This window comes from Oncorhynchus tshawytscha, linkage group LG21 (genome assembly GCF_018296145.1).
Source record: "Oncorhynchus tshawytscha isolate Ot180627B linkage group LG21, Otsh_v2.0, whole genome shotgun sequence".
Lineage (NCBI taxonomy): Eukaryota > Metazoa > Chordata > Actinopteri > Salmoniformes > Salmonidae > Oncorhynchus > Oncorhynchus tshawytscha.
In genome coordinates this window covers 13,025,834-13,169,241 of record NC_056449.1, presented here as the reverse complement: position 1 = coordinate 13,169,241, position 143,408 = coordinate 13,025,834, and the positions used below count along the sequence as shown (strand labels likewise).

The following is a 143,408-nucleotide window of genomic DNA, read 5'->3' as shown; positions in this document are numbered from 1 at the left end:
CATTTACAAAATAGCCTCCAACACCTTACTCAACAAATAGGATGCAGTCTATCACAGTGCCATCCGTTTTGTCACCAAAGCCCCATATACTACCCACCACTGTGACCTGTACGCTCTCGTTGGCTGGCCCTCGCTTCATACTCATCGCCAAACCCACTGGCTCCAGGTCATCTACAAGACCCTGCTAGTTAAAGTCCCGCCTTATCTCTGCTCGCTGGTCACCATAGCTGCACCTACCCATAGCACGCGTTACAGCATATCTCACTGGTCACCCCCAAAGCCAATTCCTACTTTGGCCCCCTCTCCCTCCAGTTCTCTGCTGCCAATGACTAGAACAAACTACAAAAATCTCTGAAACTGGAAACACTTATCTCCCTCACTAGCTTAAAGCACCAGCTGTCAGTGCAGCTGACAGATCACTGCACCTGTACATAGCCCATCAATAAATAGCCCAAACAACTACCTCTTCCCCTACTGTATTTATTTATTTTGCTCCTTTGCACCCCAGTATTTCTACTTTGTACACTCATCTACTGTGAAATCTACCATTCCAGTGTTTTAATTGCTATATTGTATTTACTTGGCCACCATGACCTATTTATTGCCTTTACCTCCCCTCATTTGCTCACATTGTATATAGACTTATTTTTCTACTGTATTATTGACTGTATGTTTGTTTTACTCCATGTGTAACTCTGTGTTGTTATATGTGTCAAACTACTTCGCTTTATCTTGGCCAGGTCGCAGTTGTAAATGAGAACTTGTTCTCAACTTTGCTACCTGGTTAAATAAAGGTGAATTAAATAAATACATTTGGTAGCATTGCCTTTAAATTGTTTAACTTGGGTCAAACATTTCGGGTAGCATTCCACAATAAGTTGGGTGAATTTTGGCCCATCCTCCTGACAGAGCTGGTGTAACTGAGTCAGGGTTGTAGGCCTCCTTGCTCGCACACGCTTTTTCAGTTCTGCCCACACATTTTCTATAGGATTGAGGTCATGGCTTTGTGATGGCCACTCTAATACCTTGACTTTGTTGTCCTTAAGTCATTTTGCTTTGGAAGTATGCTTGCGGTCATTGTTCATTTGGAAGACACATTTGCGAACCAAGCTTTAACTTCTTGACTGATGTCTTGAGATGTTGCTTCAATATATCCACATAATTTCCCCTCCTCATGACGCCATCTATTTTGTGAAGTACATCAGTCCCTCCTGCAGCAAAGCACCCCCACAACATGATGCTGCCACCCCCGTGCTTCACGGTTGGGTTGGTGTTCTTCGGCTTGCAAGCATCCCCCTTTTTCCTCCAAACATAACAATGGTCATTATGGCCAAACAGTTATATTTCTGTTTCATCAGACCAGAGGATATTTCTCCAAAAAGTACGATCTTTGTCCCCATGTGCAGTTGAAAAACGTAGTCTGGCTTTTTTTATGGCGGTATTGGAGCAGTGGCTTCTTCCTTGCTAAGCAGCCTTTCAGGTTATGTTGACATAGGACTTGTTTTACTGTGGATATAGATTGTTTTGTACCTGTTTCCTGCAGCATCTTTACAAGGTCCTTTGCTGTTGTTCTGGGATTGATTTGCACTTTTCGCACCAAAGTATGTTCATCTCTAGGAGACAGAACGAGTCTCCTTCCTGAGCGGTATGATGGCTGCGTGGTCCCATGGTGTTTATACTTGCGTACTATTGTTTGTACAGATGAATATGGTACCTTCAGGTGTTTGGAAATTGCTCCCAAGGATGAAGCAGACTTGTGGAGGTCTACAATTTTTTTCTGAGGTCTTGGCTGATTTCTTTTGATTTCGTACATAGTCATGAAAAGCATATCTGGACAGAGCGACACGGACACTGAAACTGACACGGACATGATGTGGACGTAGAGGGGGGGTGTCTGGATTGGATTGGGATGGGGCATCTCTGTTCTGGCTGGGAAAACATTCCAGTCACATAGCACACACACACACGCACACACAGAAAGAAAGAACCAGATCGGGCATGCTCCTAAAGGACCTTGTCTCATACACGGTTGATTTGTTGTTAGAATGTTGCAGTTTTTGTATTATTATTTAAAATGTATAACGTCAGGAAGAACCAGTTGAGTGGTTAGTGTTTACTCAGTTTATCTTACACCTGCAGAGCTACTCAGTTGAGTGAGTGTGCCAGTGCTGCGAGAAGTCACTCCTCAGTAAAAGGCACATGAAAAGGCACAACTAATGCCAAGCTTCACGTGATTGGGGATGTTTTTCAGCGGCAGGGACTTGGGCAAAAGGCCGAAACTTGAGGAAGAGACTCAATGAACAGTTGAACCTAACATCATGCCTGCAGTGCTGCCTTGACAATGGCATTTTTTTCCAGTCACAACCGGATTCACAACAGATATATATATATGGGAGGATCCCCCTTTCTCAAGCTCATGTCAAAATTCATGTGATCAGCATTTATCAGTGACCTTGACACACAAATGCTGCACAACACGTGAGCAAGGTTTAATTTGTATTTGGAGACAATTCCGTTCACAGTTTTGGGTTTGGGAAGTTCAAATGATAGAAATCTGTTAGCAGTGTTTGGAATATGCCATTGTTATCAAAAATGTATGTATATTGTATCTAATTAAAAAGTACCTTAAATATACCATTCTTATCCTTACAAATGGACAGTGTGAACAGTAAATGTTGTGTGTGTAAACTTAAGGGTAGGTTGTCACAATCCATTGTGACAGATAATAAACTTTCTGGCTGTTCTTTAAAGCTTGACTTTAGTGTATTGAGACTGTTGTTCTATTTAAGTCCACTGCAGGGCGCTCAAACACAATACCCACCCTACACGTGTGTGTGCCTGTGTGTGCGTGTGCATGCCTGTGTGTGTGTGTGTGTGTGTGTGTGTGTGTGTGTGTGTGTGTGTGTGTGTGTGTGTGTGTGTGTGTGTGTGTGTGTGTGTGTGTTTGTGTGTCTGTGTGTGTGTCTGTGTGTGTGTGTGCATGCCTGTGTGTCTGTGTGTGTGTCTGTGTGTGTGTGTGCATGCCTGTGTGTGTGTGTGTGTCTGTGTGTGTGTGTGTGTGTGTCTGTCTGTGTCTGCTATGACTGGTCTGCAAATAAGTTCAAAGATCTTAAATCACCAAATATATTATGTTTCACTGTAGATTTTATTTTTCACTGAACAGGGACAGCCAATACAACAACCCATTACCTAACTACCACACCTGCCCACAGACAATGTGTGTGTGTGTGTGTGTGTGTGTGTGTGTGTGTGTGTGTGTGTGTGTGTGTGTGTGTGTGTCTGTTATGACTGGTCTGCAAACTAGTTCAAAGATCTTAAATCACCAAATATATTATGTTCCACTGTAGATTTTATTTTTCACTGAACAGGGACAGCCCATACAACAGCCCATTACTTAACTACCACACCTGCCTACAGACATTGATTGTTAAACAGGCTGATGTGGACGCCCAGTCTCTGCTGTAGAATAGTCTCCACGGTGTCCAGGGGCATCCGCCTCACATCATACCCCCGAACCGAGGCCTTCGCCTGGGGGTCCACTGGCACAATCTCTCCACCACTATGGGGGTCATTCCGGCCCACAGCAGCATATGATGGGAAGTAGGGTCTCTGTGAGGTGGGGAGACTAGAGTTGTAGGAGGGGCAGCAGTAGGCAGACCACATGTACTCTGGCACCGCTACCCGGTTGGCCATCCAGCGCTCAGAGAGGTATGACAGCGCCCCTGTTACCACATACGCCGGCCCAATGCAGTAGTTACCAATCCGGGCCCTCACCTCAGCCTCCAGCTGAGCCCAGGGGCCAGAGTTTGAGGCTGCCCGCTGAGGGACCACGTTGGTGAGGGTAAAAGTGGCCCGGCGGTCCTCTGGGGCCTGGTGGTGCAGGCTGGGGTTGAGGTGACCCTTGGTGTATGAAGAGTTGATGTAGTCCTGGAGCACCGCCTGGCTCTCCACCACATTCTGGTCCACGGGGCCACTCCGCGGGAAACTATGCATCTCTGGACTGGCACCAGAGAACGCCAACTTAGATCACAGAGAGAGAGAGTGAACACTGAGACTATAACCGACACAGAGAGAAAGTTAGTTCAACTTACACTACCGTTCAAAAGTTTGGAGTCACTTAGAAATGTTCTTGTTTTTTAAAGAAAAGCATATTTTTTGTCCATTAAAATAACATCAAATTTATCAGAAAAACAGTGTGGACATTGTTAATGTTGTAAATGACTATTGTAGCTGAAAAAGGCAGATTTTTAATGGAATATCTACATAGGCGTACAGAGGCCCATTATCAGCAACCATCACTCCTGTGTTCCAATGGTACGTTGTGTAAGCAAATCCAAGTTGATAAGTTGTGTAAGCGAATCCAACCCACAAAACACCAGTCTCGATGTCAACAGTGGAAGAGGCGACTCCAGGATTCTTACCTGCTAGGCAGAGCTCCTCTGTCCAGTGTCTGTGTTATTTTGCCCATCTTAATCTTCTATTTTTATTGGCCAGTCTGAGATATGGATTTTTCTTTGCAACTCTGCCTAGAAGACCAGCATCCTGGAGTCGCCTCTTCACTGTTGACATTGAGACTGGTGTTTTGTGGGTACTATTTAATGAAGCTGCCAGTTGAGGACTTGTGAGGCATCTGTTTCTCAAACTAGACACTCTAATGTACTTGTCCTCTTGCTCAGTTGTGCACCGGGGCCTCCCACTCCTCTTTCTATTCTGGTTAGAGACCGTTTGCGCTGTTCTGTGAAGGGAGTAGTACACAGCGTTGTAACAAATCTTCAGTTTCTTGGCAATTTCTCGCATGGAATGGTCTTCATTTCTCCGAACAAGAATAAACTGACAAGTTTCAGAAGAAAGGTCTTTGTTTCTGGCCATTTTGAGCCTGTAATCGAACCCACAAATGCTGATGCTCCAGATACTCAACAAGTCTAAAGAAGGCCAGTTTTATTGCTTCTTTAATCAGAACAACAGTTTTTAGCTGTGCTAACATAATTGCAAAAGGGATTTCTAATGATCAATTAGCCTTTTAAAATGACCAACTTGGATTAGCTAACACAACATGCCATTGGAACACAGGAGTTATGGTTGCTGATAATGGGCCTCGGAAGTGTGCACTGTAGTGTATATGTTTACACATGTTTCCCCCCATCTTTTTACAGTGCTTATTACAGTGCGTATTACAGTGCTTATTACATTGTAATAACAAATTCTACCACTGGTATTTACTCTGAGCTGTTGGGTACAAGAAAATAAAAACATAAACAGAGCTTCCAAGCTTCAATTATGATCCAGTCTTTTTGTTCCTGGAAATCACAATTTAAAAAGGGAAACAGAAACAGAATATTTCCCAGATGACATAACTATTTCTTTGTTTTAATTGCTTTGTTTGAGAGAAGTCACGCTGCTTAACCACTTTTCTAAGGACTCCTGGCTTCACACAAACCCACATCCACACCTATACACACACACACACGCACACCATAAATAGTACTTTTTCTTGAATTGAGTGGAATAACATGGAATAGACCCTGAATTTAATGCACAGTTACACACAGAGACATACTCCTCACCTGTGGTTCATACATCCACTTGTTCCTGGGCCGTTTGCCTCCTCCAGGGGTAAGTATGTAGGCAGAGTAGAGGGTGGCACGGCGCTGGCGCTGGTACAGGCTGGCAAAGTGGTACTGGTTCCTGTAGCACTGGCAGATGGGCTGGTACCCCTCTCCCCCCATGCCTTTTGGGGGAGTCTCCATGTAGAAGAAACGGAGGCAAGGGGTGAAGTCACCCACCTCCCCCCAGACCAGACCTCCAAGACTGGCGAGAAGCATGAGCAGAGCCCCCCTACACGAGACAGGCATCCTCCTGCTGAGCACTGGACTGTGTGTGTTATAGAGAAAAGCCTGTGTATCTATCAGCCGAAACTAGTCACTGTCGTCCAATATAGTTTAGCTCAGTCCACTCCTGCCCAACTCAGTTCAGTTCAATTCTCTAAAGAGAGCCCTAATTCTTCTGTTCACTGTCTGTTGAGGCACCTGTGTAATCGATGGAGAATGGTCTTCTATCAACCTAGCTTCCAAGGTCTTTTATACCCAGTGAGTAGAAACTTAGAGGGTGACACTTCCATCTGACACCTCTCCTCCCCTTCTGTTTCCTTGAGATGCGACTGAACTTCCCCGTGCTGACCATAGTGTCTTCTGGGAAATACACAGCCCTTCTGGGACACACATGGTCACTACATGATAGAGGTTATCATAGGAACAGAAATTGAAAGAGCCTCTGCATTAAATCTACACACAGGTCACTGAAACTGAGCTGAGTGAAACTAGAGTTACTGGCACCCAAAATGTGACAGAGAGCAGGTTTCATTTGAAGATCCATAGGTATTTCCCCGTTCCCCCTTGGTGGAATGGAAAGCTGCTGACATCCTACTGATGGATATAGGTTAAGGTTCAAGTGTGTTTATGCTTTATCAGTTTCCCTTCTCCTTCCTCAAAAAGCCTTTGATCAGAGTGCTGACTCATTTACCAGCCTCAGCTTTTCAAGGCAGTGTTCTGGAACGTTTGGAACCCTCAGGACAACACCTGGGTCACAGCCTAGTCACAGACTCCTCTGACACACTCCGGGGTGAAAGTAAGCTACTACAGCCTACTGCCAAAATAAATATTAGGGGGAACGCCGTAATGGTAAAACGTGAGCCTATTACAATTACCACAAAATCCCGAAAAAAATACATACAAGCTATTAATCATGATTTATTTATTTTCAACAGTGGACGCGATTCAGCCTACGTGTAGGCCTAACAATCACACATTTTATTACAATACACGTAGGTATTTTGTAACACATTTTTCTTTCCATTCATGAAATTGCAGTTGCACAGTGCATTGTTGGGGGATGGTGGAATTCTTATGTAAGTGGACGAATGTGCGCGGGTAGTCTACAGGCGATTGCTTAACAATCAGATATTAACATGACTGGTTGTGTTTTTGCCACATTGGCATAGGCAGAGCGTCCATAAGGCTAGGTAGGACAAGATTTCCTATAGTCAATTGAATTAAAACTGCCAAAATTATATAGCCTAATTAGCTTACTCCTGTCTATACACAAAACCAGTGGAGAACATCGGCCATATCCCCAGTGAGTGTGCATATTCACTCTCTTCATCATTGGGTCAGTGACACTTTAATTTGTTTTTGGATGTCATTTTGTATTTCGCAGTGTCAGCAGAGTAGGCTACCGTATAATGTTTGTAGTAGGTTATTAAAACATATTCTGCTAATGTCTCCATTCATGTAAAATGTTGCAGATTAGCATGGAATGTGTAGATAAAAGGCCAACAAGAAATATAATATAATATAGCCTAGGTCTACTCTTCGCCCCTACGCACCGCAATGAATAGTATTTTTTGAGTGTTTGAGTTATATTAGCCTAAAAATATGACTATCCAATCTAATCATCACATTAGGCATAGTAAACTATCTTACATAAGTCTGCAAATGCGAGGATGCATGGAATGCTTTATTATAAGGGTGTCCTTTTTATGGTGAAAATTAGCTTCCCCAAACTTGAAACCCACGAGCCGCTTGTGTTAAAAGGATTTGCATGTTAACGGTGATATGACTAATCTTTATTTTGCCTAGGCTACTAGGCCCAGAGATCATTTATTAAATTAATAGGGATTCTATATAAGTAATTCTATATGATTACACTCCTAGGCTATAAAACAAATGTGTGCGCGCACTTGGGTGTCCCATACCCGTAATAAATAATATCTACTTTCACCCCTGGGAACACCTACATTACAGTTACACTACATTTAGGCAACTCCTATAGCCCAGATGCTCCATTTCAACTATCCAGTCCCTTTTAGATTTATGAACGCTTGAGGAATTTATAGAAGTAGGAGCAAGGAGCCTACATGAAACTGGGCCAGAGAGAAACCTGGTTCAGTACGCGGCTAACCGCGGGATCTATGGACTTGTAGATGCACGTCTTCACCCTCTTCGGTGAAACAGAGGAGCTCAGACACTGTCAGGTCAGACAGACCACGCCCTCTCAAATACGGAAGAGAACTTTTCCACTGCATCAACCAGCTACTTTCTGAGCTCAACCCCCTGTCCCTTCAGTGAGCAGACGGCTCGGAATGGCTACTGATGCCAGCGCGCTTAAGGAGCTACATAGCGAGCTCAGCTGTCCTGTATGCCTCGACCTCTTCCGTGAGCCGGTGATCCTCGAGTGCGGACACCACTTCTGCCATGTATGCATTACGCAGTGCTGGGAGGCCAAGTCCGACGAGCACCCGACTTGCCCGCAGTGCCGGAAGACATGCCCTCAGAAGCTGCGTCCTAACTCGCTTCTGTGTAATGTCGTGGACAGCGTGAGGAGAGCCCGATCCATGGATTTGAAACCCGGGGACACGGAGCGCGCGCAGGAGGATACAGAAGAACGACAACGGGGGGCCAGTATGCCCAGCTCCGGTTTCAGTTTCACCGGTTCTTCTCAGCGCCACGAGCCAGACCTTTGCGAGGAGCACGAGGAGAAGCTGAAGCTATACTGTGAAGATGATCAGCTCGCGATCTGCCTGGTGTGTGGGATGTCCCGAGGCCACAAGACGCACAACGTCATCCCCATCAACGAGGCGTTCGAGAACTACAAGGTAACACTTTGGAACAATATTTAGTATTTATATATCTACCTATATAGGTGTTTTGCTATAGGGTTAATAATACATCACTGTCACAGGGACCTGGCGCATTGGAATGCATCAGGTATGCTAAAACCTGCCCATAAATCTGAAACTGCAAAGTTGACAAAGTTACTATATTAAATCAGAGTTTGGACCCAAGCAAGGAGTGTTATTTAAACATTTTTTTGAAGACAATTGGGTCTTTCACATGGTTAAGTGAAATTACAGTTATTTTAATGGTCAATATCATGTTTTTCATGAAATTGGATGATATTTGAGGAAACCAGATCAAAGTATGATGACCAACGTATTAAAAGTTGCTGTTGCTTCTACATTGATCAAGTTTGATCATGAAGTTACTGGTCCCCTCCCCATGTCAAACACTTGGATTCATTATGAAGGGGACAAGGTGACATCACCTTAACTCTCAATTTAATACACCAATGGTAACATGATATTCTCTTACCTAATTTAAATAAATACTGCTTTGTAACCAACATTGGAGAAGGCATGTTTGCAGAGGGGCGTGGTTTATATAGCTAGATAGCTACTCCACTGGTGCCAAAATGTGACTGTAGGGTGTCAGCAAATATAATTGAAAGTCTACCCTATTCATCTATGGCAAAGATACTTATATGTTTCCCCTTTCATCTGTCTGGTGTTAGCTAGTTACTGGCTAGCAAGGTCTTCATCTGTCTGGTGTTAGCAAGTTACTGGCTAGCAAGGTCTTCATCTGTCTGGTGTTAGCTAGTTACTGGCTAGCCAGGTCTTCATCTGTCTGGTGTTAGCTAGTTACTGGCTAGCCAGGTCTTCATCTGTCTGGTGTTAGCTAGTTACTGGCTAGCAAGGTCTTCATCTGTCTGGTGTTAGGTAGTTACTGGCTAGCCAGGTCTTCATCTGTCTGGTGTTAGGTAGTTACTGGCTAGCAAGGTCTTCATCTGTCTGGTGTTAGCTAGTTACTGGCTAGCAAGGTCTTCATCTGTCTGGTGTTAGCTAGTTACTGGCTAGCAAGGTCTTCATCTGTCTGGTGTTAGCTAGTTACTGGCTAGCAAGGTCTTCATCTGTCTGGTGTTAGCTAGTTACTGGCTAGCCAGGTCTTCATCTGTCTGGTGTTAGCTAGTTACTGGTTAGCCAGGTCTTCATCTGTCTGGTGTTAGCTAGTTACTGGCTAGCAAGGTCTTCATCTGTCTGGTGTTAGGTAGTTACTGGCTAGCCAGGTCTTCATCTGTCTGGTGTTAGGTAGTTACTGGCTAGCCAGGTCTTCATCTGTCTGGTGTTAGGTAGTTACTGGCTAGCCAGGTCTTCATCTGTCTGGTGTTAGCTAGTTACTGGCTAGCCAGGTCTTCATCTGTCTGGTGTTAGGTAGTTACTGGCTAGCCAGGTCTTCATCTGTCTGGTGTTAGGTAGTTACTGGCTAGCCAGGTCTTCATCTGTCTGGTGTTAGGTAGTTACTGGCTAGCAAGGTCTTGAGCCAGCATGGAGCATAAGGGGGGTGGCTCATTCAAAACTTTTACGCAGTTGTCATGTCAACACATCCGTCAGTGCTGCTGTGAACCGCATCACAAGAGATGCCAAATGGGAGATGTATAAAATATATATATATATATATACACCGTACCAGTCAAAAGTTTGGACACACCTACTCATTCAAGGGATTTTCTTTCTTTTTACTATTTTCTACATTGTAGAATAATAATGAAGACGTCAACACTATCAAATAACACATATGGAATCATGTATTAACCAAAAAAGTGTTAAACAAATCTAAATATATTTGAGATTTGAGATTTTTCAAAGTAGCCATCCTTTGCCTTGATGACAGCTTTCACACTTTTTGACTGGTACTGGTTTTAATTGATGCAATGTTAATGTTGTTTGAGTTGCGTTGTGTTTCACCAAATTTGCTTGAGATGATTTTACTGCAACACTGCTCACTGCATCCAAGTTGCTTGACATAGGCGTGTCAAAGAGCTGTCAGTCAAGGCCACCTTATGAATTTAAGATCCCCGCCCACTCATCTTGTCTTTTCAAATTTCCTGGTAGTTGGCCATGAGAGAAAAAGTACTTTTCAGGATGACTGTTCAGGACCTTTAAATCAGCCACTCAGGTCAGTGTGAGTTTATACTTGGAGAGGAATTCAGCATGCCGGTGTCAGGGCTTCGTTCCCAGACATATTAAACCTGTTTTATTTGCCGTGGATGTTTGGTGACATACCTGTCACTGTTTCTACAAAATCTTTCCCGTCTAAATTCTAACTTTCTTTGGGTTCATTTGGGTAACTTGTTGAAATAGGTCCAGTTAGTTGTAAATGGATCATATGAGTTACATTAAGCTTGTTGTCAGAGAGACTACAGAGGATCCAAAACAGTACATCTTATTATTGACAAGAGAGTTAGGCCTAATTCAATCTCTGTATAACGGAAACACACCCTGTTTTATGAGTCCTATTCTCTTAATTTCACTATGTCTCTCTCTGTGTGTGTGTGTGTCTTCTGCAGGACAAGCTGTCCATAGCCCTGGAGAGAGTACAGCTCCAGACAGGACAGGCTTCTCTCCATCAGGTCCAGACCAACAATAAGATCATGCTCATCAAGGTATACTGACTGTGTGTGCGCCAGCGAGGGTATTCTGGTTTGCAGTGCCCCTAGTCCGAACCAGAATTTCTGTTGAACATGCAACATTCTCCTGCGTTGTCTCACCCAAGCACATGCAAATTAGTTTAACTATAAAGGCTCTATCAATATGATTATTTTGACAGGTGTCACATCAAATATTGGACTGTTGGGAATGTCTCATGCACAATGGTACTCAGATTATGATAGAGATTATGGGATTAGTGTTCACCCATTCTTCCTCTCAGAAACATTGCAGACACACACACATATTCTCACACACCTAATGTAAGCACACACCATGAGAGTGGCATAAAATACTGGCCTTAGTTAGCAGTGATAAGGTCAATGCTAGAATTTAGAATGGGCCCGGGACTCCCCCTCTGTATTCTAACACAGACTTCACCTCACAAGGTAAAGTCTATAAGAGTGTTGTACGTGTGTCTGAGGCAGATATGGAATGTGCAGGATGTCAGGGGGGCGGTAGAGTCCTGCCTTTAAGATGAACAGAGCACAGTCATGTGGTCCCCATTAAGGAGGAATGCCCTGTGTGTCTATGTGTCTGTTTGTCTGTCACACGCTGACAAACTTACTCTCCGGAATTCATTCGATCTTTCACTTCCCTCTGTCTCTCTGTCTCTCTGTAGGGCTCAGGAAGTAAGTAAGGACGTATGTCAACAATCTAGCTATAAAATGTGTGTGTGTGTGTGTGTGTGTGGCGGAGGTGGTTAGCTGTTCTTGTGATGTATGACCTTTGGATTATTTTCAGTAAACTGACTGAGACTTTAACGGAACACTGCGTTTCTCTCTTCCTTACATGATCAGTTATTGAAATGTTGCCACGTGTGTCTGTTTTGTGCTTCATGTTGTCTTTGTTGTGTATTGTTCTACATCATTCCTGTCTCCTCCTCTGGAAAGCCCGACATTGTAAATAGGAATTGGTTCTTAAAACCTCTCCAGGGTACGTGGGACGGTAGCGTCCCACCTGGCCAACATCCAGTGAAATTGCAGAGCGTGAAATTCAAACTACAGAATTGTACAAATTTAACATTCTTGAAAATACACATGCAATATGTCAAATTAAAACTTGACTTCTTGTTAATCCAGCCACGGTGTCAGATTTCAAAAAGGCTTTACGGCGAAAGCAAACCATGCGATTATCTGAGGACAGCACCCCATGAAACAAAAACAGACAATCATATTTCATCCCGCCAGGCTCGACACAAAACTCAGAAATAACGATGTAATTCATGCCTTACCTTTGAAGAGCTTCTTCTGGTGGCACTCCAATATGTCCCATAAACATCACAAATGGTCCTTTTGTTCGATCAATTCCGTCGTTATATCTCCAAAATGTCCATTTATTTGGCGCATTTGATCCAGAAAAACACTGGTTCCAACTCGCGCAACATGACTACAAAATACCTAATACGTTACCTGTAATCTTTGTCCAAAAATTTCAAACAACTTTCCTAATACAACTTTAGGTATTTTTTAATGTAAATAATCAATCAAATTTAAGACGGGATAAACTGCGTTCAATACAGGACGAAAACAAAGTGGAGCGAGCTTTCAGGTCATGCGCCCCAACCACAACAGTACACTAGACTCGACCCTCGTTCTGAACAGGGCTACTTCTTAATTTCTCAAAGGAAAAACATCAACCAATTTCTAAAGAATGTTGACATCCAATGGAAGCGATAGGAATTGCAAGCAAGTGCCTTAGAGATCTAGATCCCCATAGAAAACCCATTGAAAAGGGTTAACCTAGGCCCTGTAGAGGTTAACCCAGGCCCTGTAGCCCCCAGTTCCACCCCTATTCCCCAGGCGCTAACATTTGTTGACTTCTGTAACCGTAAAAGCCTTGGTTTCATGCATGTTAACATCAAAAGCCTCCTCCCTAAATTTGTTTTATTCACTGCTTTAGCACACTCCGCCAACCTTTGTGTCCTAGCTGTATCTGAATCCTGGCTTAGTAAGGCCACCAAACATTCTGAAATTTCCATCCCCAACTACAGGATTTTCCGCCAAGATAGAACTGCCAAAGTTGGGTGGAAGTTGCAATCTACTGCAGAGATCTGTCATGCTATCCAGGTCTGTGCCCAAACAGCTAGAGCCTCTACTTTTAAAAATCCACCTTTCCAGAAATGAGTCTCTCACTGTTTCCGCTTGTTATAGACCCCCCTCAGCCCCCAGCTGTGCCCTGGACACCATATGTGAATTAATTGCCCCCCATTTATCTTCAGAGATTGTACTGTTAGGTGACCTAAACTGGGACATGCTTAACACCCCGGCCATCCTACAAACTAAGCTAGATGCCCTCAATCTCCCACAAATTATCATGGAACCTACCAGGTACAACCCTAAATCCGTAAACATGGGCACCCTCATAGATATCATCCTGACCAACCTGCCCTCTAAATACAACTCTGCAGTTTTCAATAAGGATCTCAGCGATCACTGCCTCAGTGCCTGCGTCTGTAATTGGTCCGCGACCACCCCTCATCACTGTCAAACGCTACCGAAAACACTTCAGCAAGCAGGCCTTTCTAATCGACCAGGCCCGGGTATCCTGGAAGGATATTGACCTCATTCCGTCAGTAGAGGATGCCTGGTTATTCTTTAAAAGTGCCTTCCTCACCATCTTAAATAAGCATGCCCCATTCAAAGAATTTAGAACTAAGAATAGATATAGCCCTTGGTTCACTCCAGACCTGACTGCCCATGACCAGCACAAAAACATCCTGTGGCCTACTGCATTAGCATCGAATAGCCCCCGCGATGTGCAACTTTTCAGGGAAGTTAGGAACCAATATACACAGGCAGTTAGGAAAGCAAAGGCTAGCTTTTTCAAACAGAAATGTTCATCCTGTAGAACAAACTCCAAAATGTTCTGGGACACTGTACATTCCATGGAAAATAAGAGCACCTCCTCCCAGCTGCCCACTGCACTGAGGCCAGGAAACACTGTCACCACCGATAAATCCACTATAATTGAGAATTTCAATAAGCATTTTTCTATGGCTGGCCATGCTTTCCACCTGGCTACCCCTACCCCTGTCAACAGCTCTGCACCCCTCACAACAACTTTCCCAAGCCTCCACCATTTCTCCTTCACCCAAATCCAGATAGCTGATGTTCTGAAAGAGCTGCAATCTGGACCCCTACAAATCAGCTGGGCTAGACAATCTGGAGCCTCTCTTTCTAAAATGATCCGCCGCAATTGTTGCAACCCCTATTACTAGCCTGTTCAACCTCTTTCTTATTGTCTGAGATCCCTAAAGGTTGGAAAGCTGCCGCAGTCATCCCCCTCTTCAAAGGGGGAAACACGCTAGACCCAAACTGTTACAGACCTATATCAATCCTACCCTGTCTTTCTAAAATCTTTGAAAGCCAAGTTAACAAAAAGATCACAGACGATTTCGAATCTCACCGTACCTTCTCCACTATGCAATCTGGTTTCCAAGCTGGTCATGGGTGCACCTCAGCCACACTCCAGGTCCTGAACGATATCATAACCTCCATCGATAAAAGACAATACTATGTAGCAGTCTTCATCGACCTGGCCAAGGCTTTTGACTCTGTCAAAATGAGAATGATTTATTTCAGCTTTTATTTCTTTCATCACATTCCCAGTGGGTCAGAAGTTCACAAACACTCAATTGACTCAACAGCCTTGGTTTCTCAAATGACTGCCTCGCCTGGTTCACTAACTACTTCTCAGATAGAGTTCAGTGTGTCAAATCGGAGGGCCCAGACCTCTGGCAGTCTCTATGGGGGTGCCTGAGGGTTCAATTCTTGGGCAGACTCTTTTCTCTGTATATATCAATGATGTCACTCTTGCTGCTGGTGATTCTCTGATCCACCTCTACGCAGACGACACCATTGTGTATACTTCTGGCCCTTCTTTGGACACTGTGTTAACAAACCTCCAGACGAGCTTCAATGCCTTACAACTCTCCTTCCATGGCCTCCAACTGCTCTTAAATGCAAGTAAAACTAAATGCATGCTTCAACCAATCGCTGCCCACATCTGCCCGCCCGTCTAGCATCACTACTCTGGACGGTTTTGACGTAGAATATGTGGACAACTACAAATACCTAGGTGTCTGGTTAGACTGTAAACCCTTGACTTCGGCGATGTCATTTACAAAATAGCCTCCAACACTCTACTCAGCAAATTGGATGCAGTCTATCACAGTGCCATCCGTTTTGTCACCAAAGACCCGTATACTACCCACCACTGTGACCTGTATGTTCTTGTTGGCTGGCCCTCGCTTCATATTTGGCGCCAAATCCACTGGCTCCAGGTCATCTATAAGTCTTTGCTAGGTAAAGCCCCGCCTTATCTCAGCTCACTGGTCACCATAGCAGCACCCACTCGTAGCACGCGCTCCAGCAGGTATGACCAGGTTCACTGGTCATCCCCAAAGCCAACTCCTCTTTGGCCGCCTTTCCTTCCAGTTCTCTGCTGCCAATGACTGGAACGAATTGCAAAAATCACTGAAGCTGGAGTCTTATCTCCCTCACAAGCATCAGCTGTCAGAGCAGATCATTGAACCAGTACATAGTCCATCTGTAAATAGCCCACCCAACTACCTCATTTCCATACTGTTATTTATTTTTTGCTCCTTTGCACCCCAGTATCTCTGCTTGCACATTCATCTTCTGCACATCTATCACTCCAGTGTTTAATTGCTAAATTGTCATTATTTCGCCACTATGGCCTATTTATTGCCTTACCTCCCTAATCCTATTACATTTGCACACACTGTACATAGACCTTTCTGTTGTGTTATTGACTGTACGTTTGTTTATCCCATGTGTAATTCTGTGTTGTTTGTGTCACACTGCTTTGCTCTGTCTTGGCCAGGCCGCAGTTGTAAATGAGAACTTGTTCTCAACTGACCTACCTGGTTAAATAAAGGTGAAATTAAAAATGTAAAAAATAACGGTCTCTTAGATGTATTCCATACCCAGTCTGTAATATTTTTCTCTGTTTCTCCCCACATCAGGAGCGAGCTGGGGACATGGAGGTGCAGGTGAGTGCAGAGTTTGGACGTCTGAGGGAGTTCCTTCTCCAGGAGGAGGAGAGAGTGAAGGAGAGACTGCAGAGGGAGAAGGAAAAGAGGCTCAACCAATTGGATGAGGCCCTCAAACGCACCACAGAGCAAATCAGCCAATTAGAGCAAACCGCCAACCAGCTTCACATCAAACTCCGAGAGGAGGAGAACCCGGCACAACTCAGGGTGAGAGGAGAGAAAGGAAGAGGAAAGGAGAGGGGGGAAGGAGATGGGAGGAAATAGGGATTTTAGAGGAGGGAGGGAAAGGGGTTAAGGGTGGTGGTGGAAAAAGAACTAGAGGGACTGTGGGAAAGGGAAAAAGGAGGGTAGAAGGTTTCTGAATAGGAGAAGAAGAGCGTGTGCGTGTCTCGGCATGGCCTCAAATCTCTGTTTTTGTTTCTTACAGGGAATCAAAGATTTTATTGGAGGGTAAGTCATTAAATCCATGGTTGTTATTTGATGCTACAGTTCATAGAGCTCTGCAACATCCACATGACTCCACATGATTGAATTAACTTTAAAAAAGGTAACCCAATGTTCCACAGAGTTTCATTCATCTTTATTTGTTCTGTAAGGGTACTTTGTAAATTTGATAAAGACTCAGAAACAGGCCTTTCTAGGTAAATTAAACTCTGTCTCTCTCTCTCTCTCTCTCTCCGTCTCTCAGGACAGAGAGTGTGTTTGAGCGCCCCCCGGAGGTGAGTGTGGATCTGCAGGAGGGAGAGTTCCTGGGACCACTGCAATACCGCACCTGGAGGAGGATGAACTCTGGGCTTCAGCCAGGTATAACCACAGCCATATAGAGTTAGACAACACACACCGTACCCAAACCTGAACACATTGTAGACCACACCTGAACACATTGTAGACCACACCTGAACACATTGTAGACCACACCTGAACACATTGTAGACCACACCTGAATCCATTAGTCCACAGCTCTCACATGTGTGACCACATTTCACCACCGGGTCCACCTGATTGCATTCTATCAAACCTGACTGCACTTAACAGTATCCAACCACACCTATGAGCTGGCCGCATACACCAGGATTAACACTCGACCTCACACCCGATAACTCTTGTTAATATTTGAATGCCTCTGTCTCCCTAGGTGTGACAGCAGTGACTCTGGATCCAGACACAGCTTACCCCAGGCTGTGGGTGTCCCCGTGCTGCACCCAGGTCAGTGTGGGGGACATCCAGCCCAACCTGCCCAACAACCCTGAGCGCTTCACCCGCTACAACATCGTCCTGGGCAGTCAGGCCTTCACCTCAGGGCAACACTACTGGGTGGTTGAGGTGGGCACCAAGACGGCCTGGGGGCTGGGGGTGGCGACCGCTTCGGTCAACAGGAAGGACGAGATCAGCCTGTGTCCGGACGATGGCTTCTGGACCCTGGTGATGAGAGACGGGCGGGACGGGAGTGAGTACGAGGCCTGCACAAACCACGAGGAGAGCCTTCTGCACCCCCCTCGCCCCCCCAGGAGGGTAGGGGTGTACCTGGATTACAGGAGGGGTGTTGTGGCGTTTTACGACGCAGGGGATATGAGTCACCTGTTCACATTCTCCGACGCCACATTCACAGAGCCGGTGTTCCCCTACTTCAACCCCTGGCCAATCATCAACGGGAGAAACCGGGAACCTCTTATTATTGTTAGCCCAGACCCGGAGGTGTGATAGAACTGTTAAGAATTGTTATGAACTGTCTGAGAAATAGCAGAGAACTGTTAACAAATGTCAGAGAACACTGAAAACCAAATACAAGAAAGTCGAACAAGGTTAGAAAAGCTGTGAGAAACAGCATCATACTCACTAATGTACTACTGTTTTGTCATTTATGTTACCATGGATAATGTTTTGTGTTTGAAGAGAGCACATGCCAGTGGACTTTAAAGTAAGCCACATGGAAAAAATAATTGAAAAGTACCTTAAATATAACATTCTTATCCTTACAAATGGACAGTGTGAACATTAAATGACAATTTCATAGTATTATTCTATAAAGTATACATAGTAAGATGACAGTGTATTTGACATTTTAATAAAAGAGTATATACTGTACAAGGGAAAAGGTATTCTACTCATGTACTAACTGACTCCAATAGCAACATAATGAAAGCTGTGTGTGTGTGTGTGTGTGTGTGTGTGGATAACCTTCGGGGTAGGTTGTCATAATCCATTGTGACAGATAATGAACTGTCTGGCTGTTCTTTAGAGCTTGACTTTAGTGTATTGAGACTGTTGTTCTATTTCAGTCCACTGGAGGGCGCTCAAACACAATACCCAGCCTATACGTGTGTGTGTGTGTGTGTTTGGGGGTAGGGTGGAGATAGGAATGATGCGTAAAGGACCTGGGGGAAACATTGGCTGACTGTAGAATAAAAAGGTGCTGTGCTACATCCACAATGTGGTCGTTCTACAGATAGATCACACTGTTAGGTTCTAATTTTCAGAGTACAAACTCAACGGACACCATGAAAGCTTAAACCAAGTGTATTCTTCCCAGAGGGTCAACACAGCTGCATTAGACAAAAACATGGTTTCACCTGTGGTAGTAAACATACCCCACTTTGGGTGGAGTCTCCTCCTTATCACTAAACATTGCATCGTTATTGCTAGGCAGGGAGCTGAGTGATATGGGCCTTAAACGATTCCTCCCCTTATCAGTACTGCTACATGTGATAGGTTTTCCCTGCACTCAGCCCCTCCCAAGCGTACTTATGGCACCCCTCATGTCTCTATTATACCTAATGATTAATAATATACCTCATGATTAATAATATAGAAAGCTCAGAAACCAAACATCAACACACATGTCATATGTCTGGTCTGTTGTTTGGGAACATGCAGATAATGAACTGTGGCTGTTCTTTAGAGCTTGACTACGGTGTTTTCAGACTGTTGTTCCATTTCAGTCCAACACAACGGCCACCCTACACGTCATTCACACACTGGTGGCAACAAAAGAGAACGAGCTTTCGATGATCAAGAGCTGCACTTAAGAAATCACTGATTAAAATCCATGTGTCACGTGGGGGATTTAACACCTAAAATATGGTTCATGTAGCCACACTACGCCATCTTCTTTATACACGAGGTGAGGTCCTCGGACTAATCTAAAATACACAGGTTCTTTGCATCAGGGAGTGGAGTATGCCAGGGATATACAAACATGTACGTTTCATTCACAATCCCAAATTATTCAAGCAACTCAACGAAGGCTTCTCACGGACACCACCTTCAGCGTCTAGCGCTCCGTACAATCACTGCTGACAAGCACGACCGGGTTAAATCATCCCCCGAGTTCCATCAGTACATAGGTTTTCAAACGTCTATCAATGTATTACATTTCAATCAACATTCGTGTTATTTCTGGCCAACACACAAAATACATACCCAGGAAGGCATGCCAGGGAAGAAGGGGAGCAGGTACCAGTGGTTACGGGCAACCTTGCCATGAACATACGGACAATCTATTGTCGCCACACCCATCCTCCCAAGGCACGCCAACCTGCACATAGTAATAGGATCCCCGGAACAACTGAAACAGACAAACATGTATACCTTGAGCCATGCCCTTAATTGGGAATTAGACACCTGGCGCTGACAGAGGCTGCGTTCAACATTTCAACATGTTACACCTTGGCGCTAAATGATTTTTGGTAGAACCTACCGGTCAGAAAGGGGTTCAGATTAGAGCAGAGGTTCAAGGTGGTGCTATAGTACTGAGAACACCACAGGGCCATGTGTCTTAAGTTTGTGGGTGTCTGTGTGTGAGAGTGTGCTGTGTGTGAGCGGGAACAGGTGCGGTATGCGCAGGAAGTGTGTGGTGTGTGTGGTGTTGTGTGTTGTGTGTAGGATTATCACCGAGACATTGTTTCAGCCTTCTACATCTGACACTTTAAACTGGATAAGCGAGAAGCTACCAGACTATTACCACAATACAATATGAAAATAATAAGAAAGCTGTGAAATACTAATCCCTTCTATATTTGGCGCTGGACATGTATATGCTTGTGTTTTACATCATGTATATATGTGGTATTACGAGTCTATTGCAACATAAGACCACAGGCTATTGTATCCTCAGATGGGCACACAACTATTCTTAAGTTGACTTAACATGGACAGTCAATTGTTTTTACTTGTTAAGTATGTTAAGTCTACTTACAGTGCATTCGGAAAGTATTCAGACCCCTTGACATTTTCCACATTTTGTTACGTTGCAGCCTTATTCTAAAATGGATGACCTTATTTTGTTCCCTAATCAATCTACACACAATTCCTCAAAATGACAAAGCGAAAACAGGTTTTTAGACATTTTTGCAAATGTATTAAAAAATCAAAACTGAAATACCTTATTTACATAAGTATTCAGACCCTTTGAATATGAGACGTAGCTCAGGTGCATCCTGTTTCCATTGATTAACCTTGAGATGTTTCTACAACTTGATTGGAGTCCACCTGTGGTAAATTCAATTGATTGGACATGATTTGGAAAGGCACACACCTGTCTATATAAGGTCCCACAGTTGACAGTGCATGTCAGAGCGAAAACCAAGCCATGAGTTCGAAGGAATTGTCCGTAGAACTCCGAGACAGGATTGTGTTGAGGCACCAATTTGGGGAAGTTTTCCAAAATATTTCTGCAGCACTGAAGGTCCCCAAGAACACAGTGGCCTCCATCATTCTTAAATGGAAGAAGTTTGGAACCAACAAGATTTCTGCTAAAGCTGGCCGCCCTGCCAAACCAAGCAATCGGGGGAGAAGGGCCTTGGTCAGGGAGGTGACCAAGAACCCGATGATCACTCTGACAGATCTCCAGAGCTCCTCTGTGAAAATGGGAAAAACTTCCAGAAGGACAACCATCTCTGCAGCACTCCACCAATCAGGCCTTTATGGTAGAGTGGCCAGACAGAAGCCACTCTTCAGTAAAAGGCACATGACAGCCCACTTGGAGTTTGCCAAAAGGCACTTAAACACTCTCAGACCATGAGAAACAAGAATCTCTTGTATGATGAAACCAAGATTGAACTTTTTGGCCTGAATGTCAAGCGCCACGTTTGGAGGAAATCTGGCACCATCCCTACAGTGAAGCAATGTTTTTCAGCGACAGGGACTGGGAGACTAGTCAGGATCGAGGGAAAGATGAACGAAGCAAAGTACCGAGAAATACTTGATGAAAATCTGCTCCAGAGCACTCAGGACCTCAGACTGGGGAGAAGGTTCACCTTCCAGCAGGACAACGACCCTAAGAACACAGCCAAGACAATGCAGGAGCGTAATGTCTCTGAATGTCCGTGAGTGGCCCAGCCAGAGCCCCGATCGAACATCTCTGGAGAGACCTGAAAATAGCTGTGCATTGAAGTTTCCCATCCAACCTGACAGAGCTTGAGAGGATCTGCAGAGAAGAATGGGAGAAATTCCCCAAATACAGGTGTGCCAAGCTTGTAGCACCATACCTAAGAAGACTCAAGCTTGTAATTGCTGCCAGAAGTGCTTCAACAAACTACTGAGTAAAGGGTCTGAAAACTTGTGTAAATGTTATATTTCTTTTTTTTATATGCATTTGCAAAAAAAATCTAAAAACCTGTTTTTGCTTTGTCATTATGGGGTATTTTGTGTAGATTGATTGGGATTTAAAAAATATATATATATTTCAGTAAGGATGTAACGTAACTAAATGTGGGAAAAATCAAGGCGTCTGAATACTTTCCAAATGCACTGTATCGCAAAACTGAATCGGGCCCATAGTAAGTTCATTAACAAACAAATTAATGATGAAGGTTCTTCTAGTTCATCTGTCTATCTTATCTGTAATTAGATAGCATTACTCCAAGGCTAATCTACATCCAGTAACACAAGCCTTCCGTTTTACATTACTGTTTATCCATCCATCACCTCCCTCCCTCCTTCTCTCTCTCTCTCTCTCTGTTCAAGGAGAGATAACTCATCATAGGCATACAGGTAGATCTCTAGGAACAAGGAGAGGACTTTGATTTATGATTGGACTAGTAAACAACCCTGGGTTTCATTTCAGATACATTTCCCAGTGTTTCATAAACATAATTTAGCGCCTCACACCACTCCACCTGGGTCCCCTCAAACAGAGCGGCTCAAATCACCTCGTCTCTGTCTCTGGATAATCCTCCTGCCTCGGTCCTACAACCCTCCAGAATTAAGATCATGGTGGTTTTCATTAGAAACCAAGTGCCACAGTCCAATCGAAATTAGATCACTCATAAATATATATATATATATATATATATATATATATATATATATATATATATATATATATATATATATATATATATATATATATATATATATATCTATATATCTCTCTATATATCTCTATATAGATATATATATATATATCTCTCTATATATCTCTCTATATATCTCTCTCTATATATATATATATATGGACAAAGGGTTCCTCGTTCGCAGGTTCAATGCCAGCAAAAACATTTTTATATTTTAAAGCACAGAACAGAAAGGCCTGTAATAGCATGTGTTGAAACAGGAGAACCCAGTGCCCATTTTATTCAGAGCGGTATTGGGTGAACATCCCCAGTTCATTCTGGACAGTGCTATGGCAATATTGAGGGAAAGCTGCTGAGCGCTTTATCAACTGTTTGGTCATGTGAATAGTCTAATTCAGTTGCTATATCAGATAGGGAAAGAATACAGCGCTATAATACAGTGGCTTGCCTATGGAAATGTTATAAAAGTCCCCTCTGGCTAGATGTAAAGGTACAGATGGAAACGGCCATTATGCCTACACATTATACCTTGCCATACGCTTGTCATGCACTGTGCTCTTCTGCTGTGACTCCATCATAGACCGTACCATGTATCCCCATGTGTGGTTAAGTTTACATTCTGTAATGCTAGTATATCAGTCGATCATCTCTCGATGAGTGAAGGAGACTCCGCTACTGAATGATCAATGATAACCTACACCCAGTTTTAAATCATTGCATAATAAATACAGGCTGTGCTGATCAGTGTAAAACTATTGACTCTAAAAGTGTGCTGTTTTCAGACAATTGATACAGCTTGTGTCATAAGGGAGCACCAATGCAGGTTGGATTAATTTGCACACAGGGAGGGACCAGGGAACTGGTCACAATATGGAAGCAGTGGGCAGATAAGAGGCATGTTTAATTACCCTGTGTAGACACAACAAATCTTGATCAGATAGTGATCAGATCATCTTGATCGGATGACGACAACCACATGTTAAGGTGTAAACATGGCTTCTGCCTCTCCCTTATCCACCTCTCTAACTATCATTCTCTTCCCGCCAGGCCATCCTGAGTTATCCCTTTGTAAAATACACCATTCTATTTTTGACCAGTGCAACTCTGGATGTTTTTGTCGTAATGGATCTCTTTTCTCCCGGTCTGAGTTTGTGCTCCCCAATCAATAACTAATGACCAGACAGATAGGGGAGGGAGAGAGATAGGCTTAATGTGATTAATGGAAACCTCATTAGGAACTGGAGAAATGTTTGTTACCATACGCTTATCCTTCAGCTTGAATACTATCAACTTCTTTTTCAGCCGGAAAGAGGTTAAGAGCTGGCTAAGAAGGGAGGGGTGAATAGAGGAGGAAAGAGGTTAAGAGCTGGCTAAGAAGAGGAGGGGTGAATAGAGGAGGAAAGAGGTTAAGAGCTGGCTAAGAAGGGAGGGGTGAATAGAGGAGGAAAGAGGTTAAGAGCTGGCTAAGAAGAGGAGGGGTGAATAGAGGAGGAAAGAGGTTAAGAGCTGGCTAAGAAGAGGAGGGGTGAATAGAGGAGGAAAGAAAGGTTAAGAGCTGGCTAAGAAGGAGGAGGGGTGAATAGAGGAGGAAAGAGGTTAAGAGCTGGCTAAGAAGAGGAGGGGTGAATAGAGGAGGAAAGAGGTTAAGAGCTGGCTAAGAAGAGGAGGGGTGAATAGAGGAGGAAAGAGGTTAAGAGCTGGCTAAGAAGAGGAGGGGTGAATAGAGGAGGAAAGAGGTTAAGAGCTGGCTAAGAAGGGAGGGGTGAATAGAGGAGGAAAGAGGTTAAGAGCTGGCTAAGAAGGGAGGGGTGAATAGAGGAGGAAAGAGGTTAAGAGCTGGCTAAGAAGAGGAGGGGTGAATAGAGGAGGAAAGAGGTTAAGAGCTGGCTAAGAAGAGGAGGGGTGAATAGAGGAGGAAAGAGGTTAAGAGCTGGCTAAGAAGAGGAGGGGTGAATAGAGGAGGAAAGAGGTTAAGAGCTGGCTAAGAAGAGGAGGGGTGAATAGAGGAGGAAAGAGGTTAAGAGCTGGCTAAGAAGAGGAGGGGTGAATAGAGGAGGAAAGAGGTTAAGAGCTGGCTAAGAAGAGGAGGGGTGAATAGAGGAGGAAAGAGGTTAAGAGCTGGCTAAGAAGAGGAGGGGTGAATAGAGGAGGAAAGAGGTTAAGAGCTGGCTAAGAAGAGGAGGGGTGAATAGAGGAGGAACGAGGTTAAGAGCTGGCTAAGAAGGGAGGGGTGAATAGAGGAGGAAAGAGGTTAAGAGCTGGCTAAGAAGAGGAGGGGTGAATAGAGGAGGAAAGAGGTTAAGAGCTGGCTAAGAAGGGAGGGGTGAATAGAGGAGGAAAGAGGTTAAGAGCTGGCTAAGAAGAGGAGGGGTGAATAGAGGAGGAAAGAGGTTAAGAGCTGGCTAAGAAGAGGAGGGGTGAATAGAGGAGGAAAGAGGTTAAGAGCTGGCTAAGAAGGGAGGGGTGAATAGAGGAGGAAAGAGGTTAAGAGCTGGCTAAGAAGGGAGGGGTGAATAGAGGAGGAAAGAGGTTAAGAGCTGGCTAAGAAGAGGATGGGTGAATAGAGGAGGAAAGAGGTTAAGAGCTGGCTAAGAAGGGAGGGGTGAATAGAGGAGGAAAGAGGTTAAGAGCTGGCTAAGAAGAGGAGGGGTGAATAGAGGAGGAAAGAGGTTAAGAGCTGGCTAAGAAGAGGAGGGGTGAATAGAGGAGGAAAGAGGTTAAGAGCTGGCTAAGAAGGGAGGGGTGAATAGAGGAGGAAAGAGGTTAAGAGCTGGCTAAGAAGGGAGGGGTGAATAGAGGAGGAAAGAGGTTAAGAGCTGGCTAAGAAGAGGAGGGGTGAATAGAGGAGGAAAGAGGTTAAGAGCTGGCTAAGAAGAGGAGGGGTGAATAGAGGAGGAAAGAGGTTAAGAGCTGGCTAAGAAGAGGAGGGGTGAATAGAGGAGGAAAGAGGTTAAGAGCTGGCTAAGAAGGGAGGGGTGAATAGAGGAGGAAAGAGGTTAAGAGCTGGCTAAGAAGAGGAGGGGAATGAATAGAGGAGGAACGAGGTTAAGAGCTGGCTAAGAAGAGGAGGGGTGAATAGAGGAGGAAAGAGGTTAAGAGCTGGCTAAGAAGAGGAGGGGTGAATAGAGGAGGAAAGAGGTTAAGAGCTGGCTAAGAAGAGGAGGGGTGAATAGAGGAGGAAAGAGGTTAAGAGCTGGCTAAGAAGAGGAGGGGTGAATAGAGGAGGAAAGAGGTTAAGAGCTGGCTAAGAAGAGGAGGGGTGAATAGAGGAGGAAAGAGGTTAAGAGCGAGGTTAAGAGCTGGCTAAGAAGAGGAGGGGTGAATAGAGGAGGAAAGAGGTTAAGAGCTGGCTAAGAAGAGGAGGGGTGAATAGAGGAGGAAAGAGGTTAAGAGCTGGCTAAGAAGAGGAGGGGTGAATAGAGGAGGAACGAGGTTAAGAGCTGGCTAAGAAGAGGAGGGGTGAATAGAGGAGGAAAGAGGTTAAGAGCTGGCTAAGAAGAGGAGGGGTGAATAGAGGAGGAAAGAGGTTAAGAGCTGGCTAAGAAGAGGAGGGGTGAATAGAGGAGGAAAGAGGTTAAGAGCTGGCTAAGAAGAGGAGGGGTGAATAGAGGAGGAAAGAGGAGGTAGCCAGAGGTCAAGAAAACAGTATGGCAAATAGGATAGAATACTTTATAATCTGTTTGGAAATGTTCCATGTGTCATTAACATTACAAGCATACAGACATGGCAGACATAAAGACATACTGTAACATAAGATACAGACAGAGTTCAACCCAATTTACACATAATAGATGTAGGTGGTAATACAAAACACAGGTTGGCTGCTAAGGGGAGGACGGCTCATAATAATGGCTGGAATGGACTAATGGAATGGTATCAAACACATGGAAATCGATTAACATTCCATTTATTCCGTTCCAGCCGTTACCATGAGTCCGTCCTCCCCAATTAAGGTGCCACCAACCTCCTGTGGTACAAACAGTATGTGCCTAGGTTACATTGATAGTCCTTGTTTATTGAACTGAAACTGATTGGAGATCAGCCGAAGGGATGGAGAGTGATGCTCATCATTTATCCCGGAACTATTTGTGGTCCTTCACTATCCTATAGACTAAGGGCTATGTACTGTTCTTGAATGAGAAGGAAGAGCAGAGGTGGTTATTACTTCTTTCTAGATAGCAGATGCTTTCAGTGGACTTAAATATCTGTGGTGATGTCATACATGTCCGTGTAAGGAAGAGCTTAGAGTTATGCTCTAAGCCAAGCTGTGATTGAGCATAGAGTCTGTGTGCTGGGTTAGTTCACGGCACACAGGTATAGTACCAGTCAAAAGTTTGGACACAGTCACTCATTAAAGGGTTTTTCTTTGTTTTTACTATTTTCTACATTGTAGAATAATAGTGAAGACATCAAAACTATGAAATAACAAATATGGAATCATGTAGTAACCAAAAAAAGTGTTAAACAAATCAAAATATATTTTAAATGCGAGATTCTTCAAATTAGCTACCCTTTGCCTTGATGACAACTTTGCACACTCTTGGCATTCTCACAACCAGCTTCATGAGATAGTCACCTGGAATGCATTTCAATTAACAGGTGTGCCTTGTTAAAAGTTCATTTGTGGAATTTCTTTCCTTCTTAATACGTTTGAGCCAATCACTTGGGTTGTGACAAGGTAGGGGTGGTATACAGAAGATACCCCTATTTGGTAAAAGACCATATTATGGCAAGAACAGCTCAAATAAGCAAAGAGAAATGGCAGTCCGTCATAACTTTGAGACATGAAGGTCAGTCAATTCGGAAAATGTCAATAACTTTGAAAATATCTTAAAGTGCAGTCGCAAAAACCATCAAGCGCTATGATGAAACTGGCTCTTATGAGGACCGCCACAGGAAAGGAACCCAGAGTTACCTCTGCTGCGGGGGATAAGTTCATTAGAGTTAACTGCACCTCAGATTGCAGCCCAAATAAATGCTTCACAGAGTTCAAGTAACAGACTTCAACTGTTTAGAGTAGACTGCGTGAATCAAGCCTTCATGGTCGATTTGCTTCAAAGAAACCACTACTAAAGAACACCAATAATAAGAAGAGACTTTCTTGGGCCAAGAAACACAAACAATGGACATTAGACCAGTGGAAATCTGTCATTTGGTCTGATGAGTCCAAATGCGAGACTTTTGTTTCCAACCACCGTTGTCTTTATGAGAAGCAGAGTAGGAACGTATGATCTCCGCATCGTTCCCACCGTGAAGCATGGAGGAGGAGGTGTGATGGTGATTTATTTAGAATTGAAGGCATACTTAACCAGCATGGCTACCACAGCCTTAAGCAGTGATATGCCATCCCATCTGGTTTGGGCTTAGTGAGACTATCATTTGTTTTTCAACGGGGCAATGACCCAACACACCTCCAGCTATTTGACCAAGGAGAGTGATGGAGTGCTGCATCAATTACCTGACCTCAACCCAATTGAGATGGTTTGGGATGAGTTGGACCGCAAAGTGAAGGAAAAGCAGTCAACAAGTGCTCAGCATATGTGGGAACTCCTTCAAGACTGTTGGAAAAGCATTCGTCATGAAGCTGGTTGAGAGAATGCCAAGAGTCTGCAACACTGTCATCAAGGCAAAGGGTGGCTACTTTGTAGAATCTCTAATATAAATTATGTTTTGATATGTGTAACACTTTTTTGGTTACTACATGATTCTATATGTGTTATTTCATAGTTTTGATGTCTTCACTATAATTTTACAATATAGAAAATAGTAAAAATATAGAAAAAAAAGTTGAATGAGTAGGTGTGTATATACTTTTGACTGGTACTGTTTGTGTGTGTGTGTTTGCACCCGCAACTGTGTTTGTGTGTGTGTTTAGTCATGCCTGGATGATGAAATGTATCCATGCATGCATGTTCGTGTTTGATGGTGATGACATGTCATGTTTGAATCTGTACTCATCGCCCCTTCCCTCCTCCTGAAAGGCTGACCTGAACACCTCAATGAAAATCCAATTAGCGTTCCAACAAAGGCCAGGGCCTGGGCAGACACAACTTATCACCACGCAAAACAGATCACAGACAGACAACATGAGAGAGAGACAGGGAAAAGGGGGATGGACAGAGATAGACAAAGTGTTTGTGTGTGTGTGTGGGGGGTGGTGGAGAGATAGGATGAGAGAGAGAGCGAGAGAGAGAGAGAGAGAGAGAGGAAGTGGAGAGAGAGGGGGGGCAGGAACTCAATCCCTGAGTTACAGGACACATGATGATAAAACCCCCTCACCTGGACGAACAGGACGAGAGATAGAGAGAGGCACGCACTAACAACCGCTGAACAGGGATAGATAGAGACAGGGGAAAGGGAGAAAAGAGAAGGGGAAGGAAATCAAGGGAGAACAATTTTATTTAGGAAAAGTTAGCTATTTTCTGATTTTAATCTTGGGAGAGAGAAAGCAAGTCAAAGCAGAATTTAGAAGAGTCCAGACAAAATTACTTTAATAGATACAGAACTAGTCAGTTTGAAGTGTCTGTAAAAACAAATCCACTCGGAAAACTAGAGAGGAGAGGGAGGAAGTGAGAGAGAGAGTGAGAGCGAAAAAGAGAGGGAGCGAGAAAGGGAGGGGGAGAAAGAGATAGGGCGTGTAAGAAAACAACACCGAGATGTTCATGATCATTCCGAAGGATTCTTCCGCCGGAGGAGGTGGTTCAGCAGGGATGAGCTCGCCGCACGGGAAAAGCGCAAAACAGGTGTGTGTTTGTGTCGGTTTGTTTTCATGTTAATTATTTGCACATTGTACCTCTCTACCTCGAGTGAACAAACATAGATGTTATGAGAGGTTTTAGCATCTCTTGGAGTTTAAGATGATATTGGGTGTATATAGAAGAGTGTGTGTGTGTGTGTGTGTGTGTGTGTGTGTGTGTGTGTGTGTGTGTGTGTGTGTGTGTGTGTGAGAGTGTGTGTGTGTGTGTGAGTGTGTGTGTGTGTGTGTGAGAGTGAGTGAGTGAGTGAGTGAGTGAGTGAGTGAGTGAGATCTTGTTCTTCTATCCTCGTGAAAACCTGTGTTAGGGGGAGTTGAGGGTGAAAAGATGAATGGATTGATATAGAATGGGGTGGGGATAGGGATAACCTTGCAGGTACGGTATATGAAAAAAGAGAAAATGAAGAGAAAATGATTCATTGATGGAGAATACTTGTGAATTTACCAGTGAATTTTACCTCAAACACCAATTTGTTTGTTACTCAATTATTGTTCATTTTTCAATTTGAAATAATAATATCTGATTCATTTCTTAGTTTGTTTGAAAGACTTGTATGGATCTGACTCAGTTCTTGACTATCAGTAACAACGTTGTTATAATTGATCTCTCACCTGTACTTTCCCCATGCAGGTAAAAGCAGCGATCAGTAAGAAGGTTCAGAAACAGCAGAGCAGGCGGTCCAGTGAGCAGAGTGGAGACTCAGAAGTGTCAGCGGCTGGAGTCAACCCCCCCCATGGTAGGAGGTACAGCCAGACCCCCACCCCCTTCCCCAGAGATAGAGAGAGAGGTACAGGGGATGAAGAGGAGGCAGAGGAGGACCTGGATGTGGAGGACCTGGATGTGGCAGATATGATGAAGACGAGTGGTCAGAAGCAGGAAGAGAAGGAGTCCATAGACTTGCTCCCTATAATGGACCCAGCATTTGGACCGGTAAGAGCCAGGATGACCCGGGTCTGCCCTGAGATAGGGCTTCTTTAGCCATGTGTGTGTGTGTGTGTGTGTGTGTGTGTGTGTGTGTGTGTGTGTGTGTGTGTGTGTGTGTGTGTGTGTGTGTGTGTGTGTGTGTGTGTGTGTGTGTGTGTGTGTGTGTGTGTCCATGTCCATCCATCCAAGGCACGATTGCAATCTACCAAGGTCCTGATTGAAATTCGAAGGCCCCCTGCTCCAAATTAAAACGCTGACTCTGTCCCCATACTTTACGGTAGCTGCTTATCCTATACCCTATATCCCATGTTTAAGTGTTAGCCTTGATGCTTACAGAGTTGTGTTGTTTATCTATGTGTTCAGGGTTCATGTGGTAGCGTGTGTGAGGGTTTAAGCTCCTTCATTGGTATCTGCTACATTAGGAAACTGTAATTCGTAACAGATATCATTTTAAGCCCCAGGAGTAATAAACACCAAACAGTACTCGTCCCGATCCACATTACACCGACACAACAGCACAACATCACATGGCTTCAGAGTCTTGGGGCGAGGGCAGTAGGTTTGCCCTCAGGAGTCTGGTTCCTCCCCTCTCCCCTGGTCTGGCCTGTCCTGGCCTGGCCTGCTCTCCCCTGGCCTAGCCTGTCCTGCCTGGCCTAACCTGTCCTGCCTGGCCTGGCCTGCTCTCCCCTGTGCCCGTATTCGGCTCTGGTATTGACTCACTGCAGAGTTCCTGTAGTTGACAAGTTGAGTCACTGGATACTAGTATCAGTATCTGACACCTGATCAGAACACAATACATTTACAGAATTACCGGCTCCTACACGCATATCACCATAGCCTTACTTCCAGTCAGGGGTAAGAGTCAGGTTACACGATGCGAGTCTACCTGAGTCTGTCTCAATACACACACACTTACCACACACTCCGTCCTCTAGGCATGCAGAGCAAACAAAGTGTGTGTGTGCATGTGCTTGCGTGTGTGTGTGTGGTTGTGGATGTGAGCTGACACCTGGTCGTGTCATACTGGTCGTGTGACAGAGAGGTCTAATACTGATACCTGATGCAGATCAGAACACACAGAACCAGAAGCCCAACAGAGTGACATGATTAATTGACATTATCAATAATAAAATATCAATTAGATAGGTAATCAGTCTTAATGGCAGTGGTTGCAACAATGTTTATCCTATCAACAGCATGAGTGTTGTTTACCAGACTTGTCCTGGGACTAGTCCTGATTTACCATGTGTGTGTGTGTGTGTGTGTGTGTGTGTGAGTGAGTGAGTGAGAGAGATCTTGTTCTTCTATCCTCGTGAAAATCTGAAATTCACTAAAGGATAGTTAAAACCTCTTAAGTAATTTTCAATTTTCATTTTTTTTTAACCCAAATCTAAATGCTTGTAGCTCAGGCCCTGAAGCAAGGATATGCAGCATTTGAAAGGAAACACTTTGTAATGTGAAATTAATGTAGGAGAAAATAACACATTAGCTCTGGTAAAACATAATACACATTTAATAAAACATTTTTTTTGTATAATCTTTGAAATGCAAGAGAATGGCCATAATGAATTATTCTAGCCCAGGCGCAATTTAGACGTTGGCCACTAGATGGCATCAGTGTTTGCGCAACATTTTAGACTGATCCAATGAACTATTGCATATCTATTCAAAATGTTGTATCAAGACTGCCCAATTATGCCTAATTGGTTTATTCATATATTTTACACATTCATAATTGTGCACCCTCCTCAAACAATAGCATGGTATTCTTTCACTGTACTAGCTACTGTAAATTGGAAAGTGCAGTTAGATTAACAAGAATTTAGACACATCAGATATATCTCTGTGCTGAGAAATGTTCTTGTTACTTACAACGTCATGCTAATCACATTAGCTCAACCGTCCTGAGGGTGGGACACCGATCTGTAGAGATCCTATTTATTAAACAAGGAGAATTCTCCCTTGTGGCCATATAGATCAAATACAATGTGGTTTTAAAGGGGCAATCTGCAGTTGCTACATACATTTTGTGACTTATAAATTAATTATATATACCCATTGATTCTTGAATAATACAACTTCTAAATGCCTCATGAGCTTCAGAACCCAAAATATAAGCTTGTTTTACTCCCATGTTTGTTTAGCTCGGTCTATGAATTTGAGAGTGGTTACATTTCTCCAGCCCCATCCCTCAGCTTTTTACCCAAACAGGACGGGGAGTACACTTTTTTGTTGTTTCAGCTGCTGATTGCTGCTTTAAATTCTGCCAAATACTTATGGAACACTATATTTTGTATTATATTTTGTTCTATATTCTGGACAGAAGCTGTCCTCTAGTGGTATTAAATTGACACTGCAGTGTTGAACTGCCCTAGTACTGACCTAGTACTTGTTAAAGATTTTGTCATGACATGAGCCAAAATGTTCATTTGATCTAAATCAGAGTCTGTCTCCAAAAGTATTAGAGGAAAAGCGGTCGGTTGATCTTGTAACAAACATCTGTCACTCAGTTAATCTTGGCACTCATACTTCTTATCTGCTACTATCACCATACGCCTGGGTTTGAATGGGTGTGAAGAGAGAGAGAGAGAGAAAGAGAGAGAGACAAAGAGAGAGCCGGAAGGGGTAGAGAGGGACATGACCAAACCACAGTATCAAATATTAAATAAATATTTGGCAGAATTTGAGGTAAGGTAATATCAGGTAAGCCTCATCTTTGAGTGGTCATGGAATGTCACAAAATGTATATCCTACTACAAATGTTATTTATACAACACACACATGCACACGTACACACACACACACAGACACACACACACGTACACACTGATGTGTTTGACTACCCAATAGCCTGGAAGTTGCCAAAGTACTTTGTTCACAGATGTGCATCATAACAAGTCCCAGCTGGAGGACCAGGCCTATCACAGAGTTCATCCCTCTGACCTACGAGGGTATGGAACTCTCTGGATAGTAGTTGGGGCCCGCTGGGCACCAATGGGCATAGATCTGGCATCACTTTACCTTCTCCCAATCCTAACCTTAACCATATGGGGGGGAAACACAAATCTGACCTTAGACCAGCGTCTATGGAACCTAACCCTTAGCCTTATGCCCCAAGGTCCATCACAAGGACAATGGCTTAGAATGGTATGCATTAGTAATAAGCTCTACAAAGTCAGGCTACCGTATATTAACATCTGCCCCTGTTGACAATAAATAAATTCTAAAGGTCTCTCTCTCTCTCTCTCTCTCTCTCTCTATATATATATATATATATATATATATATATATATATATACAGCATGTAATTCCCATCAGTAGTCATAGTATTTATTTTGTCATTTGAGTCAGTGTTGAGTCACAGTTTAGTCACAGTCATGTCATGTGAGTCACAGTTTAAATGTTATCCTGGAGTGTCTGATATTATGTCCTGTGTCTCTGGATTAGACAGCATTACAGCTCAGATTAGAACCTCTGTAATGCTTTTATCATTCACCAATCAGAGAGAATATTACATTTGACATCCAAGGAAAGCATGAAGATGTGTTGATTGATTTTAAAAACAGACCAATTAGAGCAGTCGACTGTGATGCGCGTATTTGGTTTGGATATTATTAACACAAGCATACAGTTAATGGTGTGTGTGATTCTAACATACGCACATACACACATCTAATGGTAGTCCAAAACAGCAGCTTGCTTCCCGGCTGTTTGAGCTTCAGTCTCACTCTTGGCTCTTTTCTTCCTCGCTCATTTGTTGTTTCTTTCCCTGTTTTGCTTCTTGTCTTGTTCTCTTCCTGCTTTCCCGTAGATTTTTATCTCATGACCTGTTTGATTTTCTTTCTCCCTGAATTGTCCATCCTTTTCTCTCCATCACTCCTCCTTCTCACCCTCTCTTTTCATCTTGTATCACCTCTCTCTCCAACCTGCCCTCAATTTCTCCTTTCGTTGTTTCTCTCAATCTCCTTACTCTATCCGTTTCTCTTCTTACCCCTCCATCGCTCCCTTTAATCTGAAATGGAGGGATAGGGATTTTTAAATCCCTTGTGTTTGTCCCCTATAATTCTCTCTCTCTCCTCCCTCTCTCTGCCCCTCTTTCTCTATCTGTCTCTCCCCCTCTCTCTCTGTCTGTCTGCATCTCACCCCCCTACGTAGATGTAGTCATTTGAATGCTGTAACAAGCCTTGCTCTAGGGACAGAGAGGAGGAGAGAAGGAGAGGGGTAGAGAGATAGGGGATTTAAGAAGGGGTCAAATTGAGAGTTGATGAGTGAGTAGGAGCGAGAGGGAGAAAGACAGAGTAATGCACGCATGAACACTTTTCTGTTCAGACACAGAAGTAGACTAGGTTAATGTTTGTTTTAGGCAACCTTAAACGCAGATCAGGATGTTGTTTATGGGATTTCGGATCTTCTGAGTGTGGCTTAGAGGTTCTACTGTATGTTTCATCTCTGATATGAACATCACTTCAGACCATGATGTGACTGGGTGATGGGACCTCCTGGACCCCTCCTCAGAACTCTAATCTCGGGTGGGACCTTTGGATCTCCAAAGAAAGGGGGAAGAGAGAGAGAGAGAGAGAGAGAGAGAGAGAGAGAGAGAAAGACAGACAGAAAAAATAGGAACAAGAGAAATAGAATAGAGAGGGAGGGAAAAGAGAAGGAGGGTCAAGAGTGTTACTTCACACTCCGAGGATAGGGGATGGGAAATTGTACTAAGCCATCCGTGAAAAACAAAATGAAGGTAAGAGCAGTTATTTGCTTTTTTTTAAAGATATGGGACGAGAGAAGCCTTTGCTTGCTTGCTATTTCCTTGTCTGTGTGTTTATGTGTGTATTACCCTGGAAATATTGGCAAAATTTATTTTTTTCTGCAAAGTACTCAATTTAGAATAGGTCCTGTGCATTTTTAAACAACATTGATCTGCAGGATTGTCACAACATTGATCTGAAACCATTCAACGTGATTATTCTGAACAACTCCAGCAGAGACAATCTATGACGTTTCCTTTTCACTTATATGCACAACGTCTCTGCATCTCTGTACAATGGAGATCTTTCTTTGATGATCTCCGAGCCTGACAAGCAGTATTACTCCCCAGAGATCTTTATCCTTGTGTTCCCTAAAGGGCAGGCCCAACAACCAGATCAATCTGGTACCAGACGTGGATTTTGATACTACAGTTATTCTCAAGCGCATACAAGCATTTTTTTTTTATATAGATCAATGTTGTTGATTTAAAAAAAAAAGAAGTGTTCTCAAGACACAGAATTCTGTGGCCCATTGAAAAAAAAACAGTAAATGCATTTTTTTCTAAATGTAGTTGCCTTCTCAAAACTTAAGTATATTCATCAATTCTATATGCTACCGTCACAATCGCTAATACATTACTCAAAAGAACACGACTGTCTGCAAAAAAAGATCAACACAAACATTTATTTCTCTTGAGTCTAAGCTGACAAAACAGAAAGTTAGCGTGTGTTGTTTTTGATTCTAGTGATCAAAATATTTGCTTTGCAGTCACTAAATCATGATGATCAAAACTGGAAATACAACTATCAAAAGGTGCATAATTATGGAAAATTACAATATTATTCCTGACCAAAAGGAAAATAGAAAATAAGCACACTGTGCAGGAATCCTTCATCAATATCTTCACAGTCCAATTCCATGTATTCAGTTCTGTGCATAGGCTTAGACCTTCCATCGGCTGCAGAAACACAATCCCAAATAGAAATAAAGAAGGTGAATACAATGGCAACTGATATGAATGTCTAGGCCTCAATCCACACCACTGTAAAGCTCTATAATGGAAGGTCACAACCCACTGGGCATAGACCCCAGTTCAACATCTAGTTTTGATTCACATTTGGTTGAGCTGTCAACTAATGTGAATTCAAAGTGAAATCAACAACAAAACATTACCCATGTCATTGGATTTAGGTTCAAAGTTGGGTGGAAAAAAACTATCGGCAAATTGATTTACCACGTTGATTCCACATCGTCACATAGATTTTTGGGGGGGTTGAAATGATGTGGAATCAATGTTGATTCAACCACTTTTTACACAGGGGGGGGATGTTTAGGAGTAACCCAAAGTCACTTAGAAATAACTCCACTTCATTTTCTGCATCTCTGCAATGCTGTAAAAAAAATGGTACAAATTTGACAGTCCCTGTTGCCTAGATCTTTCCCTATATTGTACCTTCAATTTCCAATATTGTGTATTATGTGTAGTGTTTACTGATTGCCAGAAACAGTTTGCAACCTTTTCTCTTCTGATGAAAACAACATGTTAATATTCTGTAAACAAAACACTTCGCATTGAATTTTGCATTCATTGATGACAATTGTATTTACAGTTTTGTAAAGCTGGGCCTAATACAGTATATGCAATCCAGGCATAAAGACAAGAAACTTATCAGACATTATGCAAACGTACTTAAGCATTTGATCATCATTGGTTTGCTGTAGGTTAGTTTAACCACACTTCCAAAAAATGTTTGTACACAGGTTGAGAAAAACTGTAACTAAACACAACTCTGGTATTATCATATTGACCAGATGTAATCTGTATGTGTGTAATGTAACACTGTGTTGAGTCTCTGAGTTGAGCAGAGTGTCTGAACACTTACCAGAATTGAACGCCCCAATCCAACTCTGAGCCAAGACTGAGCCTCGGAAAACAGAACAGAGAAAGAGAGATGAGAGAGAAAGAGTGAGAGATGGAGGGAAAGCATAGCTTCTTGTAACCAATACACAGACCAGCACATAAACAGACAGAGAGCTAGACTTACTAGGCTGATGGTCTGCTGGCTGATAGGGCTTGTCATGTAGATAGAGTTAAACTTTTAAAAGTCTGACAGAGATTGCCAATCCTGTCCTGTCCTGTTTGCTGATGTAACATCGGATCTCCCTGAGGACTAGTGCTGTGGACAGCTGGCTGTCAGACCTCAGCAGACAGAGAGGGAAACAGAGTGTGAAACCAACGACTGTTGGGTTCACTAGTTCTGGATGATTCTGGTTCTAAGGGGGCCGTCGGGCCCCTGGGGGGCAAAGGGGGGGCAGGGGGCCAGGAGGGGCCCCGGTCGGAGGACGAGGAGGAATCGGGTGAGGACGAGGAGTTTAAGGCGCCACTGTCTGCACTGGTCCAGAACTGCACTGTGTTACACAGCATCGTGGGACCCGCCTGCATCTTCCTCAAACAGGGCTTTGCAAGCAGCCAGATCGTACGTACACACGCTAGTGAACACATACACACGCTAGTGAACACATACACACACATAATGAGACACATGCATGCAAGCGCATACCGGTACTCAATCACACACACACGTACACTTACAATTACATACTAAACTATTCACACACACACACACATCATGATCATCTTCATGTCCTTCTCACCACATAACATTCTCTCCACAATCATTTCATTTTCATCATGGGACAACCAATCAAAAGTGCTATTTAAAGTACATTCTGCAGGCAGAGAGGAGTCCAACCAAACCTTGATGTGGTGTTGCACTGTGTTTATCACATACAGGGAGATTCCAAGAAGAACATCCATAGTAAAGAGAAAGACATCTACAGGGATTGTCTCTCCCTATATTTCTCTGCCATCAAACAAACTCAACCTAATGACCTACTACACCAAAACAGGCACGACCTACAGTGTGTGGACGTGTGTGTGTGTGTGTGTGTGTGTGTCTGTAAACAATTCACATTATATGTCCAAGGGTCTTATTTACAATAAACCACCTACATTTCCTAAACCCCCCCCACACTACCCGATAATCTGGTTACTACAGTGATTTATGTTTTGTGAAAGTATTTTACCGGGTCCATAATACAAACATGGCTCATACAATGCAATCTGTGTAGATTTAGGTTCAGATATACAGTACCAGTCAAAAGCTTGGACACCCACCTCAAGGATTTTTCTCCATTTGTATTACTATTTTCAACATTGTCGAACTATGAAATAACACACATGGAATCATGTAGTAACCAAAAAAGTGTTAAACAAATCAAAATATATTTTACATTAAGTAGCCACCCTTTGCCTTGATGACAGCTTTGCACACTCTTGGTATTCTCTCAACCAGCTTCACCTGGAATGCTTTTTCAACCATCTTGAAGGAGTTCCCATATATGCTAAGCACTTGTTGGCTGATTTTCCTTCACTCTGCGGTCCAACTCATCCAAAACCATATCAATTGGGTTGAGGTCGGGTGATTGTGGAGGCCAGGTCATCTGGTGCAGCACTCCATCAATCTCCTTCTTGGTCAAATAGCCCTTACACAGCCTGAAGGTGTGTTGGGTCATTGTCCAGTTGAAAAACAAATCATAGTCCCACTAAGCCCAAACCAGATGGGATGGTGTATCGCTGCAACATGCTGTGGTAGCCATGCTGGTTAAGTGTGCCTTCAATTCTAAATAAATCACAGACAGAGTCACCAGCAAAGAACCCCCACACCATCACACCTCTTCCTCCATGCCACACATGCGGAGATCATCCGTACACCTACACTGCGTCGCACAAAGACACAGCGGTTGGAACCAAAAATCACAAATTTGGAGTCATCAGACCAAAGGACAGATTTCCACCAGTCTAATGTCCATTGATCAAGTTTCTTGACCCAAGCAGGTCTCATCTTATTATTGGTGTCCTTTAGTAGTTGTTTCTTTGCGGCAATTCGGCCATGAAGGTTTGATTCACGCAGTGTCCTCTGAACTGTTGATGTTGAGATGTGTCTGTTACTTGAACTCTGTGAAGCATTTATTTGGGCTGCAATCTGAGGTGCAGTTAACTCTAATGAACTTATCCTCTGCAGCACAGCTAACTCTGGGTCTTCCTTTCCTGTGGTGGTCCTCATGAGCGCTGTCGTCAAGGCAAGGGGTGTTTTAAAAAAAAAACTCAAATAGAAAATATATTTTGATTCGTTTAACACTTCTTTGGTTACAACATCATTCCATATTTGTTATTTCATAGTGATGAGGTCTTCACTATTATTCTACAATGTAGAAAATAGTAAAGATAAAGAAAAACTCTGTAATGAGTAGGTGTGTCCAAACCTTTGACTGATACTGTGTTATATCTTTAGAAGCAATGTACTAGATATAGATACTATTTAGTCTAACTTTGCAAAGCATCCTGGTTTACTCTTTCTAATAATGTGTGTCTACTGGCACGCTACATATCACATGTACCACCTCTGCTATTAATCATACCATAACAAAAAGATGTAGATTTTATCAAGCAAAAACAAATGGCAGAATTTCTCTCTTCTTTTCTCTCCTCCTTTTTCTACCTTTGGCTGATTGGTTCCCATTGTCTTTGTGATTGAGGCCCGTTGTGTATTTTCTAATATCAGCGGTTGAACATTTTGTGTTTGTTGATCTTTAGATTTACATCTGTGTGTTTGACGGCGGTTTTTGTATCCACATGAAAACATGCACGTACGTTGTTTGTCTTGTCGTGGGTACATGAGCAAACAGATTTTGTCGTCGTCGTACGTCTCGTGGGGTTGTGATGTAGCGCGTGTGTGTGCGTGTGTGTGTTTGTGATGCGATGTGTGTGTGTTCATGTGCCACCACCAGTCTGCTTATGTGAGTCCCTCTGCTACCTCCAACAGGACAGGGACCTACGACCAGAGGAGATTGAAGGTAGATTTTCCCTTTCTATCTCACACAGTCAGAATCGTACCATGACATGTTTTACAATCTACATTCTCTAATTCTTACCCTGTGTGTGTACTTGTATGTTTGTGTGTGTGCGTGCGTGCGTGCATTCGCGTGTGCCTGTGTGTTTGCAGAGCTTCGCGAGGCGTTTGTGGAGTTTGATAGGAAGAAGAATGGTTATGTCAGCTACAAGGACCTGGGAGAGTGCATGAGGACCATGGGCTACATGCCCACAGAGATGGAGCTCATCGAGCTGGGCCAGTCCATCTGTGAGTTGGATGTCATCATCACGAGACAGAGGAAACCACCGAGTCATGGAATATGTGAAATATCTTGAGTGCTATGGCGGAATTTAGGTTGATTATTGCAATTAATTATGAACCAAGGAAACACAAAATCAAGGATTATTTAGGCAATGAAAGGCATATTGTCCATATTGTAACCATGAGTAATAGTAGTAATGTTTTTATCTGGTCTGTAGGTGGCGGCAAACTAGACTTTGATGACTTTGTGGAGCTGATGGGCCCAAAGATGCTGGCAGAGACAGCAGACATGATCGGAGTGAAAGAACTGAGAGATGCATTCAAGGAGGTCTCTCTCTCTCTCTCTCTCTCTCTCTCTCTCTCAGATTGTGTAGTTTGAAAGCTGACAGAGATGGTTGCTGTCTTTCTCAATGTGAGTAACTGTCACTATAGCCTCCTTTCTCTCTCTGTCTCTCTCTTTCTCTCTCACACACAGTTTGATGCTAACAGTGATGGTCAGATCAGTATAATGGAACTGAGGGAGGCCATGAAGAAGCTGATGGGAGAACAGCTGACCAACAGAGAGATCGACGAGATCCTCCGAGACGTGGATCTCAACCGGGACGGACTGGTCGACTTTGAGGGTGAGAGATGTGTGTGTGTGTGTGTGTTTGTGTGTGTTTGCGTGCATGCATACTCAACTTCAGTACTGATTTATATTTGTTAGAAGCAGTGGAGGGTTTTCTGTCGGTCTGTGTATGGGATAATCATGTCTCCTTTTCATTTAAATCTGTCATTATCTCTCTCTCTCTTTTCAAAGAATTTGTTCGAATGATGTCACGCTGAGATAACCATATGGTTGTTGTGCAACAACTGGAAAAGGTACCACTACGTTTGTAGTGAACAACTGGAAAAGGGACCACTACATTTGTAGTGAACAACTGGAAAAGGGACCACTACATTTGTAGTGAACAACTGGAAAAGGGACCACTACATTTGTAGTGAACAACTGGAAAAGGGACCACTACATTTGTAGTGAACATTCTTGTTCTACTGACTGGACCTCGGTTTGTTATTTTTTGTTAAGCAGCACTTAAATTGAGTGAACACTTAATAGTAGTTCTACAAATCTTGTAACTCAAGCTGTGACAGTTAAATTGAACATTGATTGGTTGTAACATATCAAAATCCTAATGCTTGGCTGTCTCTTATGAGTATCTCATCTTTTTAAAGTGTTGTTTTTTTTTTAAAGTGAATGTTTTTACTCTGATTGTATGTGTGTTCAAAGGTTTAACCTCGTTTGTAAAATGTGACGTTATTTTCAAATAAAAAGTTGTCTGTGTTGTTTATGTGTTATCTTAAATGTAAAAATTTCTAAGAAAATGTTTGACTAATTCATTTATTGATGATCAATTGATAATAAAATTAGACACATTTTAATGCAACGTAAGACTAAATAGGGACAGGAATTTAGTTAATGAAAATTATAATTCATGAATTAATCTTCTGTTCAAGCCAAAGAACACACGGTGGCATGGAAAAGATTAGTTTCAACCAACTCAACTGAGCAATTTTATGAACTTCTATGACAATGGGAAAAATGGAACCAAGTCAAACGTGGTTTCCATATGTTTGATAATTCCATTTATTCCATTGCAGCCATTACACAATAAGCCATCCTCCTATAGCTCCTCCCACCAGCCTCCTCTGCTATGCATATGCAAAGACACTATGTTTATGAGCAGCACTGTGGAAAGTTTGAGTCCGGGCTGATCACCTTGAGCTGCTGGGTGTGACAGAAATAAATCAGAGAAAGGGTCGTAGTTCATATGGTGCATGGACACGAACCGAAGCGTAATTGAATGGAACCAACAGAGAGCTGAAGGTTTTCAGCCACGAAGGGAGTAGAACAGAGTTGAGTTTGGGGGTCATTTTTCTATGTGTGGCCACTGCTCATGCTCTCAAAATGTTGGCGCCCGGAGAATACACATTTCCAAGGTGAGCAGGATGATTATGGGATGGAGTTACGTTGGACTGCCACTGGGCCGCAAGCAAAGTCGGGAGAAGAGCAATGTTGGGGCAGAGACACAGAGAGATGGATTTCTGAGGAGGAATGGAGGGGAAAAAAGAGGAAGAGGAAAGTATGAGGAAAGCAGGGGTTGGATTTGTATTTGAGGAAGATGGTGGTAAAAATGGAGATGGGGTGAAGAAGAAGAGTGGTGTCAAGTGAAAACAGATTGAGCAGTGCACCAGACCGAGTTCTGGAGGTGAAAAGGAAGTGAATGAGGGAGAGTTAAGTGAGGTAGAAGGTGTGGTGAAGAGCTCAGAACCTGGGCCTGGCAATCAATGGACATGATAAAGAAGAATCTTGTCCAGTAGGATTGACATTTTTTGAGAAAGTGTATCCTTGTCTTTTGGCAGAGCCATTTGTGGTTTCAGGGTGGGTGAGAAAGGAGTTGGGTGCAGTTGAGTCAGTGAAGGTAACCTGTAGTGGACTTGTGATATTTGTTTGTATTCTTCTGACCAGAGGGAGTGGGCGCTCCGTGTCACGCAACTTGAGTCAAGGTCTGTTTCTTGCTCTAAGGAACAGAGCACCATTGAAATTAGTGTTTTCTGGGGTAGCATTAAGTATGGAGATGGAGCAATTGAAGTTGAAGATTCCTGGCATTTGTGATGCCTGCCGTTTGGTGCTAAGTAGACCTGGTGGTGAGTGTGGTGAAACAGAGGAGTCACTGTCGGTCCTGTGTCAACTGTAAGGGTGCCCACGTTGCTGGGGATCAGATGTGTCCGGTGAGAGAGAGGCAGGTTGAGATGGCTAGAGTCAGAGTAGTGCAGAAGGTGACGAATGCTGAGGCAGTGAAGAAAGTAGGAAGATGGGTCAAGGGTGAGGGATCCTTAGAGGATCCCTGTGAGTAGTAGATCTGTGCCAGCACAGAGGGATAGGCCAACAAGCGATATATGCATCAGTATGGTTGGCTTCTTAGCGTTCATAGGTTATCAACTGTAGCAGAAATGGAACGTAAATCACCGAAAATAGATGTTGTAGTGGCAGCTGCAGAGAAGTATTGGGTATACAACATTTGATTTCAGAAAAGTTACAGGGTGTGCTGACTGGTGGTGTCCTGTACTCCCAGACCATTGGCATGGTGCAGGAGCAGACAGGGTCAAAGTAGTGGAATGGGGTAGTGTGTTTTTAAGGTTAGATGTTTTACATTTGCATATATATATATATATATATATATATATTGTGGGATTTAGTTTATTTATTTTTCCACTTTCCCCTTTTTGTATCACTAAGTAAAATGGATTTATATTATAGTCCAGTTGGGGGCGGTAATGCAACATGTTGGATGCCAACCTCCGTTTTAATCCAAAGAAGAAGAAGAAGCATTTTCATTCAACACGTTACTGGTAATGGCGGCGCCGACGACGAAAGTGTTTTATCAAAGAAAGGCAGCGCAGAAACTGTGGTTTCACTCATTTCTAGGAGTCTAAACGACTGATGGATGAGAAATTCATTGTTAAAGCATACATTACCTCATTTAAACGGCAATGATGCCATCAAAGACCCTGGAAGCACAACGGTCAAAGCTACCGTCATACCACAATCGGGCCTCGATAACATGCAATATTTTGAAAGCCATGTGTAAGATTGCATAGACATGTCACGGCGAAATCCTGTCATGGTTGAATAACAGTGTGGCCCAATTTGTCAGAGTGCCGAGAAGGAGTCTGAGATGGGCAAACCGGAAGACCTGCGGGGAGAATGAACCTGGGAGCCTTCTCGGCTCATTCACAGACCAGCTCAATAACCACAACGCTGCGGTACCAAATACAAACCATGTTCCAAGTGATGCTGTGCGTGGTACATTTGTCATTTAATTTCTCTGAATTGTTCTGTTTTCTTTTACAGAATGTAACTTGTGCTTGCTGAATGATACAACATAACATGTTACTGAATTACTTCGCTAACGTTAGCTACTGTAATTACATCTCTCCACTGTAGGGCTAATGCAGGCGGTCCAAGAGAAGAAGCAGAGCGATGAGGAGGACACTCTGGAGTTTGATGAAGAGGTGACAGCTGTATCTTGTTTCGTGAATGCAGCGCAAGACTTGGGAGTATGAGCTCACTATCGGTAAACGTCAAGCTTGACAATCATCTTCAGGGAGGCATGTAAAGGTGTGGAGGCCAGCCAGCGACCATCCACCCGGGGCACCCTGGAGCTAGCTAATCCCAGAAAGGAGGACCTGGGGCTGGGTGATGATCAGGAGGAGCTGGGGGAGGAGGGCCTGGAGACCAGGGCAGAAGGGACAACCTAACGGTTCACAGTACTGCAAGAACTTCAGTAAGGAGTGGGTCCTGCACCCCCATCTTAGAAGACGCGGAGTGAGGCCAGGGGAGGAAGGGTCTGGCCTCCCACCTGCTGACTCATAGTAGTGCCAAAGCCTACGCCTGCAATGTGTGTGACCAGCGCTTTACATTTAATCTCTCAGCAAGCACCGCCGCCAACACAGCATCGTCAAGCCCTACGGCTGCCCTCAATGCCCCAACCACTTCTACCGCATCGAGGGGCTCAACAGCCACCTACGCATCCATGGAGAGAGGCAAGAACGCGCCCCACCCAAGCCTAAACTGTTCATGTGTACTGACTGTGGTAAGGCTTTTTCCATTCCGGTGCAGCAGGCCGTTCATGAGAGCACACACACTGGGAAGCGAGCCTTCGAGCCTCTTCCCCCCTCTATCTGCCACAAACGGCTTCTCCACGTGGAGGTACTGGGCGGTCACCTGATGACACACCAGGTGAACCAGACGTTTCTCTGCCCGCACTGCTCCAAGGGCTTCCGCTGCGCCAAGCACCCACCGCTGCAGCCTCTGTATCACGACCTTCCACATGCCCAACGAGCTCCGTCACCAGCTGGAGCGTGCACACCCCTGCCCCTACGGCGGGAAGAGCTTCAAGGCGGACTATGGGGTCATGCTGCACTGCCGAACACACAACGACGAGGTGCCCGTACCCATGTGAACTCTGCTCTTTGAGTTTCAAGGGGACGCATCTCCTGGCATCCCACAATCTCACTCACACTGGAGATCGCCATGTGAGTGTGTGAGCTGTGCCAGCGTAAGTTCTCTCGGCCCACTGGTCTGCAGATCTCTGGAAGTTACACCAGAGTGAGAAGCCATACAGACTTCGCTAACCTGGCCCTCCTGGAGGCACACAACCGCACTTCTCATCCTGACCCCCTACAGACGAAGCAGGCTGAGGTACTGATTCAGGGCCGCAGGTGCCACAAGATTCTACCACGACCAGAGGGGGGAGAGAGAGACCTGTCCACTCCCCCTGCCCTACCCAAACAAGGGGAACCCCCAACACAGCAGGCAGCACCTGGTCAGGTTTTGTATCGGGGTTACAATTAAACGGGGGGTATCATGATTGTGCGCACCCAACAACCTGACACACTTCCTATCCAGTCACCTGCCACTGCCGTATTCCCCGCCCCCATGACGAGCCAGACCACAACCACACCAGCAGGACCCCTCAAACTACAGATGCCACTTACACCAAACACATCTACCACCACGTTGCAACACAAGCCACCAAACCTAGACAGAAAGCTACCCCACCCAGACCCAGGAGGCTTCGCAAATCTGAGAACAAGAACACGCCGTCAGTCAAAAACCCAGAACCACCTCCACAACATGACCTTACTGCTAGGGCCAGCACTAAAAGGTCAAGGGTCATCTCAGTCCGAGACAGCAGGGCAGCTGGTGACTGAAACTACTCCTAATTCTGCCACCAAATACAACCGCAAGTCCTTTACCAAAGTTCCGGGCCTGACCTGAGCACAGCCCAATAAGAGAGTGAGCCTGCGGCTTCAGGAAAGATCACAGCCAACAGCAGAGCCTCTAGTAGACTTGAGGCAGGACTAGAAGCAGGATCAGGGAAAGGGGTAGAGGAAGAGTGGCAGGTGGGAAGAGCGAGGGGCAGATGGGAAGAAAGGGAGAGATTATGTATATGTAGTGAGACTCCTGACTATAGCTCCAAAACCAATTGTAAAGATGTAGGATCTTAATTTGATCACTTTTGGTGGCAAACTTGTAGTGTATTTAAGGAAACAAAAAGGCAAACGTTTGTAATTTCCACTTTAAAATGTCAGACTTGATTTGCTTTAACAAAAATTGTCCATTATTTATAATCCACATAATAATTCACATTTCCTGTTGCTGCAGAATTATTTTCCTGCTGTAGCAAACTGGCTCAAATTAAGATCCTACATCTGTTATTGTACAGGCTCCCTGAGTGAGGACTGACTGCTTTTTAGGGCGGATCGTCTGCGTGTTTTCGCGTTTGGATGGGTATGACCGGTTGGATACGTTTGACAACTCGGGGTGGAAGGAAGGACAAATAGGACAAAACAGGGAGAGACCAATATTGAACTCTTTGTTTTCCGTTGCAAAATGTTCTGCTACGGTATGCACTAATTAATATAGCTCCCTACTGATCTACTTTTAGACAATGTATGACCCTTTACTGTTTCAAATAAAGTATCTCATTTTTGGCTGAAGCTTATGCACTGGTGAGTGATTCATTCCACTTTTCTCTGGTACCTCGCTCCTCACTTGTGGTTGTGTAGATCCATAACTCAAAACCTTTATTCTCTTTCAGTGTGTACCTTGTTCCAGGAGTGTATAGGCAAGTTACCTTTACCTTGTGGCCATGGGAAACAACATTTAGGCCAGGATTCAATGCAAGGGGTGTTATAGCGCAGCCCACTAGACAGAAGCCGACAATGTGCCTTTCAAAAGGCACTTATGAAAAACGCTGTGCATCTCAGCTCAAGCGTAAACTGCACTTTAAAGTCGCTTATAGTGCACTGCGCTATAACGTGCACTGCCCTATAACGTGTGAGTGTGTGCTATAACGTGCACTGCGCTATAACGTGCACTGCGCTATAACGTGCACTGCGCTATAACGTGCACTGAATCCAGGCCTTAGACTTAATAAACACACACATACACAGTTCTTAATACATGATTGTTTACTTTAACAGTGAAGTACAGATCATCACATTCACAAAGCACTTCTCTCACTCATAAAGGCACTCACGGAGAAAGCTCTCTCAGGGAGAACAAACTTTAAATTCAGTTATCCATTTCCATTTGTCATTTAACTGAGTCTTGCGAAAATAAAATGACTGAAAATATATATATTTTTTAGGTATTGATAGGAAGTAAAATACTAAATATAGACTAGATCATCTCTTCATCTATTATATTGATCTTTCTACACAGCTTCTCAGTTCATACGCACTGTTTTTCATAATGTCATTATTTTCTCTCGAATCATGAAACTTCCCACCCCCTAATGCTGCGAAAAATACCTTCAGTAAGGAATCACCGAACTCTCCCAGCGAGCTCTCTAGTCACCGGCCGTTAAGTCGCCATCCATATTTGATAGTTTGATCGCTGGAGGCAGTACTAGCTGAAACGGGACTGTAATTGTAGGAACCTTTTTCATTTATAAATGTCATGTTTTTCTTGTTGCAGAGCAGGCTCCAGATCTGATGTGGCGGTCCAGACCTCCTTTCTCTATGTAGGTCTTCCCACAGTCTTCACATTCGGACTTGGGCATACTGCCGTGGATGTGGGCCCTGTGCCTGCTGAGATTCCCCCTCTCTGAGAACCCCCTGCCGCAGTCTGGACAGAGGTGGGGCCTTTCCCCAGAGTGGATCAGCATGTGTTTACGCATGTTCCCACTGTCGTTGAAGCGTTTGTCGCATCTGGGGCAGGGAAACGGCTTCTCCCCGCTATGAGTGCGAATGTGCCTCTCCCGGTCACGGCGGGATATGAAGGCCTTCCCGCACTCCTGGCAGGAAAAGTTTTTGGGCTTCTTTTTGGGTTCTGGAAACAAGGAGACACCACCTCTACCTCCCTCTCTAACTCTTTTGCCTCGACTTCGTGACGATGATGTTCTTTTCCTGTGCCACAGTCGGGACGCCTCTCGAAGAGCGGGGATGTCAGCATCTGGGTCGTCCTGAAGGGTCTGGGGGTCGGCAGGTGCCCAGGTGGGGTCCTCTTCACCCTCCTTGTCGTCTGACTCTGAGTCGGAGCCCAGGATGGAAGAAAGGGAGCGGCTGGCGGACTCAAAGCCCCGTCGACGCTGGGACTCACCCAGGGCCTCGTCGTCCTCCACGGGGGCTAGCCAGTCTCCATGGCCCTGGTCCTCCTGTACCTCTGGTTCCGTCTCATCTTCCTCCCTACTCACAGGACTGGAGCCTGCAGCTGCCGAGGGCTGAGAGGGGGCCTGAAGCTTAGGGAGACAGGAATTCTTTGGATGGAACACTCCTCCAGACTTCTTCACCTCGGCTTTCTCCTCCTCTCGGGCTGTACATGATTGGCTGGCTGGGTCGTGAAGCTCAAGTGTCATTGGTTTAGAGTCAGGAATCTCCTTGTCTTCACTCTCCTCTTTGGTAAGTAATAAAAGGGGCGTGACTGTGGTCTCATACTCCTCCTCTTTGATGTGCGTTGGCCTCAGAGGCTCAGGGTTCGTAACAAATAATTCTGTACGCTCCTGTTTGACACATGAGGTAGGGAGGGATTCCTGACCTCTGGAGACCAGTTCGACCTCGGAATGTTCCGTTTTGGGCAGAACTCTTTGGGGTGACCCTGGTCCGTGTGAGCTGTCCATCTCCCAGGCCATCACCACTAGGACAAAACAAATGGTATTAGAACACATGACATAAGCATCTTGTTTACATTTCATAACCTCAATCAGCTGTCAATCTTTTTATTTATTTAACCTTTATTCAAATGGTGGAGCTCAGTTTGTTTTGCATGGCCAGATTACCAGGTTGGGTGGAGATTTGACTTAAAGGCCAATGGAATGGTCAAAAATGTGCAACTCCGCCCACACGGGACAGGGCCTGCAAAACAAACTCTACCTTTGTAGAAAACCTGTGGTAGCACCAAGTATGTATATAAACCAGTGGAGGCTGCTGAGGGGAACAGCCCATATTAATAGCCGGAACAGAGCACCTGTAATGGCATCAAACACCTGGAAACCATGTGTTTTATGTATTTGATACCATTCCTACCTATTCCGCTCCAGTCCTTATCACAAACCCATTCTCCCCAATTAAAGTGCCACCAACCTCCTGTGATATAAACCAGTGTTGGTTTCAAGACCACCTACAACCAAGACCGGAGCGAATCAAGACCGAGACTTGGAGGGGGACGAGAGGTTCGAGACAGAGTCAAGACCAGTTCAATACAAGACCATGACTGTAATTTTGTCAAAGGCATTTGACATTCAACATTTTGGAGTGACAGTTGAATCAACCAATTACATTGTACATGGGATGATTTTACAAAACATATGGAAGGCCAAAAGGTCACTGTGCAATAGCAAGCAGTAGTTTTACCACGGTCTAGCTAGCTAGCTTTTGTTGTAGGATAGTTTGCAGCGGCTGCAGCAGGTGTTATCGAAGAGAATGTTGTTGTAATTTGTTAGCTTCCCCCTTTAAAATAATAACTTTCAACATGAAGTTAAGTTTGAAATGATCATCTGGTGAGTGGAACTGTGTTTTTTATTGCAGCGCGCTTGCTGTTGTTAGCCATCTCTTTGAAAATAACTTGTGAGTGAAACATTGTTTCATTTAAACTTTAGATCACGGGTTACTTTGTGTGCTGAGCGTGAAATGTTTTTTTTGCAATGGTAAGTAATAGTTGTACATTTCGATTGGGAAATGCTTAGCCTAATGGTTTTGTTTTTGTATTCTTATGATTGGGACCTACTGGCTTCTTATGTCAGAGTGAATGGACTGGTGTCTTTCCATCGGCCCTATACAGTGGTGCCTGACGAAGTGGGTCCTGTGTGACAGAATTGCACCACTTTGTTAAATATCTAAAATCACACTTTAAATCAATTTTAAAAAAGGACACAAATGTGATGTTCTAAGACCACAACAATGCTTAAACCACATCAGGAGACTATTTTTTAGGTCTGGGAAAAATCTAAAAAATATATTGTTGCCCTTTAAATCAATTGAGCAAAACAAATGCTTTCCCCATTGATACAAATCAGCATTACATCATTTTGTCAGGTAGGCAAGTCAACATTTAATTGGAAAGGTTTTTTGGGAAAGCCTTTATAAATGTTCATGCAAACTACTAGCCTACTAACCAAGACTAAGGACCAAACGTTTTCAATTCCTGGTTTGCATACCCATTGTTGCCTTAGTGAGCACTTACTGCTAGATATCATGAATTGAAATGTCTTTCCTACCCTACCGGCTACCAATGTAATTCTTCTGTGAGCTGCTCCATGCAAAAACGAGTTGGGAGCTGCGTGCTCTTGCTGCCTTGCAGATGATATTCTGCTGAAACTAGGATATGTGTAATGCGCGCATGTGCATGTATTTCACGTGCTTTGCGATTGTGTAGGCAACTTTGTGCATGATTTCTCTATTGTACTACATAATTAATACGCTGTATACCTCCAGTACACTACTTTGGTACTTCCGGCGCCGACAGAGATGGACGCCTCGCTTCGCGTTCGCCGCCTCGCTTCGCGTTCCTAGGAAACTATGCCGTTTTTTGTTTTTTTACGTGTTATTTCTTACATTAGTACCCCAGGTCATCTTAGGTTTCATTACATACAGTCGAGAAGAACTACTGAATATAAGATCAGCGTCAACTCACCATCAGTATGACCAAGAATATGTTTTTCGCGACGCGGATCCTGTGTTCTGCCTTACAAACAGGACAACGGAGAGGATTCCATGCAGCGACCCAAAAAAACGACTCTGAAAAAGAGGGAAACGAAGCGGTCTTCTGGTCAGACTCCGGAGACGGGCAAACCGTGCACCACTCCCTAGCATTCTTCTTGCCAATGTCCAGTCTCTTGACAACAAGATTGATGAAATCCGAGCAAGGGTAGCATTCCAGAGGGACATCAGAGACTGTAACGTTCTCTGCTTCACGGAAACATGGCTCACTGGAGAGACGCTATCCGAAGCGGTGCAGCCAGCGGGTTTCTCCACGCATCGCGCCGACAGAAACAAACATCTTTCTGGTAAGAAGAGGGGCGGGGGCGTATGCCTTATGGCCAACGTGACATGGTGTGATGAAAGAAACATACAGGAACTCAAATCCTTCTGTTCACCTGATTTAGAATTCCTCACAATCAAATGTAGACCGCATTATCTACCAAGGGAATTCTCTTCGATTATAATCACAGCCGTATATATCCCCCAAGCAGACACATCGATGGCTCTGAACGAACTTTATTTAACTCTCTGCAAACTGGAAACGATTTATCCGGAGGCTGCATTCATTGTAGCTGGGGATTTTAACAAGGCTAATCTGAAAACAAGACTCCCTAAATTTTATCAGCATATCGATTGCGCAACCAGGGGTGGAAAGACCCTGGATCATTGTTACTCTAACTTCCGCGACGCATATAAGGCCCTGCCCCGCCCCCTTTCGGAAAAGCTGACCACGACTCCATTTTGTTGATCCCTGCCTACAGACAGAAACTAAAACAAGAGGCTCCCACGCTGAGGTCTGTCCAACGCTGGTCGACCAAGCTGACTCCACACTCCAAGACTGCTTCCATCACGTGGACTGGGAGATGTTTCGTATTGCGTCAGACAACAACATTGACGAATACGCTGATTCGGTGTGCGAGTTCATTAGAACGTGCGTTGAAGAAGTCGTTCCCATAGCAACGATTAAAACATTCCCTAACCAGAAACCGTGGATTGATGGCAGCATTCGTGTGAAACTGAAAGCGCGAACCACTGCTTTTAATCAGGGCAAGGTGTCTGGTAACATGACTGAATACAAACAGTGCAGCTATTCCCTCCGCAAGGCTATCAAACAAGCTAAGCGCCAGTACAGAGACAAAGTAGAATCTCAATTCAACGGCTCAGACACAAGAGGCATGTGGCAGGGTCTACAGTCAATCACGGACTCAATCATCAAGTTTGCGGACGACACAACAGTGGTAGGCTTGATTACCAACAACGACGAGACGGCCTACAGGGAGGAGGTGAGGGCCCTCGGAGTGTGGTGTCAGGAAAATAACCTCACACTCAACGTCAACAAAACTAAGGAGATGATTGTGGACTTCAGGAAACAGCAGAGGGGACACCCCCCCCATCCACATCGATGGAACAGTAGTGGAGAGGGTAGCAAGTTTTAAGTTCCTCGGCATACACATCACAGACAAACTGAATTGGTCCACTCACACAGACAGCATCGTGAAGAAGGCGCAGCAGCGCCTCTTCAACCTCAGGAGGCTGAAGAAATTCGGCTTGTCACCAAAAGCACTCACAAACTTCTACAGATGCACAATCGAGAGCATCCTGGCGGGCTGTATCACCGCCTGGTATGGCAACTGCACCGCCCTCAACCGTAAGGCTCTCCAGAGGGTAGTGAGGTCTGCACAACGCATCACCGGGGGCAAACTACCTGCCCTCCAGGACACCTACACCACCCGATGCTACAGGAAGGCCATAAAGATCATCAAGGACATCAACCACCCGAGCCACTGCCTGTTCACCCCGCTGTCATCCAGAAGGCGAGGTCAGTACAGGTGCATCAAAGCTGGGACCGAGAGACTGAAAAACAGCTTCTATCTCAAGGCCATCAGACTGTTAAACAGCCACCACTAACATTGAGTGGCTGCTGCCAACACACTGTCAATGACACTGACTCAACTCCAGCCACTTTAATAATGGGAATTGATGGGAAATTATGTAAATATATCACTAGCCACTTTAAACAATGCTACCTTATATAATGTTACTTACCCTACATTATTCATCTCATATGCATACGTATATACTGTACTCTATATCATCGACTGCATCCTTATGTAATACATGTATCACTAGCCACTTTAACCATGCCACTTGGTTTACATACTCATCTCATATGTATATACTGTACTCGATATCATCTACTGTATCTTGCCTATGCTGCTCTGTACCATCACTCATTCATATATCCTTATGTACATATTCTTTATCCCCTTACACTGTGTATAAGACAGTAGTTTTTTGGAATTGTTAGTTAGATTACTTGTTCGTTATTACTGCATTGTCGGAACTAGAAGCACAAGCATTTCGCTACACTCGCATTAACATCTGCTAACCATGTGTATGTGACAAATAAAATTTGATTTGATTTTGATATGCAACCAAAGGGATTAATAAGTGAGTTTAGGCAATGCCCACTGAAAACCCCTTACAAAATGATTGCAGTTTTGAAACTGCGGTCAACTGTGGTATTTTGGACACAGTAATTGCAGAATAACTGCACTTTGACTGCAATATTTTTTCATAAGGGACAAAGTTGGTATAGGGCGTATACCTGCATATAGCCTCCACTACATCATTGGCCCTTTGTGTTTGACAAAAGTGCACTCTCCTACATGAGTGACCTGGTATTACGGTTGTTGTCCTTTCAGCATCACCAGCCTGTCACACACTGAAGGCCTAGGGGTCCAATAGGTTTTCCACTGCGCAAACATGTCTACTATAGATATAAAGATTATTAGAATTTCTCCCTGTCTCCCCTTACTAATAGTAAGCATGCAACTTAGTCAACAATTTACCCCACTCTTCCCTACCAGAGTCAAGGAAATCCAGACAAACTTTGAGGATATTTTTCAATGCAAGTAAAGTACAGTAATGTTACAAGTAAAGTAGGAATCCCAGGTTTCAATAGGCAACAAGAAATTGTTTCAAAAAAGGAGTGTACATATTTGGCCTGGCAAAGCGTTTTTATGCGCTGACTGAATGGAAGCTGTTAATGGTGGTCTTTTTACTCCGCTGGACTGAAATTACAAGTCCTCACTGTCCGAGACCAGGTAAAAATGTATCTGACAACTAGACAAGACCAAGACACTCAATGTGTAGTACTACAACACTGATATAAACCCTGGACTGCTGATTAAATGTATTGTCCAATGAGAGGCTTTGAAGACACCGGTCGGCCATATTGTCACTCTCAGAAGGAGTGGTCCTCCATCGGAATGAATGGAACTCAGTACAGTATTTCAATTAAATGTTTCAAGGACAAAATTACATGTATACTGAACAAAAAAATAAACAAAACAGGCAACAATTTCAAAGATTTTACAGAGTTACAGTTCATATGAGGAAATCAGTCAATTGATTGGGCTCTAATCTATGGATTTCACATGACTAGGAATACAGATGTCCATCTGTTGGTCACATAAACCTTGCAATTGTGTTTGTTGTCCGTAGCTTATGCCTACCCATACCACAACCCCACCACCACCACCACGGGGGCAGCAAAGCGCTCGCCCACAGGACTCCATAAACATGGTCTGCGGTTGTAAGGCCGGTTGGAGGTACTGCCAAATTCTCTAAAATGACGTTAGAGGTGGCTTATGGTAGAGAAATGAACATTAAATTATCTGGCAACAGTTCTGGTGGATATCCTTGCAGTCAGGATGCAAATTGTACGCTCCCTCAACTTGAGACATTTGTGGCATTGTGTTGTGTGACAACACCGCACATTTTAGAGGCCTTATTGTCCCCAGCACAAGGTGCACCTGTGTAATGATTATACTGTTTAATCAGCTTCTTGATATACCACACCTGTCAGGTGGATGGATTATCTTGGCAAAGGATAAATGCTCACTAACTGGGATGCAAACAAATTTGTGCATACATTTGAGAGAAATAATTTTTTTGTGCATTTTGAACATTTCTGGGATCTTTTTTCAGCTCATGAAACATGGGACCAACACTTTAAATGTTGCGTTTATATTTTTGTTCAGTGTATTTAAGTATTTTTGTTGTTGTAGTGGGGACATTAACATTAGTAATCAATAAAAAATGTGCTCATATAAAATAATTTACAATTATGCATTAAGGTGTCTGTAATATAAAAACGAATGTAGACGTTAATAATATGTTTTACAATGGCGAGGAAGTGCGAAAAGGGAGGCACGCACGTTGGCTTGAACACAGTGCCCCCAATCAGTATTCTAGTGTATATATAAATATTTGGGTGAGACTCACATGATTCTGGCTTCAAGTGGACTAGTTGTGAATTTTAGAAAACACACTTTCTCCAAGTCTTGCTGAGGCTGCCGAGAGAGGGCGGGGTCTTCTAACAACATCCAAATTGCGTGGAACTGCGCGGAAAAGTAGTAAAGTTGTAAACTACTATTATCGCGCATGTACTTAATTTACTAATACGACAGAAAGCTATAACCGTTGTATATTTGTCATAATGTCGCGTAGCTAAATGTTTAGAAACTGCTAGTAAAATAGTTTATTCTCGACTCACCGCATCGTCAATTGACCTTGTTTTGATCAGCTGGAAGATAGTCTGTTGACTTGTTAGTTGCTGGCTAGCTAGATTGCAAAAAAAGTCCACACGAGAAGCATCAAGCGTAAATAAAACTGACCAGATCCGCATGACGAAACCACTTGTCAAAGTTGATTGTTATTGTTTCCAGTGAATGGTTAGCTATCAAATTCCAGGATTTCTGAACCTTCCGAAGCCATGAACATTCCGGAAACGATACTGTTTGGTGGGTGGACACGAACCAGAGAGGAAGAGGAAGAGGCCTAACTCCGCAAAAAAAAAAAAAGTCTCCCTCCAGCAGGTAGCGTTGTTTTGCCCACCAAGCAATGAGTTTTTGTGTGGAGTGTCGAATTCGGCATCAACAACAAAATAATGGCTTATTTTCTACTTGAGGTTTATTTGATTGGATTAGAAGTTAGTAATGTTTAAATTGCTACGAGTGTACTGATATAAATAGGACATGTGACAAACCGGCAACTGAGGAAAAAAAACGATTTCGTAGTTGTCTCGAGATGGTTATGCATATTCTTGTGATGAGGCTAGTAGCATCTCTCTCTATTGAATACAAGCGTTTGACGTAGTACAACCTCATCGAATATTCAAAAATATTTACAATAATGAGATGTATCCACCAATCCTAAGAAAGGATGGGTGGGAGCTAGACAACCCGCTGTGCCCTTTTGTGGACAACGTCTCCCATTGTTAGGGCGGAGAGACATGTATCTTGTCAGTATATCCAACATCTTTGCTGGGCTTTCTTCATCTTTGGTATCATGGCGTTCGCTCACTTTGTTTGTGCATGCCGCCACCTACTGTACGGTAGTGTGTGGTCGATCACGTTACATTTTGTGACGCAACAATTTAAAAGGAAGGGGGAAAGGATAAAATCGCACCACCAACTAACTCTATGTCTATATATCAATATTTTAATAAATAATACGAAGAGCCCCACCTATTTTGAGCACCACCTGTTTAGCATGTTATTTTGGCATTAATACATGTCACATATTAAAAATGTAATCTAGAATCGGCTTCCTATTTCGCAACAAAGCATCCTTCACTCATGCTGCCAAACATACCCTCATAAAACTGACGATCCACGACTTCGCCGATGTTTACATCATTTACAAAATAGCCTCCAACACATTACTCAACAAATTGGATGACGTCTATCACAGTGCCATCCGTTTTGTCACCAAAGCCCCATATACTACCCACCACTGCGACCTGTACGCTCTCGTTGGCTGGCCCTCACTTCAGATTTGTCGCCAAACCCACTGGCTCCAGGTCATCTACAAGTCTATGCTAGGTAAAGCCCCGCCTTATCTCATCTCACTGGTCACCATAGCAGCACCCACCCATAGCACGAGCTCCAGGAGGTACAGTGGGGCTAAAAAGTATTTAGTCAGCCACCAATTGTGCAAGTTCTCCACTTAAAAAGATGAGAGAGGCCTGTAATTTTCAACATAGGTACACTTCAAAAGACAAAACGAGGGGGGAAAAATCCAGAAAATCACATTGTAGGATTTTTAATGGATTTATTTGCAAATTATGGTGGAAAATAAGTATTTGGTCAATAACAAAAGTTTATCTCAATACTTTGTTATATACAATTTGTTTGGCAATGACAGAGGTCAAACGTTTTCTGTAAGTCTTCACAAGGTTTTCACACACTGTTGCTGGTATTTTGGCCCATTCCTCCATGCAGATCTCCTCTAGAGCAGTGATGTTTTGGGGCTGTTGCTGGGCAACACGGACTTTCAACTCCCTCCAAAGATTTTCTATGGGGTTGAGATCTGGAGACTGGCTAGGCCACTCCAGGATCTTGAAATGCTTCTTACGAAGCCACTCCTTCGTTGCCCGGGCGGTGTGTTTGGGATCATTGTCATGCTGAAAGACCCAGCCACGTTTCATCTTCAATGCCCTTGCTGATGGAAGGAGGTTTTCACTCAAAATCTCACGATACATGGCCCCATTCATTCTTTCCTTTACACGGATCAGTCGTCCTGGTCCCTTTGCAGAAAAACAGCCCCAAAGCATGATGTTTCCACCCCCATGCTTCACAGTAGGTATGGTGTTCTTTGGATGCAACTCATCCTTCTTTGTCCTCCAAACACGACGAGTTGAGTTTTTACCAAAAAGTTATATTTTGTTTTCATCTGACCATATGACATTCTCCCAATCTTCTTCTGGATCATCCAAATGCTATCTAGCAAACTTCAGATGGGCCTGGGCGTGTACTGGCTTAAGCGGGTGGCACACGTCTGGCACTGCAGGATTTGAGTCCCTGGCGGCGTAGTGTGTTACTGATGGTAAGCTTTGTTACTTTGGTCCCAGCTCTCTGCAGGTCATTCACTAGGTCCCCCCGTGTGGTTCTGGGATTTTTGCTCACCGTTCTTGTGATCATTTTGACCCCACGGGGTGAGATCTTGCGTGGAGCCCCAGATCGAGGGAGATTATCAGTGGTCTTGTATGTCTTCCATTTCCTAATAATTGCTCCCACAGTTGATTTCTTCAAACCAAGCTGCTTACCTATTGCAGATTCAGTCTTCCCAGCCTGGTGCAGGTCTACAATTTTGTTTCTGGTGTCCTTTGACAGATCTTTGGTCTTGGCCATAGTGGAGTTTGGAGTGTGACTGTTTGAGGTTGTGGACAGGTGTCTTTTATACTGATAACAAGTTCAAACAGGTGCCATTAATACAGGTAATGAGTGGAGGACAGAGGAGCCTCTTAAAGAAGAAGTTACAGGTCTGTGAGAGACAGAAATCTTGCTTGTTTGTAGGTGACCAAATACTTATTTTCCACCATAATTTGCAAATAAATTAAAAAAAAATCCTACAATGTGATTTTCTGGATTTTTTTTTCTTATATTGTCTGTCATAGTTGAAGTGTACCTATGATGAAAATTACAGGCCTCTTTCATCTTTTTAAGTGGGAGAACTTGCACAATTGGTGGCTGACTAAATACTTTTATGCCCCACTGTATATCTCACTTGTCACCCCCAAAGCCAATTCTTCCTTTGGCTGCCTCTCCTTCCAGTTCTCTGCTGCCAATGACTGGAACGAACTGCAAAAATCACTAAAGCTGAAGACCCTTACCTCCCTCACTATCTTTAAGCACCAGCTGTCAGAGCAGCTCACAGATCACTGCACCTGTACATAGCTCATCTGTAAATAGCCCATCCCCATACTATTTATTTATTTGTCTTTCTCCTTTGCACCCCAGTATCTCTACTTGCACATTCATCTTCTGCACATTCTACCATTCCAGTGTTTAATTGCTATATTGTAATTACTTCGTCACCATGGCCTATGTATTGCCTTACCTCTCTTATCCTACCTCATTTGCACATGCTGTACATAGACTTTTCTACTGTATTATTGATTGTATGTTTTTTTATTCCATGTGTAACTCTGTTGTTGTCACACCCTGACCATAGTTTGCTTTGTATGTTTCTATGTTTTGGTTGGTCAGGGTGTGAGCAAAGTGGGCATTCTATGTTACATGTCTAGTTCTATGTATGGTCTGATATGGTTCTCAATCAGAGGCAGGGGTTCGTCATTGTCTCTGATTGGGAACCATATCTAGGTAGCCTGTTTGGTGTTGGGTTTTTGTGGGTGGTTGTCCTTGTTTCTGTCGCTGTGTTACTTTGCACCAGTATTAGGCTGTTTTGGTTTTCGTGTTACGTTTATTTGTGTTTGATCGTGTTTACTTTGTCTCATTAAACATGGATCACAATAGCCACGCCGCATTTTGGTCTGACTCTCCTTCACCTAAGGAAAATCGTTACAGTTGTTGTATGTGTCGAACTGCTTTGCTTTATCTTGGCCAGGTCACAGATGCAAATGAGAACTTGTTCTCAACTAGCCTACCTGGTTAAATAAAGGTGAAATAAATAAATATCAGTTTGCAAACAATGTAAAAAACATTTTTGAGTTCATAAAGACCATACAAACATGGTCTCTTTTTTGCTTTCTTGAGTAAGGCAGCTCCAAAATGAAGGTGTTTGAGTCTACAGTAGCTCAGTGCTTTCTGTGGTGGTGGGGTAGCCAGCGGAAAATACGAAGTGTAGGGGTTGGTAATGTGCTCTAGTTGCACCATGATTGGCTCAGTGTTCTGTCACTCATGGGGACACTATGTCACTGCCAAATCTAAGGGTAGAGCTCAAATTCAAGCCACTTGGGTGCTACCATAGAGTTACATTAGAAGTGCTCATTCAAGAAGGCTCAAGGTCATTGGTCACAGATAAAATTATGTCAAATCACATATTTACTGTAGCTTTGAATGGACTGATCATGTCAACATCATACTTTCAAAATCTTAGCACGCAATCTCGCAGTCATCATCATCATGAATCAAGTTGACAATCTACTGGTAAATCCTTTTCCATCCTTGTCATAAGAAGAGAAATAATGAAGAGAAATTATAGATAAAACATCGGTGATCATTGGCCATTGGACATAAGCATTACACAACAAGTTAGAAACCGCAAATTCAACAATGAGTGGTTTGCAAGGAATCAGTAGCTAACCGCAAGCATTGCAAAGCAATCACTAGCCTCCTATTCAGTGGACTGGGTGTGTGTTCCAAGTCTGGGTTTAAGGATCTCTTTTCCAAGCTTAAAAGGATAAAAGTTCAACATTGGCCATGCTGTCAATACAGCATGACGTCTGTCACATTCAAAAGAACGGGAATCTCGGAACTGGGAAATCTCAGACTTCAGAGATTGTGAACTCTGGAAAAAACAAGCTCAGACTGGGAATATACGTTTTAAACGGTCATCCAACTCAGAATTGCAAGTCGGGAACTTGGGCCTCTTTCTAGAACTCCGTCCTGAAGATCACTGACATCATGATTCAACCTTGTTTTTTTCCCCAGTTGCCTTGAAAGCACCATAAATCCAAAGAATTACAGAGTTTGATGACAAAATTTGCCCACGAAGGACCACCGTGCCACCTTGTTCAAGTGAGCACAGCACAACAAGGTGAGTCCAGAAATCTCTTGTATACGGCTGCATAAATTCTGTAATATGCCAGGGAGATATGTAGACTGTAGCTAAGAAAGCAATACCAAGTGTATGTTGTGTAGTAAACTGTTAGTAATCCATGTGCCTCACCCTAAAAATGTTGTCCCTTTTCCCCTCATAACTTAGTCAACTGTTCTGACTTGCTGGTGCACATGTAGCCTATAGCCTGTTTTAAAGAAATGTCATTATTGAATATTGTAAGAGCTTTCATTCTATGCTTATATGCCCCCTTTTTTATCCTACGGTTCTGACTTGGTGTACAGGGAGAGTACTATAAGAATGGCCCATGTTCTGAATTATGTCGCTGGACATTTCAAAAGTGCAGAACAAATAGCTAAATTGACTACGTTCGTCCTAGCTCACTCATTAATGTCTTAATCGAAATTACGGATTGCCTCTTTTCCTCTCATCGTCCCCTTATGCCATAGTTTGTACATCTCATTTGTCAGTAGAAACCACATTTGTTTAAGCAAGTCAGCCATATCAGCTATGCTTTTTTTTAAAGGCATTAAATTAAGCTGAATAAACTGTTTCACTGCCAGACAAGGCTCCGCTGATAGCCAGGTGTAGCATTGGTAAGGTGTTGGGACTGCTGTTGGGACTCTGCTGTTGGGACAGCTTTATGTAGGCCCTGGTGTTTTGCGGGTAATTTGGCAATTTCTCGCATGGAATAGCCTTCATTTCTCAGAACAAGAATAGACTGGCGAGTTTCAGAAGAAAATGCTTTGTTTCTGGCCATTTTGAGCCTGTAATTGAACCCACAAATGCTGACGCTCCAGATACTCAACTAGTCTAAAGAAGGCCAGTTTTATTGCTTCTTTAATCAGAACAACAGATTTCAGCTGTGCTAACATAATTGCAAAGAGTTTTCTAATGATCAATTAGCCTTTTAAAATAATACATTTGGATTAGCTAACACAACGTGCCATTGGAACACAGGGGTGATGGTTGCTGATAATGGGCCTCTTTACGCCTATGTAGATATTCCATTAAAAAAAATTTTTTATTTTTTTATTTTACCTTTATTTAACCAGGTAGGCAAGTTGAGAACAAGTTCTCATTTACAATTGCGACCTGGCCAAGATAAAGCAAAGCAGTTCGACAGATACAACGACACAGAGTTACACATGGAGTAAAACAAACATACAGTCAATAATACAGTATAAACAAGTCTATATACAATGTGAGCAAATGAGGTGAGAAGGGAGGTAAAGGCAAAAAAGGCCATGGTGGCAAAGTAAATACAATATAGCAAGTAAAACACTGGAATGGTAGTTCTGCAATGGAAGAATGTGCAAAGTAGAAATAAAAATAATGGGGTGCAAAGGAGCAAAATAAATAAATAAATTAAAATTAAATACAGTTGGGAAAGAGGTAGTTGTTTGGGCTAAATTATAGGTGGGCTATGTACAGGTGCAGTAATCTGTGAGCTGCTCTGACAGTTGGTGCTTAAAGCTAGTGAGGGAGATAAGTGTTTCCAGTTTCAGAGATTTTTGTAGTTCGTTCCAGTCATTGGCAGCAGAGAACTGGAAGGAATTGGTTTTGGGGGTGACTAGAGAGATATACCTGCTGGAGCGTGTGCTACAGGTGGGAGATGCTATGGTGACCAGCGAGCTGAGATAAGGGGGGACTTTACCTAGCAGGGTCTTGTAGGTCTTGTAGGTCTTGTAGATGACATGGAGCCAGTGGGTTTGGCGACGAGTATGAAGCGAGGGCCAGCCAACGAGAGCGTACAGGTCGCAATGGTGGGTAGTATATGGGGCTTTGGTGACAAAACGGATTGCACTGTGATAGACTGCATCCAATTTGTTGAGTAGGGTATTGGAGGCTATTTTGTAAATGACATCGACAAAGTCGAGGATTGGTAGGATGGTCAGTTTTACAAGGGTATGTTTGGCAGCATGAGTGAAGGATGCTTTGTTGCGAAATAGGAAGCCAATTCTAGATTTAACTTTGGATTGGAGATGTTTGATATGGGTCTGGAAGGAGAGTTTACAGTCTAACCAGACACCTAAGTATTTGTAGTTGTCCACGTATTCTAAGTCAGGCCGTCCAGAGTAGTGATGTTGGACAGGCGGGTAGGTGCAGGTAGCGATCGGTTGAAGAGCATGCATTTAGTTTTACTTGTATTTAAGAGCAATTGGAGGCCACGGAAGGAGAGTTGTATGGCATTGAAGCTTGCCTGGAGGGTTGTTAACACAGTGTCCAAAGAAGGGCCGGAAGTATACAGAATGGTGTCGTCTGCGTAGAGGTGGATCAGAGACTCACCAGCAGCAAGAGCGACCTCATTGATGTATACAGAGAAGAGAGTCGGTCCAAGAATTGAACCCTGTGGCACCCCCATAGAGACTGCCAGAGGTCCGGACAGCAGACCCTCCGATTTGACACACTGAACTCTATCAGAGAAGTAGTTGGTGAACCAGGCGAGGCAATCATTTGAGAAACCAAGGCTGTCGAGTCTGCCGGTGAGGATGTGGTGATTGACAGAGTCGAAAGCCTTGGCCAGATCAATGAATACGGCTGCACAGTAATGTTTCTTATCGATGGCGGTTAAGATATCGTTTAGGACCTTGAGCGTGGCTGAGGTGCACCCATGACCAGCTCTGAAACCAGATTGCATAGCAGAGAAGGTATGGTGAGATTCGAAATGGTTGGTAATCTGTTTGTTGACTTGGCTTTCGAAGACCTTAGAAAGGCACGGTAGGATAGATATAGGTCTGTAGCAGTTTGGGTCAAGAGTGTCCCCCCTTTTGAAGAGGGGGATGACCGCAGAATCTGGCGTTTCCAGCTACAATAGTCATTTACAACATTGACAATGTCTACACTGTATTTCTGATCAATTTGATGTTATTTTAATGGACAAAAAAATGATATTTTCTTTAAAAAACAAGGACATTTTTAAGTGCCCCCAAACTTTTGAACGGTATGTCCTTTATTGTTACAATACATCTTAACAATATGTGTTAACATATACAGTAACAGTCAAAGTTTGGAAACACCTTATGCCAGGTTCCCCCCCCTATTTTCTACATTTTAGAATAATAGTAAAGACATCAAAACTATAACTCAAAAATAACGCATATTATTTATTTATTTATTTTTTACCTTTATTTAATATGGAAGTAACCAAAAAAGTGTTTAGCAAATCAAAATATATTTGACATTTTTCAAAGTGACCACCCTTTGCCTTGATGAGAGTTTTGCATACGCTTAGCATTCTCTCAACCAGCTTCATGAGGTAGTCACCTGGAATGCATTTCCATTAACAGGTGTCCCTTGTTAAAAGTTAATTTGTGAAATTTCTTTCCTTCTTAATGCGTTTGAGCCAATCATTTGTATTGTGACAAGGTATGGTTGGTATACAGAAGATAGTCCTGCTTGGTAAAAGACCAAGTACATATGATGGCAAGAACAACTCAAATAAGCAAAGTGAAATGACAGTCAATCTGGAACATTTCAATTACTTGTGTCGTCGCAAAAACCATCAAGCGCTATGATTAAACTGTCTCTCAAGAGGACCGCCACAGGAAGATCCAGAGTTACCTCTGCTGCAGAGGATAAGTTCATTAGAGTTAACTGCACCTCAGAATGCAGCCCAAATAAATGCTTCATAGAGTTCAAGTAACAGACACATCTCAACATCAACTATTCAGAGGAGACTGCGTGAATTAGGCCTTCATGGTCAAATTGCTGCAAAGAAACAACTACTAAAGGACACCAATAAGAAGAAGAGACTTGTTTGGTGCCAAGAAACACGAGCAATGGACATTAAACCGGTGGAAATCTGTCCTTTGGTCTGATGAGTCCACATTTTTGGTTCCAACCGTTATGTCTTTATGAGAAGCAGAGTAGGTGAATGGATGATATCCGCATGTGTTATTCCCACTGTGAAGCATGGAGGAGGAGGTGTGATGGTGTGGGGGTACTTTGCTGGTGACTCTGTCAGTGAGTTATTTAGAATTCAAAGCACACTTAACCAGCATGGCTAGCAAAGCATTCTGCAGTGATACGCCATCCCATCTGATTTGCACTTGGTGGGACTATCATGTTTTTCAACAGGACAATGACCCAAAACACACCTCCAGGCTGTGTAAGGTCTATTTGACCTTACACAGGAGAGTGATGGAGTGCTGCATTAGATGACCTGGCTTTCACAACCCAATTGAGATGGTTTGGGATGAGTTGGACCACAGAGTGAAGGAAAAGTAGCCAACAAGTGCTCAGCATATGTGGGAACTCCTTCAAGACGTTTGGAAAAGCATTCCTCATAAAGCTGGTTGAGAGAATGCCAAGAGTGTGCAAATCTGTCATCAAGGCAAAGGGTGGCTTTGGAAATTATCTGCAGTGCTCAGCTCTGACTTCATATTCTCCTATCGATATGTGTATTTTAATTACCTTTTCATCAATATTGACTAGTCTGTACTGATATGATTTTCATGTTATGACCTGTTATAGCACTTTTATTTATACAGTGTCATCTTGGACATGAGGGTTATCGGTCACAATGCAAAGACAACGTTTTGAAATCAAGATTTTCATTTTTATTGAAAAGTTGGCCAGGATTCTGTACAGCAGAGAGGGTGTGCGCTACACAGGGTTAGGAAGTGGGGGGTGGATATTGAAACTCCTTTTCCCATGGTGCATCATACCCTGAGCCGAGAATCATGTGTAAAACAGCAAGATATTTCTCGTTCCCTCTTTGGTGCTGCAATGGACTGCAGGGGAAAGGAATGGGGGACGAAAAGGGAAGGGGGGTGAAGGAGGGAAAAGCTAAGGTCGGATCACAGGAGAGAAAGAGAAGAGTAGAGAGAGAGTGATGGAGGGGTTGTCTGATTTTCAGGTGTTCTGTAGCCAGGTGGTCCTTCAATTGAGGTTTCAAAGAGTGGGGGATTTTTAATGTCACCACTCTCCCTTGCTGTTTCAGATGGTAAGCTTCAGCCAGGGGTTCGGCAAGGCCTCAGACATCTCTCTCCCTCTCTCTCTTCCTCCGCCCCTCTCCCTCTCTTCCGCTCTTTCTCTTTCTCTCCTTCCCTGAGCCTCACTTGCTGGCCATGGTGTAGCATCCCTGCTGGTGCCACTGCATGTCGCGGATACGCCTCACGGACTGGAACTGGGGGTGACGGGCACCGTACTCGTTGAAGTGTTTGAACTCGCCCTTCTCCAGAAGGTACTGGGAGCCACGGTATCCGGGGAACTGGTAGCCCACCCAGCTGAGGGGAAAAAGGAGAACACCAAATTATGTCACTAGGCAAATCAATACGTATGTCACTAAAATATCAGCCGTTCTCCTACAATCTTTTCATTCTAGATCTATGTGTTCTTAGTTGTGAGTTTAACTCTGTCAATTCCTTTTTCCATCTCTATAGCAACACTTACGTTCCACAGCTGACCATTATGCTGCCGACCCTGTCGGTGAAGCCGTAGGAGAACAGAGACGGAACGTCATCGTCCATGATCTCCATCTTACGGCCCTTGAATTCCCCAACCTCGTACAGGCAGATCTTGTGCTTCTCGGGGTCCTGAGAGAGAGGGGAAAGGAGAGAGGTGTGTGAGAATGAAGGAGGTGTTCAGAAGGAGAGAAATGTACAGGAGAGACACAAAAATGGAGAGAGAGTAAAGAAAGACAGAGTGAGAGATCAGGGGGTAGGTAGCAAGTCACAAAGAGAGAGGATGTGTATAAGTGAGAAAAATTAGAGAACAGATGACAGAGAGAGATGGTGAAAGACGAGAGGAGTGTCCCCACCATGCGGACGGGCCTGAAGGACAACAGGTAGTCGTTCTTCTGGCAGTTGCTCCAAGAGTCCCAACGGGGGAACTCTCCCTTCTCCAGAATGTAGTGTTCGCCACAGAAGTTCATCTGCTCGAAGCCCACAAAGCTATACAGGATAGAAAGACAGTGTTACTTTATTATACAGCTGTGTTGACATATCTAATTAGGATTTATTTTTTTAACTGTAAATGAGACTGCTACATCTACCATTATCCCACAAAGCTACAGGGATAGCAGGACATTAATAGACACTAATATATAGTTTAAAAAACTGGAGAGGTTGACTTACGGTCCACACTCAATGCGGAGGGAGCGGACGCGGTCCATGCCCATCTCACACACGTTCATGCACTCGTTGCTGATCTCGACCATGCGACCCTGGAAGTTCTCCTGGTCGAACACAAACATCTGAGGGGCAAACAGAGAAAGAGAAACAGACATAAGTACATCATCAACACAGATAGTGTCTGGCTGTATCAGTGAGCCAATGATATTCCATTAGATTGGAGCCAGGAGATGTCCTGTTAGTTGAGGACTACTTGCCTTGTAGGACATCATGCCCATCTCAGACTTCTTGCTCTGAGCAGCCTTCCCGTCGGTCTGGGAAGCAGCCTTGGACTTATCACTGGACATGATGACTGGAAGGGAGAGAGAGGGATGAGAATGAAACAGTCTCAAAACAGTCAAGAAAACACATCCAAGGTGTTGGGAATACAAATAATGTATGGAAATACAATAAGGGATGAAGATGGAGTGAATGGATGCAATCAGGGGAAGAGTGGTATTTGGGCTTGGGGATGCTGTCTACATGTGTAATATAGTGATGTACAATATGAATGTTACATGTATTATTATAGCGACTATTCTAATTACTGATTTCAAAGTCAGACTGCTGCTGAACAGCTGCTACTCCTCTTTCTCCCCCTTCTCTCTTTACCTGTGTATGCAGGTGCCAGCATGTGTGTCGTGTGTGTCTGCTGCTCTTACCTGTGTGTGTGATCTGCCTCACTCAGAGAGTGTTTGTGGCTCAAAGTGCGCCCCGCCCTTTTATATGCTGGCGCCCAGAGGAGGAGGATTAGAGACAGAGAAACAAACCTGCTGAGGTCAGAACCACGAGACAATAGAACCACCGCATCATCAGAGAGGGACAGCCAGAGAGGGGGGGCCAGCCACGGGGACCAATGAGATCCATGGTTCATTGAGAAGGATTGGAGGGGGGTTGATAGTGGAATACTGTACATGATGATAGGGTCTAACCACAAACAGATACATTATCTGAGCGATAACACTGTACCAGTATCTGTGATAAGCAACTAATTACATTTTTCACACTCTGGTATAACCTGTGACTAAGACCTGTACATATATTGTGTTCATGATCATAATAATATTGATCCTATGCCATTTTGAGGAGCACATTTCCCACGCTCAATGTGCATAAGGTAGACAACTAAAGAATAACAGCAACAATACATCAAAAAGTAGACCAAACTATCACAACACATAAAACCATTACCTACTAATGTAAAAATATATTGTTTTTAAGGGATCAGACATTAAAATCTAGCTTGAATAGGTGGAAGGATATTTACTGAATAGGCTCACTATTTACATGAGAGGACATGTGAAGTGCGCTAACCATCTGCTCATAATCAGTACCAACTTCTATTACAAACAGAACATTTCTGGTCTTGTCTTCTCTCTGAGTCTCATCTCATCACCATCGGTTTTGAAACAGTTGAATGGGAGCTCAAGCCTGAAGCAAGTCATTAACACGTACTTTTTAATTGATGCATTATTGGACCTCACATTATCAAACTACAGGGTTTTGATTAAGAGAGTGTTAAGTCTATAAGGTGTCAGTACGATTTCGTTGAGGTGTGAGGAGTGTGGTGCAATTTTTTGAGGGGGGGACTTCAGTGTGCTTCAGGGGCCAGAGTACCATGTATATGACTCAAGGATGGATGGGGACTCAGATGGATGTGTGGCATGATTTAGGTGTGTTTGTGTGTGCTACCCATGGCATCTGTGAAAGGGGGCAAAACATCTCTGTGTTGTCCTATGTGTTTAGTGACTAAGGAGATACTATTACATATAGATGTCAAACACTTTCTCATTCTCAAATGTTTCTATCCTGTTCATATTCTATTATAAACATATTTGTAGACTGACTTTTTCTCTCTACCCAAACGGTGCATGTGCCCCTTTAATCTCCACATTCTCCACCTCTATCCCGGCCTTTGTGACTGCCGCACACCGGACTGCTGACCAGCACGAACTGACCGGGACGTTATTGTTCCTCTCCCATTCAGGGCAAACCCCGAACGCTGTGCACAGAGAGGACTGGCGTTCCATAGTATATGCTGAGCTGGCGTATCGCGCAGTTTCGATGGAATGACCGGAAAGAACAGGAGCGCGCTGTTGGCCAGTGTTCTTGGTGGGAAAAAGTTATTGTGCGCGTACCAAAGGCCTGCACCATGGACGCGCTCCAGGGGGGGGCGCTTCTCGTCACTCGGTATAAAACTGAAGCGCCAGGATCTCTTGAAGCTCAACGCGAGATAGCGTTAGGCGCGTGCCACTACCGAGCTCATCACGAATAAGTGCCAAACTAGGTAAGGTGCCAACTCCGTAACGCATTTAATGCAAATTATAGGGACAGTCAGTCAGATAGGCCATTGCAGGCTTATTCAAGACGCGTTTACACATTCATTTAAAACTCACCAAAAAGCACTAACCCTGAAACAACACGTTAACCTGCAGTGCACATTGCATAGATTGGCTACATAATGTATAGACTCTTTTAACTGATCCGTGTCTCCATATTGCCTATTCTGGTGTAGCCTACAAACTTGGATGGACAATAAACGATGTGATGTTTTACCGTTAGTTCACAATAATTTCGATTTGTTGCGTATTATTTGTCTAATACGATTGGCTAAAACAGGGAGCGAGCTTGTTAGATACAATATCGTGTAGCTTTATCATAGATTAATTGATCGGCATTAGTATGAATTCAGCTCATTAGAGACTGTGCAGTGAAATTCTTTCCAAATAGTGCATAGCGGATAGGAGAAGTGTTAAACGGGAAACATTTTAGAGAGGTTGTTTTCCAAGGCATGTTCACTTGAATACCAGTGTGAAGCCTTGATTATAGAATAACATAGAATGTAATAAAATATCATAGAATGTTACTCTGTCTGTGTGGATTGTTGGCGTTGAGGTGACTTATAGAGTGTAGGAGAGTTGAGGAGATTGGGTAACGGAACGTTTGACTCCTGCCTCTTAGGTGTAAAGATGTACCGAACCACTAGATCACCAATGATGCAATCCCTTGTCAACTCGGGAATGGGCGTGGCTCCTTTCTTCAAGGTAACACACCTTAGAGGAGCCACATACCTTTGCATAAGTGGGATGGGCTCTGTCACCTTAAATGTCCCTCTTCTTATCTTCCATTTATTCTCCCTCTCCCCACCCATCTCTCTCTGTAGGTGACTGTGTTCGAGCAGGAGCACTTCCAGGGCAAGTGCCAGGAGTTCACCTCTGAGTGCTGCAACATCCACGAGTGTGGTCTAGACATCATCCGCTCCATCAGAGTGGAGAGTGGAGCGTGAGTTTCACACTGTGTGTTTACGCCATCTGTTTAGTGGGAATGTTTATTTATGGACAGAGGAATCCAGGTGTGTAATCTGTCTGTCTGTGCGGATGAGCGAGTTATTTTGTTTATAGTGGCTGGTTCAATGTGGGTGGATAAGATGGTAGTTCAACGTGTAAAATATCTCTCCCACCCCACTGTAGCTGGGTGGGCTTTGAGCACCATGACTTCCAGGGCCAGCAGTTCATCCTGGAGAGAGGAGAGTACCCCCACTGGGACGCCTACAGCGGTTCCCTGTCCTACCACGTGGAGCGCCTCATGTCCCTGCGTCCCATCTACTGTGCTGTGAGTACCAGTGTGTGAGATAGAGAAAGAGGTGATGTGAAAGAGAAACAATGCAGTTTTTTTTTATGTCTGCCAAACGGATACATTCTGTTAAGGCCTTCCTTGAGAAACTCCCAAATTCTTGGAATATGGTCATATTCATGTGTGTGTGTATGTGTAACCTTCCTCCATTTCTCTCAGTCCCACATGAGCAGTCGTATGATGATCTTTGAGAGAGAGAACTTCATGGGCCGCAGTGTTGAGCTGTGTGACGACTACCCCTCCCTGCAGGCTATGGGCTGGTCCATGCCCGAGGTCGGCTCCATGCACGTGCAGTGTGGCGCGTAAGTTAACCTCTATTATTCACTACACACACGCTACGTGTTAGCAAACAGCTGTGGTTTAATACTTTGCACACACGATCGATATACTAAACCTCAGTGTTAAATGAATATCCCCTATCGCTATCCCCCAGCTTTGTGTGCTACCAGTACCCTGGCTACAGGGGCCAGCAGTACATCATGGAGTGTGAGAGACACAGTGGAGACTACCAGCACTGGAAGAACTGGGGCTCCCACTCCCAGACCCCCCAGATCCAGTCTATCCGCCGTATCCAGCATTAAGAGGGGCTAGAGGCTGAGAGGCCCAAGAACCGCAATCCCCAGCCCAGATGCTGCTCTACCCCTTACCCCCCCCCAACGGAAGACCAGCTGCCCCTAACTACCGACTCACCACATAACACTGACACACACAGCCGCTCCAAGGTACGATGAGACTATGTCGCACCGGTAAAGCACAGGAACACACACACACACTGACATAAATAACACAGTTGATTTTTTTATCAGGGTAGAGCACCCACACAGACACACACCTGAGCTGTACTACCTGAACCCCTTGTCCAGGTCACCTGGGCTGAGCAGGGAGCCACACATCCTGCTCGAACCAGAGGTCAACGCATCAACAGGCACCAGTTTCAAGATGGCCACCACCGTAGTGCAGCCTTAATGTGATGTGTGTAGGAGGGTGAATCAAAGGTTAACTAATAAACTCATGTTCACTTCAGTCGCTCAGGCCTGTCCTATCATTATGCGGTGTGTGTGTAGGATAATCTATAATAAATACCATATGGGATTCAACATAGCACGGTCTCAAGATGTGCTATTTGGGTCCAATGTAATAAGCCAAGGGCTTGTACACTGCATGTCAAACCCTCTGATAAACATAGATATAACTGAAAAACTACTTCAAATAAACCTCTTTTTTACAAAAAATGAATAGCCTTGCTGTATCCACTCAGATGACTGTCACTGCTTAAAGACACTACAACACCATGATAAACATCTCAGCGATTTAGGCTGCACTTAAAATATATTCACACAAGGACACGTTAAGAACATCTTTAATCTGTTTTTTAAACAGAAAACAGTCAAACACCTGGGGAGAACAGTCATAATGACAAACATGGTGTGATTCCATTCTAGAACAATCCAAAGCAGAATCGGAAGATGTAGGCCTGTGATGATTGACACTCAACCAATGAAAGTTCAAATTCCTGTGAAACTGAACTAACAGCAGTGTAAAACCTGATTTGTTGGCAACTCACAATGAAACATTTGGTATATGAATGAACCCAAACTCCTCTGCACAAGAGGCAAATATAGCTGGTGTTTTTCTACATGGGTCATTGAAAACTTTAACACAATGATGTTGTAAAGGTCTGGGCAGTGAGATGTAGACTTAAACAGAGCACAACTGCCTCACAGTGTAAAACACGTTCATATTTGACGATCTAAGTGCTGAAAACTAGAACTCAAGCACAGAGCTCTAAAGACAAGGTGAGGTAGAAAAAAGGTACAACAAAAACATCCACATTTTTTTAAACATCCATTCGTCCTCTTTTGTTTAACAATGGGTAACTTGGAGGAACTCAACCACACAATCATGCTTCTCCATCAAGCAGAAATCTGTACATTCCTTGTCGTTATGCCACGGCTGTCCACACACAGCAGTTTGTCCATATCCCAGTCTCCTAGCAGGGAGAAGATGTTGGTCACACTAGGGAAACAGGGATAGGAGGGACATGGTCATAGTTAGTGTAAAAGCAAAGAAACCTCAGATTAGAGTTGAGTGTGATAATCTGATTGATAATGTAGGCTACCGTGTGTATGCACTCAGTCAGAGCAGAGATGACATATCCAATAAAAGGGGTGTGGTCCAACTCTCCTCCAATGACATCAATCTCCTCTTCAGAACCAAGCCCCTCCCCCCAGGAGCCAGGCAGTATGATAGGAGGGACTGGGGAGGCGCTAAAGCCCCCCAACACATCCACTTCCTCCTCTTCCTCCCAGCTTCCTGTTGACCCTTCGATGTCCACCTCCCGGATGGAACGTGAAGGATGGGAGACTGGAGGCTTTACTATCCCAGAATGCATCCGAGCTGTGACCTTCCACTCTCCGATTTGGATTGGTGGGTTGTGGAGTTCGGTCTGTTTTTCTGCTCTGTCTATCATCCATTTTTCTCCATCTCCATCTATATCAATACTTTCATCAGAATCATCTATCGCTCTGATGTCTTCAACATCTATTTTGTCCATCCGTGTCTCCCTCTCTTCTGTCTGATCGGTCTTTTGTGGTTTAAAAATGGCCCATCCCGTTTCCTCTCCATCTTTCATTCTGCACGGTGTCTGCAGGACTTCCCTGGTCTTCTGGAAGGCTGAGGAGGTTGTCACTTCTTTCCCAGACTCCTCTCTGTCCCCAGGGTGTACCTGCTCTCCACAGGCTGGGGCTTCTGAAACGGAGATGGGAGGGTGAGGTTCTGAGAGCGTTTGGACCAGGGGGACTACTTCTACTTCTGGACATGCACACTTGGTCTCTCTGTCTCATTCCTTCCCTTCCACCTCTCCTCCTCTGACTCCTTTACTCTCCTACTCTTCTCTCTTGTCCTTGCTGGGTCTGATCCTTTCTCCCACTCCAGCTGAGGCTTCTTCCCTCCTCCTCTTCTTCTGCTACTCTTCTTTGTTTCTGCCCCTCGGCTGGTCTGTTCTGGTGGAACTGGAGCAGATGTAACCTTTGCACACACACCATTGACGTTTCTCTTTCTGGGTGGTCTGCCTCTCCCTCTCTTCACAATAGCCACTGCCCCAGACACTCCCCTCACAACCTCCTCGCCCTGTCTGATTGGCTGGGCACTCTGACCTCTGAGCTTCTCTGGGGTTCTGATTGGGCTGATCGGGGGATTGGGTAGGGGTGGGGTTTTCTTGGTAGTGTCAGACTGCTGCTGGCCGGGCCTTGGTCTGAGAGATGACAACACTGACTATAAGTAGACCACTCAGCCATAAAACACCTATACAAATTATACACGGCTAACAATTTACTGAAGAATGCATGAAGTATACTGAGTAAATAGTAGCAGATGTTTCATAATATCAAATGTTGAGCAAAGTCTCTCACCTGAGATTTTATCTTCTCAGCCGACCGACCTGATTGGGCAGTTTGCTGGGGGGTAGGCGTTTCCCTGGCAGCATCCTCAGGTTGGCATAGCTTCTCGCCTGTACGGACAGACACACCCAGCAACACATCATCCACATCCAGCAACGGACCACTCACAATCTTGCAGTTCCTCGTTTTCATGGAGTACCCTTTCTTTATCCTCTTCTTCTTCTTGATTAGTAGTCTGGTCCTGTCTATGTTCCTCTCCCCATGACATTTCTTGGGCCTGACTATAGGTTGGATGTTGATCTCGCCTCGCAACCGTCTTCTGGTCATCACCCTCCTCTCTTCCCCTGGGCTGGGTGGCAGACTGGTAGGGGGTAGAGCTGAGTTGGGCTGGACACTGTTAGGAGTTGAGTATGGAAGAGGTGATGTGTGAGAGAGAGGGAGGTGTGTGTTTGTGGGGTGTGTGACTGTGTTACACTGCTCTATGTGGGCTGTGTGTGTGTAGCTGGGTTCTGGTTGAGGCATGTATACCTGGGCCACGTGTGTGTTACTCTGCCCAGCGTAAGAGGGGTGTGTATAGGCTGTGTGTGTGTAGCTCTGCTCTTCTCTGACTTGAGTGCTCTGAGTTCTGTGTTCAGCTGTGCTGGTCACCATCTGGGCTCCACTATAGTTCCTGAGAGCGGTGTAAGGCTCCGAGAGGCTGGCTGTGCTCCGAGACCCCTCTCCCTCTCCCTGTGCCACTGGGTTGGATGCTGCCACCTGCTGCTCAAACGACCTGAGGAAGTGGTCCTGGATGTCACTCAGCTCACCCTCCACATGCTGCTGCAGCCCAACTTCTGAAGAAGACTTGGCACTTCCAGAACGGTCACCCGCACCGGTCACCTCAGTAACAGCGTCCATGGCGCTAGGAGCTGATCCTGGCAACCACCACAGGCGAAGTCTAGGCCCATCATGATGTCCTCCAGCAGGCGGTCAAACTGCTCGGCAGAGTCCTCCTGGGGAGGGGGGGGGGGGGGGCAGAAGGGGAGGGGGCAGTGTGGACAAGGGATGGGGAAAGGGTCAGGTTAGGGGCAGGGGAGGGGGCGGGAGATGGGGAAGAAGGGGACGAAGGCTCGGACCCACCACTTCCACAGTCTTGCTCTCTGGGACACCTCCATCACCCCCTGCTCAACCCCAGACCCCTTCTTCAGGACTCCTCTCACTCTACTACCTCCTTCTCTCAGCCTCCTGGCTCTCCTCTCAGTTCCCCCTTTAGATCCCGCCTCCTCCGGCCCCGCCTCCCTCTCAGGTTCTCCTCCTGTGGTTGGGAGGGATCGAGGAAGTAACTGATGAATCCAGCGATGTTTCCCTCGAAGCGCTCAAATCCCTCTTTCCGACCTCCACCAGTCCTTGGATGCCCAGCCTAGTAGCAGCAGAAATCACTTCCTGCCTCTCCGCCTCCCCCTCTCCCACCATCTCCCCAGAATACAGCAGACCTACCAGCCTCACCAGGGTGCATGCCCCAAAAACCTGGAAATCCAGTAGGTGGCTCTGCCCAGAGGGAGGTGCCGGTGCGGTGGACAGGGCACATGACAGCTGGGGGCTTAGGGCGGACAGGATGTAACTGTGGGCTGGTACTGACACCCCTGATAGAGGGGGAGAGAGAGATGATCAGGATGGTGTGCATGTTTACATTATAAGTGTGTGTGTGTGTGTCTCCATACCCTCTGCTCAGAGCACCGTGTCACAGAACTGTCTGCACCTCCGCTGCCTCTAGAAGCACAAGCATTTCGCTACACTCGCATTAACATCTGCTAACCATGTGTATGTGACAAATAAAATTTGATTTGATTTGAAGCTCTGCCAGGAGTAAGGCCTTGAACCCTGGCCTCTGATACCGCCACATTCCCACATCCACTAAAAGAGAGAGGAGAGTCGATGGAAGGATGAATGGTAGAAGGGTGGGATATAGGTTGTGAGATGAAAGGATGATGTACTACAATAGGCCTATTCAATTGAATTTGTTAAATAGGCTACATCAGAAGACACATTTGCCAATCAGCTATAAAAATAATATTTCTCTGAGTTCAAATTAAAGGCATAATAACTTAATAAAAGTAAAAAATGTAGGCCACAATCACATTTTCTGTTATGGGAAAATATGAAGGCATCGATTGTCAGCTGAATTGCAATCTACTTAATTGGTCGCACACCAATCACAGCCAAATTAGAACATTAACTGGCTAGCTGTGCACCATCTACCAACACTCGACTCAAGCAATGAGTATATAGATATTATTTGAAGTGGTGAAACTAGTTTGTTGAAGTGCACCCTCCATTAGCATGATATAAATAACGGATGCTTAGCCGTGTGATTAGCTAACTAGTAAACGTGAATTAAAAGACAACATATTGCAACAGCGGCTAACGTTAGCTAGGCTAGCTAAAGTTAGTTTACAGAAATAAAATCATGCATCACTTTACTCACCTTTATCCAGTCATTCGATATGTCCTCTTTCTTAAATGAAATAAAACTTCAAAGCATCGACAATGCTAAGTGCATAAAAGTTTAAAACAATTTGTTTTTAAAAAGAGGATTTAAAAAAAATATATATTTAACTCTTAATTGTCCGAAGGCCAGCCTCCTTGTCACGGACAATTTGCAGAGGTCACAGATTTGACGCTAAATAGCAAAATTGCATTGTTACGAGTTGCATTGTTGTTGTTATAATGTAGAATAGTCTGTATACATACAAGAAGTACACAAATAGACAATGATAACATATGCTAGGGTGTACAACAAATGACAGATTATACAAAGACCTTAAAAGAAACACACATATTGATTGTTTTAACAGCTTTCTTATTCGAAGAATGTTGAATGGTCTTAATGTACTGCTCGAATTCTTTATAGAAAACATGGAAGAGTGTTTTTTTTATTAGTGAATTTACATTTATGAATATGAAATTTTGCCATTAGCACAATTAGATTTGAGGTACAATAGTTTTTCTTTATCTTTATTATGGTTAAGGAAATCCGAGCAGCACATTCTCCCATAAAAAAAAAAAAAAAGTCATCAAGAATATTAACAATTGTAAAACTGTGAATATATTTCCATAATTGTTTTACATGTAGACAATGCCAAAATAAATGTGAAACTGTTTCTGGATGCTCAACACAAAAAGTACAATCAATGTTAATGTCTTTTTTCTTATTTTTCTTCAGGTAATGATTCGCAGGGTTCTACTTATGGATCATTCTGAAAGAGACCTCTTCGACCTTGTTAACAAGCAAGTATTTGTGTGTTAATAACAACCAGACTTTTTTCCAACAGATATTAGTGACCAATGTATTCCAGTAACTTGTGACATAAGGAATGGATACAATATCCCTTTGAAATAAAGCACGTATAGATCTGCTGTTCTGAGGGAGCAAGGAGAAACATAATTTCCCCATTGGATTAAGCGAGGGTAGGTCAAGAAGGTGAGGTCTGGCCACACCTCTAAATAACATGAGAGTTCCAGATGGAATAGCATCGAAGACCATGGCGATCTCTCTAGGTGTTACAGGGATATTGTAACGAGATTTTAAAAAACAATACTCATAATTGAGTAACAATCCTGCATTCAAAGTTTGACTCAGAACACCAGTTCTTAAAAAAATAAAGACTTGTTTCGATACAAAATGTCCTTATTGTTCCAAATGAAATACCTATGCAGGGGGAAAAATCATGTTTAAATATTAACGACCACGCTAAGAATACTTGTCTATGAAAAGCAGATAATGTTGCAGGAATCTTATCAATGTTAAAGTTACAAAGTAACATAAAATTGAGGCCACCAAAACGGGAGAAGATATGAGGGATGAAATTCCAATTTGAAGTTGGAATCGTCTTTAGCCCAATTTATCTTAAAACTATTATTCAAAGTAGGAAAAAAAAAAAAAATGGAGACCACCATATTCATGTGAGTTCATAACGACAGATTTCCTAATATAATGTGTACGATATAGGGACTGGGCTGCATAAATAAATCTGGAGATACCTTCAGCTTTAGCAAGCAACACTCGATGTTTCAAGGATAAATCCCTCTGCATCCAATGGTTCAACTTTTTTTTTCTTCTTTCAATAATAGGTATAAAATTTAATGAGCATCTTTCTTGTTGATCCTTAGATATATGGTAATCCCAAGGTATGTTACTTTTTCATTGACTGGAATATTGCATATAGAGGGTATCACACAGTCTTTAACAGCAAACAATTCACACTTATTTAAGGTTTAGGCAAAGACCAGATGCTTTGGAAAATATATTTATCACATCGAGTGTGTAGTACTGTTGAGTATGCTGCAGCTCAGCGGAGCCACGTCAGTCAGGGTTAACAGCGCGGGCGCACATCATGACAAGTGACGTGAGATTCAACAAGGAACAGCAGCACAAGCTAGCTAGCTTTATAATTCTCACTCAACATTATTATTTGCGTGGTTCTTTGTATCCTGAACGCCCACAGTCCTACCAATCATTACAGCAAGGAAGAGACATCCATTACATCCAACAGTTTAAGAGAGAGGATCCATCAATGTGCTTTCTATCTTGAGTACGTAGCTAGCAGACTAACAGACTTAACACGCTAGTTTACTGTCTAGACACGATAAAAAAGGAATAAAAAGGGAATAATGCAGAAAAGCAATTTGACCATAGGTATTTAGATTGCACATTTATCCAATAGTTGTCTCCATAATGACAAACTCCTGTAGCTGCTGAAAAAAAAAGTTGGGGAAGTTTTCAGGCCTTTTGGGTGGGTTTTGAGTGGTCATTGGATTGCAAATTTTAGCTTGACCTGGCAACACGGCTAAATGGGTTGCCACAAATGCATCTGTAGAGAAAATCCATACGGTCTATGAAAATTATTTATTTGTGTAGTGTGTACTGGACTGTAAACTGTACAGACGAGTACATTTTTTTTAAACCAAAACTTTATTCCCCCTCAATTTCCATTTTTCTCCCAAATTACGATTATTATATTAATCTAAAACAATTAACTGTAGATCTAGGCCAGACCTACTGGAATTTAAATCATTAAATACATTCACCGTCACTGACAGACAGTTATACAGGGCTAATAAATCTAGATTAAGACATTAGAGCATTGTAGACTAATTATAGCCTAGTAATGGTCCAGACTCCAGGTTCTCATAATCTGCACATTATATATACATAGCCCAAGTGGCTGTTGAATAGAACAGACATAGGGACACAATTGAGTCAAAGACAGAAGCCCCTGGGAGTCACATGCAGATCTAATCATGATCTGATAATGAACTTCACCGCAAATTCCACAGGGAGATTCTAAAAACCTTTGATCCACCTTCAAATAGAATCCTATGGCACAGGCAGAATTCATCCGAATTCCACGACTCAAGTTCAAAGGGTTCCATTCCCAGTGTATTCCATAGGGTCAGTGAAAAGGACTGGGTTTGAGGGTGAGGTATCCTTGTGCAGTTTGGGTCTAGGCCAACGTTCCTCGAATTTCTCAAAGAAGAGTGGATCGGTGAATGGCCCAGAGTAGATAATGTGCTGGATTAGGTAGATGATTGCCACGACCATTGCACTGATCAGAAAGAACGGTATGAGCGGCCGCAGATGAGCCCACACGACCCCCACCTCATATACCAACGATCCCAACCCACCTTGGTTACCAGTGTGAGTGGTGCGGCGAGACGAGTCTGGGAACATGGTGGGTGAACCATCCTGCGTGTTGGAAGACGGGGAAGAGAGGTTATCCATAGTGGAGTAGTAGAATGAAGAGTGATGCAAAACTCTTTCAATATTGAAGTTATTTTTAGCCTGTGATGTCTCCAGTTAGGCTAATCATCCATGGAAAAAATAAATGCAAAGAACATTCTGTAGTTCAGTCACTAATCTCTTGCACCACACACTTCCTGTGCTCAGTAGCTGTTGCTCTCTCACACAGACACTAGTTACCCCCAGTGCTTGTCAATAGTCCATGGCTGGTAAGGTTTTGCTCTTTGCTCCAAGTTTGACTTGAAGACTTGAATCTTCATGGGTCTGAAGTCAACATGTTTAAATCCTTACTAACATGCCATCTGGAGCAGGTGGTGTTCCCTCTTTCTCAATCTGTTCTTTAGTTTTCCTTCTCCTGCCCTGCTGTGTGGATTCTGGAGAAACATGACACTGCGCATGATTGAGAGAGCAAATGAAGGAGAGTGGCATCTTTAAATAGCTCTAGTACCAAGTGACAGGAGAGTGTACAACAGGGGAGCAAGGAGAGAGAATCTGCTGTATTAAGTGCCCTCAAATTTAGGGAGAGACACAGGCTACATGCATACCGTACACACACTAACACTTATTCATTCTCGTATGCTCATACAGGGGCAGACCTAATGATTTGGAGGCCCTAGGGGGAAGAATAATTTTAGGACCCATGTCGGTATATTTAAAAAAAAATTGATAAAACAGATTTTGGCCTTACTGCTAGTCAAAAGGAAGTGTTTAGAAGTGTCCTATACCCAAGATATAAGCTCAGAATATATTTTTATACCATGGAATTAGCTGTATACCTTTGACGGGAAAATGCCCTATTCACTTCCATTCATTTTTCGGCCCGGTACTGGGTTACCTTCAGACGAGCCTCGTGACACCTGTTGGGGTCGTAGAGCAAAACGGAGAACACCATTATTCGTGAGTTTCAATTTCTAGGCCAAACCGTTCAAACGCTACAGACGTTTTCGTGATGTCTCCTGGTCTGACAAACATGGCTGTAGCGCTGACGTCGGCAGATGCAGTGGATTGAGAAGCAGCCCATGTTAAAAAAAAAACATCTCTATTTTAAACAGATTAAGGGGCTTGAGCCGAGAAATGTTCTATGCCCAGCTCATGAGGCCCCCTCTCTGCCTAATGGTGTCTGCCAGTGCACTCACACACACTTGAGGCTTCATGATCCATCCTACAGCTGTAGTTAAATTGCATAAGCTGTAAGGAAAAGAGATGTCTGGAATACTGATAAGGGTTTACGAGGGGACATTGAGACACTTTGAAGCACTCATGTTCATTGGTCACATCCACCCTGGTATCGTCTCACAGCGTGAGACATGAGTCAAAGGCTGAGCACATATTGAACACTCAAATTTCATCGGTGGTCAAAATGTTCCCCAGGGTCACGTTAGCCTGTTAGGTCACATACAGCAATGTCTAGGACTTACTGGCCAAGGAGTAGATTCAAAAACAAATGCAGAGGGGTAGAAACACCTTTCAGGCATCTCAAATGTAGTGTGGATGCATATTAACTGTGAGTGGGGCACAAGACTGAGCAGACCACCCCTAGCTCAAGCCTTCATGGTTATTAAGGCGTGAATGTGAGTTAGGGTGTCTGGTTACCCAGACAAACTACAGAGTACTCCTTTAATTAGACGTGTTTATCCCAAGTACACATCTCTAGCCATCACGCATGCACACAAATCTAATCTGGTCTGAGAAAAGATCTTTATTTTATAAAACAGTATTGCCAGTTACATATTCTTAGTGAAAAAGAAACTTTTCAGAGCCAAGGCAGGTATGTTCATCATCATTGTACATGAATAGGCAATAATAACAAGAAATTATGCATGTGGAATTAGTCTCTTGCCATTCAAAGAAAGTGGTAAAAACAGAATAAAAACTATAACAGGTTGCATATGCTTCACCCATCACTCAACAACCATTCCTAAATCAGAAAACAAAATATGAAAAACACAGGCACAAAATTAAGTCAAAGCACAAAGAACAGATCTTCTATACCAAAATGTGCTTTTAGTGTTTTCCCCTTAGCCTGGTCCCGCTGTGTCTACACCCGAGTCACCTCTGAGGAAACCAATACTCTCAATACGTAACAAGTGTCATTTATAGAGAAGACCAACCTCATTCTCCTTTTCAACCATTGTCATTGGTCCATATCAGCGGCACATTGCTCTGTTCGGTGTAACAGTAAGTACTGACTGTGCGATTAGCGTTATAGGTGGTTCAGAGAACTGTCGTTTATTAAAACAGACACTAATAATGTCTAACATGCAGAATAAAGAATCTTGTGAGTTCTATGCAATACATTTCTAACAACCCATCCGATTGAATAAGTCCCAGGTCTGTAGTGGGGTTCTGTATAGTAGCGTGGGGAATGAGTTCCCAGTGTTGTAGTTTAGTGTTGGAACGTTATCTAGTGTATGGGCAATGTAGGACTAGGAGCTGTGGTGCTTTTTAACAGTGTGTGAACTGTAGTTTTCCAGCTACCTGCACAGCAGAAGCTAAATCCACACAGCCATAGTTAACATTTCAGGAGGGTAAGACGGCAGTCTAACGGTCATATCTTTACATTAGGGAAACAGACACGTTAAAAAAAAAAAAAAAAAAGTCATCACTCAACAAAAGATGCAGTTGGTAAATCTGTAAAAGCCACAATTGAAAAGAACAGACAAATAAAATAAATATTTGCCACAGGAGTAGAAAAACGCATGAAAGCACAAAATGAAATCCTTTAAAATACACAGTCATATGGGTTTTGTTCGTTAACGAAGCTCTCACACACATCCATCTCACACAGATCTCCTGTATGGCACTCACACACAAACTGACCTTAAACTCTCCCAACTAACCCAAAACCAACCAGACGAAGATAACTAGAAGAGATTAAAATAACTCCTAGAGAAACATTCTGAAACTATGAGGCCGAGCCCCATTGGTCCACCAGTCACCAATCCCAATCTGGGCACTATTTAAATTAAAATCAACCTTGAAGGCAGACACCTCCCTTACCAATCAAACATGTCCTCTTTTTATATACATACCCTACAGATATTTAAAAATAAATTCATCTCAGGATGCAGGTGATGGCAGCAATCTGATTCACGACAACACATGGATGAGTATGAGGACAATAAATCTAACGAACGACAGGGAACGCTCACTGAGCCAAATGTTGGATGTAAGTAACCATAGAAACAACAGAAATAAATAATGATTGTCAAACAAAGATGATTGCCTTGAAAAAGGGAATATCAATAAAACTTTAGATATATTTCTGATGCTACTATGATCCGTGTGTGTGTGGTGTCAGTTTGAGTGTTAGATTTCTGATTGCAACACAACCGCTTTCTTTGGATCCCAACCCTCATCTTCATAACCACAGACTTGTGATGGAAGGAGCGAAAGAGGGGGATGAGAGCAAGTCTGTGGGTCTCTCCTCAGTAGCAGTGGTAGGGCAGGGGCAGCTCACTCTGGGTGATGCACACTATCAGTTTTTCTGGAGGGAGAAGAGAATGATAGGCAATACATTTGATTAGTGCATGTGTTTATACTTCAAAGAGTAAAATGCAAACAGTACACTCAAGTGGACTCTGTGGTGCAAGTATGTGAGTATACACAATATGCCAAAATGCAAGTGCCTACGGTATATTGTTAAGGTATATGATACAGCATAATACACAAGTCCACATAGCATACCAGTGTGAAAGCCTCTTGGGTATTCAATGTTTCCCCTGTATTCATCATAGCGCCAAATAGTATACACTGAGTGTACAAAACCTTAAGAACACCTTCCTAATATGGAGTTCCACCTCCCCCTTTTGCCCTCAGAAAAGCCTCAATTCGTCAGGGCATGGACTCGACAAGGTGTCAAAAGCGTTCCACAGGGATAGTTGCCCATGTTGACTCCAATGCTTCCCACAGTTTTTAAGTTGGCTGGCTCTCCTTTGGGTGGTGGACCATTCTTGATACACACAGGAAACAGTTGAGCGTGAAAAATCCAGCAGTGTTGCAGTTCTTGACACTCAAACCAGTGTGCCTGGAGCCTACTGCCATACCCTGTTCAAAGGCACTTAAATATTTTGTCTTGCCCATTCACAATCCATGTCTCAAGGCTTAAAATCCTTCTTTAACCGGTCTCCTCCACTTAAATTACACTGGTTGAAGTGGATTTAACAGGTGACATCAATAAGGGACATCATAACTCACCTGGTCAGGCTCATGAAAGAGAAGGTGTTCCTAATGTCTTGTACATCGAGATATATACACACACACAAAACAAAAATAAACACAACATGCAACAATTTCAAAGAATCTGAGTTAGTTCATCAGTCAATTTAAATAAAGAAATTATGTCCTAACCTATGGATGTCACATGACTAAGCAGGGGTGCAGCCAGCCAATCAGAATGAGTTTCTCCCCACAAGAGAGCTTTATTACAGACAGAAATACTCAGTTTCATCGGCTGCGGTTGTGAGACTGGTTGGACTTACTATGAAACTAAAATTATATTTAGGCGGCTTATGGTAGAGAAATGAACATTAAATTCTCTGGCAACAGTTCTGGTGGACATCCTTGCAGTCAGGATGCGAATTGTACGCTCCCTCAACTGGAGACATTGTGTTGTGTGACAACACCGCACATTTTAGAGAGGCATTATTGCCCCCAGCACAAGGTACACCTGTGTAATGATCATGCGGTTTAATCAGCTTTGTGATATGCCACACCTGTCAGGTGGATCGATTATCATGGCAAAGGAGAAATGCTCACTAATAGGAAAGTAAACATTTGTGCACCAAATTTGAGAGAAATCATATTTTGTGTATATGGAACATTTTTGGGATCTTGTATGTCAGCTTATGAAACCAACACTTTAAATCTTACATTATATTTTGTTCGACGTGTGTGTCATATCTAGTGACAAGAAAAGGTATCTGAACCCTTTGGAATTACCTGGATTTCTGCATAAATTGGTCATCAAATTTGATCTGTGATCATCTAAGTCACAACAATAGACAGTGTGCTTAAACTAATAACACAAATGATTGTATTTGTCTTGTCTATTGAATAGATAATTTAAACGTTCACAGTGTAGGTTGGAAAAAGTAAGTAAACCCCTAGGCTAATGACTTCTCCAAAAACTAATTGGAGACGTTGTTTAGAGCTGCCCTGCCCTATTAAAAAAAACTCACAATTGGAGTTTGCTATTCACAAGAAGCATTGGCTGATGTGAATCATGCCGCGATCAAAAGAGATCTCAGAAGACCTAAGATTAAGAATCGTTGACTTGCATAAAGCTGGAAAGGGTTACAAAAGTATGTCTAAAAGCCGTCATGTTCATCAGTCCAGGGTAAGCCAAATGGTCTGTAAATGGAGAAAGTTCAGCACTGTTGCTACTCTCCATAGGAGTGGCCGTCCTGCAAAGATGACGGCAAGAGCACAGCGCAGAATGCTCAATGAGGTTAAGAAGAATCCAAGAGTGTCAGCTAAAGACTTACAGAAATCTCTGGAACATGCTATACGTAAAACACTAAACAAGAATGGTGTTCATGGGAGAACACCACGGAAGAAGCCACTGCTGTCCAAAAAAAAACATTGCTACATGTATGAAGATCGCAAAAGTACACCTTGATGTTCCACAGCGCTACTGGCAAAATATTCTTTGGACAGATGAAACTAGAGAGAGTTGTTTGGAAGAAGAAAAAAAAAAAGCACAGCACACCAACATCAAAACCTCATCCCAACTGTAAAGTATGGTGGAGGGAGCATCATGGTTGGGAACGCTTTGCTGCCGTAGGGCCTGGATAGTTTATCGTTGACGGAAAAATGAATTCCCAAGTTAAAGACATTTTGCAGGAGAATGTTAGGCCATCTGTCCGCCAATTGAAGCTCAACAGAAGTTGGGTGATGCAACAGGACAACGCCCCAAAACAGAAGTAAATCAACCGAATGGCTTCAACAGAAGAAAATACGCCTTCTGGAGTGGCCCAGTCAGTTCTGCCCTCAACCCGATTGAGATGCTGTGGCATGACCTCAAGAGAACAGTTCAGACATACCAAGAATATTGCTGAACTGAAACGGTTTTGTAAAGAGGAATGGTTCAAAATTCCTCCTGACCGTTGTGCAGGTCTGATCTGCAACTACAGAAAACGTTAGGTTGATGTTATTGCTGCCAAAGGAGGGTCAACCAGCTAAATCCAAGGGTTCATACTTTTCCACCCTGCACTGTGAATGTTTACACAGTGTGTTCAATAAAGACATGAAAACATAAAATTGTGTGTTAAAGCAGATGGTCTAGTGTTGTGACCTAGATGAAGATCAGATACATTTATGACCAATTTATTCCGAAAATCAGGTATTTCCAAAGGGCTCAAACTTTCTTGCCACTGTACGCATGTACAGTTGAAGTGGGAAGTTTACATACACCTTAACCAAATAGATTTAAACTCAGTTTCACAATTCCTGACATTTACTCCTAGTAAAATTGCAAATTAGGTCAGTTATGATCACAACTTTATTTTTAGAATGTGAAATGTCAGAATAATAGTAGAGAATTATCTATTTCAGCTTTCATTTCTTTCATCACATTCCCAGTGAAGTTTACATACAATTAAATAGTATTTGGTAGCATTGCCTTTAAATAGTTTAACTTGGGTCAAATGTTTCAGGTAGCCTTCCACAAGCTTCCCACAATAAGTTGGGTAAATTTTGGCCCATTCCTCCTGACAGAGCTAGCGTAACAGTCAGGTTTGTAGCCCTCCTTGCTCGCACACACTTTTTCAGTTCTTCCCACATTTTCTATAGGATTGAGGTCAGGGCTTTGTGATTGCCACTCCAATACCTTGACTTTGTTGTCCTTAAGCCATTTTGCCACAACTTTGGAAGTATGCTTGGGGTCATTGTCCATTTGGAAGACCCATTTGCGACCAAGCTTGAACTTCCTGACTGATGTCTTGATGTTGCTTCAATATATCCACATAATTTCCCTCCTCATGATACCATCTATTTTGTGAAGTACACCAGTCCCTCTTGTAGCAAAGCACCCCCACAACATGATGCTGCCACCCCCATGCTTCACAGTTGGGATGGTGTTCTTCAGCTTGCAAGCCTCCCACTTTTTCCTCCAAACATAACGATGGTCATTATGGCCAAACAGTTCCATTTTTGTTTCATCAGACCAGAGGACATTCTCCAAAAAGTACGATCTTAGTCCCCATATAGTATTCTGGCTTTTTTGTGGCTTCATCCTTGCTGAGCGGCCTTTCAGGTTGTGTTGATATAGGACTTGTTTTACTGTGGATACAGATACTTTTGTACCCGTTACCTCAAGCATCTTCACAAGGTCATTTGCTGTTGTTCTGGGATTAATTTGCACATTCATCTCTGGGAGACAGAACGCATCTCATTCCTGAGCGGTATGACAGCTGCGTGGTCCCATGGTGTTAATATTTGCGTACTATTGTTTCTACTGCGTGGTCCCATGGTGTTAATATTTGCGTACTATTGTTTCTATAGATGAACGTGGTACCTTCAGGCATTTGGAAATTGCTCCCAAGGATGAACCAGACTTGGATGCCCACAATTTTGTTTCTGATGTCTTGGCTGATTTCTTTTTGATTTTCCCATGATGTCAAGCAAAGAGGCACTGAGTTTGAAGGTAGGCCTTGAAATACATCCACAGGTACACCTCAACTTCACTCAAATTATGTCAATTATCTTATCAGAAGCTTCTAAAGAAATTACATAATTTTATGGAATTTCCCAAGCTGTTTCAAGGCACAGTCAACTTAGTGTATGTACACTTCTGACCAACTGGAATTGTGAATTATAAGTGAAATAATCTGTCAGTAAACGATTGTTGGAAAAATTACTTGTCATGCACGAAGTGCATGCCAAAAGTATAGTTTGTGAACAAGACATTTGTGGAGTGGTTGAAAAACGAGTTGACTAACCTAAGACTTCAACTGTGTGTATATGAGATATATAATGTATGTGGACACCTGCTCGTCAAACATTTCATTCCAAAATCATGGGCATTAATATGAGGTTGGTCCCCCTTGATGCTATAACATCCTGCATCCTTCTGGGTAGGCTTTCCACTAAATGTTGGAACATTGCTGCAGGGACTTGCTTCCATTCAGCCAAAAGATCATTAGGGAAATGGGCACTGATGGGCGATTAAGCCTGGCTCACAGTTGGCGTTCCAATTCATCCAAAAGGTGCTCGATGGGGTAGAGGTCAGGGATATTTTTTGGGCATTGCTGGATTACTCTTATGTTTGAGCATAAGAACACAAATGGCCATGGCAAAATGTGCAGAATTGGAAATAGGAAATTAACTTTCACATAGCAATATTCTCTCTCAGCGCCATGGGAAAATGTATACAATTAGAGAACGTTTTATTTATTTTTTAAACTAGGGGAAACACTGATGGTATTGTATACAACTAGAGTATTCATACAGCTGGACTTCAGTTTTCACTGCACACTATACTGTCTACAAAACCAAGGTACTGAAATAATACAATATTGACAAAGTGTTACAGCAAAGGTAGGTAATAGGTATCAGAGACAAAGGATGGCGATAGAGTCCATGCAGGACAAGAGGTGAAACGTACCATGCTGTTACATGCAGAGGGGGAGAGGGGGGCTAACCATCGTAGGAGTCCAACAGAGGCAGTGAACCCTTTCTGCCTCCATACACCCCACGCTGAGACAGAACGAGAAAGACAGAAAGAGCGGGAGATTGTGAAAGATACCGTGAGTAGAGATGGTGGTCGTCAACCAAAAGAAAATAGAGACGTTTTAAAAAAGGTGTGAAGGAGAGAGAACGGATTAAAAGACAAGTGTGTTTAAGTTCAAGAAACAATGTGTACAGGGCAGGGGTGTGTCTTACCTGTAAAGTGTCTGTGGCGTTGAGGGAGTTGTCCAGAGTGTGTCTCCTCTCCCTCTGGTCCAGTGTAGAGTAGGCTTCTAAGATGTAGGGAGGAAGAGCATAAATCACTGAGAAAAATAAAAAAAGTATGAGCTGGACTTAACTTTGTCCGGGTTTTTATGGATCCTCACCAGGCCCTAGGTCATTCAGTGGAATCATGTCCCTCTTCTCCCCTGTAGAAAAAAACAAAAGCCATTACATTCTGTTTGCTTCCCTAAAATTCCTACATTTTATGTCTAGCTTTAACTTGCTGTTAAGGTGCAAGTCTGGTCCAAATACAAAACTCTATTCCAAGAGTCACCTCTGTCTAGCAGTGGCATGGTAGTGTCCTCGTAGGTCCCATTGGTGCGTGTAGAGGGGCCGTTGGTGGGGGGGTTGAGGTTCACCATGAAGTCGGTCTTCTTCCAGCCGTCCTTCTCCAGGGGGCGCCGCAGATCCTTGTGCCCCCAGACCAGCTGTAACACCTGGCCTGCCCCACGCACCTCCCGCTCAGACCGCTTACTGCAGGACCGAGAGACATACACTCCGTTAGACATGTAATGTATGAACACTGACCTATCAGTCACAAACGGCAACAATATAACATGTGGGAATCAATGGGAATTGATGGGAAATGATGTAAATATATCACTAGCCACTTTAAACAATGCTACCTTATATAATGTTACTTACCCTACATTATTCATCTCATATGCATACGTTGATACTGTACTCTATATCATCGACTGCATCCTTATGTAATACATGTATCACTAGCCACTTTAACTATGCCACTTGGTTTACATACTTATCTCATATGTATATACTGTACTCGATATCATCTACTGTATCTTGCCTATGCTGCTCTGTACCATCACTCATTCATATATCCTTATGTACATATTCTTTATCCCCTTACACTGTGTATAAGACAGTAGTTTTTTTTTTTTGGAATTGTTAGTTAGATTACTTGTTCGTTATTACTGCACTGTCGGAACTAGAAGCACAAGCATTTCGCTACACTCGCATTAACATCTGCTAACCATGTGTATGTGACAAATAAAATTTGATTTGATGTTCATGAGCAGCTCAGTTCCACACGCAAACACACTCTCACCCATCCTTGTTGATGAGTACCAGTCTCTCGATGCCTTGGGAGGCCCTAAGGGTCTTGGCGGCCTCCAGGCTGTTGCCCAGCACCTCAGTGAGCGTGCTCAGTACAGACACCACCGTCTCCTCAGACAGAGGTCGTGCCGACTGGCTCTGGCCACCCGGCAGGTCTGCTACCAGGTGGGGCACAGCGTGCTTACCTAGGGGAGGGCAATACATCCACTCTTTAGTGTATCTGGGAAAATAATTTATATTTTATCTGCTGATGAAAAACGTATTTCCTCATGAAATTGTCATAACATACGATATCTGATACACCAACTTACCGAGCAGCTCGCGGTTGCGATTGTCGATGGCCAGGTTTCTCAGGGCTCCCGACATGGCTCTGACCACACGGTCGTTCCCATGAGCCAGCAGCTCTGCCATCATGGGCAGGCCCTTCTCCAGACGCACCGTGGCCCGGATATAGCGACCATACTGAGGGACAGAGAGGGAGGGAGAGGGAGGGAGTAATCTGCGACCAACGCCATTGGGGTCATGCTATGGATCAGAAAATGATAGGCAAGACAAGGAGATTCAGGGAAAGGTGAGAGGTCAAAGGCTGTCCACTCACAGTCCAGCGTCCGGCACACAGGTTCTGTACAGCCCCGGCTGCGGCCTCCAGCACTGAGGGGTTCTGGCTCTCTCTCAGCAGCGACGTGTACACACGCACCACCTCTGGCTGGAACAGCAGCTCATAGCCTGGTAGGAAGAGGGATTTCAGTAACTGATTCTGTGTCCACTGTGTTTTCGTATGGTGTTTTGACTTACCTTTGGCAGGCATTGTCCTCTTCGGAATATCAACCTGGTCCACACTCCCGTCATCCGCATCCTTCTTACCTGGAGAGAGAGAGAGAGGATGATGAGTGGGGATGAGGAGAAGACAAAATGATCTAGAGCTCATTCTGATTGTGGTAGATGTAAAAATAAATTTGATGCGCATTTGAATCTGTTCCACCTCAGCCCTTTCTAATAGATGCAGTCTCCTCAGAACATCATGGTATCATGCACTAGTTGAACAGCATGCACTCCATTTGTCACGTCCCATTTACAGTGAAGGCAATGTTAAGACCAGCCAGCGTTAGGAAAAGCCCTTATTTAGCCACAGTACAATAGAGCACCAAGGAGGCTGCGTTTACGGCAGCACAATTCTGATATTTTTGACCAATCACATCAGATATTTTTCAGCGCTGATCTGATTGGTTAAAAGACCAATTAGTGAAAAACAAGATCAGAATCGGGCAACCTGCATAAACGCAGCTGAAGAGAATCTTACCTTTGGAAAACCACTCATCTAAACAGGACAGGAACACAAGAAGAGAATGGGTGGAGGACAGAGGGAGGGAAGGAGAGAGTGAAAAACTGAGATAGTAACCCAGCCACCAACAAGCACAAACCCATCAGCACCACAAGAGCAAAACCAAGCCCATGGCACCCAATCATCACATACAAAGTAGGATTATGTTTCCACTAACCACAGATCTAAGGTCAGTCTAAATCTCACGCCCCTTTTAATGAGTGAGGAATGGGGAGAGGGTGATCTGATCCTAGATCTGGAGGTAAGGGAAATGTTCTACCTCTAGCCACAGAGAACTATGGCCTTTAACCCATAAGAGTTTAAGCCCTGCTCGTAGAACATGTCATTCCAAAATCACGGGCATTGATATGGAGTTGGTCCCCCCTTTACTTTTTTTGGAAGGCTTTCCACTAGATGTTGGCACATTACTGCGGGGTCTTGCTTCCATTCAGCCACAAGATCATTAGTGAGGTCGGGCACCGATGTTGGGCGATTAGGCCTGGCTCCCAGTCGGCATTCCAATTAATCTCAAAGGTGTTTGATGGAGTTGAGGTCAGGGCTCTATGCAGGCCAGTCAAGTTGTTCCACACAGATGGACAAACCATTTTAGTATGGACCTTGCTTTGTGCACGGGGCATTGTCATGCTGAAACAGGAAAGGGCCTTCCCCAAACTGTAGCCACAAAGTTGGAAGCACAGAATCGTCTAGAATATTGTATGCTGTAATGTTACGATTTCCCTTCACTGGAACGAAGGGGCCTAGCCCGAACCATGAAAAATAGTGTATTTAAACCCTTATTTTTGTCATTAAACAGTCTCCATATATACTGACATCAGTGGTACTGGGGGGGGCCTTCAGACGAGTCTCGAGGCCTGTGGGCATCCTAGAGATAAATGACCAACATTTTCATGAGAGTCTCACCTTTAAACTGTTGGACGCTACAGACAGAATTTGACAGATCTTCTGTACCGACTGACTTCAGACGAGTCCCAAGACGCTTGTGGGGGTTTGGACACTACAGACGATTTTGTGAAAAGACCGATTTTCAGAGGGGGGACATCGACCTTTTTGGGGTTACAGGCCAGTCACTGACCTTTGCCCTTCCGTGAGCCGAAGCAGCCGGCCTTGTTGGAGCCGGGGGCGGGGCCCTGGTTTAGAGGTGCGGCCTCCTGGTAGCGCTCGCAGCCGGGAACCTCTCGGTGAACCTGATAGGACAGATTCCTCAGCAGACAAACGCTGTTCTCCACCAACTGCACAGAGACAGGTAGATGGGAGGTTTCAAAGGGTCATTACTCCAGTAAGTAAAAGTCATCAGCAATCGATTAGAAGCTATGGGTTGGGTTAAACACCTTGTTGTCCACATCTTTGCGGTTGATCTGTGATTGGACAATGTACATCAGTGAGTCCACCAATCCTGCGCACTCTCTCAGCTTCCGCCTGGCCTCACTACGTTCTGAGCTCACGTTTCTGAACAAAACAAAAAATATATAGTTACAATGTTTAGGGTTCAACATCCCCAATACATACTCCCTTTGTCCATTCATCTCCTGCTGTCCGCTTCCTCCACGTACCTCAGACAGCCAGCTGTGTTGGTGAGGGCCGTCTCCCACTCCAGGTGGCGTGGTTTGAGGCTCTCCTCCCCTCCGTCACTCCCTCTCTCCCAGCCAGAGTGTGGCACCATCACCTCATCTGAGAGGGCGTGTAACGCGTGGTCCACGATCTCCATCTTCACCGAGTCGTGAGACGATAGGTTCCACAATGTGCCTGAGGAAGAAGAGGGAGATGCGTCCATCATCTTCATGACTCAGTTCTCTGGTTGGGACCAATAATAAGGAATTATAGTAGAGGTTATAAGGCTGAAATAGAGTTGGAATACTACACGGTATTGTTTTACTGTCCCATAACTAGTACTGTAACAGAGTAGTCAGTCCCTCCAGAATTCCATGATTACAATTTTGGGGCCAAATCAAATTCCTGCATATTACGAGGGCTATTTCCACATAAAAAGTCAAATCTCAATATTAACACATAAAAACGGAGCCATCACTGCAGTAGACAAAGAGTACTCGTAATTTCAACCCTTCACCGCAAAATTGCCGCATATGGTTCAAATCAAGCCACAAGTCAAACTTTGCCGTCTATGCATTTTCGCGACAAATTGGTAAAAATCATTGCATATTGCCATATTGCCATCATTGCATATTGCCATACAGAATTGCCGGAGCAAAATCAAGCATTTTTGCAAGTATACAGCACAAAATAATCCCTTTGAAATCTTGGAGAGACTGAACAGTAGTATTTACCTGTAATGGTGTCAGTGAGGTCTTGGTCTCTGGCCTTCCTCAGTAGCCGGACTAAGGCGGGGATGCCGTCACAGTTCTTGATGGCGATCTTGTTGTCGTGGTCTGGTCCGTACGAGATGTTCTTGAGCGCCCCGCAAGCCGAGTGGTGTACATCCCTCTTGGGGTTGTCCAGCAACGAGACCAGAGAAGGGATCCCCTTTAAACGACGCACCTCCGATTTCACCTACATAACCAACATGGTCACACACCAAACCCATCCTAAAACACTGATAGCAGTACATTAATACTTGTAATATCCATAATTTCAATACAAATCAGTGTGTTTGCCGGTATACAAGGTTTGTGTGTGTGTGTTACCTTGTCGTTCTTGAAGGTGAGGTGCTGGAGGAAGGCAGCAGCGTTGGTTTTGACCGGGTCCAGCCTGTAGTTCAACATGGCGATGACCTCAGGGAGCTCCGGCTGTCTCCAGGTTGTGGGCGGACCCTTCCTCAGGGTGCTGTCCAATGACGCCATACTTCCTCTCTCCATGTTGACGCCCCAGGTGTAGGTGTCGACTCCTCCCATGTCCCCTTCCAAAGTGTCCTCACAACTCCTAAGGGACAATTGGACAAATCAGATGCGAATTAATTGGTGTGTGTGTGTGTGTTGTACATACATATCCGAGTGGTGTGTGTCTACCTGAGCCTGCGTCTGTCCGGTCCTCCTGGGCCTGGGCCTAGTCGTGGCATGGTGCCGTATCCTGGATGCATGGTGGGAGGAGCCATACTGTACTCCACATCATCATATCCCAGACTCCTCTGGTCATCCTCCATGCCATAGTGGCCCTGGTGGGCGTAGCGCATGCCCCCCAGCTCCAGGGCACTTCCCATGCCCCTCACCCCTCTCCCCACCTGGGGCTGGGCTGCGTAGGGGTCCAGCTGCTGTCTACTGGGGGCACGGTACCCAGAGTCAAGTGTCCTGTACCCATCCGCAGGTCTGGAGAGAGACAGAATATCAATTATACCAAAGATAGGAAATCTTCAAAAGAATGCTAGCATTTTTCTTTCTTTACAGTGCTCTTCGGCATTTTCACAAACTTTAAGACAGTGGCAGTGGTCTGACCTGTAGCGGTCGTCCATGCGTGTGCCTCTGCTCAGGCTAGCGTAGGCCTCCGAAGGCGGAGCGCTCCTGTAGTCGTCGTAACCCCCCGCGGGACCGTAGTGGTAGTTCCTGGGGACCGTGGCTGTGGGGTAGTCCCCCCCTCCACCCTGCCTGTAGGAACGGTCCAGAGTGGCACTGTAACCGCCCATGCCCGAGATGGACACTCCCCCGTCAATGGACATCGAATCAGAGGGCAGGACAGTACGTGAGGTGATCACCTTCATCTGCAGAAGAGGAAGTACATCACCATGAGACAGGAAGTTGTAGATATATGTTTGTCATCCATGGAGGAAATTATTTTCAGTTACAGTACAAAGTGTGTTTATACCGCATTCCCTGCCCGCCGTCCATTGGTTCCATCGTCTGAGAAGGCAGAGTGTACTTCCTGGGAATCACCTTCTGGTGTGTAGCTCTCGTCTAGAGAGCCATGTGCTGGGTCCACCATCATGTACTGTTAACACAGAGCGTCACACACAGAGCGTCACACACAGAGCGTCACACACAGAGCGTCACACACAGAGCGTCACACACAGAGCGTCACACACAGAGCGTCACACACAGAGCGTCACACACAGAGCGTCACACACAGAGCGTCACACACAGAGCGTCACACACAGAGCGTCACACACAGAGCGTCACACACAGAGCGTCACACACAGACCTGTGTCCCGTTAATGTATCCCTCACTCAGTTTCAGTCGTTCTATGTCCGCATCCCCCAGACGCCCGTTCTGAGGAGGAGAGAGAGAAATCGTCAACCAAGAGAACTCATATCCACAGGTGTCTTTAGAGACATTATAGAGGATCCAACTGGGTTGTAGTCTAGGCTACAACATCTCCCTACAACCACTCGAACACTGCTGGAGTCATGACAACCAAAGAGACTATGTTCTCTCAATACCTCAGTCATCTACCACATTCAAATACTTTGAAAATGTATCCTTCCTTTCCTTCTCCCTTTGAGGTAATCAATGACCAAACCATTGCTTCTTCCACCACTCATTTCACGTTAGATCACTTCAATGAAGGATGGATGGAGGACAAAAAAAGGTGGGTCCATGGCTGTAGTGCAGACTCACTTATTATTTTATAACTAACCCAAGATAGACCCCAATGTTGTTTCCAATGGGAGCAAATTAATCAGTGGGTAAGGAGTTGGGCAGAGCCAAGCACAAGCTAATGAGATCATATTGGCTCGTTCTAGCATGCATTTGCATATTTCTGTTGGACAACACCTACTCTGTGAAGTGCGCTTGTGCAATAACTCAATTCTCCCGTGCACTCAAACTTAGTCAACTGTAACAGATCAAGTTCCAAAAGAAAATGAGCAAAATGCCGGCCAAAATCCATCTTGCTCCATCCCACTGCCGGCCACTGGGCTTCCCCTCACCACCTTATTTGGTAGTGAGTGGAAACACCAAGAGGATGCTTCACATTTATACATCCGATGAAATATCTGCCTCATTGTTCCATCTGTGCTATAGCTGTGTGGCTGTGTGTAGTGCCTACTCTGTCCTCAAGGGGTCAGGCCTGTTCATCCACGGTTACAGGAGGAAATGCATATTTCCCTTCACATTCTAAAGCAGTTGTTAACTAGTTAACAGTAAATGTGTTAAGCACCAAGTTTTTGTCCAAACGTGGCATTATACTTAAATTAGATAAACAAAGACACCTGAACCGGGAGAGGCAAAACCCACCCAGTGACAGTCATGAAACATTGCTTAACACACAGACTAAGCATGGTAGAGAATGACAGGACAACCTTAAACCAATTAGCCCTGCTAGGATGATTTATAAAAAATAAAATAAAAAAAATTAAAAGGCAACAACTTCACCTTCCCAATCAGTCTGTGTTTACACAGTAAAATAAAATAAATAAATAAATACATTTAAAAAAGGCTTCTCCACATCCCATCACAGCTCTAAATTCATGATAAAGCATAGTGACTTCACTGCTGTGGACAAACACATGATTACATAACATAGGACATAATCATATTCGGAGTTCTTGAAGCTGTTCCTCTTTTAGTTGATATGGTGTATCGTTTAGAATGATGATCTTAGTGGTAGTATGAGGCTGCATGAATGAGAACTGACTGCAGCATTTCAGGTGCAGTTCTGACCACAACATGCTGGGGCAAAGATGAGAATAGCTGTAATTACATGAGAGGCCTGCAAAAGGTATGCAAGGGTGGTATGAAGGTTTTGTGTGAATGTGTGGGGGTGCAGTAAGTGTGGTGGTGAGTGACGGCGTTATGCAGAGGTACGTGATGGAAAATGCATGGCCTGTTAAAGCTGTAGAGATATGTAAACACACACAGTAGTGTGTTAAAGGATAAGGGCTGAAATGCAACGCACAGGTACCACACAATTCACGGCGCCAGTGGAGGAACGGAGGGATGGATTATGGGGTTGGATGCGATGGATGGAGGGTGATAACAGCAATCACTGGATGATGGAGGGATGGATAGAAGGAAAGATGAGGGATGCCTGGTCTTTTTGCCTGCATCTAGAAACGGCCCTAGGAAATCTCCCCTGGGGAGACATGGATGGGGGCTGGGCTGTTACCTGTGTGGGGGGGGAGGGGGCGGGACGGGGGGCTGAGCAGGCTCACTCTCCTCCTCTCCTCCTCCAGCGCTCTGGTCAGCTGTTCAAACTGCACCTCCTGCTCCCTCACCGACTCCAGGAGAGCCGCAGCGCTCTCACACTGTTCCATACACTCTACAGAGAGAGCACACACACACACTGCTCCATACACACTACTAGGCTTGGGCAGTATACCGGGGTATTTTTCAATACCGTCAAAACAATTAAAAGTTTAAAAGTTTCTCAATACATTTTTATATTTGTAACTAGTTTTTAAGTAAATGCCTGCAGTCAACTTGTGCAATTCGTTAGGAGATAAAGCAGATTTATTTCTTCATGTCATCCGTCACATTGTACATTAAGATTACTGTAGTTCCCCAGAACAGTCACACATGTGTTTGTAAATAGCACAACGGGGAAAAGGGGAAGCTGTTGAGTCAAGCTGTGTATTGACAAGGGTCACATTTTATATTGAAAGTCAGTGTTATGCTTCAATAAAGTGATCAGGGATGGGCAACTATAGTTTCTTTCGGCAGAAAATAGCTTCATTTTCAGAGGACAACAGAAGTGGAACTATTTGGCTGGCAGCCACACAGGTAAATGAGCTTACAATGAAAAAGCAAAGGTCTTTTTAGCAAAAACTATGCATGGCCATATTTCTAATGTTTATCATAGGAAATATAGCTGGCTATATTCTAATGTCATACTTAAAATGAATCTGGTATTTTACTGGTGAAAAGTAGGCTGGCTGTACACGGACAAAAGAAGCTACACAGTCAGAAATTCCGCTGATAGAATGCCGGTTGGTGAATTCTCAGAGTAGAGAAGAGCAACTGAAGCACAGAATGAGTGATGCCGATCAGAAATTAAAATAAGGACTTTAGATCAGTGTTTACAAAAACGCAGCAAGATATTTCTTATGCATTCTTTTTCCTGTGTGAAAAAAACAGTTTGGCGTTAACTCAACCCCTAAGTTTAACTTGCTCTTATCTAATTAAGTGGAATAATTAATAAGGTGTAGGTATATGTATACATAAGGTGTATGTATATGTAATATGTATCACTTTAGTTTATTTTAAATTTGCACTCATTACCATATTTAGCTAGTAGCCTCCATGGAAATTCACTACTACTTATGGTCATTTTGTTAGCATTCTGTAATAGACGCCTAGTGTTTTTTGGCACCCCCTTGAGTACTAAGCCAGTAATACCGTAACTTCAGGGATGGGAAAAGGACGGTATGAAGATATCTGGATACTGCCCAAACATTTTCCTACACTCTACAGAGAGAGCCATGTTACACACACACACACTAAAGAGAACCCCACACACACACACACACCCTCCATAGTAGTATGAAAAGCACTAAAGCAAAGAGCAGGAAAACTCACATCTCATGAAATCCCTAAGGTTTGACCAGCTGTCAATGGTAAGCATGTTGTCACAATAACAGAACTTCAAAACCAGGTTTATCACTATACGCGATTCCAAAACAATGTATGAGCCGGTCACAGAATAGCATTTGAGCCAGAGAGAAACTCAGCTACTGCTCTGTTCAATCACCGGGCATATTTTGAGTTCAACATCATCACAATTGAAAAATGTTAAGTCAATAGTTTAAAGACAGCCATTTATGAATCAATCATAAAATCATAATCAATTTGACTTCGGTAAAAACAAACAGTAATAATTTGAATGGTAAATCTCTATTGATAAACTGGGTAAATCAAGATGTAGCCTAGATCTATTCACAATATAGTTGATTGCATATTATTCAACAGGAGTGTGTGCATGCACTGAGTTGAACTTATTTTAGCTGATTTCACAGGGCTAGAGAGGAATTTTTATTGGCAACTGATCAACAACATTTGTATAGAAGAAACAATTTTATAATAAAGTAATGTAATTTGTGAGTGAGAACATGACTCTGGCTATGAATCTAGTGGAACCCAGATGGGAGGGAGACTAAGTGAATTAGTAACATTGTTGGTGACAATCAGTTTTAAAAAGCTGCATATGTTGCATTATTGTTTGCATATTATCACAAACAAAGTACTAGGTCAGTGAATTGATGTTTGCGACAGCTGTAAGCTAGCAGGGAAAGTTAGCCTAGTACAATTATAGCTGGAAGATCATCTTGCATTGTAAAGTATTCTCGCCTGTATGGACGTGGTATTGCGAACAGTAATGAACATTTCGTGTTGCATTATTCAAGTGTGTTAACTTCAGTGCAGCATGCGTGGGGTGCTAACAAAGCAGGCCAGACAGCTCGAGCAATGAATGAGTAACGTGGAGCAGGTACTTTCCTCTTCGTGCTATAAAGGGGCTGCACTGAAACAGACTCACATGAAACACATTTGACAGAAGTACCGAACGTAACAAATTCTAATAACGAACAGGAGGCTTTTTTTGTATCGAAAAAGTAAAGGATTCTCAGTATTTCTATGCAACACTAAATAGAAAGAGCAAAAACGCAGAGATATACACACCTTTGCCAAGGGGTGTGGCTTTGGAGAAGAGGTGAGAGGTCAAGCCAAGGTCAAAGGTGGAGCCCTATTTGCAGGGGCTCATGGGTAGAGTAGATTAAGTTTGCCAAACCACAAGGCCCAGAAAGAGGAAGGTGGATAAGGCAAAAGATACTGCAGAGGGGGACAGAGAGAAACAAAGGAAAGAGTGAAAATGCAGATTTAAAAGTTTAAGAATGAAGGAAGATGATCGCTAAACACTTGAGTATGTAGAGTTGAACATGCACGTTGTCAAAGTTGACGTGCGTACCTATATAACGTAATGACGCCACGTAAAATTGTGCTATATGTGCAACACAGCATTCCTAACCTAGCCCGCAGGCTGTGTGGCTCGAGCAGTCAACAAGTCTAGCAGTCATTTGAAAGAGTAACAGTGAGACAACTCAAAGGTGAAACCCATCAACCCCAAGATAATGGCATTCATTGCACTTGACAATCAACTGTTCTCTGTCGTGGGTGATGTTGGCTTTCGCGATTGGTCAAGCATCGGTACACACTAACGTTACAAAGTGCGCTATTGTTCAGATGTTGCCCTACCGTAGTTACACAGAAATAGCGTCACTGCTATTAGCTTCACAACATACTATGGAACACCGTTTGGGTCTTTGTGTGTCAAAAAAGATTGACAATAACACTAAGTGTTCTTTGACCGGACACGTTAAATAAGCTTTTAATTTGAAACGTCAAATAACAGTTTTATTATAAAATGTTGTGTGTTCTGAATTTGCACATGGAAGCCTAGCGCCACACTATCAGTAGCACTGTCGAAGCTGTACAAAAAAAGTCAGCAAACAAGCAAAAACCAGCCACGAACTGTGCGTTTATAATACCGTGTTGGTAATAAAGCATTATTTGTTCGACCGCAACTTCTGGGGTAGATAGCTAGCTTAGTACAAAGCTAGCGCCAATACAACCAGCCTGAAAAGAAGAAACTGCAGTCATTTTCACTATTCTTAGCAATGATTTAGGAATCCTTGTTAGTAACTATTAGCTAGGTAGCCACTTGTTGCCTATTGAAATTGAACTTCAGTTCATGAAAATAAATAGCAAGCCAGCTACTTAACCCTGTTGTCCAAAGCTAACATTATAAACAGCCAGCTAGTGTCACCTGGCTAGTGAGGCTCGACTTGACCGGGTTGAGTAGCTAGCCACTATAAGGATTAGGCACAATAGTGCACTTTGCGGTTAGCCTTAAAAATAAAAAGTACCTCTTTGAAAGTGATGTAGAAGGTTACAATTGGTGGAATCATGCCATATTTAGACTAGATAATGTTAAACAAGGTTGGAATGTGAAGCAATGAAATGGGATATCAGTTAGAGGTCGACCGATTAGATAGGAATGGACGATTAATTAGGGCAAATTTCAAGTTCTCATACCAATCGGTAATCGGCATTTTTGGACACAGATTTGCCGATTTTTATTTAACTAGGTAAGTCAGTTAAGAATACATTCTTATTTTCAATGACGGCCTAGGAACTGTGGGTTAACTGCCTTGTTCAGGGGCAGAACGACAGATTTTTACCTTGTCAGCTCAGGGGATTCAATCTTGCAACCTTACAGTTAACTAGTCCAACGCTCTAACCACCTGATTACATTACACTCCACGAGGAGCCTGCATGGCAGGCTGACTACCTGTTACGCAAGGGCAGCAAAAAACCATGGTAAGTTGCTAGCTAGCATTAAACTTATCTTATAAAAAACAAATCAATCTTAACACAATCACTAGTTAACTACACATGGTTGATGATATTACTAGTTTATCTAGCGTGTCCTGCGTTGCATATAATCGATGCGGTGCCTGTTAATTTCTCATTGAATCACAGCCCACTTCGACAAACGGGTGATGATTTAACAAGCACATTTGCGAAAAAAGCACTGTCATTGCACCAATGTACCTAACCATAAACATCAATGCCTTTCTTTAAAATCAATACACAAGTATATATTTTTAAACCTCCATATTTAGTTAATATTGCCTGCTGACATGAAGTTCTTATAACTAGGCAAATTGTGTCACTTCTCTTGCGTTCCATGTAAGCAGTCAGGGTATATGCAGCAGTTTGGGCCGCCTGGCTCATTGCAAACTGTGTGAAGTCCATTTATTCCTAACAAAGGCCGTAATTAATTTGCCAGAATTGTACATAATTATGACATAACATTGAAGGTTGTACAATGTAACAGCAATATTTAGACTTAGGGATGCCATCCATTAGATAAAATACGAAACGGTGCTGTATTTCACTAAAATAATAAACATTTTGTTTTCAAAAATGATAGTTTCCGGATTCTACCATTTTAATGACCAATGTATTTGTGTGTTATTATGTTATAATAAAGTCTATGATTTGATAGAGCAGTCTGACTGAGCGATGGTAGGCACCAGCAGGCTTGTAAGCATTCAGTCAAACAGCAATTTCATGCGTTTGCTAGCAGCTCTTCGCAATGCATTGCACTGTTCATGACTTCAAGCCTATCAACTCCCGAGATTAGGCTGGTGTAACCAATGTGAAATGGCTAGCTAGTTAGCGGGGTGCGCGCTAATAGCATTTCAAACATCACTCGATCTGAGACTTGGAGTAGTTGTTCCCCTTGCTCTGCATGGGTAACGCTGCTTCGAGGGTGGCTGTTGTCAATGTGTTCCTGGTTCGAGCCCAGGTAGGAGCGAGGAGAGGGACGGAAGCTATACTGTTACACTGGCAATACTGAAGTGCCTATAAGAACATCCAATAGTCAAAGGTTTATAAAATACAAATCGTTTTGAGAGAAATTGTCCTATGATTCCTATAATAACTACAACCTAAAACTTCTTACCTGGGAATATTGAAGACTCATGTTAAAAGGAACCACCAGCTTTCATATGTTCTCATGTTCTGAGCAAGGATCTGAAATGTTAGCTTTTGTACATGGCACATATTGCACTTTTACTTTCTTCTCCAACACTTTGTTTTTACAGTATTTAAACCATTATTGAAACCACATGTTTCATTATTTATTTGAGGCTAAAATGATTTTATTGGTGTATTATATGAAGTTAAAATAAGTGTTCATTCAGTATTGTTGTAATTATCATTATTACAAATACATTTTAAAATCTTAATATTTTCTTTATAAATTCATTTTTAAAAACCATCCGATTATATCGGTATCGGCTTTTTTTGGTCCTCAAATAAATCGGTATCGGCATGGGAAATTCATAAGTCGGTCGACCTCTAATATCAGTCTACTGTGACACACACAGAACACAACTGAAGAGTTTAACCAAATATTAGCGTTGTAGCTCTTACTGCAGGACTGCGACTGTGAAATAACCTCCCCAGTCAGCCTGTTGTGTGTATTGACATTCATATTGCACTGTACAGCTTTACCTAAGGATTGGAGATCAATAAAATAAGCTAACAGTCTTCTCAATACCCAATATATTTTTCCGCCCCAATGTCCTCAGACTTATCAGACTCCAAAAGAAAACATGTATTTAACTAGGCAAGTCAGTTAAGAACAAACAATAAATGTGGCTCAATTCATAGTTGTTTGAGGCACGCATTAAGAGCTACAATGCTAATTTTCTCTGGGTGTCACTGAGTAGACATACCCCATGTCAATGACCAACAATCCATAGGTAAGGCTGTACAGTGAAATAAGTACGCCCCAATGCAATTTTAAAGTATAATACATCAAGTGCGACTTCAACAGATTTGTCAAATTAACAAATTGTCTTTGGTTGATTTTTATATAACATCTCAACCTCGAATAGCATGATCTATTCAATTACGGCATAAATCTACAATTTTGTATTAATATGCATCACTGTCAATAACATACTTTTATTTTGTAGGCTAACTACAAAGTCCACTTATTTACAATGACGCCTACCCTGTCCAAACCCAGACGATGATGGGCCAATTGTGCGCCTCCCTATGGGACTTCCAATCACAGCTGGCTGTGATACAGCTTGGATTCGAACCAGGGATGGTAGTGACGCCTCTTGCACTGAGATGCAGTGCCTTAGACCTCTGCGTCCATGTGCGTTAACTGTACTAGAATTCTTAAAAAGGCTGCAAAATTTTTAAATATCGGTATCAGGTTTTTTGGCAAGGAAACTATTAGATATTGTATTGGCCAAAAATGTCATATCGGCGCATCACTAATTTATTTCTTAATTCCATTCATTTACTTTTATATATGTGTGTGAATTGTTTTTAGATAATACTGCACTGTTGGAGCTAGGAACACAAGCATTTTGCTACACCCGCAATAACATCTGCATGTGACCAATAAAATGCGATTTCTGTTCATTTGTTGAAACAGCCCAATGGCTATCCTGCCAGACAATACACACACCTATTTTACACTAGCTTTAACAGTACAGTAGCTGTGGCTCAGTTGAGACTGCAGCTCGTCTGGGCCAGACGAAACACACCGTCAGCAGAGAGACAAGAACACAAACTCCCAGGATCCATCTCCTCTCCTTTGTTTAATGCCCTCCAGTACTGTCCGTCAATCCCTCCCCCAGCCCATTTCTCACTCACTCTCCCAACCTCGCCTTAAGCCCCTTCGCTCCTTTTTCCCCCTCTACCAATCTCTATCATCCTCCTCTCCCCCCCTGTCAACGTCCCCTCTTTCATCCCTCTCCCTCACTGTTTTTCGTTCCAGCCTCTTCAGAGCACACAATAGAACGGAATACAGTATTATCAGAGCCAGACAAACAGGCTCAGACAGTAGTAATTACTCTTATCTGCTGATAAAACATTCATCCACCCATTGGTTCCTGGTTTAAAAAAAGGTTACTATACCAAGGCTCCACACACAAACAAGCACAGACATACACCTGTCAAACCGGTTATGCTAGGGAGGGGCATGGGGAGAGACGGAGGTGACCACATTTGTCTCTTTCAGTCTGACACAAACACAGGACTCTTGGTATACTAGTGCCTCTCTCAACAGCTACTGAAAACCAGGAGTAAGAGCTGTGGTTTAAGGGTCAGCCATATCATGAAATCTGACTGCCGATGGGTACTTAGCACCTGTATCCAGAGAGTCGTCAGTTAAGTTTTAAACTCAGATTTGCTTCTTTTAAATACTCAAGGCCACAAGGTGGCAGTAGCTCGTATGACTTGTCTGATGCAGCTAATGTACGCTAACTGGCAAGTTACACTAACGTTGCTAGCTAGCCATTTTGTAATAAGCCTTGGTTGACACTAACCAGATAGCCACAACTAGATAACTAGCAACATCATTAAAACAAAGGATTTGTAAAAAATGTTTTTTTTTTTATTAATACATTTTTAAAAAGCAGCTACCCGTTAGCTGTCGAGAGTCAATGGAGTAGCTAGCTAGCTATGTTGTACAAAATGGCTATTCTAACCATTTAGCTAACATTAGATAGCAAGAGAAATAGCAGTTTGGGATAATGGAGAGTGAATTAAATGATTTCTTCATCTTGATAGATGGCTAGCTTGGTAGAGCATTTAGTGTTGTGTGCATTGTGCTTCCTGGCTCAGTAAGAAAGATAATGTTAGCTAGCTAAGTAATGAAAAGGTGCACATTAACAACCTAACAAAATTCCTTCTTCTATGACAAAACTCCTAAAGATTTGCTTTAGGGAAAAACAATGCAACTTTGTTGTAGTTTGAACAATTGATGAAAAGGGAGTGGTTTACACTGAGAAAAGTGCCCTCTGTCACTTCTGTCAGCGCATACACTGATTGACTCAAAGTCAAGTTCTCGGCCACTGACGAGCATTGCAATTCTACAAGTAGAAACGGCAGGGGTGTAATCAATACGCAGATTCTGTTGCTAAACATTTTACAACAGACACCATTTAATCCAAAAGAAAAACGCAACCAAGAGTTTTGCCAAATTACCGTACGACAGATCACATATTCACCCTGCACACCCTAACTAATAAACAAAACAGCAATATCTTCATGCTTTGATTTTTTTTTAATTAAGAAAAAGGCTGATTCAATTTGGTCCTGTGGTCTTTCCACAGGACCAGGTGGTGAGACAGGGATTAAGCCCCACCCTCAACATATATCAACGAATTGGGGAGGGCACAAGAACTCAGCAGCACCCAGCCTCACCCTACTAGAATCTGAAGTCAAACGTCTGTTCGCTGATGATCTGGTGCTTCTGTCCCCAACCAAGGAGGGCCTACGCAGCACCTAGATCTTCTGCATAGATTCAGTCAGACCTTTCATAGATGGGCCCTGACCATAAATCTCAGTAAGACAAAAATGGTGTTCCAAAAAAAAAAAAAAAAAAAAGTCCAGTCGCCAGGACCACAAATTCCATCTAGACAATGTTGGCCTAGAACACACAAAAACTACAAACCTCGGCCTAAACATAAGTGCCACAGGTAACTTCCAAAGATGTGAACGATCTGTGTGAAGGCAAAAAGCGCCTATGTCATCTAAAAAAAACATACCAATTAGGATCCATCTAAAAATACTTGAATCAGTTATAGAATCCATTGCACTTTGTGGTTGTGAGGTCTGGGGTCTGCTCACCAACCAAGAATTCACCAAATGGGGCAAACATCAAATTGAGACGGCATGCAGAATTCTGCAAAAATATCCTCCATGTACAACATAAAACAACAAATAACACATGCAGAACAGAATTTGACCAACACCCGCTAATGATCAAAATCCAGAAAAGAGGTGGTAAATTCTACAAATGTCTAAAAGGAAGTGATTCCCAAACCTCCCATAACAAAGCCATCACCTACAGAGAAATTAACCTGGTCCCAGAGCTCTGTTCACAAACAGAACCAAAAGAGATCCAGGAACACAAAACACAATTAGACCCAACCAAAATCAGGAGAAACAAAAAGATAATTACTTGACACATTGGAAAGCATTTACAAAAAAACAGAGCAAACTAGAATGCTATTTGGCCCTAAACAGAGAGTACACAGGGGCAGAATACCTGACCACTGTGACTGACCCAAAATTAAGGAAAGCTTTGACTATGTACAGACTCAGTGAGCATAGCCTAGCGATTGAGAAAGGCTGCTGAAGGCAGACAGCCTGTCTTCGAGAGCCTATGTGCCCACTGCCCACAAAATGAGTTGAAACTGAGCTGCACTTCCTAACCTCCAGCCAAATGTATGGCAAAAGAGACACATATTTCCCTCAGATTACAGACCCACAAATAAATTAAACAAAGCCAATATCTATTGGATGAAATACCAGTGTACAATCACAGCAGCAAGATTTGTGACCTGTTGCCACAAGAAAAGGGCAACCAGTGAAGAACAAACCATTGTAAATACAACCTATATTTATTTTCCCTTTTGCACATCATGACAACGCTGTATATAGACATGACATTTGAAATGTCTTTTCTTTTGAAACTTGTGTAATGTTTACTGTTAATTTTTAGCTTATTTCACTTTTGTGTTATCCATTTCACTTGCTTGGCAATGTAAACATTGTTTCCCATGCCAATAAAGCCCCTTAAACTGAAATTGAACTGAAAGAGCGAGAGGTGCTGACAACAGGGTAAAAAGGTGAAAGGAGGAACAGAGGTGTATTGTGAAATGGGAAGGGGGGGGCTGACTCACAGTTTCACCTGTGGGGGAATGAGTGTGTGAGAACGAGAAAGAAGAGGAATGAGAGGAAAATAGTGTGAGAGAAAGTGTCCGAGCCACAGAGAGCAAGGGTAGAGATCAGGCCAGCATGGAATGTGATGACATCACTGAGTAGAACTGCCCTTTAAACAATAGAAATAGTACCTCTAGCTGCCTCGTCGGCTCCTGTCTGATGACTCACCACACACACACACAAATCCCATTCCACGTCTATTACAGGCCAATTCCCACTTCCTTGTTGCTTTTTGCTCTGCTTCTCCAGAAGAGGAATGGTGGAGGTGAAAAAATATATATATAGAAAAAAAAAAATAGGATGGATGACAGACAGGGGCAAAAGAGGCAGCTAGAGATAAAATTTCTATTGTTTAAAAAAGGGATGAAAATTTCAAGCCGGTTGCTTTATTTTGGAATAGAGGGGTTCAGGAATCAGAGATGAGGGGTGTGAAGAAGTGATGAGGATGGATGACATCATTTTAACAAACACACAGCCAAAGGCCACTGCCCACCTGCACAAATTCTTGTCCAGTAACACATGCCCTTATATGGGAAGACGCAGTACAACAGCACCGAACTGTTGTTATCTACCCTACAGCCAGGAGAGAAAGAGGGGAGGAGTAGAGAGAAGATAAGGAGTGCTGAATAAAATAAAGTGAAGCTTACATTCCTCAGACTGTGTCGGCTCAAATCGCTACTAAAGTCCCTAGTTAAGACACAACAAACCGTAGTAGAACTGTGGGTTCAATATGGAGACAGTAACATCTCAAGGCAAGCCTGGGTCACAGTGACCCATTCACAAAGTGAGCAAAACCAAGTCTGGCATTCCACACAGTCTCCTTCATTTCGTGAAACCTATCATTACCACTCAAATCCAAATGTTTGTCATCATTTACAAATAAGGAATGTGTGAGTGTTTGAGCATGTTTTTTTTTTTGTTCATTGGTGTGTGGGTCTGCGTGTCTGAGTGTAAACCACAGAGAGTGGGGAATTCGCAGCTGTTGGTTTGGGAGGCCACTGGAACAATGAGAAGTTTGTGAGAGTGAGCACAAGTGTGAAAGCGTTAGAGTGCGGTTTAGGCTGTGTGTGTTTAAGGGGGGCTGAACTTACTGATTTTGCCTCTGCTTCAATCATCCATCATGTTGCACACCTTTCAGTTCCCCTTAAATGTTTTCAATATTTGTATTGAATTTATAAAATGTTGTGCAATTGAAATTGTTCAATATTGTCCCTTGTATAGAGGCCAGATTTAGACATAGCTACATAAACTTGGTGTTGAAGACAGGGATGCAAACTGGTGAGGGCCCAAAAAGGCAACACTGTTGCACCGAAACATGCAAAAACAATCCCTGTTTGGGGGAAATGCAGGTTAACTAATTAAACAAGAAAAATATCAAGTGGTTCATGGGAACCTAACTCACAGTTTAAAAAATGTAAAGAGAGCGATCCAATGTTATTAGTTGCCTAGACTTTACTGCAAATGACGATTAAGTATTGAGGAAAAAACCCACTAATATTGCAATTAGCCATGACAGCCTTTATGATAGAACACTTGTGACCACACACACCAACCTAAATATTGCACTTGGGAAAAAACATCTTAAAGTAGAAATATAATTAAACAAAAGGGCATTCTTTTTGCTCTATTATAATGGCCACTATAGTAGACGATCAAGTGCACAAGGCTACATGTGTGCAAAAAAACAAACAATGACTGAGTAAAAAAAAAAAAAAAAAAAAAAAGTAATAATCCCCCTCACTCACACGTGTTACTGTCAACTGCAACACGACAAGCCATATCTTTGGGCTACACTGCACATTATTACATTGTGCACCTTCTGCCTGTGGACATCTGTTCTACAATGTGCCAGCAGAGCATGATACACTTTGTTGGCATAATTGATCTCTTTCAGGCAGAGAGTACACCTGGCATACCCCTTTTCATCCACTGTATTGAAAAAGTGAGAAATAGGGAAAGTGTGTGGTGTTCCTTTCACCTCTATAGCTCATGAGGTGCTGATGCTGTAACTAGCACAGTGGTTGTCTATTCGCTCTTCAGTAGTGTGCTGCATTCAGTTATATGAACGACTGGCTGAGCCTTGGATACAGCCAGTATTTTTCCAAACGCACAGCACTCGTTTGCTTACAGCCAGAAGTGTGATTCAAAGCCAAGCCCCCTGCCCAAACTTCTCATCAGATCTACACGAATCACATAGGTTAATGACGCACTGATATGACATTTTTGGCAGATGCCCCATATTTTCTTTAGAAAGAGTTTCCAGCTGGTTTTTTGAAAAAATTAGCCAGAAACTGAAGTTTTTCTAGGTGGCTCCCATTTTGGCTGTAGTGTTTCCAAGCGCATGGAAGAGAGCGCGTTCTTTGGTATTTTTCTCCGGGAAAGACCATAACGATTCTCCGTCTTAAATTTTATTGTTTATTTACGTATTAGGGTACCTTAGGTTTGATTATAAACGTTGTTTGGAAAAGTTTATTAGTAACATTTTGGATGAATGGGAAACTGGGTCGATTATTGACTGAAGCGCGCCAGCTAAACTGAGTTTGTATGGATATAAAGAAGGACATTATCAAACAAAAGGACCATTTGTGATGTAACTGGGACCTTTTGGAGTGCCAACAGAAGAAGATCAAAGGTAAGTCTTTTTATATCGCTATTTCTGACTTTCGTGAAGTTTCTAAAACTGTTTGAATCATGTCTGAGTATAACAGAACTTATTTAGCAGGCAAAACCCTGAGGACAAACCATTCAGATTTTTTTTGGGGGGGTCACTGTCTTTTCAGTGAGTTTTCATGGGGAATCCAGATTTCTAATCGACTTTCCTGCAGTTCCTACCGCTTCCACTGGATGTCACCAGTCTGTAGAAATTGTTGAGCTTTTTCCTCTGTGTAATGAAGAAGTAGCACAGCTCAGAACGAGAGTCAATTCATGTGTACTTTTTGATCGAGGCGCATCCAGTCTTCAATATGATCGATTGTTTACGTTTAAAAATACCTAAAGTTGTATTACAAAAGTAGTTTGAAATGTTTTGGCAAAGTTTACAGGTAACTTTTGAGATATTTTGTAGTCACGTTGCGCAAGTTGGAACTAATGTTTTTCTGGATCAAAACGCGCCAAATAAAATGGAAATGAAATATATCTTGGATATATGTCGACGGAATTAATCGAACAAAAGGACCATTTGTGATGTTTATGGGACATATTGGAGTGCCAACAAAAGAAGTTCATCGAAGGTAAGGCATGAATTATATTTTTATTTCTGTGTTTTGTGTCGCGCCTGCAGGGTTGAAATATGCTACTCTCTCAATGTTTACTGTTATGCTATCATCAGATAATAGCATTTTATACTTTCACCGAAAAGCCTTTTTTGAAATCTGACATGTTGGCTGGATTCACAACGAGTGTAGCTTTAATTTGCTATCTTGCATGTGTGATTTACTGAAAATTTGATTTTTATAGTATTTTATTTGAATTTGGCTATATTTTCCCTAGCTATTGGCCAGGTGGGACGATTGCATCCCACCTATCCCAGAGAGGTTAACAAGAAGTAAAGCTTAATTTTGATGTATTTGACTTGTGATTTTATAAATATTTATAATACGGTCATTTGAATTTCGCGCTCTGCAATTTCACAGGATGTTGGCCAGGTGGGACGGTGCCCATCGCAATTCAACGGCTCAGACACAAGAGGTATGTGGCAGGGTCTACAGTCAATCACACATTATAATATAAAAAAGAAAACCAGCACCGTCACGGAACAGGATGTCTTGCTCCCAGACAGACTAAAGAACTTCTTTGCTCGCTTTGAGGACAATACAGTGCCACTGACACGGCCCGCTACCAAAACCTGCAGACTCTCCTTCACTGCAGCCGACGTGATTAAAACATTTAAACGTGTTAACCCTCGCAAGGCTGCAGGCCCAGACAGCATCGCCAGCCGCTTCCTCAGAGCATGCGCAGACCAGCTGGCTGGTGTGTTTACAGACATATTCAATCAATCCTTATCCCAGTCTGCTGCTCCCACATGCTTCAAGAGGGCCACCATTGTTCCTGTTCCCAAGAAAGCTAAGGTAACGGAGCTAAACGACTACCGCCCCACCACGTAGCACTCACTTCCGTCATCATGAAGTGCTTTGAGAGACTAGTCAAGGACCATATCACCTCCACCCTACCTGATACCCTAGACCCACTCCAATTTGCTTACTGCCCCAATAGTTCCACATACGACGCAATCACAACCACACTGCCCTAACCCATCTAGACAAGAGGAATACCTATGTGAGAATGCTGTTCATCAACTACAGCTCAGCATTTAACACCATAGTACCCTCGAGCTTGATGACCCTCGTCATCAAGCTCAAGACCCTGTGTCTCGACCACGCCCAGTGCAACTGGGTACTGGACTTCCTGACGGCCCGCCCCCAGGTGGTGAGGGTAGGTAACAACATCTCCACCCTGCTGATCCTCAGCAATGGGGCCCCACAAGGGTGCATTCTGAGCCCTCTCCTGTACTCCCTGTTCACCCACGACTGCATGGCCATGCTCGCCTCCAACTCAATCATAAAGTTTTCAGACGACACTACAATGGTAGGCTTGATTACCAACAACAACGAGACGTCCTTCAGGGAGGAGGTGAGGGCCCTCGGAGTGTGGTGTCAGGAAAATAACCTCTCAACAGAACAAAGGAGATGATTGTGGACTTCAGGAAACAGCAGAGGGAGCACCCCCCTATCCACATTGACGGGACAGTAGTGGAGAGAGTAGTAACTTTTAAGTTCCTCGGTGTACACATCACGGACAAACTGAATTGGTCCACCCACAGACACAGCGTGGTGAAGAAGGTGCAGCAGCGCCTCTTCAACCTCAGGAGGCTGAAGAAATTTGGCTTGTCACCAAAAACACTCAAACCTTTACAGATGCACAATCGAGAGCATCCTGTCGGGCTGTATCACCTCCTGGTACGGCAGCTGCTCTACCCAGAACCGTAAGGCTCTCCAGAGGGTAGTGAGGTCTGCACAACGCATCACCGGGGGCAAACTACCTGCCCTCCAGGACACCTACATCACCCGATGTCACAGGAAGGCCATAAAGATCATCAAGGACAACAACCACCCGAGCCACTGCCTGTTCACCCTGCTATCATCCCAAAGGCAAGGTCAGTACAGGTGCATCAAAGCAGGGCCCGAGACTGAAAAACAGCTTCTATCTCAAGGCCATCAGACTGTTTAACAGCCACCACTAACATCGAGTGGCTGCTGCCATACATGTAAAAAAATGCATCCCTAGCCACTTTAAACAATGCCACTTAATATAATGTTTACATACCCTACATTACTCATCTCATATGTATATACTGTACTCTATACCACCTACTGCATCTTGCCTATGCCGTTCTGTACCATCACTCACTCATATATCTTTATGTACATATTCTTCATCCCTTTACACTTGTGTATAACGTAGCTGTTGTGAAATTGTTAGGTTAGATTACTCGTTGGTTATTACTGCATTGTCGGAACTAGAAGCACAAGCATTTCGCGATACTCGCATTAACATCTGCTAAATATGCGTATGTGACAAATAAAATTTGATTTGAGAAGTTAATGGTGTCCGGACCCATCTATGTGAAACTAGCCACAACAAGAATAAGCCACAATAGTGGACTTTTCGGTTAGCCTTCAAAATAAAAGGTATGGCAATTTTACAATTTGTATTCATTTGCATCACTGTCAATTACATAGTTTTATTTTAAAAGCTAACCGCAAAGTCAGCTATTGTGGCTAGCTTCACAACACATAACCCAGTCAGGTTGAGCCTCACTAGCCAGATGAAGCAAGCTGGCTGCTTATAACATTCATGAGGTAGGAAAATGATGTGGATATATTGAAGCAACATGTGAAGACATCAGTCAGGAAGTTAAAGCTTGGTCGCAAATTGGTCTTCCAAATGGACAATGAACCCATGCATACTTCCAAAGTTGTGGCAAAATGGCTTAAGGACAACAAAGTCAAGGTATTGGAGTGGCCATCACAAAACCCTGACTCAATCCTATAGAAAACATTTGACCCAACAATTTAAAGGCAATGCTACCAAATACTAATTGAGTGTATGCAAACTTCTGACCCACTGGGAATATGATTAAATAAATAATTCTCTACTATTATTCTGACATTTTACATTCTTAAAATAAAGTGGTGATCCTAACTGACCTAAGACAGAGAATATTTACCAGGACTAAATGTCAGGAATTGTGAAACTGAATTTAAATGTATTTGGCTAAAGTGTATGTAAACTTCCAACTTCAACTGTAGATAAAAAAAATTTAAAAATCTCTATGTCGCTTTAAGCAGATTCCTAGTCGACTTACCGCTGCATCATACCCTTTCCAAGTAAGTAGTAAGATATTTTAGCCTTGAAGCCTATCGGAAGTCAGCTGTGAGTATCACTGAACAATAACGTTGCTGCCCCCCCCCACCATTCCCTTCCTAAGAAACAGGATGTTATGGATTCTCCTTTAGGGATGAATGAAGACATGAGTGGTCTTCACTGAAGATAAGCAGCAGGGTGCGCACAAGCCTTTGTTCCACACCCGATTCAGCTCTTCAAGCTAAGTTCTCTTAATTCACTGACCTTGGCTGGACTATGGGGTATAGCAACAGTACAAAGTTGCCACTAATCTCGCTGCCACTACCTATGGTCACTGTTCTTTCGCTTCCATCTATGATTTTGAGGCTTCTACCTTCACCCCTAACCGCCCTCCCACTCGTGTTGAGGAAGTAAACTAATCAATAAAACCTGTAAGAGGAAGAAAAAGCGGATGCTACTGCAACAACCAACCATTACCTCAACTGCACTGACGTCAATATCTCTAGGTCACCATGTCAGCAGATAAAAGCAGAGCGCCTTAGGCTCAATGATAAAGAATACATGTGCACTCAGACGCACATAGGCCTGATACAACACTGACACACCACGGGTCATATCATCCTGTCTGATTCTGCAGCAGTCAATGTGACTCACCCTAGCCAGGAGACATCAGAATACAGCGTAGCATTCATGCATTAGTTATTAACCCGAAATCTTGGTTACTTTTTGGTTGAAACAACTAATTAGCCTGACGTCCGTTTAATTATGAGTTTTTTTCTGTGTGATCAATGCACAGTTTCTATAGAGATCTCACATTTCAGGCTTGATCTGATTGATGTAGTAGTTACCAACATGCAAATTCTCCACAATTAATTACCATGTTTTCTGCACTAAACTACAATGACCATAATCATTGGGTGCCCGCCTACTTGTCCAGTCTGCTGAGCACTAAGCTATAATAATAGGTGTGGACTAGAGATGAGAACGTGCAATCTAGAGGGCTGGAAAGCAGTTGCTTTGTGAGCTCTCTACCTGAAAAAACATGGCCTACATTGCCTTCAGAAAGTACTCATACCCCTTGACTTATTCCACATTTTTTGGGTTACAGCCTGAATTCAAAATGGATTCAATATATTTTTTCCTCACCCATCTACACACAATACCAAATAATGACAAAGTGAAAACACGTTTTGACATTCTAGCAAATTTATGGAAAATGAAATACAGAAATCTAAATGACATAAGTATTCAAACCCTTGAGTCAATACTTTGTAGAATCCCATTTGGAATCGATTACAGCTGTGAGTCTTTCTGGGTACGTCTCTAAGAGCTTTCCACAACTGGATTGTGCAACATTAGCCCATTTTTATTTACAAAATTCTGGTTATAGATCATTGCTAAACCATCATTTTCAGGTCTTTCCATAGATTTAAGTCAAAACTTGGCCACCCAGGAACATTCACTGTCTTGCTAAGCAACTACAGTGTAGATTTGACATTGTGTTTTAGGTTATTGTCCTGCTGAAAAACGTGAACACATCTCCCAGTGTTTGGTGGAAAGCAGACAACCAGGTTATCCTCTAGGGGTTTTGCCAGCGCTTAGCGCCATTCCGTTTCTTCTTTATCCTAACAAACTCCCAAGTCCTTAACGATTACAAGCATTCATGTAACATGAAGCCGCTACTACAGTGCCTTCGCACGAAAAGGTATTCAGACACCTTCCCATTTCTCACATTTGTTACATTAGTGTTATTCTAAAATGGATTTTAATTCTCAAACTACACACAATACCCCATACTGAGAAAGTGAAAACAGGTTTAGAAATGTTTGCAAATGTATTAAAAATAAACACCTTATTTACATAAGCATTCATATCCTTTGCTATGAGTGCTCAATTTTGAGTAAGGTACATCCGGTTTCCATTGATCATCTTTGAGATGTTTCTACAACTTGACTGGAGTCCACTTGTGGTATATTCAAATGATTGGACATGATTTGGAAAGGCACACACCTGTCTATATAAGGTCCCACAGTTGACAGTGCATGCCAGAGCAAAAGCCAAGCAATGAGGTCGAAGGAATAGTCTGTAGAGCTCCGAGACAGGATTGTGTCGAGGCACAGATCTGGGGAAGGGCACAAAAACATGTCTGCAGCATTAAAGGTCCCAAAGAACAGTGGTTTCCATCCCTACAATGAAGCATGGTGGTGGCAGCATCATGCTGTGGGGATGTTTTTCAGGGACTGAGAGACAAGTCAGGATCACGGGAAGGAGATCCTTAAATGAGAACCTGCTCTAGAGCGCTCAGGACGTTTGTAAAAAAATGTTTAAATACATTTTAGAAGGCTGTAATGTAGCAAAATGTGGAAAAGGTCAAGAGGTTACTTTCCGAATGCACTGTATGCTTGGAAATATGGAGTGGTAATCAGTAATGTGTAGTATTGGATTTGCCACAAAAAAACACTTTGTATTCAGGAAAAAGGTGAATTGCCTGGGAACATTTTTTGCAGTATTACTTTGCTTAGTTGCAAACAGGATGCAAGTTGTGGAATATTTATTCTGTACAGGCTTCCTTTTCGCTGTCAATTAGGAAGTATTGTGGAGTAACTACAATGTTGTTAATCCACACTCAGTATATCATAGCCATTAAACTCTAACTGTTTTACAGTAACCATTGGCCTCATGGTGAAAGCCCTGAGCTGTATCCTTCCTGTCCGGCTACGGAGTTAGGAAGGATGTTTATCTTTACAGTGACAGGGTGTGTTGATACTCCAACCAAAGTGTAATAAACTTCACCATGCTCAAAGGGATATTCAATGTCTGCTTTGTTATTTTTTTATAATTTAACCAATCGATGCCCTTTTCAAATAACATTCACCTTGACATTACGGGGTATCGTGCGTAAGCCAGTGGAAAAAAATACATTTATCCCATTTTAAATTCAGGATGTAACACAATGTGGAAAAAGGGGTGAATACTTTCTGACGGCACTTGTAAGTGATAGATTCCTGGTATTCAGCAGACATAAAAGTATGCCTTATTTACTTTGAAGAACTCAGGACCCTGTCTTTCTAAGATTATCCTTAATTCAAAACAATTCACAGATGTTCATTGTAAAGGGTTTAAACATCGTTTCCCATGCTTGTTCAATGAACCATAAACAATTCATGAACATGCAACTGTGGAACGGTCGTTAAGACACTAACTGGTTACAGATGGTAGGCAATTAAGGTCACCGTTTTGAAAACTTAGGACACTAAAGAGGCCTTTCTGCTGACTGAAAAACACCGAAAGAAAGATGCACAGGGTCCCTGCTCATCTGCGTGAATGTGCCTTAGGCATGCTGCAAGGAGGCATATGAGGACTGCAGATGTGGCCAGGGCTATAAATTGCAATGTCCGTACTGTGAGACGCCTAAGACAGTGCTACAGGACGGACAGCTGATCATCCTTCCAGTGACAGACCATGTGTAACACCTGCACAGGATCGGTACATCCAAACATCACACCTGTGGGACAGGTAGGCAACTGCCGCCTGAGTTGCACCAGGAATGCACAATCCCTCAATCAGTGCTCAGACTGTCCGCAATAGGCTGAGAGAAGCTGGACTGAGGGCTTGTAGGACTGTTGTAAGGCAGGTCCTCACCAGACATCACCGGCAACAATGTCGCCTATGGGCACAAACCCACCGTCGCTGGACCACACAGGACTGGCAAAAGGTGCTCTTCACTGACGAGTCGTGGTTTTGTCTAACCAGGGGAGATGGTTGGATTCACGTTTATCGTCGAAGGAATGAGCGTTACACCAAGGCCTGTACTCTGGAGCGGGATCTAGCTGGAGGTGGAGGATCCGTTACGATCTGGGGAGGTGTGTCACAGCATCATCGGACTGAGCTTGTTGTCATTGCAGGCAAAATAGGAATGTCAGTGTTCTGCCATGGCCAGCGAAGAGCCTGGATCTCTCCCGGTGAGGGCTAGTGCCTAAAAATGGTCAGACTCCAGCCACCCAAGTCATAGACTGTTCTCTCTGCTACTGCACCGATGCACCAATTCTGGAACCAACAGGACCCTCTACAGCTTCTACCACCAAGTGATAAGACTACTAAATAGTTAACCAAATAGCTACCCAGACTACCTGCATTGACCCTCTTTGCACTAACACTTGACTCACCACATTCCCTGCTGCTACTGTTCATTATCTATCCTGTTGCTTGGTCATTTTACCCCTACCCTATCTATATGTACATATCTACCTCGTACCCCTTCACATCGACTCAGTACTGGTACCCCATGTTTAAAGCCAAGTTATCATCATTCATTGTGTATTTATTCTTTATGTTATTATTTTTTACATATACATTTTTTACTGTGTTGGGCTCGTAAGTAACCATTTAACTGTTCGTCTACACCCGTTTACGAAGCATTGACAAATATAATTTGATTGCTTTAAAGACTATAACCTCTAGACAACTCATCTGGACACACAAACATCACCTGTAGAATATCAACAACCTCAGCTACTAAACAACAACTAAAACATGGTCTGTTAGTGTACACAGACACACTCGGTGTTCTCCTGTTCCACCTGCACTGCATCACAGTGACAGTCTCAGGGAGTTCCCTTGTTGACTGTTATCAGACTGAGAAACACCTGCACCAGACTTGACTGATATACCCAAATTAATTCCAACATCACCTCACATGAACAAGGAACAAACAGTGACTTAACTGGCTTCCTTGGCTAGACATGAAATACAAATGCCAATAATTACAACCCAATTGGATCCTTGGGGTTGGATCCTTCTTATTCAAAGCACATGTCGACAGTTCATCCCGCCCAACCTTTTCCCTAACAAAACAAGTCCACTCAGGAACCACCAGAACAGGTTAGCTGACAGGGGGAAAACACCTGTTGGGGGAATTCAACTTGAAGACCACCCGAACCACTACAACAGTTATATGCAACCATACACATTGTATAAATAACTGGTAATGACAAAAACAACCAAAGGCAATAGCAAACACATCTAATTAAATATGGTCGAGGGAGAACTTGTTCTTAGTTCAGGCTTTGGTTTGTCTTAGAATCCTTCACATGGGGAGAAAATATGGGACAACTCAACCACCCTTACCTGTGTCAGGTGTAGTCAATACTGTATGCTTGCTTGTCCCCTCGTTTGAAGTGGGGCTGTTGTCACCACACTTCAGACACTAAAACGACAAGAACATAGAAGTTACCACGAAGGTTTAACAGTGAATATTTTAAGTTAAACACTCCAGTCTTGCATAGTGACTAGTAAAATTAATGAGTTGCACAAACCAAAAAGGTATTTTTGATCAACCAGCCATAGTAACACGAAAAACACTTCGCTAGCTATTATTGTTAGTCAGCAAGAGCATTCATATAGCAATCGTGCCAAAATAAGTGTTTAGATTTTTTTTGTACCTACAAATGTTATTTTGCTTAAATTGATAGGTTTAACAGCCAGTTGAATGAGTTCGATTGAGGCCAGGATTATGTCAAATTCAAACAAAAGATCAGTCGGTGCATGGGCATTCGGGGAACGATGGCTACCTGGATTTTCAGATGGGTTTTCATCCAAACACATCTAGTTCACAGTAACTAGCTACGTTGAGCAAATAAAACCAATGGAATACCGTCAGCTAGCTAGTTATGAATTAACGTTACAAGGATGCAGCAAGTTTATTTCTAAAACTCGCGGGCTAGTTCGTTTAGTTGACCAGTTAGCTAACAAGAGGATTAGCTAACAAAGTTATCGTTAGCTGGCTAGCTTGTTAGACTAGCTAACCAGTTTACTAACCATCCATGGTGTGCCTAGATTAGCAGAAACTAGCTGGCAAGCTAACGTTAGTTGCTAACACACCGAGCAGTCTTGAGTTTGAATTTAAACGAACCTTTGCACGCTGGTTAAAATGTTTGGTAGCTAGCTAGATAATAGGTCCTCCGCCTCCACTTGTGGTAGACACTGGCCTACTAGACAGACTTCAAGCTGGCTATCCGTGTAGAGCGGAATTTGGGCGTTTTAAACCCAATCACGGGCATTGGAAAAGTCGTGCTGATCTGTGCCCCAGTGACCACTCCTTGACGACACTGCGGTTTGCGAAGTAAAACACTGCCAAACGATCCATTCAATAGGCTTGTATATTTTATTTTACTTACATATCCGTCTCGTATTCTCGGCCTCTTCCTAACGTATTTATTTTATCCCCGTTTCATTTTCTTCTTCTTCTTTCCTGGTTTCTCGGTCAAACTCGGTCGGAGCAAAGCAACGGGACGAATACATAGGGGCTAGAGGGCGGGCATAACAGATAGATTTTTTTTATATACCGTAAATACGGATAACAGTTGGCCGAACAAGATTCCGCCCAAGCAATGGTGTCACAGGTTGCAGAATGAACAGTCAGGAGCACAAAGCACACTAGAAATCTCCACAAATATCCAACTGAATGCACATTTAAAAAAAAAATATATATATATATATATACAGTGGGGCAAAAAAGTATTTAGTCAGCCACCAATTGTGCAAGTTCTCCCACTTAAAAAGATGAGAGAGGCCTGTAATTTTCACCATAGGTACACTTTAACTATGACAGACAACATGAGGGGGAAAAAAATCAAGAAAATCACATTGTAGGATTTTTAATGAATTTATTTGCAAATTATGGTGGAAAATAAGTATTTGGTCAATAACAAAAGTTTATCTCAATACTTTGTTATATACCCTTTGTTGGCAATGACAGAGGTCACAAGGTTTTCATACAATGTTGCTGGTATTTTGGCCCATTCCTCCATGCAGATCTCCTCTGGAGCAGTGATGTTTTGGGGTTGTTGCTGGGCAACACGGACTTTCAACTCCCTCCAAAGATTTTCTATGGGGTTGAGATCTGGAGACTGGCTAGGCCACTCCAGGACCTTGAAATGCTTCTTACGAAGCCACTCCTTCGTTGCCCGGGCAGTGTGTTTGGGATCATTGTCATTCTGAAAGACCCAGCCACGTTTCATCTTCAATGCCCTTGCTGATGGAAGGAGGTTTTCACTCAAAATCTCACGATACATGGCCCCATTCATTCTTTCCTTTACACGGATCAGTCGTCCTGGTCCCTTTGCAGAAAAACAGCCCCAAAGCATGATGTTTCCACCCCGATGCTTCACAGTAGGTATGGTGTTCTTTGGATGTAACTCAGCATTCTTTGTCCTCCAAACACAACGAGTTGAGTTTTAACCAAAAAGTTATATTTTGGTTTCATCTGACCATATGACATTCTCCCAGTCTTCTTCTGGATCATCCAAATGCTCTCTAGCAAACTTCAGACGGGCCTGGGCCTGGGGGACTGCATTGTAACTAGAAGCACAAGCATTTCGCTAACTCGCATTAACATCTGCTAACCATGGGTGACAAATAAAATTTGATTTGATTTGATTTGACTGGCACTGCAGGATTTGAGTCCCTGGTGGCGTAGTGTGTTACTGATGGTAGGCTTTGTTACTTTGGTCCCAGCTCTCTGCAGGTCATTCACTAGGTCCCCCGTGTGGTTCTGGGATTTTTGCTCACCGTTCTTGTGATCATTTTGACCCCACGGGGTGAGATCTTGCGTGGAGCCCCAGATTGAGGGAGATTATCAGTGGTCTTGTATGTCTTCCATTTCCTAATAATTGCTCCCACAGTTGATTTCTTCAAACCAAGCTGCTTACCTACTGCAGATTCAGTCTTCCCAGCCTGGTGCAGGTCTACAATTTTGTTTCTGGTGTCCTTTCACAGATCTTTGGTCTTGGCCATAGTGGAGTTTGGAGTGTGACTGTTTGAGGTTGTGGACAAGTTCAAACAGGTGCCATTAATACAGGTAACGAGTGGAGGACAGAGGAGCCTCTTAAAGAAGAAGTTACAGGTCTGTGAGAGCCAGAAATCTTGCTTGTTTGTAGGTGACCAAATACTTATTTTCCACCATAATTTGCAAATAAATTCATAAAAAATCCTACAATGTGATTTTCTGGATTATTTTTTCTAATTTTGTCTGTCATAGTTGAACTGTACCTATGATGAAAATTACAGGCCCCTCTCATCTTTTTAAATGGGAGAACTTGCACAATTGGTGGCTGACTAAATACTTTTTTGCCCCACTGTATATATATATTTATTCAATTGGGATGGGTTCAAAACTTGATGTTGAAGTTGTGAAATGTCCGAGACTCACCCCCCAACAATGTAAGGAATGTCCCAATTTCCTGAAGATTCCTGAAGAGACCCCCATGACGGTGAAGAGTCTCTAGGCTAAAAACCACAGTACAAAATTGCTAAAAGGAGGCAATGCTGCACTCTAGAGGTAAAACTACAAACAACTGTTTACTGTTATATACAGTGACTATGGAAAGAATTCAGCAGACAGCTTGATTTCCACATCTTGTTACTTATTCTAAAATTAAATGTTTAAAAAAATCCTCAGCAATCTACACACAAAACCCCATAATGACAAAGCAAAAACACGTTTTTGTAAATGTTTTAAAAATAAAACATTAAAACATACCTTATTTACATAAATATTCAGACCCTTTGTTATGAGACTCAAAATTGAGCTCAGGTGCATCCTGTTTCCATTGACAATCCTTGAGCTGTTTCTACAACTTGATTGGAGCCCACCTGTGGTATACTCAATTGATTGGACATGATTTGGAAAGGCACACAGCTGTCTATATAAAGTTCCACAGTTGACAGTGCATGTCAGAGCAAAAACCAAGCCATGTGATCGAAGGAATTGTCCATAGAGCTCTGGGACAGGATTGTGTCAAGGCACAGATCTGGGCAAGGGTACCAAAACATTTCTGCAGCATTGAAGATCTAAGAACACAGTGGCCTCCATAATTCTTTAATGGAAGAAGTTTGGAACCACCAAGACTCTTCCTAGAGCTGGCCGCTCGGCCAAACTGAGCAATCGGGGAAGACGGGCCTTGGTCAGGGAGGTGCCCAAGAACCTGATGGTCACTCTGACAGAGCTCTAAAGTTCCTCTCTGGAGATGGTAGAACCTTCCAGAAGGACAAACATCTCTGCAGCAATCCACCAATCAGGGTTGTATGGTAAAGTGGTCAGACGGAAGCCACTCCTCAGTAAAAGGCACATGACAGCCCACTTGGAGTTTGCCAAAAGGCAGCCAAAGGACTGTAAGACCATGAGAAACAAGATTCTCTGGTCTGATAAAACCAAGATTGGCCTGAATGCCAAGAGTCACGACAGGAGGAAAGCTGGCACTATCCCTACGGTAAAGCATGGTGGTGGCAACATCATTCTGTGGGGATGTTTTTCAGCTGCAGGGACTGGGAGACTAGTCAGGATCGAGGGGAAAGATGAACAGTGCAAAGTACAGAGACATCCTTGATGAAAGCCTACTCCAGAGCGCTCAGGACCTCAGACTGGGGTGAAGGTTCACCTTACAACAGATCAACGACCCTGAGTACACAGCCAAGACAACGCAGGAGTGGCTTCGGGACAAGTCTCAATGACCTTGAGTGACCTAGCCAGAGGCCGGACTTGAACCCAATCGAACATCTCTGAAGAGACCTGAAAATAGCTGTGCAGCGATGCTCCCCATCCAACCTGACAGAGCTTGAGAGGATCTGCAGAGAAAAATGTGAGAATCTCCCGAAATACAGGTGTGCCAAGCTTGTAGCGTCATATCCAAGAAGGTTCAATGCTGTAATCGCTGCTAAAAGTTGCTTTTTAACAAAGTACTGAGTATAGGGACTGAATACTTAAATAACTGATATCAGTTTAATAAATTAGGACAATTTTCTAAAAACCTGTTTTTGCTTTATCCCTATGGGGTATTGTGTGCAGATGGGGGGAAATCTAATGAATCTTTAGAATAAGGCTGTAACATAACAATGTGGAAAAAATCAAGGGGTCTGAATACTTTCCGAAGGCACTATATATAGGAGTATTGGCTTAGTAGTGCAGCCACTGAGTCAGAAAAAAAAGCATTTGCTCATTCATTCCTTCATATCAAAACACACTGTTTATTTATTTCGGCCAGAGTAGGTTACTTACTCAAATCTACTCATACAGTAACTTTATGTAGTATGTGCATTAAATCAGAGACAGACAACAGAGTATAAATCAGGGAGATGGGAAGAATAAGAGCGACGGGACAGATGTGGGTTCCAGTCTGGGGCGGGAAGTGTGAGAGAATGTATTAATTGTTTTTGTTGATATACACTGAACAAAAATATAAACGCAACGTGTAAAGTGTTGGTCCTATGTTTCATGAGCTGAAATAAAAGATCCCAGAAACGTTCCATATGCAAAAAATGCTTATTCTCAATGTTGTGCACAAATTTGCTTACATCCCTGTTAGTGAGCATTTATCCTTTGCCAAGATAATCCATCCATCTGACAGGTGTGGCATATCAAGAAGCTGATTAAACAACATGATCTGGGGACAATAAGGCCAATCTAAAATGTGCAGTTTTGTCACACAACACAATGTCACAGATGTCTCCAGTTGAGGGAGCATTGGAATGCTGACTACAGGAATGTCCACCATAGCTGTTCCCAGAGAATGTAATGTTAATGTCAAAGAATGTAATGTAAATTTCTCTACCATAAGCTGCCTCCAACGTCGTTTTAGAGAATTTGGCAGTACGTCCAACCGGCCTCACAACCGCAGACCACATTGTGAACCACGCCAGCCCAGGACCTCTGGCTTCTTCACCTGCGGCATGGTCTGAGACCAGCCACCCGGACAGCTGATGAAACTGTGGGTTTGCACAACTGAAGAATTTCTGCAAACTGTCAGAAACAGTCTCAGTGAAGCTCGTTGTCCTCACCAGGGTCTCAACCTGACTGCAATTCGGAGTCGTAACCGACTTCAGTGGGAAAATGCTCACCTTCGATGGCCACTGGCACGCTGGAGAAGTGTGCTCTTCATGGATGAATCCCAGTTTGAACTGTACCGGGCAGATGACAGACAGCATGTATGGCTTGTGTGGGTGAGCAGTTTGCTGATATCAACATTGTGAACAGAGTGCCCCATGGTGACGGTGGGGTTATGGTATGCGCAGGCATAAGCTACGGACAACAAACACAATTGCATTTTATCGATGGCAATTTGAATGTGCAGAGATACCGTGATGAGATCCTGGAGGCCCATTGTCGTGCAATTCATCTACCACCATCCCTTCATGTTTCAGCATGATAATGCACAGCCCCATGTCACATGGATCTGAACACAATTCCTGGAAGCTAAAAATGTCCCAGTTCTTCCATGGCCTGCATATTCACCAGACATGTCACCCATTGAGCATGTTTGGGATGCTCTGGATCAACATTGTCGACAGCATGTTCCAGTTCCCGCCAATATGCAGCAACTTCGCACAGCCATTGAAGAGGAGTGGGACAACATTCCACAAGCCACAATCAACAGCCTGATCAACTCTATGCAAAGGAGGATTCGCACTGTTTGAGGCAAATGGTGGTCACACCAGATACTGGCTAGTTTTCTGATCCACACCACGCCCTACTTTTTAAAAAAAATCTGTGACCAACAGATGTATATCTGCATTCCCAGTCATGTGAAATCCATAGATTAGGGCATAATGGATTTATTTAAATTGACTGATTTCCGTATATGAACTATAACTCAGTAAAATCTTTGAAATTGTTGCATGTTGTGTTTATATTTTTGTTCACTGTATATGATTCTTTTTGCTCAAAAACATTGTTAATTTATGTAATACTTCATATACTTTGCTTTGGCCACAGTGGCAACAACTCATTTATGCCAATAAAGCATCTATGGAATTGAATGAGAACAAGAATGAGAGAATGCTGAAGAAAAATAAAGAACCTAAAGCCCCACTGGCCACCGGTGAGTTTGGGTGTCAGAGTGTCAGCGTCCCTGCCTGCTCTGGGTGTGTGACCATGTGTCTGCGCAGGTTGCTGGGGTTGTTGAAAGAGGCTCCACAGTGGGAGCAGCTGTAGGGTTTCTCCCCAGAGTGGGTCCTCAGATGGATGGTCAGGCTGCCATTCTGGGTGAAACCCTTCCCACACAGGGAGCACATGTAAGGTTTCTCCCCTGTATGAATACGCATGTGGACCCTCAGTGTCGTCTTGTTGACAAACGAGTTCCCACACAGGTTGCATATGACAGGCTTCTCTCCTGTGTGGACCGCTCGGTGGCGGATCAAGTCAAGCCGGCGAGAGAAGCGCTTCCCACAGTCGCTACAGAACAACGGCTTGGTACCATGGGGGACGTGGTGGCGCTGGAACTGGTTTACAAGACTAGGGCGCCTCACAGTCACACCCCCTGTTACCATGGTTGTTGTTGGGGTCGTTGGGGTGGTTTCTAGGGAAGCTACCTGTACGATTTTCAGACCCCGTCCTCCTGTATCCCCTCTCGGCAGACCCCCTCTGTCACTCTGCAAGCCCCTCATTTGGGGGTTGCCTTGCAGTGGTTCCCCAATAGAATGAGTGTTCAGCTGTATCTGATGGCTGATTGTGTGGTCTGGCAGCAGACCAGAGTGTGAGGGCAAACTCTGAGGTAGTTCTGGGGCTCTGAAGAAAGGGTAGTTCTCAGTACTGGTCACGCTGCACAGCGCTCCTTCACCTCGACCATGACCGTGAGGGTCATTCATGCTGTATGGTCCCTCATCGTGACCTAGTCTCTGGGTGGCATGTTCCGCCTGTGGTGTCACCATGGTAACATTCTCACCACAAATATCGTCATGACCTACGGGAAACAAAACGATAATATCATCTGGTAGTTATCTGGCTGTCAATTGTCTATATACCATCCCATCATTTTCTTCCTTCTCTTCTTCGTCCTCTACACACCTGCATCTGGCCCACATCCTCCAAAGTCATCCTCAGGACCCTCCTCATCTTTTATCAAGATGACATCTGGACTCTCCACATCTGCACACTGAACCATAAACACACACATTTACACAGACATGTAAACATTTCTAGAGTAGTAGTAGCCTATGTCAGAAATGTGTGATGAGTTGTTAATATTGCCACTCACCTCTTTTTTGACTGTGGATGGTATCTCCTCTTCCCCTATTGTAATTGGGGCATCATCCCTGCTGTAAATGGATGTCTGGTGCTCAGGTGTCTTATCTATGAGGGAGAGCAAAGGTCAAAAACCATTCCTCTTCCAACATATTATGTTCAATTGACTGGGGTGTATTCATTAGTCGGATTCAGTTGCAAAACCTGTTGTCCTAGAGAAAACAGTTTACTTTAGGCAGCAAATGGAAGAAAACTGAACAAAACGAGAAGGGTCCAAACTAAATGTGGCCAATATAAACGGTTGTTTATGTTGCAAAATGTTTTTCGTTTGGAGTAAACGGAATCCAACGGAATCCACCCAGAGATGATGAGGCGAAGCAAGAGGGATAACTTGGCCCAAAATCTGTATTTTCCAGCAGGTGGCGATTTTTTCTCACCAAGCGAAGTCTTTGTATGGAGGTGAATGAAAGTGTCGAATTTGGTTAACAATTTTTTTTATTCCTTATTTGCTATGTGTGGCTTATTTGATCGAATATAAGTGTTGTAATGACTCGGTTGTTTGGAGTGTACGAATATAAGTAGGTCACGTGACATCCCGGCAACTTTGAGAAAAAACACTTTATATCAGAGTTGTGCCTGGTCGTCACTAGTTACCTCAGACACAAAGTCCTAAACCCCGCCCATTTCTACTACCTATCTTATTCAAATGTGATTTTAAACCAACCCCTAACCACGTGTATAACCTTAAATTAAGACCAAATAGCAAATGTTTGTTTTCATGAATTTTTATGATGTAGCCTATTTTGATTTAGTGACTTTGTGCCCGTTGTTCACATGCGTATCTGCCCTCTCGTTGGCTAGAACGGTCCCACCTGACAGAGTCTCCTCCCGACTGCCTTCCATTTTTTAAGACATTTTGTTAGAGCGACCACTAGAGTATCTGGTTAATATAATGGATCATCTGTGATACACCCATGTCTCCCAGATAGCAGTGTGAGAGCCTCAACCAACCTGCGAGTTTCCCCCGAGGCCTGCATAAAGTTCTGCTGAAAGAAAAGCGACTGCCCCGCGGTGTACTCGCCCTTTGTAGTCGCAGGGTGAAAAGCTCGTTCTTCATCACCTTCATCCTCATTTTCAGAGCTTCGTTTTCTTTGTAGCTGCGAGAAATCTCCAACTGCAAATCAGCCGAGCTCTCGGAAAAGAGTTGACTTATCTCGTCAACGGCTGCTCTAGCAAGCACGTCCATTATCGAGGCAAGTTGTGTCTGTACAGACAGATGAGCCTGCATGTTTGTTGACATCGATAGCTGGCGAGATTAACGACAGAGGGAGAAATTGGAAAAGATCAGACAAACTGTGACGCGTCTGTCTGTGTACACAAAACGACTTCCGGTGAATAACGCAGCTCACCGTAATTATACGAAGATGTCCGCTGACTTTTTTGGGAGTAGCAAATATGGTGTACTAAGTCACCACAGGATCGTTGGAATGAACGATCATTGATTAGTGACATTGGTGGGAAAAGTACTCAATTGTCATATTTGACTAAAAGATAACTTAATAGAAAATGACTGAAGTGATAGTCATCCAGTAAAATACTACATGAGTTAAAGTCTAAAAGTATCTGGTTTTAAATGTACTGTGGTGGAAAAGGTACGCAATTGTCATACTTGAGTAAAAGTAAAAAAGTAAATGATATACAACAAATTCCTTGTATTAAGCAAACCAGACTGCACGGTGTTCTTGTTTTTTTTTATTTTACAGACAGCCATGGGCACACTCCATCATCCCAACACATCATTTACAAACACAGCATTTGTGTTTAGTGAGTCTGCCAGATCAGAGGCATTTGGGATGAAAACGTATTATTTTGGCTGGTGTGATTTTAAACCAAACCCTAAACACACTGCTAACCTTATGCCTAACCTTAAATTAAGAGCAATTTTTACGATATAGCCATTTTGACTTTTTGCCGTGACAACTGTACAGTCGTGGCCAAAAGTTTTGACAATGACACAAATATTAATTTTCACAATGTCTGCTGCCTCAGTGTCTTTAGATATTTTTGTCAGATATTACTATGGAATACTGAAGTATAATTACAAGCATTTCATATGTGTCAAAGGCTTTTATTGACAATTACATGAAGTTGATGCAAAGAGTCAATATTTGCAGTGTTGACCCTTCTTTTTCAAGACCTCTGCAATCTGCACTGGCATGCTGTCAATTAACTCCTGGGCAACATCTGATGATGGCAGCCCATTCTTGCATAATCAATGCTTGGAGTTTGTCAGAATTTGTGGGTTTTTGTTTATCCACCTGCCTCTTGAAGATTGACCACAAGTTCTCAATGAGATTAAGGTCTGGGGAGTTGGGCCATGGACCCAAAATATCAATGTTTTGTTCCCCAAGCCACTTAGTTATCACTGTTGATAACTGTTCGTCACCAAACTGTTGTTCATCACCAAACTGTTCCTGGATGGTTGGGAGAAGTTGCTCTTGGAGGATGAGTTGGTACCATTCTTTATTCAATGGCTGTGTTCTTAGGCAAAATTGTGAGTGAGCCCACTCCCTTGGCTGAGAAGCAACCCCACACATGAATGGTCTCAGGATGCTTTACTGTTGGCATGACACAGGACTGATGGCAGCGCTCACTTGTCTTCTCCGGACAAGCTTTTTTCCAGATGACCCAAACAATCGGAAAGGGGATTCATCAGAGAAAATGACTTTACCCCCGTCATCAGCAGTCCAATCCCTGTACCTTTTGCAGAATATCAGTCTGTCCCTGATGTTTTTCCTGGAGAGAAGTGGCTTCTTTGCTGCCCTTCTTGACACCAGGCCATCCTCCAAAAGTCTTTGCCTCACTGTGCGTGCAGATGCACTCACACCTGCCTGCTGCCATTCCCGATCAAGCTCTGTACTGATGGTGCCCTGATCGCGCAGCTGAATTAACTTTAGGAGACGGTTCTGGTACTTGCTGGACTTTCTTGGGCACCCTGAAGCCTTCTTCACAACAATTGAACCGCTCTTCTTGAAGAGCGACCTAAAACAACAATATAGCAAGGTCAGATGATGTCAATCCTTCTTGACTTCTTTTCAACTTGTTAAGTGCCGTTTGTTAAGTGTGTTTTGTCCTATATTTATATATATTTTATTTTTAATCCCAGCCCCCGTCCCTGCAGGAGGCCATTTGCCTTTTGGTAGGCCATCATTGTAAATAAGAATATGTTCTTAACTGACTTGCCTAGTTAAATAAAGGTTCAATAAAAATAATACATCCGCATACAAACATGGTCTCTTTCTTGAGTAAGGCATATGAAATCCTTTTCATATGAAGATAAATTATAGATAATACTTATCAGCGCTCATCGGCCATTGGACATAAACATTACACAACAAGCCGAAAGTCACAAATGTAATAATGAATGGTTTTGAAGGAATCAATGGCTAACTGCAAGCGTCACAAAGCAATCACTATTTTGCTTCCCTTGCCTGCTATTAGGTGGAGAGGGTGTGTGGTCCAAGTCTGGGTTTAAGGCTTTAAAACATCTGTCTGAAAGGGTCTATTTTCCAAGTTTAAAAGGATAAACATTCACATGCAACACCATGGACCAGAAAAGGTTGAATACAATGGCCATGCTGTCAATCTGGCATGATTTCTGCTGCGGTCAAGACAACTGGGAACTCAGAAACTAGCTCCGACTGGGAAAATACGTTTTGAATGGTCATCCAACTCGGGAACTCGGGCCTCTTTCTAGAGCTCCGACCTGAAGATCACTGACATCATGATTCAACCTTGTTTTTTCAGAGTTCTCAGTTGTCTTGAAAGCACCATAAATCCAGAGAATGACTAAGTTTGCACACAAGGACCACGGCTCAACATTCAAGTTAGCACAGCATAACTTTTTTATTTAAGTAGGCAAGTCAGTTATAAACAAACTCTTATTTACAATGACAGGCTAGTGGGTTAATTCCCTTGTCTGTCTACAATTATTTTCTCAGTGGTTTAACTGCCTTGTCTGGCCCCACGGGTAGAACAACAGTTTTTTACCTTGTCAGCTTGGGGATTCGATCCAGCAACCTATCAATTACCGGCCTAACGCTCTAACCACTAGGCTACCTGCCGCCATAACAACAGTCCAAAAATGTACTGTATGCTGCTGCATAAATTGTGTCATATGCCAGGGAGATATGTATCCTGTAGCTAAGAAAGTAGTACTAAGTGTATGTTGTGTAGTAAGCTGTTAATAGCCCATGTGCCTCACCTTAAGAATTTGGAACCTGTCCCCCTCAGAATTTAGCCTACTGTTCTGACTTGGTGGTGCACAGAAATGTATTCATCGAATATTGTAAGCTCCTTCATTGTCTGTTTATATGCCCATGTTATTTGTCCTATGTTTCTGATTTGATGTACAGAATACTGTAAGAACAGCCCATGTTCAGCCCAAAAGTGCTGAAAAAATGGTTATATCAACTACTCGCTCATTAATGTCTTAATCGAAATTACGGCTTGCCTCGTATCCACGCATCGTTCCCTTAAAACATAATTTGTACAATTATTATATTGCTTATATAGGTATATCTCATTCGTATCTTAGAATTTTAGTCAATGTTGGAATTATTTCATTGTTTTGCTTACTTTGTGTATTATAATTAGCTCATGTTCTTTTCTTCACGAGGTGGAGATACTATATAATGTTGTTTGGTCTGTAACCATGTTTGCCGGTGACAATCTCTTCCCATTCATATATATTTTTGTTAAACAAAAAGTTAAGTAATAGACCCTGTTATTCCAGTTGATATTTCAAGGGTTGTAATGTTAGCGCAATGTGTGTCGGTATATTGTCTATAAAAGTGGATCCTCGTGATTGTATTTTCCTTACTTTTTAGACCACACAGGCCTAATAAAATAATAAAATGTTGTGTAGTGGTTTTGCTGGCATGCACCTAAAAAACTTGGTTGAGTTGCCCCATCAAGATTTACATGTTAAAATCGCCACTGACAAGGACAGACGACTATTCTCCTTCCTGCCATTAACCACACGATTCATCAAGCGTACATTGACCACTCCAGGAATTTCATTGAACATTTCAATGTCAACTTCTTCCAAAACTCAAGAAATTACTAATTTAATAGGTGCCCTGCGCCGTAGCTCAAAGCACAACACACGATAATCTCCAAATTGAGAGAGATCCATGTAATTCCAGTTGATACTTCTCGTGATCTTCACAGATTCTACTTTTACTTTGCTTTCTCCACCACTTTGGATATTTTCATTGGATTCACCAAGTCGTGTGTACATAATCCCAGAAAACGTACTCCTACCAGGTACGATGGGGAATCATCAACACTTTGTTTTCTTTTTAATATGAATTTAGCTTATTTTCCCATTCTACATTTCCAATGCCATCCAATTCAAGCTCCATCTTCCAGCATCTCTTATTAACCAGACCATCATCCTTTTCAGTAGAAAGTGCAAATATCACACAACTTTAAATTCTTAAATGTCAGGTTGTATGATATATTGCCACAAATCTAATGCAGATTGATGCTATTCCATCTTTATACAAAAGTTTCTGAAAAAACTTATACACTTCTATTTTTGCAATTTGAATTAGATTTTTCAAAAACTCATATGCCAACAAGGGGAAATTTAGTCAGTTGTCCAACCGAATGCATTCAACCAAAATGTATCTTCTGCAATTAACCCAACCTCTCTGAATCAGAGAGGTGAGCTGCCTTAATCGACATCCATGTCATCGGCACCTGTGAATTAGTTGTTGTTAGCAGACTTTTTCGCCTTACCGGCTCGGGGATTCAGAACAGCAACCTTTCGGTTACTGGCCCAATGCTCTTTGCCTAGCGACCATAGATTGCTGTTTATGTATCTAGTCATGTATATTTTGATAATCATTATCACTAGTATTGCTAGCATATCTGACGTTAGCTAGCTAGTGGCAACTAACGTTAGCCTACCTCAATACAACTCGGATTTGGCTTGACAGCACGATAACATTTAAAAAAGAAGGCAAATAATTAGTAGGAAAACCGTTTGTCATGATAATGATGTTGCCAGATTGACTTCAGATGCAGTATAACTTTAGCCAGCTAACTAAGATTGAGGGGACCACCATATTTTAGCAAGCTAACATTAGCATTGCTAACTATTTTTGATTAACTTTGTTAGTGTGATGGAACATTTTATGTTGGGGCTTTTCTATTTATACATTTCTGTGTTCTATGTTTGTGCTTTTCAGGTGACTGTTTTTTCTTTCTTCAGGTGACTGATTGAAAGAACCCTCACTATCAGTATCTGCAATTTGGCAGTACGCCCAGACCCTTATTTTGAGAATAAAAGATCTCAATTTCAAGGTCTCAGCTTAGAGAGAAGAAGCCTCGTGAGGTACTGGTCTGTCACATGCATGACCCAGTTTTGGTCGGTCACATGAATGAAGCAAACGTTAATGATTAATTCATTTTGATTAAGCTAAATCATGCAAATAGAACTTTTGTGCAGTATATAAGAGAACTAATGGGACTGCCCCGTGAGAGACTTCAGACCGGTACTCCATGCATCTAAGTTTGACTGTGACCTCTCCAGCTTGCTGACAGTAAAGAGTGATTAATTTAATATTGACTTTGAGTGTCCTGTGTAAGAATTTCCACAACAATTTGTTGTCATGAACTGGATCAGTGATTCCACCTGTGGAGCATCCCAGGGAAGGTCTGCGAAGGAGACACCGGTGCCGCATTCCCTAGTGGGAAAGAATAAAGGAATTTCCTGTCTGACCAAAGACGACGTGGACTCGCCCAGACCAGACTTTTACTGAGAGCTGCCCGGGGGAAGATACCAGATCCGCGAACTTCTGAGGGACATGTCTTCTGAATTCCAGTAAGTCAATTAATGTAATTCAGGTGAGCAACGCATTAAAAGGTACCCATAGTCTTATAGAGAGAAGGATATTCACTAGTTTTATGAGAAGACTAGAGCGAGGAAGTAACTGTACCATGGAAAGCCCCGCTGACAGCTGTCTTTATATAAGGGCACAGGGCGAGACCCAGATGCAGACAAAGGAGGCAGATGGTTCGAGTCTCTGATATTTATCAGTATCCAAGGGGCAGGCAAGAGAATTGTCGTGGACAGACAAGAAGATCATAACAAGGTCAGAGTCCGGGCAGGCAAGGGTCATAACCCGGGAGGACTAGCAAAAGAAAGATAAGAAAAAGCAGGAGCACGGGAAAAACATGCTGGTTGACTTGACAAGATGAACTGGCACAGAGAGACAGGAAACACAGGGATAAATACACCGGGGAAAATAAGCGACACCTGGAGGGGGTGGAGACAATCACAAGGACAGGTGAAACAGATCCGGGTGTGAGACTGTAGGCATTTATAAGAAATGTCTATGTGATCTGCAGCCCCTACAAATAACACAAGGTATTTTTGAATATGTGGTGTTATTAAATATGTACAGGAGATACATATGGTGCATAGAAAGTAACAACAAGAGAATCGTTGAAGATGTACATGGGTAATAAGGGAGATTACCGAGTGTGTTTGGGAATAGTACTAAGCAAATGTGGATGTGAAAGTTGTGTGATTGTGAGTTATGGCATATTAAGCTGATTGAAATTTGGCTGATTGAAATTTTGATACTAAATGGATTGAAATTATTACAATTAAGATTGGAATTTGGATAATAAGATTGACATTTTTATATTAAGCTGATTGAAATTTGGACAATAAGATTGATTGAAATTTGTATACTAAGCTGATAGAAATGTGGATAACAAGATTGAAACATGGATAATAATCTGATTGAAAATTGCATAATAAGATAAATTTAACAAAACAATTCTGAGTGAATGAGGTAGAGGATGAAGTCTCAGAAATCTCATACATATCATGCCTCAGAGGATAACATGTCTCGATTAGTAACGAGGATAACATGATAACATGTCTCATTGGAGATAACATGATTACACGTCTCATTAGTAACGAGGGTAACATGACCTTAGATTACATGAGGATAGCATGACTCATCAGTAGAGTTTGATGGTATAACGTTGTTATTGCAGACTTGTTTATGTGCTGCTGTAGGAAAGGATGAAACAGCTTCTGTGACACCAGTAAGTACAGATAGTAATATAAATCCCCTCGCATGGTCCCCGCAGCCAGACAACTTTCTCATGGCTTGTGGAGGGAAATGCTTTAGGAATGCTCAACCGGTGTCGCTCATTCAGCCGACAGAAACTTTTAACTGGTTCTCCCCATTAAGCAGCGAGTCAGAGGCAGAGCCTTCTCTGGTCTCTACTCCTCCCTTTACGGGGTCTGAGACCCCTCAAATACTTCCGGAGCCGACAGAGATGGCCGCCTCGCTTCGCGTTCCTAGGAAACTATGCAGTTTTTTGTTTTTTTTACGTGTTATTTCTTACATTAGTACCCCAGGTCATCTTAGGTTTCATTACATACAGTCGAGAAGAACTACTGAATATAAGATCAGCGTCAACTCACCATCAGTACGACCAAGAATATGATTTTCACGAAGCGGATCCTGTGTTCTGCCTTTCAACCAGGACAACGGAATGGATCCCAGCCGGCGACCCAAAAAAACGACTCCGTAAAAGAGGGAAACGAGGCGGTCTTCTGGTCAGACTCCGGAGACGGCACTATAACTGTACTCCTGCATCCTTGTATAATACATGTATCACTAGCCACTTTAACTATGCCACTTTGTTTACATACTCATCTCATATGTATATACTGTACTCGATACCATCTACTGTATCTTGCCTATGCTGCTCTGTACCATCACTCATTCATATATCTTTATGTACATATTCTTTATCCCCTTACACTGTGTATAAGACAGTAGTTTTTTTTGGAATTGTTAGTTAGATTACTTGTTGGATTATTACTGCATTGTCGGAACTAGAAGCACAAGCATTTCGCTACACTCGCATTAACATCTGCTAACCATGTGTATGTGACAAATCAAATTTGATTTGATTTGAGACGCCGAAGCCTCCCACCATTAGCTCTGACAAATTGAAAACCCGAGTCATTGGCGACTCCATTACCCGTAGTATTAGACTTAAAACGAATCATCCAGCGATCATACACTGTTTACCAAGGGGCAGGGCTACCGACGTTAAGGCTAATCTGAAGATGGTGCTGGCTAAAGCTAAAACTGGCAAGTGTAGAGAGTATATGGATATTGTTATCCATGTCGGTACCAACGATGTTAGGATGAAACAGTCACAGGTCACCAAGCGCAACATAGCTTCAGTGTGTAAATCAGCTAGAAAGATGTGTCGCCATCGAGTAATTGTCTCTGGCCCCCTCCCAGTTAGGGGGAGTGATGAGCTCTACAGCAGTCTCACAAATCAATCGCTGGTTGAAAACTGTTTTCTGCCAATCCCAAAAGATAGAATTTGTAGATAATTGGCCCTCTTTCTGGGACTCACCCACAAACAGGACCAAGCCTGGCCTGTTGAGAAGTGACGGATTCCGTCCTAGCTGGAGGGGTGCTCTCATCTTTTCTACGAACATAGACAGGGCTCTAACTCCCCTAGCTCCACAATGAAATAGGGTGCAGGCCAGGCAGCAGGCTGTTAGCCAGCCTGCCAGCTTAGTGGAGTCTGCTAATAGCACAGTCAGTGTAGTCAGCTCAGCTATCCCCATTGAGACTGTGTCTGTGCCTCGACCTAGGTTGGGCAAAACTAAACATGGCGGTGTTCGCCTTAGCAATCTCACTGGAATAAAGACCTCCTCCATTCCTGCCATTATTGAAAGAGATTGTGATACCTCACATCTCAAAATAGGGCTACTTAACGTTAGATCCCTCACTTCCAAGGCAGTTATAGTCAATTAACTAATCATAATTAACTAATCACTGATCATAATCTTGATGTGATTGGCCTGACTGAAACATGGTTTAAGCCTGATGAATTTACTGTGTTAAATGAGGACTCTCCTCCTGGTTACACTAGTGACCATATCCCCCGCGCATCCCGTAAAGGCGGAGGTGTTGCTAACATTTACGATAGCAAATTTCAATTTACAATTTTTTTTTACGTTTTCATCTTTTGAGCTTCTAGTCATGAAATCTATGCAGCCTACTCAATCACTTTTTATACCTACTGTTTACAGGCCTCCTGGGCCATATACATACAGCGTTCCTCACTGAGTTCCCTGAATTCCTATCGGACCTTGTAGTCATGGCAGATAATATTCTAGACTTTAATATTCATATGGAAAAGTCCACAGACCAACTCCAAAAGGCTTTCGGAGCCATCATCGACTCGGTGGGTTCTGTCCAACATGACTCCGGACCTACTCACTGCCACAGTCATAGTCTGGACCTAGTTTTGTCCCATGGAATAAATGTTGTGGATCTTAATGTTTTTCCTCATAATCCTGGACCATTTTATTACGTTTGCAATCGCAACAAATAATCTGCTCAGACCCCAACCAAGGATCATCAAAAGTCATGCTATAAATTCTCAGAAACCCAAAGATTCCTTGATGCCCTTCCAGACTCCCTCTGCCTACCCAAGGACGCCAGAGGACAAAAATCAGTTAACCACCTTACTGAGGAACTCAATTTAACCTTGCGCAATACCCTAGATGCAGTCGCACCCCTAAAAACTAAAAACATTTGTCATAAGAAACTAGCTCCCTGGTATAAAGAAAATACCCGAGCTCTGAAGCAAGCTTCCAAAAAATTGTAACGGAAATGGCGCCACACCAAACTGGAAGTCTTCCAACTAGCTTGGAAAGACTGTACCGTGCAGTATCGAAGAGCCCTCACTGCTGCTCGATCATCCTATTTTTCCAACTTAATTGAGGAAAATAAGAACAATCCAAAGTTTATTTTTGATATTGTCGCAAAGCTAACTAAAAAGCAGCATTCCCCAAGAGAGGATGGCTTTCACTTCAGCAGTGATAAATTCTTGAACTTCTTTGAGGAAAAGATCATGATCATTAGAAAGCAAATTACAGACTCCTCTTTAAATCTGCATATTCCTCCAAAGCTCAGTTGTCCTGAGTCAGCCTCCAGTATTTATGCTGCAGTAGTTTATGTGTCGGGGGGCTACGGTCAGTCTGTTATATCTGGAGTATTTCTCCTAGTCTGTTATATCTGGAGTATTTCTCCTGTCTTATCCGGTGTCCTGTGTGAATTTAAGTATGCTCTCTCTAATTCTGAGCCCTAGGACCATGCCTCATGACTACCTGGTGTGATGACTCCTTCCTGTCCCCAGTCCATCTGCCTGCGGCATGGAACCCTGACATGTTCACCGGACGTGCTACCTGTCCCAGACCGGCTGTTTTCAACTCTCTAGAGACAGCAGGAGCGGTAGAGATACTCTCAATGATCGGCTATGAAAAGCCAACTGACATTTACTCCTGAGGTGCTGACCTGTTGCACCCTTGACAACTACTGTGATTATTATTATTTGACCATGATGGTCATTTATGAACATTTGAACATCTTGGCCATGTTCTGTTATAATCTCCACCTGGCACAGCCAGAAGAGGACTGGCCACCCCTCATAGGCTGGTTCCTCTCTAGGTTTCTTCCTAGGTTTTGGCCTTTCTAGGGAGTTTTTCCTAGCCACCGTGCTTCTACACCTGCATTGCTTGCTGTTTGGGGTTTTAGGCTGGGTTTCTGTACAGCACTTTGAGATATCAGCTGATGTAAGAAGGGCAATATAAATACATTTGATGTGTGGAGATATCAAAGGAGAAATTACTATTCCTGAATATTCTTTTCAATAGAACACTAGAGTGAATCTTCAAACCCCTGTATGAATAGAACACTGATGTAGAGCAGGAATTTGTGATGTAACACAAATGTATAATGGGCTACTAGAGATAAAGTAACATAATATTGAGTGTAATGTGTTACTAGAGATCTGAGGAAGTAACCATATCTATTTTTGACCAACTTTGCTAGTAACAGTCATGGCAACATTGCCATCTCTCTTAAGTAAATGTTGACGACATCATAATATTGCAAAATTGTTTCCTACAAATTATTGGCCTACTTTAGAATTGTCATAGTATTTCCATGCCACTACATTTGTGTAATTTAGACGGAACAGTCACATTAGACTCCAAGGTGCCACCCATGTCTAGAGTACAAATAAGTATTGGATGCAGCTATGGTGGTACAAGCTAACTCATGTCTGACTACAACAGTGTACTAACTAGCAGCAACAAACTCAAACCAACCCAGGGCCATATCAAAACACGTCACAGTTAGTTGCATAGTGTAATGGCGTCACCGGCCTGAATCTAATCCAATCTGGAGGCAGTCAGTCTGTAAAGCATAGAATTAGTTTACAAACCAGATTTTAACCAGATACAGCTAGTAGATGTATTTTGGTTGTGAAGTGCGTTAAGCAAAAAGCTTGGTCCGTTCTTTAGAACAAAATGCAATTTACCACTTGGCTGTCTATTATATCACCCTGTCACAGGCCCTCCCAGTCAACACCACTTCATAAGATTGCCTGCTGCAGTTGTTCAAGAGATGTCCAGTTTGCAGCCGAACATGCAGCATAGAGAAGACCAGGAAGGGGGCCGTCATCAGCTTTGTGCAGTCATGCCCTCACCGTGAGCATTCCTATGAATGGATTATTCAGCCACATATCGGCGAGTATCTGGCCAGCAACCTTCACCTGTCAGTGGCAACAGCTTTCACAGGCTCATCATTGGTACAAATACAGAAGGTAACCCACTTCATTACTTTGATACATTTGAGATCCCAATTGTGAAACATAATGTATGTAAACTGACATTATTTGTTGCTTATTTTCTGCTTCTTAGATGCATTTAATAATGTCCATGGGCTCTGGCAAAGACCTCACCTCCAGCCTCACCTCTTGTCTGCTCACCGACAGTCGTCAATGGTAGCGTAGGTAATATCTGACACACAAACATATACTACAGTGCCTTTGGAAAGTATTCAGACCACTTGACTTTTTCCACATTTTGTTACGTTCTAGCCTTATTCTAAAATGGGTTAAATACAAAATAATCCTCAGCAATCTACACACAATACCCCATAATGACAAAGCGAAAACAGCTTTTTAGAAATGTTTGCAAATTTATTTAAAAACATGTAAAATACCTTATTTACATAAGTATCCATTTAATGTTGGCTTCACTTCATTAAAAAAGGAACCTGGTTTTTAGTCACTTTCTCATTGTAAAAATAACGATGGTGAGATTAATGCTACCGCTATTCATGGATGAATTATCTGTGCCTGCGTTGGCCCCAAAGGCTACAGAAAAATTGCACGCATCCAATGTATTTAGTCAGGCAATGTCCACATTATTCTCACATATTTTAGAATGTAATAATCATTTTTATATCAAGGCCTAAAAAATGCATTATTCTTAAAATGATAATGGCCCACTTTTTCTTTTACACTTTTTAGGGGGAGAGGGGTTCTATAGTAGGTCCTATATGTACAATTATAGAAATTATACAATTGTATTAGATTGTGTTCCTTCAAAATGACAATTAAGTGCTTGAAATAGTCCCTGAAAGTCCTTGAATTAGACTTGCCAATGTCTTTATGAACCCTGCTTAAAGGATGTATATTCCTAGGCTCATGTTGTTGTATAGGTGGAATTATGGGCCAATTTGCATATATTCCCTTTCATTCCTCTAGTCTAGTACACATGTGGAACTGCATAAAAATCTTTTTTATTTTGCTTTCAAACCATTTTCGAATTTTGATCCCAATGTCAAACATTGGCCCAATTATTTATAGAAAGACCCTTATAGACGTTCAATGTCTACTATGATGGTAAAGGTTTATCTTGATTTTGTGTAACAGTACGAGAAATTCTGATGTGCTGAACATTTTTACATATTTTTTTTATATTTGCTGTGCCAAAATATGATTTCAAAAACAATAGGACTCTCTGTATGATGTGGGTCTTCAGTGTTACAGACAGTGGCTTCACTCCTGCTCAAGTCTCATTTTCAGTATTTGCGCCCCTTGCCCTTAGGCCTGGACTGTGATCTGGCTCTTCCGAGTGAGTGTATGGCGTGTTGTTCTGGTTAGGTATCTGCTCTGCTACTTACAGATCCATCCGGTTGCAGCGATAGAGAGAGCCACCGACATCCACCAGGTAAGAACATGGTGTGAATTTCTGTAGATTTCTCCAAAATCCAGTGTGGTCGCCCGGCAGTGGTCGCCCGGCATCCTTATTGTCTCACCCACCTCCAGCTCTGGTAGGTCTCAAGCAGTCCGGTCGAAGACGTCTCGACCGGACTGCTCCTAGACAGAAGGCGTTGCACTGCTGTCCATGTTTTCGGGGTGTGTTCCTCCACTGTAAGATGGCTTTCCAGGGGTCGTGTCCGTTATGCAAGGCCTTGCATAACAGTTTTTTTTACAACCTTGACAGCTGACTCTGCCTTGCCATTTGCTAATGGGAGCTTTGGAAAGGAGGTCATGTGGTCAAACTCCCATTCTGAGGCGAAACGCTTGAACTGTGCAATGAGTTGTGTGCCATTGTCCGTGATGTCCTAGCCAGGCTGACCTTGCCTTGCGAACTGTGCCTTGCAGCGCTTTATGACTGTCTCTGCAGACAAGTCAGGGAGCAGTTCAATCTCCCAAAAGTCAGAGTAGTGATCAACGATGAGAAGATCGTACTTTTGTCTGTGACTGAATAACCATGCTGACGATCTGCTAGGGCCTTGTGGGTAATTCTTGCAACATCATGGTTTCATTTTGCTGTTCATGCGCATGCTTGTCGCATGTGGTACAGCCGCTGACAAAGTCTTTCATTTCTGCCTGCATGTTTGGCCAGTATAATGTTTTGCATCCTTGGCGGGAGCATGCTTCACCTCCAATGTGACTGGGGTGCCAGGAGCTTCACATCGTGGTCGTGTTCTGGTTCTTCGTCAGTGTCACCGCAGCCTACAATCAGGATATCATCAACGATGGGTTCAATCCCCTTGATCCCCTCGTGCTGCTTCCGTTGGTCAACCCCGGGCACCACGGAGACACCAAACGGGAGCTTGAGCCAACGTTTTCCCACCCTAGCATATTAGATGACTGTCATTCATATTCCATTCACCCATCTCAATGTAACATCGATAGGTTTAGGCAATTACATGATAATCGAAGTTACTCTATATGCATCATGAGGTTGCTACAACCTAGCCTACGAAGCCTACAGGTCGAGAGACAAATTGGAGCCTTGCAGAGTCTTGCCTGCACCTAGCTTATCTGGGGTGTAATCATTTGTCCACACAGTTGCAAAAAGGAACGAGAGTTTCTATTGGACAAATTGAGTTAGGTCCATCCACATGTCGTTAAATTTGCTTCTGTTTAAAAAATGTTTGCAGCAGAATCGATTCCTTCTTGCATCCTTCTTGCATTTACGGGCTCTCCCCTCTCACCTTTTCACTTTGCTTGTGGACTTCAGTGCACAACACAACAACTGTCTGTGACCCTTTATAAAAAAAATATCCAAGCCATACCATAACTGCTAACCTCTACACAGTCTACATCGTTGTCATCATATTAGGGAAGGATCGAACTTTACAGGATTGCTACCTGGAGGAAAATGGGGGAAGGTCATGCTTGTTCAATTTCAGTCAAGGGGAGTTTTTTAAACATGTTTTATCTAGTCCAGCGGAGTAGATTCAGATTCAGATCAACTTTATTATCCCACCAGGGGGAAATTCATTTGGTCATGTGCTTAAAATGACGGTACATAAAACATGAAGACACAGAAACTACACAATAGAATTAATGTAATTTATAATTGATTGAATTTCTATATTTCTTAGTGTTTTATGTAAGTTACTTATTAGGCTATATATCGATGTGTGCCCGATGCCGCCCCTCAACTCTGATTCTCTGCTGGGCGCGCAATATCAAGTGTGCCTATTGGCTATTGAAATCAAATCAAATCAAATGTATTTATATAGCCCTTCGTACATCAGCTGATATCTCAAAGTGCTGTACAGAAACCCAGCCTAAAACCCCAAACAGCAAGCAATGCAGGTGTAGAAGCACGGTGGCTAGGAAAAACTCCCTAGAAAGGCCAAAACCTAGGAAGAAACCTAGAGAGGAACCAGGCTATGTGGGGTGGCCAGTCCTCTTCTGGCTGTGCCGGGTGGAGATTATAACAGAACATGACCAAGATGTTCAAATGTTCATAAATGACCAGCATGGTCGTATAATAATAAGGCAGGACAGTTGAAACTGGAGCAGCAGCATGGTCAGGTGGACTGGGGACAGCAAGGAGTCGTCATGTCAGGTAGTCCTGGGGCATGGTCCTAGGGCTCAGGTCCTCCGAGAGAGAGAAAGAAAGAGAGAATTAGAGAGAGCATATGTGGGTTGGCCAGTCCTCTTCTGGCTGTGCCGGGTGGAGATTATAACAGAGCATGGCCAAGATGTTCAAGTTTCATAAATGACCAGCATGGTCAAATAATAATAAGGCAGAACAGTTGAAACTGGAGCAGCAGCACGGCCAGGTGGACTGGGGTCAGCAAGGAGTCATCATGTCAGGTAGTCCTGGGGCATAGTCCTAGGGCTCAGGTCCTCAGAGAGAGAGAGAGAAAGAGAGAATTAGAGAACGCACACTTAGATTCACACAGGACACCGAATAGGACAGGAGAGGTACTCCAGATATAACAAACTGACCCTAACCCCCCGACACATAAACTACTGCAGCATAAATACTGGAGGCTGAGACAGGAGGGGTCAGGAGACACTGTGGCCCCATCCGAGGACACCCCCGGACAGGGCCAAACAGGAAGGATATAACCCCACCCACTCTGCCAAAGCACAGCCCCCACACCACTAGAGGGATATCTTCAACCACCAACTTACCATCCTGAGACAAGGCCGAGTATAGCCCACAAAGATCTCCGCCATGGCACAACCCAAGGGGGGGCGCCAACCCAGACAGGATGACCACAACAGTGAATCAACCCACTCAGGTAACGCACCCCCTCCAGGGACGGCATGAGAGAGCCCCA

The 143,408-nt window shown here is 43.2% G+C and overlaps 9 protein-coding genes across 15 annotated transcripts; 3 read left to right on the top strand and 6 right to left on the bottom strand.

Moving 5' to 3' along the window:
• Window positions 1-3,144: 3,144 nt before the first annotated feature.
• Window positions 3,145-7,576, bottom strand: LOC112220975 (endonuclease domain-containing 1 protein). Its single transcript, XM_024383002.2, has 2 exons — window positions 5,565-7,576; window positions 3,145-4,020 (listed from the first exon to the last, which is right to left on the bottom strand). The coding sequence occupies exons 1-2, from the start codon at window positions 5,850-5,852 to the stop codon at window positions 3,412-3,414; spliced, it is 897 nt and encodes a 298-aa protein (XP_024238770.1). The 5' UTR covers window positions 5,853-7,576; the 3' UTR covers window positions 3,145-3,411.
• A 284-nt stretch (window positions 7,577-7,860) lies between these two features.
• Window positions 7,861-18,439, top strand: LOC112220974 (zinc-binding protein A33). The gene is made up of 6 exons (XM_024383001.2): window positions 7,861-8,650; window positions 11,179-11,274; window positions 16,308-16,541; window positions 16,762-16,784; window positions 17,023-17,138; window positions 17,470-18,439. The coding sequence occupies exons 1-6, from the start codon at window positions 8,138-8,140 to the stop codon at window positions 18,033-18,035; spliced, it is 1,548 nt and encodes a 515-aa protein (XP_024238769.1). The 5' UTR covers window positions 7,861-8,137; the 3' UTR covers window positions 18,036-18,439.
• Window positions 18,440-30,015: 11,576 nt separating this feature from the next.
• LOC112220973 (calcium-binding protein 2-like) lies at window positions 30,016-41,574 on the top strand. Its single transcript, XM_042303101.1, has 6 exons — window positions 30,016-30,312; window positions 39,942-39,972; window positions 40,122-40,256; window positions 40,469-40,578; window positions 40,726-40,873; window positions 41,050-41,574. The coding sequence occupies exons 1-6, from the start codon at window positions 30,232-30,234 to the stop codon at window positions 41,073-41,075; spliced, it is 531 nt and encodes a 176-aa protein (XP_042159035.1). The 5' UTR covers window positions 30,016-30,231; the 3' UTR covers window positions 41,076-41,574.
• Window positions 41,575-47,252: 5,678 nt separating this feature from the next.
• Window positions 47,253-55,833, bottom strand: LOC112220972 (myeloid zinc finger 1). Of its 3 annotated transcripts, XM_024382997.2 has the most exons (3): window positions 55,558-55,833; window positions 55,287-55,402; window positions 47,253-48,933 (listed from the first exon to the last, which is right to left on the bottom strand). In XM_024382997.2, the coding sequence occupies exon 3, from the start codon at window positions 48,926-48,928 to the stop codon at window positions 47,756-47,758; it is 1,173 nt and encodes a 390-aa protein (XP_024238765.1). In that variant the 5' UTR covers window positions 48,929-48,933; window positions 55,287-55,402; window positions 55,558-55,833; the 3' UTR covers window positions 47,253-47,755. The 3 variants fall into 3 exon arrangements, with proteins under 3 accessions (XP_024238765.1, XP_024238764.1, XP_024238766.1); XM_024382996.2 differs by lacking the exon at window positions 55,287-55,402; XM_024382998.2 differs by lacking the exon at window positions 55,287-55,402 and having other exon boundaries at window positions 55,679-55,833.
• A 9,290-nt stretch (window positions 55,834-65,123) lies between these two features.
• LOC112220970 (beta-crystallin B1-like) lies at window positions 65,124-67,451 on the bottom strand. The gene is made up of 6 exons (XM_024382993.2): window positions 67,363-67,451; window positions 66,919-67,013; window positions 66,665-66,783; window positions 66,349-66,481; window positions 65,982-66,124; window positions 65,124-65,815 (listed from the first exon to the last, which is right to left on the bottom strand). Exons 2-6 carry the CDS (start codon window positions 67,006-67,008, stop codon window positions 65,644-65,646), a joined length of 657 nt encoding a protein of 218 aa, XP_024238761.1. The 5' UTR covers window positions 67,009-67,013; window positions 67,363-67,451; the 3' UTR covers window positions 65,124-65,643.
• Window positions 67,452-68,861: 1,410 nt separating this feature from the next.
• On the top strand, window positions 68,862-71,356 carry LOC112220971 (beta-crystallin A1-2-like). The gene is made up of 6 exons (XM_024382994.2): window positions 68,862-68,987; window positions 69,662-69,744; window positions 69,864-69,982; window positions 70,171-70,312; window positions 70,493-70,635; window positions 70,767-71,356. Exons 2-6 carry the CDS (start codon window positions 69,670-69,672, stop codon window positions 70,912-70,914), a joined length of 627 nt encoding a protein of 208 aa, XP_024238762.1. The 5' UTR covers window positions 68,862-68,987; window positions 69,662-69,669; the 3' UTR covers window positions 70,915-71,356.
• Window positions 71,357-71,677: 321 nt separating this feature from the next.
• On the bottom strand, window positions 71,678-80,872 carry LOC112220968. Of its 5 annotated transcripts, none has more exons than XR_002948954.2 (3): window positions 73,744-76,184; window positions 72,453-73,081; window positions 71,678-72,349 (listed from the first exon to the last, which is right to left on the bottom strand). XR_002948954.2 is itself a non-coding variant. In XM_042303099.1 (3 exons), the coding sequence occupies exons 2-3, from the start codon at window positions 74,626-74,628 to the stop codon at window positions 73,019-73,021; spliced, it is 948 nt and encodes a 315-aa protein (XP_042159033.1). In that variant the 5' UTR covers window positions 74,629-75,624; window positions 76,196-80,872; the 3' UTR covers window positions 71,678-73,018. The 5 variants fall into 5 exon arrangements, 4 of the variants coding, with proteins under 4 accessions (XP_042159033.1, XP_024238759.1, XP_042159034.1 ...); XM_042303099.1 differs by adding an exon at window positions 76,196-80,872 and having other exon boundaries at window positions 71,678-73,081; window positions 73,744-75,624; XM_024382991.2 differs by adding an exon at window positions 76,196-80,872 and having other exon boundaries at window positions 71,678-73,081; window positions 73,744-75,353.
• Window positions 80,873-81,189: 317 nt separating this feature from the next.
• On the bottom strand, window positions 81,190-118,520 carry LOC112220967 (catenin delta-1; the record flags this gene model as incomplete). The annotated part of the gene is made up of 20 exons (XM_024382988.2): window positions 81,190-82,997; window positions 88,153-88,207; window positions 88,394-88,470; window positions 88,564-88,605; window positions 88,734-88,933; window positions 89,529-89,721; window positions 89,848-89,998; window positions 90,135-90,262; window positions 90,332-90,400; window positions 90,837-90,854; window positions 91,951-92,107; window positions 92,207-92,324; window positions 92,429-92,621; window positions 93,161-93,383; window positions 93,518-93,752; window positions 93,839-94,135; window positions 94,262-94,524; window positions 94,629-94,751; window positions 94,962-95,030; window positions 118,506-118,520. Coding segments are annotated over 20 exons (2,685 nt in total), but the record flags the coding sequence as incomplete, so codon positions are not given.
• Window positions 118,521-124,966: 6,446 nt separating this feature from the next.
• On the bottom strand, window positions 124,967-127,827 carry LOC112220640 (zinc finger protein 436). Its single transcript, XM_024382478.2, has 4 exons — window positions 127,405-127,827; window positions 126,407-126,501; window positions 126,217-126,304; window positions 124,967-126,112 (listed from the first exon to the last, which is right to left on the bottom strand). Exons 1-4 carry the CDS (start codon window positions 127,691-127,693, stop codon window positions 125,265-125,267), a joined length of 1,320 nt encoding a protein of 439 aa, XP_024238246.1. The 5' UTR covers window positions 127,694-127,827; the 3' UTR covers window positions 124,967-125,264.
• Window positions 127,828-143,408: the final 15,581 nt, after the last annotated feature.

Bases quoted from the DNA above. Each gene is read 5' to 3' on its own strand.
- LOC112220975 (XM_024383002.2), bottom strand. From the start codon at position 5,852: ATGCCTGTCTCGTGTAGGGGGGCTCTGCTCATGCTTCTCGCCAGTCTT. The intron at 4,021-5,564 runs GTGAGGAGTATG...CTGTGATCTAAG, and splicing joins AGTGGATGTATGAACCACAG to TTGGCGTTCTCTGGTGCCAG.
- LOC112220974 (XM_024383001.2), top strand. From the start codon at position 8,138: ATGGCTACTGATGCCAGCGCGCTTAAGGAGCTACATAGCGAGCTCAGC. The intron at 16,542-16,761 runs GTGAGAGGAGAG...TGTTTCTTACAG, and splicing joins AGAACCCGGCACAACTCAGG to GGAATCAAAGATTTTATTGG. The intron at 17,139-17,469 runs GTATAACCACAG...CTGTCTCCCTAG, and splicing joins GAACTCTGGGCTTCAGCCAG to GTGTGACAGCAGTGACTCTG.
- LOC112220973 (XM_042303101.1), top strand. From the start codon at position 30,232: ATGATGAAGACGAGTGGTCAGAAGCAGGAAGAGAAGGAGTCCATAGAC. The intron at 30,313-39,941 runs GTAAGAGCCAGG...TACCTCCAACAG, and splicing joins TGGACCCAGCATTTGGACCG to GACAGGGACCTACGACCAGA. The intron at 40,579-40,725 runs GTCTCTCTCTCT...TCTCACACACAG, and splicing joins TGAGAGATGCATTCAAGGAG to TTTGATGCTAACAGTGATGG.
- LOC112220972 (XM_024382997.2), bottom strand. From the start codon at position 48,928: ATGGCCTGGGAGATGGACAGCTCACACGGACCAGGGTCACCCCAAAGA.
- LOC112220970 (XM_024382993.2), bottom strand. From the start codon at position 67,008: ATGTCCAGTGATAAGTCCAAGGCTGCTTCCCAGACCGACGGGAAGGCT. The intron at 66,125-66,348 runs GTGGGGACACTC...CCTCTCTCTCAG, and splicing joins CCTTCAGGCCCGTCCGCATG to GACCCCGAGAAGCACAAGAT. The intron at 65,816-65,981 runs GTAAGTGTTGCT...TTTTCCCCTCAG, and splicing joins ATAATGGTCAGCTGTGGAAC to CTGGGTGGGCTACCAGTTCC.
- LOC112220971 (XM_024382994.2), top strand. From the start codon at position 69,670: ATGTACCGAACCACTAGATCACCAATGATGCAATCCCTTGTCAACTCG. The intron at 69,745-69,863 runs GTAACACACCTT...CTCTCTCTGTAG, and splicing joins GCGTGGCTCCTTTCTTCAAG to GTGACTGTGTTCGAGCAGGA. The intron at 69,983-70,170 runs GTGAGTTTCACA...ACCCCACTGTAG, and splicing joins ATCAGAGTGGAGAGTGGAGC to CTGGGTGGGCTTTGAGCACC.
- LOC112220968 (XM_042303099.1), bottom strand. From the start codon at position 74,628: ATGGACGCTGTTACTGAGGTGACCGGTGCGGGTGACCGTTCTGGAAGT. The intron at 73,082-73,743 runs GTGAGAGACTTT...TCTCCGTTTCAG, and splicing joins CTGAGAAGATAAAATCTCAG to AAGCCCCAGCCTGTGGAGAG.
- LOC112220640 (XM_024382478.2), bottom strand. From the start codon at position 127,693: ATGTCAACAAACATGCAGGCTCATCTGTCTGTACAGACACAACTTGCC. The intron at 126,502-127,404 runs GTTGGTTGAGGC...TCTCCCTCATAG, and splicing joins GCCTCGGGGGAAACTCGCAG to ATAAGACACCTGAGCACCAG. The intron at 126,113-126,216 runs GTGTGTAGAGGA...TGTTTCCCGTAG, and splicing joins AGGATGTGGGCCAGATGCAG to GTCATGACGATATTTGTGGT.